At 38.3% G+C, this 120,330-nt stretch overlaps 4 protein-coding genes and 4 long non-coding RNA genes across 9 annotated transcripts; 3 read left to right on the top strand and 5 right to left on the bottom strand.

The window, feature by feature from the left end:
- Nucleotides 1–53,035: 53,035 nt before the first annotated feature.
- On the top strand, nucleotides 53,036–54,297 carry LOC110903954 (mitogen-activated protein kinase kinase kinase 17). The gene has a single exon (XM_022149762.2). It carries the CDS (start codon nucleotides 53,081–53,083, stop codon nucleotides 54,128–54,130), a length of 1,050 nt encoding a protein of 349 aa, XP_022005454.1. The 5' UTR covers nucleotides 53,036–53,080; the 3' UTR covers nucleotides 54,131–54,297.
- A 5,401-nt stretch (nucleotides 54,298–59,698) lies between these two features.
- On the bottom strand, nucleotides 59,699–62,045 carry LOC110903951. Its single transcript, XM_022149760.2, has 3 exons — nucleotides 61,375–62,045; nucleotides 60,387–60,572; nucleotides 59,699–60,304 (listed from the first exon to the last, which is right to left on the bottom strand). The coding sequence occupies exons 1-3, from the start codon at nucleotides 61,816–61,818 to the stop codon at nucleotides 60,008–60,010; spliced, it is 927 nt and encodes a 308-aa protein (XP_022005452.1). The 5' UTR covers nucleotides 61,819–62,045; the 3' UTR covers nucleotides 59,699–60,007.
- A 1,523-nt stretch (nucleotides 62,046–63,568) lies between these two features.
- LOC110903952 lies at nucleotides 63,569–65,320 on the bottom strand. The gene is made up of 2 exons (XM_022149761.2): nucleotides 64,702–65,320; nucleotides 63,569–63,858 (listed from the first exon to the last, which is right to left on the bottom strand). The coding sequence occupies exons 1-2, from the start codon at nucleotides 65,143–65,145 to the stop codon at nucleotides 63,712–63,714; spliced, it is 591 nt and encodes a 196-aa protein (XP_022005453.1). The 5' UTR covers nucleotides 65,146–65,320; the 3' UTR covers nucleotides 63,569–63,711.
- Nucleotides 65,321–76,318: 10,998 nt separating this feature from the next.
- On the bottom strand, nucleotides 76,319–81,502 carry LOC118486673. Of its 2 annotated transcripts, none has more exons than XR_004879423.1 (3): nucleotides 81,201–81,502; nucleotides 78,828–78,959; nucleotides 76,319–77,706 (listed from the first exon to the last, which is right to left on the bottom strand). It is a non-coding gene; the product is annotated as an uncharacterized LOC118486673 (long non-coding RNA). The 2 variants fall into 2 exon arrangements; XR_004879422.1 differs by having other exon boundaries at nucleotides 78,828–78,976; nucleotides 81,201–81,499.
- A 383-nt stretch (nucleotides 81,503–81,885) lies between these two features.
- On the bottom strand, nucleotides 81,886–84,570 carry LOC110903950. The gene is made up of 3 exons (XR_002572268.2): nucleotides 84,436–84,570; nucleotides 82,739–83,314; nucleotides 81,886–81,920 (listed from the first exon to the last, which is right to left on the bottom strand). It is a non-coding gene; the product is annotated as an uncharacterized LOC110903950 (long non-coding RNA).
- A 2,504-nt stretch (nucleotides 84,571–87,074) lies between these two features.
- On the top strand, nucleotides 87,075–88,995 carry LOC110905965. Its single transcript, XR_002573552.1, has 5 exons — nucleotides 87,075–87,494; nucleotides 87,567–87,762; nucleotides 87,847–87,953; nucleotides 88,414–88,488; nucleotides 88,954–88,995. It is a non-coding gene; the product is annotated as an uncharacterized LOC110905965 (long non-coding RNA).
- A 4,096-nt stretch (nucleotides 88,996–93,091) lies between these two features.
- Nucleotides 93,092–94,913, top strand: LOC110905964. The gene is made up of 5 exons (XR_002573551.1): nucleotides 93,092–93,421; nucleotides 93,494–93,689; nucleotides 93,774–93,880; nucleotides 94,332–94,406; nucleotides 94,872–94,913. It is a non-coding gene; the product is annotated as an uncharacterized LOC110905964 (long non-coding RNA).
- A 15,929-nt stretch (nucleotides 94,914–110,842) lies between these two features.
- Nucleotides 110,843–111,376, bottom strand: LOC110907458 (secreted RxLR effector protein 161-like). The gene has a single exon (XM_022152440.1). It carries the CDS (start codon nucleotides 111,374–111,376, stop codon nucleotides 110,843–110,845), a length of 534 nt encoding a protein of 177 aa, XP_022008132.1.
- Between the last annotated feature and the right edge of the window lie 8,954 nt (nucleotides 111,377–120,330).

Below are 120,330 nucleotides of genomic sequence, written 5' to 3'. Positions count from 1 at the left end.
AAAAAGGTGTTTAATGGTCAGGGCTGTCTCCAAAAATCAAAAAAAAAATTTTGGCCCTGTTCGAGATAAAAAATTTGGGCCCTATTTGCAAATCTTCATATAACATAAACTCATCAATCACTCAATGATATATATATATATATATATATATATATATATATATATATATATATATATATATATATACTAAAAATTCATAATACTACGATAATTGTCTAAACTCTAAAATCTAAAATCTAAATAAACAACAGTAAGATACCTCAACTCGACGTTTGATTTCCTGCAGTCTAAATCAGTCTAAACTCTAAAATCTAAAAAAAAAAAACAATTCACATCATTCATTCATAACACTATAACAGTCTAAATCGTTAAACTCGAAATAAGACTCGAAATCAGGATATAACAACAATTAAACAAACAAAAATCAACAGACAACAAACAAATACCTCGAGTCTCGACGATTGATTTCCTGCAGGCTGCAGCGGTGATGATGATGACTATTATCTTATCTGCGAGAATGATTATGATGTCATGAATCACGATGATGATGATCAGATGATGACTATTATCTGCGTCTCTGCGATCTGGCTGGCTGGCTGTTCGATCAGAAATCCCTAGTGCAGAACTGAAGAACCGCGACGTTTGATTTCTCCAGCGGCAATTAGATTTTTGACAAAGGTTGGGCATGTAATCGGTTAAGGGATTGGGCCTGTAATCGGTAAAAAATTTGGGCTATGTATATATAAAGAAAACTTAAAAATTTTTGGGCCCCTTAATTATTTGGGCCCTGTTCTCAAGCCCATCCAGCACCTGGCTATAACCGGCCCTGTTAGTGGTATCATTATCATTCGGTGATGTAGTATATGGAAAGCTAGAAACGGGCTCAAGTTTAACAAGGTGATACGAATTGAACAATAAAATCAAGTCGATGGGGGGTTTTATGGTTAAACAATATAGATCTAGAGTTAGGCCTATTTTTTGAGAAAATTAGTGTAAATTTATAATTTATAATTATATAATTTCTGATTTAGTGTTGCCCATGAGGTGTGCGTTTGTTAACCTATAAAAAAAAATACACTACACTGGGGAATGGCTTACCAAGTTCTTGGAGAGGGGCTGGTGCACGTGCTATATTTATTGCATTTGATCTGATAACATAAAACAAATCTCAATAATAACAAATGGTATTATGCTCTTTATGGATATGGTTGTTCATTGATTTACCAAAATATATGATCAAAAAACAATAATAATAACACTTCCCCTCAAAAGGTATAACACCACTACAAATTTAACAAACACACTATCTTTATTTCACTTTATTAGTTATTGATTCAGTTGTGTGAAATATATTTTATATATTTAAGTCTTTCAAGTTTTATATCGAAGTCACTATTTTAAACATCAATACTTTATTAGTTTAGTTTAAATTTAAACACCTCTTGATTTGTTGCGAAACTGTCAACAAAAGAAACACAAACCCGAAAATTGTTTGTTATATTTCATATGTATAAATATACAAATTTAAAGTTAGTGAAAAAAAACATATATTCACTAATCATTTAACCAAACTTGAAATTATTAAAATGTTGTATATAGGTAAATCTAAGATGATCAATAATCATTTAGTAGGTATCTTATTTTTATCTTAACCATAACATTTGTTCTTGAAGGAGATAGATATAAATATAAAATAATAATTAACTTTATATTACCATACATGTATATGATCTAATGGGTTATTTAAAAAAAAAAAAAAAAAACTAGTAATACACATTAATTATTGTTTGTTTAAATATTTATCATAAGCCAAGCCAGCTGAAGTAAATATACATCATTAACTTTCAATTACAACTATAACTATTTAGACGAAAATCTATAATAAAAATAGAGTTAAATGTCATTTTAGTCTCTGTGGTTTGGGTCATTTTTTAGTTTAGTCCAAAGGTTTCATTTTTAGCATTTGGGTCCAAAAAGATTTCACTGTTGCCATTTTAGTCCACTTGGTTAATTTCATCCATTATTTCTGTTAATGAGAAGGGCAATTCGGTCATTTTATATGCCCGAATTGCCCTTCTAGTTAACAGAATTACATATAAAATGACCTAATTGTTCTCGTTAACAGAAATAATGGATAAAGTTAACCAGTGGACTAAAATGGCAACTGTAAAACCTTTTTGGACCCACGGCCTAAAAATGAAACCTTTGAATTAAACTAGCAAAATCGTCCAAACCACAGAGACTAAAATGACATTTAACTCATAAAAATATTTAAAATAAAAAAACACATGTATGAGTATGGTGCGGAGTTCACGTTCATACAACATGGACGCTAACAGCCTCATCCTCATGGACCTCATGTATATGATTGGTTAATGGGCCCATTATGCGGATCCTATCTCTGTACAAAGTATTAAAACATTTCTATGAGGAAATTATATATCAAGTTTAATAATTGTAATAAACAAGTAACTAAATATTGAAATTATGATATTAAACAACATTCATTTAAAAAAATACAGATTAAATATTGTGTGAGTTGTTATTAAAAAAAAAACAGATAAAGTTAATATCTATGACTCGTTATAATAATGATTATTGATTTGACATTTAAGGGCTTTAGTTAAATCTGTCAAACCATCCAAAACGAATCATCAAACCGTGAAAACCGGCCAATTCAGCTGACCCGACACAACCGATGAACCAACCCGATCAATTTGATTTGACTTTTTCCAAAATCGAAATTAGTTGTTCGGCCCATATTTTTCATAAAAATCTAGTGAACCAAACCGTGTACACCCTTGTTAGCGCTGTAGGACGATGTTGCCTATGAGAATCTATTTCCATTTATTAATAATTATTATAATAGCCCTAAGTAATTTTTAAATACTGACTCGTATAAATGATGACATTTAAATTTTAAATAATATAAATACTGACTTGTATAAATGATGACATTTAAAATTTAGATATAATCAGTGGTGGATCTGGCCCTGTTTTGTGGGTTCACATGAACCCACTCGGTTTGGAAAAAATTAATAAGAATTTTGTATGATTTGGAAAAAATAGTAAGAATCTTCCAAAACGAACCCACTGAAAGAAGTTTCTGGATCCGCCACTGGATATAACTCACTGTTATTTTTTCTCATATGATATGCAAGCAACCGGATATCAATTTCTGTATTTTATAAAAACAAAACAATGATATGCAAGCAACCGGATATCATTTTCTAAGTTGTTATATTTATGTATAGTATTTTAATAAAAACAACACTATAATTATTTCACACTTTAACATGTGAGAGAGAATGTCATATTCAGAGTTTTACATTAAATGGATTTTGTTTAGATACGGTTTTTTTAAGAGTTTTACATTAAATGGATTTTGTTTAGATACGGTTTTTTTTAAAGATGGATTCAACAACCATTTATTTATTATAGCATATCCTATCACGTGTATCTGATAATTTTTAAAATAACTAATATTTAAAAAATAATTATACTGAAACTATTTTTAATAATCAACAAACTTGAATTGAGAAAGCCAAAGAGCCCATAACCCGATTCGATGAACGTGTACGAATTCAATCAAACTGTTGGTATTTTTTTTATATACACTACTTTTCATAAACCACCCCACACTACCGAGAGGGCTCACACCAGCACTTTGGCGTCCTGCCTGTATTAGCGTCCAAGTTGCCAGCTTGAAAGAAGCCCACACCCTCTCCGAACCTCCAACCACCCACGATCTTATAATAAGTGAAGACGTGTAAAAATAAACCTGGAAATTGATCTTGATATGAAAACTTCATCTTTGATCAAATTGAAATTAGAAACCTCATTAGAATATGAAAACCCAAAAAACTATAATGGACCTATTATATAACTTCTGTTTGGTTTTATATTTTATTATATATCCATGTAAGATGAGAAAAGCTTTGACTTATATTGAGTTTACCATTTTATTTTGAAAAAAAATAGTAACTTTTTTATACGTTTGTTTTTAAATTATATCGTAAAATCAGACCTTTATATCAGTATTCTGGGCTGAATTCTGACCGATATTTCGATGTAATTTAGGAGTCTCGGGATACGGATTGATTGATATCCTGAACCTAATCCATATATGTTACTAACTTATTTCTTGCACATGTTATTATTTAATGCAGGGAATACATGAAAGACTTAAAGAATGTGTAGAACAAGAAGAAGAATGTCGATTGTATATTGATAATTGCACACAAGATCTAAGTCTTGTTTGGTACAATGCGTATGAGAGCAAAACAATCAACAACCTAATTCGTTTCTAATGTCTATGTCTAACGTGTGTTTAATGTTTACCCTAATAATGAGCAAAACATATCATTATATAGGGTCCACAGTAACTCGGCCCACATGGCCTAACCCAAGCCCACTAGAAAACTAAGTCCAATACTTATAAGCGTGTATGATAAAGACAAGCGTAAACCTACTCAATTTTATGGCCTTACAGAGGAAATTACAATTATCGACAGTGGGTGATGAAAGCAGGGATGTAACCTCTGCACGCGATGGCGGACGGAAATGGCTCATACGTTATAGTGTGATCCTTTGATACGATATCCAAAGAATCCACCTAACTTCACAAGATGCATTCAATCACGCCGGTAGTTAAGGTGGTGGTGTGGGTTGAGGGTGGTGGGAGTAGAGGCGTTGTGGTAGGGTTTTTAGAGAGAGAGAAACATAGATGAGGAAGAAGGTAGGTCAATATGTTTTATATTTTTATTATTTTTTAATTGTTAAGGTGTATTCTAGTCATTTAAGATGCACTTAACTGAGAAACCTAACCTAGGTTAATGATAAGGACCATACGAGTACAAAAATTACAATCATTGGGACCAACTTTGTAACTTGTAAGTATTAAAGCCTTGAGACCAAAACTGCAATATGTACAAACTACAAGGACCAACCAGGCGTTTAACTCTTTTAGAATCATGCTCTCAACTTATTTGAACCATTGATCTGATCAACACTTGATAAAAGTTTCTTGAGTTTTCTTATTTAATTAAGTTTTATTAGAAGCATCATCATATGTAATGTTTTATTTCCATGCACTTTTATTTATGTTTTTCTATTTTGATGTTTTTTGCGGCATCCAGGTGATAGGCGAATACGGGTGACATCGGTTCGTTTTAGATGGGAGATGAGGTTTTACCGATTATTCCACTGTTGTGCCTTCGAGCGGGTAGAGGTCGGGTTTCCGCGCATCTGGGACAGCCAAGGGGCTGGCGGCGGTCAAGTAGTCGACCTTGGCCACAATGTCCGGTATCACAGTAGTTGACACGTTGTTCCTTGCTGTTAAAAAAAAAAAGAAAAAAAGGTCATAGTAATGAGTGTTCCCAGTGATTATGGTGTTTAGCCTTTTAGAATAGTTTAAGGTAAAAGCGAAATGAAAATGCAAATGCAAGATTGGTGAAATCAAAAGTATTGTTCTTCCACACCCGTAGCATGCATAGTTAAACATGAAGGTACTATTCCATGATTACTGAAAAACAACATGATAAAACAACTCATATGAACTCGAACAATGAGTACATTGTTTCGGTAAAATATTTATCAAGTTATTATAAATTATAAACTATAAATTAGCAACTATATGTTGCTTTATGAACTTGTACTCTATGTACGGGGAGTTTTTCAAAAAAAAAAAAAAAAACATTGATTTTTCATTTCTAACCCAATTCTTTTCATCTTTTTGCAATTTAATCTTAACACTTTTTTATTTTCATCTTTGGCCCCTCATAATTTTCATCGTTCACAAGTTATTCATTTTACGTTTCGTTCTATATTTTGCAAGACATGCCGCAACGTGCATGTGGGGTTCACCATTTTTTGGTATATCTTTTCTCATTTGACAGGCCCGTCATAACACGTTTATTTTTCCCCGTTCAACTTAGTTATTCTTTTATACGTTTTAAGTTTCGGTCTAATTCTTCGCATTAACGCATCGCGACGGGCGTGGGTGATTCAACGATTTTACGCCTGCTTTTCGTTTAGTGTTATTTTTTCCTTTTTTATTTATTTTACCCTTACGAACTTTTCCAATGTTGGGGTCGCTAACAGTGGTGTGGCATTGGTGCCATTTGGCACGGTTTTACGAACGTTTTTAACCTATTAGGTTTTTTACTAATATTTTGTTTCGAGTTTACCCCTATATACTTTCTTGACTTAAAAAACTATTTTTACGTGCATTTTTTATTTACGTGTTGGTATAAATATGATTTGCTCTACGTTTCAACGTAAACTTTTTCTGGAAAACGAGTCAGATCAAATATAGTACGTTTCATTAAAAACATTTTTACGTGCATATTTTTGTGTACTATAAATTTGAATTGGTTTACGTTTCGATTTGGGAGTGAGTCAGGACAAATATGATTTGTGTTCGTCCGTATTTTATGTATGTTTCGTAAATTTTGTTTCGAACCATGTGGAGTCAAATTGTAGTTTCTTTTCTATGCATGATGAGTCATGAGTCGGATCACAAATAAATTCTATTTACTTTACGTTTTGATCAAATCGCAATTCTTATCTAGGTTATATTGAGTTCAGTCAAATACGTCAAAACGCGTGTTTTCGTATGGTTAACGCATCACAGAACATTTAGACTAATCTATTCGATGTTTGTGATGTTCTCGCGCCACAACGCACGCGGGTCTTATTGCTAGTTGTAATATTATTTTGTGGGTGATATTCTATAGTATATTAGTATAGTAAGGACATGCTGTCCAGCTCCCCAGTCGTGGGAACACGTGGTACGTAAATTAGACTGACAAATAAAACGTGTTTTGGATGTCCAGTTGTCATTAGATATGGGAAACCAAGGTGCTATGTTCATTCATTCATTTCTATTGAAATTTAAATTTAAATTAAATGGTCAATCATACAAACTCATGGTAAAAACCTTTTTTGTTATTATTAGTTTTTAAACGTTTTATTCAACTTTATTAATTTTTTTTAACGGTATTCAACTTTATTAAATACCATGACACTATTAGCAGGATGAAATCATACCCCACAACCTTAGGGTGTACGGGGCGTTCGTGGGGAGGGGTTGCGGTGACCTTTGTCCCCGATCGGGAACACCGCCGCCATCAAAGCGGGGACCCGAATCGGGGGGGGGGGGGGGGGTCGATCGGTGTGGACTTACCGCTTGCTTTGGCACGATTTTCGGAATAAAACCGTTGTCAAACGGTCACTTTTATAAAAAAAAAAAAATTTCAACTTTTTTAAACAATATATATCTAACCAACCTAAATCAATTTTTTTACCACACTCACCACTCTCAAACTCACACCAAAACTCTCAAACTCAAATCTTTCAAATACAAAATGGATTCCAAGCTTCCGTTTCTTTCTACCCTACCCGACTTTCCCGACGATGGAGATGCATCGTCAAGCGATACTAGCTTAATTTTCTTCCAAAATCTCATCCAACAAGCGGAGCTACTAGACACGGCATCGTCTAGTAAAAAAAATTTTGTCCGTCGAGGGGGCCATGAGACACTCATGGCCGATTATTTTGATGAAAATCCAAAATTTAATGACGATACTTTTCGTCACAGATTTCGTATGTCCAAGTCTTTGTTCCTAAAAATTGTTAGTGACGTGGAAGCGTATGACGAGTGGTTTAAAGAAGGCTTAGACGGTAGAATGAAGAAAAGTTTTACAGCGTTGCAAAAGGTTACTTCGGCAATTAAACAACTTGCAACCGGTAACCCACCAGACGAGGGGGACGAGTATTTAAATATGTCTGAAAGGACCTCTCGTGAGTGCCTTGAATATTTCTGCGAGACGGTCTGTAAAAGGTATGGCGGTGAATTCCTACGTAGACCAACTGTGACAACCCTCACTAAACCAGGTATCCGTACGATTTAATTAATAATTAATTGCCACTTAATTACTGTGCTTACTTGAAATTACTGATGAACTGCTACTTGATTTCTGATACTTGTATATTCCTGCATCATACTTTACATACCGTCACTACATTATTTCTTGCCGAACTCTAGTGACAAACATGATGCACAAAAGCACAGTAGCACGATGAGCGGATAACCTATTGAACATGCTGATAAAGCCAGCATCAGGCAGACACTGCCTCTAAGGCCTGTTTGAGCCAGAAATATTTTACTACACCCATAGTGAGTGTAGGGATACAAGGGTTGTAGAACTGCGTCTCTAGGAATAAGTTACAGTGACTGGATGTGCCTAAAACATACACTGAACACAAAACACAGCACTTTAATTAATATTTCAGCCTCTGGCTAACTAATAAAGTGCCAAAACATGAGGAAATATTCCCGACACTTTGAGAAATAAATTGTGTCACTAAAAATGTTATTAACGACACTTTAAAGCTTTATTAAGCGCTTTAACGGATTACTATCCAACTGGACAACCGGACTATACCCGGAACATGAAAATTTTGACATTAATATTATTGGTCTTTTTCTAAGCCAGTTAGGGTCCCTGAACACCCTAACACCCGCTATAAAGCACAACACACCACTAACCAAGTTAATCCCTAAACTAACTTGGTTTAACCTAACTAAATACTTAACCTCTAGTTGGAATCGAACTAGCTTACCCCCCCCCCCTTGGGCCGATTCGGTCCCCATGTAACTAGTCTTGTACCATTTCTTGATTATAATATTACATGATGTCTCAAATCTAGAGAACATCCAACCCAATGGTTAAAAACATTAGATTTTGCCTATAAGTAACATAAGTTGGCACATGAGATAATCACTTCACATTTCACCACCCAAAATTTCTCTCCTCTCTTGCTCTAGCTCACGGCCGAACCCCCCTTGGGGCATCCCATCATTTTCGACTTCCATCTTGCAAGTTCCAACACCATACAAGTGTTAAGGGTCGCATACGAGGAGTCTTGGAGCAAACGGAAGACGAAGGACCTCTCTACCTAGCTTTTATCCACCTCTTTTTCGCATAGATTCTTCCCTAGCCTCGAGCTAGAGGTATAATGCTTAAAACTCGTACTCGAACTAATCTAAGGTGGTTAATAAGATATATGATGATCAAAACTCGGAATCTTGCATTTTGAAGCATTAAAGTCTACTAAAATTACAAGTATTGTTGGTTAAAAGCATATAAGTTGTGTAAAAGTTGTAGTAACTGAAATTTGTGGTTACCTAGACCCGATCTACGTTGTGGTAGCTCGGATCACCATTTAACCCGGTTTGGTTAAGATCATGGATCTTGACATAAGCTTGTTTTGAATGAGACAAGGGTTAAAAGGTGAAACTCTACCACACAAGAAACATGAACTTGTGTAAAAGTATTTTTACTTGTAAAATAGTGTTTGAAACTGGCGGATTTACGTATGTACAAATGGTATTTTCAAAGAACCACATATCAAAGAAACCATGTTTTCTAAAAGACGGATCTTACACTAACAAGTATGATTTTTATAAACCACAAGTGTGTAAACACTTGTGAAATGAAAGGTTCGACAAGATAACAAACTTGTAAAAGAGGACGAGAAGTTGTAAATATGGATTTACTTTAAAAACGAGGTTTTTACGAGATCGATCTACTTTATATAAAGATCCACAAAATATAATGGGATTTACACTATGGTTTTCGGAAAAACTACAAGTTCATGCGATTATGCGATTTACATACTTGTCGACTAGTTGATGTGTCGGAAATTGTTTGATTGAATAAAGAGGTTGTTGAAATTGATTTTTGCAAAAGAAAATGATACGCTTGAAAGCGTGGCCACCTCCAGTTACAGAGGAAACTCTGGCGAAATTTTTCTAAAGACCTAACACTTAGAAATATTTACACTACAAGCGTTAGAATTATTTTTGACATGTTTTCAAAATATATTTCGCCACGACTTTATTTACAAATATTCGGAGGTGGGATTTTCACAAAACTAAACGTGATAAATATATATTTGGTAAATATATTTTTCACAACACTGTTTATGATTATTTTGTGAAAAATACACAAATATTATTTTTAGAGTAAAAATAATATTTACGAACGTTGACGAATCCAAAATAATACGAACGCTTTCACGATAAACATATAAGTTACAACGGTAATTATTATTACCACACGATCGCTAAAAACGTAACTTACGCATTATACGGAAATAATTATGAACGCGTATTTTAACAACGTATTATTTTTGGGGAATATTATGTGAAATGAAAATATAATATTTTTGAGAAAAATATTTATATTTTGGAATTAGAAATAAAAATATATTAAGTGAGACTTAATGATATAATTTGAACGCACATGTATTAAATCCCCCATCCTTGGGAAGGAGATTAACTACCAAGTACATACGAAAAGTAAACCCGAAATAGTTGTCTAACTATTTCCCAAAAACTTAAACTATAAAGCTAAGCACGGCCGTCCGACTAATAGAATTAGCACATGTAGGTCGTTGCACAGCTGACTGATTTGGAGTACTTGGTAGAGACGCACCGACTGTGAGTTCATGTCCCCCTTTTCTCTTAACTGTTTTCAGTTTTTCTAAACTGCGGGGGTGAAATACATGTTACTATGATTACGAGTACTTTTTACATGGTATGGTTAGCGTAAGGAGGGTTACTACTTAGATCATGTGAGTGGGTAGGCGGGAACTGGAGGCCATTAATCCTCATTGTAGGACCGAGGGATGTAAGCGGTAGATCTATCTGGGTGTAGCGAGCCCAACCCCAGGTCCAGCATAACGGACCTCGGGGTGACTTTGTGCCCCGACGCAAAATCGCAAGGGTTGAGTCTTCCTACTTGCACTTCACACGTATCAATGGCCTTGCAAACCATTGGTGATCTCTTTTTCCTTATTTGCTGCATACCAGGATTTTGATAACTACAAAGGTTTATTTACTCACTTACACATGAACTCGCTCAACATTATTGTTGATTTTTCAACTTACATGTATTTCAGGGAATTAAAGATCTGGCACGGTATGGCACGTTTTCCCGCTGCACTAGTTTTCCAAGGTCATCCGGGGTTTAGGAATGTGACTCTTTCCTGGACAAGTCACAGTCCTTAAATTGTGTTTATGTTATGTTTAAGTTGTAAGGTTTGTTGAACAAGGTTATGGTTGTTAGGGTGTGTTTCCTTTAAAACAATGGTACTGTATTTGGTTTTTAAAACTTAATGGATGATTCTTGCATGTTTTTAATTCATATAGCTTTGTTATGATTAAGATATGGTATTAAGAAGTCACACCAAATTAACCACGCTTCCGCAAAGCCAGGGTGTGACAGCTTGGTATCAGAGCTCTGATCATAGCGAACTAGGATTCTTTCTCGAGTCTAGACTATGATCACTAGGGCTCTCATGAAAACATTTTTACTGCATACCAGTTAAGTCCAGATCCAAAACCTTTTTATAAACAAATGTTGAGCACATTTTATTATTTTTAGGCTCAGTCTTGGAGGGTGAGGCTCGGTCTTGGAGGCCGAGGCTCGATCTTAGAGATCGAGGTAGATATTTGTTGTTTTAGGCTCAGTCTTGGAGGTTGAGGCTCGGTCTTGGAGGCCGAGGCTCGATCTTAGAGATCGAGGTAGATGGCTAGTGAGACTAGGAAGAGTAGGCTCAGTCATGAAGGCTGAGGCTCGGTCATGGAGGCTGAGGCTCGATCTAGGAGGTCGAGGTGGATGATAGAGCAGTCTTAGAGACTGGGAGGAATTTGGCTAGTGGGACTAGGAATGTCAGTCTTAGAGACTGGGAGGAATTTGGCTAGTGGGACTAGGAATGTCAGTCTAGGAGACTGGGAGGCTAGTGGGACTAGGAGGATTATGTGATTTCTTACTTGGTGACTTATGTGATTACTTGATTGTATGACTGATTATTTGTGCATATTTGTGATTATGTTACAGACTCATGGACTCGCCCGGTACAGGCGACTCGGACACCACTGGACCCATACCTGTAGTATCTGATGACCTCCCATCCTCGGAGCACGAGGTGCACACTTCTGACTACACCAGCACTGACGATGACGATTTCCAGCCCTTCGCACTACCCGAGGGTGCTGATGAGCCTGCAGATGGCCCTCCTGCTGAGTACCTACCTCTAGTAGTGATTCCGGCTCCTATACCTTTAGCCGTTTATCCAGCATATGACTTACTTCTTGACGCCGAGGCCGACGACGATATTGATCTATTTGAGGATGAGCCTATCGAGGATGAGATCCCGGACGCAACCCTTCTTCCCGCTGGCGACCTTCTGATGATCGCTGGTGCTCCTGCCGCGGACTCACCCGCACATTCACCGGTCCCAGACTCCTTTGAGTCTGTGGCATCCGCACCTTCTCACGAGGTGAGTGCACAGCACTTTGCACACGATTCGGATCCTGACCAGGCATCCTCTGCCGCACCTATTCCCAGCTTTGCGTTTGACCATGATGACATAGAGGATTTTGATCCTATCTTTCCTCCGGGATTCGACCCGGATCATGATATTGAGTTTATCCCGATGGACCAGCCCATGGAGGATCCCGCTGATCCAGTTGATCCTATTGATCCCGAGTTTGACTTCGAGATGGCTTTTGATGATCTTGAGCCTGCCTTGGCCCCTGAGCAGGCAGCCGCTCTAGACCCCATGCATGAGCATGACCCCGTACATGCTGGCATCCCTGTTGAGCCTATTATAGTTGACCCACCTGTTGGTGATCTCCCTTTGGATGTTCCTTTGTTAGAGGGCGATCATGTTATTGCCGCTGATCCTGTTGTTCCCCCACCTGTTGCTGATATACCTGTTGGCCATCCTGTTGAGCACATTGTACCTGTTCACCCTATTGTTGCTCCCCCACTTGATCCCGTTCCACTTGAGCCTGAGCACGCACTGTTCGCGGCACACATGGATCCACCGGACGAGCATGCACAGCACGGTTGGATACCTGCTGATGAGGATGTTCCACCTTTTCCCCCTCAGATCCCTGATACACGACATGTTGATTTTTCTTTTCAGGTTCCTCAGTTTATACCTCCAGCGAGGCCTGGAGAGGGTTCTTCAGCCCATCCTTTTGGGCACATACCGATGTCTATCCCCTTCATGCACCAGATGTCATCTGTTCCACCCTCTGTTGCACCATTTCATGTGGCACCATTCGATCCCACCAGTGAGCCTTTGCTCTGGTCCTCACCGCCCGTCATGCCACCGACTGATCCATACCATCCGTTCCATGTGGGACACACTATTGAGGACGTTTTGATGTCTTTCGTTTTTCAGCACGAGTCACACACGCAGCGTCTCCAGGAGCTTGAGAGAGCTCAGCTGCCACCATGCCAGTGCCATGGTCAGACACACCCTCCTCTGCAGCCATTTCGATCATTACCCCCAGATTATGCTGCCCGCCTCTTTACACTGGAGCAGCAGGTTGCTTCTATCATTCGTACTCAGCGAGCTATGGAGGAGGACTGGCTCCAGTTACGTCGCTTGATTTACACTCACTTTCCCCCTCATCCAACGCCATCTGTATAGACCTCATCAGTACTGTTAGGGTAGACGTTGGTGAGAGGACCGCGATTGCTTTTGACTGCACATCCTTTTTGGAGACTACATGATGATTCTGACTTTTGTTGACATATATTTGATGTATTTGATGCATTTGACACTGACTTGATATAGCTTTTGGACAGGGGTGATGTAGCCCCTAGTTGATTGATGATTGTATGACACAATGATGTACTGATACACTTACGTTGTGGTCTCGATATATATGGCAATCATAGTATTCTCATCACATTTGATTCGCTTGATTGCTTATTTATATTTTTTTATGACATGGGATGTTGTGTGTATAATATTTGTGACATGGGATGTTGTGTGATTAGTATTTGTGAAATATTGATAACATGAGATGTTATGTGCTATTACTATTACTATATACGTACGCTTCACTATGGCCTGATCGACGTAAACACATCTTTAGAAGATGCCGCCAAGACGTCAACAACAGCAAATGCCTACCACTCAGGACGAACTACAGCAAGTCATTGCTGCTGCTATTGCTCAATATGCTGCCTCTCAAGGAGGAATGAGTGGAAGCAACTCTGGCAACACCGGCAACAACAACAATCCACCTCATGGTAACCCTAAGTCATTAAAGACATACCATGACTCGAATGGATTCCCTTAGGAAGAGTGCTAATGCCAATCATATGTTATAATGTATGTGCAGGGTGCACCTACAAACAGTTCTTGGACTGCAAGCCCGTAAACTTTGATGGCACAGGAGGTGCTGTCGCCTTTGTCCGCTGGGCTGAGAAAACATAATCTGTTCTTCGCATGAGCAAATGCGCACCGGATCAGCAAGTCACCTATATCTCTGGGCTATTTTTGGATGGAGCCCTATCCTGGTGGAACTTGCAAGTACAGACACTTGGTGAAGCTGCTGCTTACGCGCTGACCTGGACCGAACTGAAGGAACTCATGCGCAAAAAGTACTGTTCCCGCGCTGAAATCCAAAGATTGGAGACCGAGTTCTGGCATTTGAAAATGGAAGGTCCTAAGATAGCAGAGTATGTTCAAAGGTTCCACGACTTGTCGCATGTGGTACCCTACATGGTCACTCCTGAGTTCAAGAGAATTGAACGCTTCATTTGGGGATTAGCTCCTCAAATCATAAGCATGGTGACCTCCTCCAAACCCGCAACTATCACTGAAGCCATTGATTTGAGCGTGGCTCTCACCGAGGAGGCAATTCGTTTGAACAAGTTTGATGAAGCGGAGCCCAAGAAGAAAGAGACTCATGTGGAGTCATCTGGAGGAAACAAGCGGAAGTTTTCAAACTTCAAGCAGGGCACCGGGGTGGTGGTTAAGAAAGGAGAACAAAGCGCGCCAGCTCAGGATACAGCTGGTGGTAGGAGGAAAGGTAAGGGATATATGGGTGCACATCCCAAGTGTAACTCTTGCCAACGCCATCACTCTGGTCGATGCGGGCCAAAAGTATGTGAAGCTTGCGGAAAGACTGGTCACTTGAAGGATTCCTGTTGGGCTAGTGCTGGCCGGGGAGGCCAAGGAGGATTTGGGAACAGAAATAATCGTGGTGGTATTGGGAATCGCCCACAAGGAAACAATGGAGGTGATGGGAATCGGGTCAATAACGCAAACCAAGCGGGCGCCATGAATCGTAATCAGAGGGACAATCAAGCTGGAAACGGTGGTGGAAATGGGCAGAGGCCCGGATGTTTCAACTGTCACACCCCCAAAAATCCACCTGCGGAGTATCACCGCTTGGGAGCGTGACTGACCAGGATCGAGCCACCAATCATATCGAACACATAAGTAATATCAAATATAATAAATGTAAATCAATCATTCAATATGATAGGTGTTCAAAACATAGTCATAGTTTATAAGTATAGCGGAAGCATAAGTACGAAAGCCCAAATGTGTAACACAAGTTCAATAAGTTCAAAACATAATCCATGCTCCACAACGACCTGCTCCTCCCTGTGCAAGCTCCATAAATATCTAACGACCTGCAAGGCATGTAACAGAGGATCAACAAACTAGTTGAGCGAGTTCACAGTTAACAGTTCAGTAATAGTACAGTGTGAGTAGTAGTATGTTCGTTCGTTATGTCGTGTATCGTATTAGTTTCCATCGCGGCCTCCCAGGCAGGTATGCGAAGATATTAGGGGAATGTTCATCCCGAGTATTCTAGACTAGGTTTATTTGTATCGCGGCCTACCAGGCAGGTGTGCGAAGATTAGTAGATTACAGTTCGCGGCCTTCCAAAGGCAGGTGTGCGAAGTCAGTCATAATATCGCGGCCAACCCTTGGCAGGTGTGCGAAGATCAGTTCAATAAGTGTTACTAGTCTAGCAGTAGTTCTAACAGTGGAGTATGTACCATAGTTCATCCCATAACATCACTACGTTCCATTATAGACAAGTGCCAGTAAATAATCAAATCCCATTCCCACCCTGGGAACCCCATGCCTTGGCTGTGTGAACTCACCTTGGTTTGCTCGGTATGTTATTGCTTCTAGGGTTTATAAATCTCTAAGTCCGTAACACACGACCTAGGATGCGTTGCACATGATACGATGTAAGTGTTTGCATTCAAATTAGGGTTTACACATCTTTGATATCCAAGCGATTGTGTTGTGTGTGTTTATTGTGTACATGATGATATCACATAGAATGTTCACGCACGTAGAATCATATAGTTGCATTCAATATCATACGATCATTCACGTAGAATCATACATCATGTGAGCAGGCAATCCTATTCCCGTAATTCATGCGTAGCGTCCCTGATTTCACGGTTTACTCTTACATGTATAATAATCTAATGGTCACTGTTAACATACTTATCATATTAGCATCGTTATTAAACCTTACAAGTTTAACGTAGTCAGGGGTTTACAAGTTGTCATGCACAGCTTAACAGGTTAACATTATGTAACATGAAATTCATTGATTCAAAGTGAACATCAATCAAGAGTATTAAATTCGGACCAAGGGGCTCCCCCTTTTAAATTCGGACAGGGGTATCCCCCCCCCTCACAAACTCGGACATACATGTAAACATAAGGTCGGTCCTTGTGTTGATCTCAAAACTCGGACAAGGGGAAGGGAATTAAACTCAGACAACATGGTTCCCTTTTAAGTTCGGACCATCATGCCTTATTTAAACTCGGACAAGGTGATCCTCACATTAAACTCGGTCCAACATATTCTCTTAAACTCGGTCCAAAGACAATCATTAAGCTCGGTCCAAGACAATCCTTTAAACTCGGACCATTATGTGAGGGTTACAATACTCGGACATGACCACGCATCATCAAACTCGGACATGTTTACTTGATTAAACTCGGACATGAGTTAAGGATTAAAGTCGGACTATTGTGAGCTTCTCATACTCGGACTTGCATTCAATACAAACTCGGTCCACAATCAAGTATAAACTCAGGCAACATTCAAGCATTAAACTCGGGTAACATTCAAGTAATAAACTCAGACTCTTATACACATAAAGGTTACAAACTCAGACATTAACAATACGTTTCACAGGATCAAGAATATCAAATCAGTTACGTTCTATATTATCAAACCCTAATATCATACACAGTGACGGCAGAATCAAAATCAACTGATCGATGTCAAGCAACAGTAATCATCTCAAGAACAATCTATCAATTACGCAGTTAATCATCATCATAATCACAATTATCCATCATCAAACCAAAATCACAGAGTATAATATGAGGAACTAGGGTTTTCATGCACCAATCAATCAACAATTAATCACAAACAATGATCAAACACTTACCTTGATTTGATTCTAGATGGATTGATAATCAAACTTGATGCCAAAGAATTTGTGGATCCAAGAATGATGAGAAGGTGTTGCAGAGAGGATTAGAGGAGGTGAAAGTACGTGTTTTGGTTTCTTGTGATGATTAGGGAATGATTAGTGAAAGAGATTAGGGTTTTAAGTTGTTAAAGTTTCACTATTCGCACAAAACACCCTAAGGAATTATCTATCACATATTTCATGCACAAGATATACAATTTACAGTTTCACCACCACATTTAAGTATTTGTCAAATCATTCACAAGTAATACATAACCATGCATAATCACATAATACACTTCATTGTATTTAAACGCATACAATTCCATAGCAATTAATTGTGAAATCAATCAACTAAGCAATACAAGAACGTGCAATAGATGCGAAATAGAAATCTTGGGAATTCGAGTTGTCACATTATCCCCAACTTGAAAGAAATTTCGTCCCGAAATTTGGTACGCACTCACTGAGGAAGCTAGGTAAGCTGTATCGTTTACTGGTTTTCCTGGGGTGTCACATCATCCCCCCGTTGATTTGGAATTTCGTCCCGAAATTCAGTAGTAGTAGCTTCAGCCTCAGTAGTGGTTGCATTGGTTTCGAATAACTGAGGTACTTTTCTGTCATCTGGTCTTCGCGTTCCCAGATGTACTCTGGGCCACGTCGGGAGTTCCAACGAACTCGAACAAGAGGGATTCTCTTGTGTTTGCGGACCTTAACATCCCGGTCCGTGATTTCAACTGGCTCCTCGACGAACTGCAACCGCTCGTCGATAGTGAGTTCCTTAAAAGAAATGATGAGGGTTTCATCTGATAAGCACTTCTTTAAGTTCGACACATGAAAGACATTGTGAACTGCTCCGAGTTCAGCTGGTAAGTTCAACTTGTAGGCTACTTTGCCAATCTTTTCTAAGATTTCGAATGGTCCGACGTACCGCGGATTCAGTTTGCCCCTTTTGCCAAAACGTACCACACCCTTCCAGGGTGAGACTTTCAATAACACCCGGTCCCCGACCTGAAATTCCAAAGGCTTTCTACGCTTGTCCGCGTAGGCTTTCTGACGGTCGCGTGCTGCCGCCATGCGTTGTCGTATCTGTGCTATCTTTTCTGTGGCGTCCACTACAATCTCTGGACCCGTAATTTGACTATCCCCCACCTCTGCCCAACAGAGAGGTGACCGGCATTTACGTCCGTACAATGCCTCGAATGGAGCGGCTTGAATGCTGGTATGGTAACTGTTATTGTACGAAAACTCCACCAATGGGAGATGCTTTTCCCAGCCATTGCCGAAATCAATAACACATGCTCGAAGCATGTCTTCAAGTGTTTGAATCGTTCGCTCAGACTGCCCATCCGTCTGAGGATGATATGCTGTGCTCATGTCTAAACGTGAGCCGAAAGATTTATGCATTGCTTGCCATAGCTCTGACGTGAATCGTGCATCGCGATCCGAAGTAATAGAGGTGGGCACTCCGTGCCTCGAAACAACTTCTTTAAGATAGACGTCTGCGAGAGTGGAGAACTTGTCCGTTTCCTTAATCGGCAGGAAGTGTGCAGACTTGGTGAGTCGATCAACTATGACCCATATTGTATCATTCCCACGCTGAGATCTAGGTAAACCTGTAACAAAATCCATGGAAATTTCTTCCCATTTCCATTGCGGTATCTTAGGCTGCTGAAGTAGGCCTGATGGTTTCTGGTACTCGATTTTAACCCTTGCACATGTCAAACATTTGCCGACGTAAGTTGCGATAAGAGCTTTCATGTTTGGCCACCAATAAGTTGTTCTGATATCGTGGTACATCTTATCCGACCCTGGATGTACCGAGTAGCGAGACTTGTGCGCTTCGTCCATCACAAGTTCGCGTAAACCGCCATAAAGTGGGACCCAAATACGCCCCGTTACATAGTAGGCGCCGTCTTCCTTTTGTTCCATTTGTTGCCTTGAGCCACGTAAGGCTTCAGCCTTGACGTTTTCGGGTTTTAGTGCTTCTATCTGAGCAGCTCGTATCTGTGCAGGAAGACTAGACTGGATGGTAAGCTGTAGTGCTCGTACACGCTTAGGTAAAGTGTCCTTCCGACTGAGGGCATCAGCCACAACATTGGCCTTGCCTGGATGGTACTTGATGGCGCATTCGTAGTCGTTCAGTAACTCGACCCATCGTCGTTGACGCATGTTCAAATCCTTCTGCTTAAGGATATGCTCGAGACTCCTGTGATCGGTGTAAATCGTGCACCTGGTACCGTACAGGTAGTGTCGCCATATCTTAAGCGCGAAAACAACAGCTCCCAGCTCTAAATCATGCGTCGTATAATTCCGTTCATGAACCTTGAGTTGCCGAGAGGCGTAGGCAATAACTTTATCCCGCTGCATCAATACACAACCAAGCCCCTGTATCGATGCGTCACAATAAACCACGAAGTCATCCGTGCCCTCGGGCAGTGAGAGAATAGGTGCGCTGCACAGCCTATCCTTTAAGTACTGAAAAGCAGTTTCCTGCGTATTACCCCATCTGTAAACGACACCTTTCTGTGTTAGCATAGTAAGCGGCTGCGCGATCTTGGAGAAGTCTTTGATAAACCGCCTGTAGTACCCTGCCAAACCCAAAAATTGGCGTATTTCTGTTGGTGTACGCAGTGCTGGCCAATCCCTGATCGAATCTACCTTGGATGGATCGACATGAATCCCATCCTTATTCACCACATGGCCTAAGAAGTGGACTTCATGAAGCCAGAAGTCGCATTTTGAAAACTTTGCGTACAGTTGCTCTTTTCGAAGAAGTTCCAAGATAAGGCGTAAGTGCTGCTCGTGCTCCTCCTGACTCTTGGAGTAAATCAAAATGCCGTCGATGAAAACGATGACGAACTTGTCAAGATAAGGTTTACACACCCTGTTCATAAGATCCATGAAGACTGCAGGCGCGTTCGTAAGCCCGAATGGCATGACAAGAAACTCGTAGTGTCCGTAACGAGTTCTGAAAGCGGTTTTGGAGACGTCCTCATCCCGGACTCTCAGCTGATGATACCCTGACCTTAAATCAATCTTGGAATAGTAACACGACCCTTGCAACTGGTCGAATAAGTCATCTATGCGCGGAAGAGGATAACGGTTCTTCACCGTCACCTTATTGAGTTCACGGTAGTCGATGCACATTCTGAACGTACCGTCTTTCTTCTTCACAAATAACACTGGAGCTCCCCAAGGCGAAGAGCTTGGACGAATAAAGCCCTTTTCCAAGAGCTCTTGTAGCTGCTTCGACAGTTCTTCCAGTTCGGTTGGAGCTAAACGATACGGTGCGCGGGCTATTGGTGCTGCTCCAGGAGCCAACTCAATCTGAAACTCAACTTGACGATGAGGCGGTAAACCGGGTAAATCTTCAGGAAACACCTGAGGGAAGTCACGTACAACTGGGATATCCTCCAGCTTCTTTTCCTTTGCTGATGCATCAGTAACTAGAGCCAAAATTGCGGTGTGGCCCTTCCGCAAACATTTCTGAGCCTTCCAGAAAGAGGTGATGCCAACCATAGCACCACTCTTGTCGCCTTGAACTTCGAGAGGTTCTTGACCCGAATGAGGAATGCGAACAATCTTTTCTTTGCATAGGATTTCTGCTGGCTGTTGCTGCCGGCGATTCCGATTTGCAGGTCGTGGACTCCTGAATCCTTAGCTTCTGCTGTGCTCTGGTGATCACTATTCTTGCGCTGCTGCTATGCTTGAGACTGAACGGTAGCCGAACCCTTGCTGGAAGTGGTAGCAGAAGTGGTAGCGATAGTAATAGGGATGATACAACTAGGCAGCCTGTTCTGTTCCACTGCCTGGTCCGTGAGGCGATGAGCAAGACGCTGAATGTCTTGGATATTGTCGAGGTTAGCCGATGTATCATGGCTCTGAATCTCTGAGGCTAGACCCTTGAGGTACAATTCGATACACTTGCTTGGAGGGTCCACCATGGTTGGACACAAGATGGCCAATTCGTTCGTCCGTTTCGTATAAGCATCAATTCCTGACCCCGTCATTTTCAAATGGTAAAGCTCCACTTCCAACTTGTGGATGTCATGACGTGTGCAGTGTTCCCTTTTAATGCGTTCTTTGAATTCGTTTCATGGGGTGGCGTTAGCAGTTGCCAACCCTAGTATCCGTACTTGCGCGTTCCACCAGATTAGCGCGATTTCTTCCAAAGTACCAGTGGCGTACTTGACCCTGCGAGCCTCTGGGCATTCACACATCTCGAATACCGACTCGAGCTTCCCAAACCAAGGGAGTAGTCCAACTGCTCCTTCTGGGCCACTGAATGTGTTTGGACGACAGTCCATGAAGTTCTTGAATGTGCAGGCATGTTGCTATGCGTTCTGACCCGTTGCGCGAGAAAGATAGGTCAAGGTTAAGCGCGAGAGTTGGGTCACGAGAGTAGGATCTAACATCCTAGAATAGGTCTGGAATAGCAGGTTATACCTCCTGCTTGTGCGGCTGCAAGTGCCGCAGCAACTTGTTCGTTAATGAGAGCCGTCAACTGGGCTTGAGTCATGTCAACACGTCCAGACATGATCGAACAGTAAAGGTAGCATAAGTAAGAATGGTTCACGAATAGTGCGATGACAGAAGAGTGTAAGCACGTATGTGTTCTCAAGCAATAACAAGTTGTGAGCAAAGTAATGTAAGCATACTACGAGCAAGTTCTATGCAATTCTAGCAAACAGGTAATAAACATGAACCTTATTACCTAGGATGTTGAGTCTTGCACGTGGAGCGAAGCGTCGTTGTGGATCGTTGAGAGCACTGTTCTGGTTATAGTCCGGTTTTAATAAAAAAAACATTTTCCCATATTAAAACCAAGTTCTCTATAACCAATGGCTCTGATACCAATCTGTCACACCCCCAAAAATCCACCTGCGGAGTATCACCGCTTGGGAGCGTGACTGACCAGGATCGAGCCACCAATCATATCGAACACATAAGTAATATCAAATATAATAAATGTAAATCAATCATTCAATATGATAGGTGTTCAAAACATAGTCATAGTTTATAAGTATAGCGGAAGCATAAGTACGAAAGCCCAAATGTGTAACACAAGTTCAATAAGTTCAAAACATAATCCATGCTCCACAACGACCTGCTCCTCCCTGTGCAAGCTCCATAAATATCTAACGACCTGCAAGGCATGTAACAGAGGATCAACAAACTAGTTGAGCGAGTTCACAGTTAACAGTTCAGTAATAGTACAGTGTGAGTAGTAGTATGTTCGTTCGTTATGTCGTGTATCGTATTAGTTTCCATCGCGGCCTCCCAGGCAGGTATGCGAAGATATTAGGGGAATGTTCATCCCGAGTATTCTAGACTAGGTTTATTTGTATCGCGGCCTACCAGGCAGGTGTGCGAAGATTAGTAGATTACAGTTCGCGGCCTTCCAAAGGCAGGTGTGCGAAGTCAGTCATAATATCGCGGCCAACCCTTGGCAGGTGTGCGAAGATCAGTTCAATAAGTGTTACTAGTCTAGCAGTAGTTCTAACAGTGGAGTATGTACCATAGTTCATCCCATAACATCACTACGTTCCATTATAGACAAGTGCCAGTAAATAATCAAATCCCATTCCCACCCTGGGAACCCCATGCCTTGGCTGTGTGAACTCACCTTGGTTTGCTCGGTATGTTATTGCTTCTAGGGTTTATAAATCTCTAAGTCCGTAACACACGACCTAGGATGCGTTGCACATGATACGATGTAAGTGTTTGCATTCAAATTAGGGTTTACACATCTTTGATATCCAAGCGATTGTGTTGTGTGTGTTTATTGTGTACATGATGATATCACATAGAATGTTCACGCACGTAGAATCATATAGTTGCATTCAATATCATACGATCATTCACGTAGAATCATACATCATGTGAGCAGGCAATCCTATTCCCGTAATTCATGCGTAGCGTCCCTGATTTCACGGTTTACTCTTACATGTATAATAATCTAATGGTCACTGTTAACATACTTATCATATTAGCATCGTTATTAAACCTTACAAGTTTAACGTAGTCAGGGGTTTACAAGTTGTCATGCACAGCTTAACAGGTTAACATTATGTAACATGAAATTCATTGATTCAAAGTGAACATCAATCAAGAGTATTAAATTCGGACCAAGGGGCTCCCCCTTTTAAATTCGGACAGGGGTATCCCCCCCCTCACAAACTCGGACATACATGTAAACATAAGGTCGGTCCTTGTGTTGATCTCAAAACTCGGACAAGGGGAAGGGAATTAAACTCAGACAACATGGTTCCCTTTTAAGTTCGGACCATCATGCCTTATTTAAACTCGGACAAGGTGATCCTCACATTAAACTCGGTCCAACATATCCTCTTAAACTCGGTCCAAAGACAATCATTAAGCTCGGTCCAAGACAATCCTTTAAACTCGGACCATTATGTGAGGGTTACAATACTCGGACATGACCACGCATCATCAAACTCGGACATGTTTACTTGATTAAACTCGGACATGAGTTAAGGATTAAAGTCGGACTATTGTGAGCTTCTCATACTCGGACTTGCATTCAATACAAACTCGGTCCACAATCAAGTATAAACTCAGGCAACATTCAAGCATTAAACTCGGGTAACATTCAAGTAATAAACTCAGACTCTTATACACATAAAGGTTACAAACTCAGACATTAACAATACGTTTCACAGGATCAAGAATATCAAATCAGTTACGTTCTATATTATCAAACCCTAATATCATACACAGTGACGGCAGAATCAAAATCAACTGATCGATGTCAAGCAACAGTAATCATCTCAAGAACAATCTATCAATTACGCAGTTAATCATCATCATAATCACAATTATCCATCATCAAACCAAAATCACAGAGTATAATATGAGGAACTAGGGTTTTCATGCACCAATCAATCAACAATTAATCACAAACAATGATCAAACACTTACCTTGATTTGATTCTAGATGGATTGATAATCAAACTTGATGCCAAAGAATTTGTGGATCCAAGAATGATGAGAAGGTGTTGCAGAGAGGATTAGAGGAGGTGAAAGTACGTGTTTTGGTTTCTTGTGATGATTAGGGAATGATTAGTGAAAGAGATTAGGGTTTTAAGTTGTTAAAGTTTCACTATTCGCACAAAACACCCTAAGGAATTATCTATCACATATTTCATGCACAAGATATACAATTTACAGTTTCACCACCACATTTAAGTATTTGTCAAATCATTCACAAGTAATACATAACCATGCATAATCACATAATACACTTCATTGTATTTAAACGCATACAATTCCATAGCAATTAATTGTGAAATCAATCAACTAAGCAATACAAGAACGTGCAATAGATGCGAAATAGAAATCTTGGGAATTCGAGTTGTCACATCAACTGTGGTGACCTTGGGCATTACAAGAGGAATTGCCCGGAATTAAACCAAGCCCGCGGAAGGGTTTTCAACATAGAAGCAAGGGAAGCGCGCCAGGATCCCAATGTTGTCACTGGTACGTTCCCTGTAAACCAACGCTATGCATCCGTTTTATTTGATACTGGCGCCGATTATAGCTTCGTGTCGTTAGAATTTAAGAATATGCTTGGTTTAGCCGCTAGTAAGTTAGATGTTCCGTACTCGATCGAATTGGCGAATGGGAAGTTAGTAGAAGCTAATGAGGTGATTCGAGGTTGCGTAATCGAATTGGGAGAGCGTGAGTTCGCTCTAGATCTACTACCAGTCCAGTTGGGAAGCTTCGACGTGGTAGTAGGAATGGATTGGTTATCGAGTAACAAGGCTGAGATAGTTTGTCATGAGAAGGTCGTTCGTATCCCGACCGAAGATGGTGAGACCATTGTCGTTCACGGAGAAAAGCGTGAGACGTCGTTGAGGATTATTAGCTGCCTGAAGGCAAGGAAGTGTTTGCAAAAGGGATGTGCTGCCTTTCTGGCACACATTGTAGATAAGAAAGCTGAAGAACCGAAGATCGAAGGCATCCCTGTCGTGAGGGAGTACCCAGAAGTCTTCCCAGAAGATTTGCCTGGCTTGCCGCCTCAAAGGCAAGTAGAGTTTCGCATTGACTTAGTTCCAGGCGCCGCGCCTGTGGCTAAGGCACCTTACAGACTTGCTCCGTCTGAGATGCAAGAACTGTCGACACAACTTCAAGAGTTGTTAGACAAGGGATTTATCCGACCAAGCTTCTCGCCTTGGGGAGCTCCAGTTTTGTTTGTCAAGAAGAAGGACGGTAGTTTCCGCATGTGCATTGACTACAGAGAGTTGAACAAGCTGACGATCAAGAATAGATATCCTCTGCCAAGGATTGATGATCTGTTCGACCAACTTCAAGGTTCAAGCTTTTACTCCAAGATCGATCTTCGATCTGGATACCATCAGTTAAGGATACAGGAGGAGAGTATCCCAAAGACAGCCTTCAGAACCCGTTATGGGCACTACGAGTTTCTTGTTATGCCGTTTGGTCTGACAAACGCACCTGCAGTGTTCATGGACTTGATGAATAGAGTCTGCAAGCCGTACTTGGATAAGTTCGTGATTGTATTCATTGATGACATTTTGATTTACTCAAAGACGAAGACTGAGCACGAGCAGCATTTAAGAGCCATTCTGGAGCTGCTAAAGAAGGAACAGCTATACGCCAAATTCTCTAAGTGCGAGTTTTGGCTAAGAGAAGTGCAATTCCTTGGGCACGTGGTAAATGGAGATGGAATCCACGTGGATCCCACCAAGATCGAGGCGATCAAAGATTGGGAAACGCCAAAAACGCCAACCGAGATTCGGCAATTCTTGGGTTTGGCTGGCTATTACCGAAGATTCATCGAGAACTTTTCAAAGATCGCTCAACCATTGACGCTCCTCACTCAGAAGGACAAGAAGTTTGATTAGGGAATCAGACAGGAAGAAGCATTTCAGATATTGAAAGATAAGCTTTGCAACGCGCCAATCTTAGCCCTACCGGAAGGTACAGATGATTTTGTGGTATACTGCGACGCTTCACGTCAAGGATTGGGTTGTGTGTTGATGCAACGCCAAAAGGTTATTGCTTACGCATCGCGTCAGTTGAAAGTGCATGAGAAGAACTATACCACACATGATTTGGAACTAGGCGCAGTGGTTTTTGCTTTAAGGATCTGGAGGCACTACCTTTATGGTACGAAGTGCACAATCTTCACAGATCACAAGAGCCTCCAGCATATATTCAACCAGAAGGAGTTGAATATGAGACAAAGACGATGGGTAGAGCTGTTGAACGATTACGACTGCGAGATAAAGTATCATCCAGGGAAGGCGAATGTGGTCGCCGATGCCCTAAGTCGAAAAGAGAGGATCAAGCCCATAAGGGTTAGGGCTTTGGAAATGGTTGTTCGAACCGATTTTCCTCTGCGCATTCGTGCCGCGCAGAAAGAAGCTCTCAAGGAGAGAAACCTTGAAGAAGAATATCTCCGTGGGATGGAGAAGTTATTGGTACCAAACAAGGAAGGAACGTTGTGTTTTGAGAAAAGGATTTGGGTTCCTTTGTTTGGAGGTTTAAGGAAGGTTATTTTCGATGAAGCTCACAAGTCGCGGTACTCTATCCACCCTGGAGCGGATAAGATGTACCAGGATCTTAAAGATTATTATTGGTGGCCTAGGATGAAAGGCGATGTGGCTGTTTATGTGAGCAAGTGTTTAACATGCGCCAAGGTTAAGGCGGAATACCAGAAGCCTTCAGGACTTCTGCAAAAACCAGAGATTCCCAAGTGGAAGTGGGAACAAATCTCCATGGATTTTGTTACAAAATTGCCAAGAACGCCAAGAGGCCATGACACTATCTGGGTGATAGTGGACCGGTTAACGAAGTCAGCACACTTCTTGCCTATCCGAGAAAAGGATAATACGAGCAAATTAGCTGAAATTTACATGAGAGAGATTGTTACACGCCATGGAGTACCTCTCTCGATTATCTCCGATAGAGACGGAAGGTTCGTGCCAAGGATATGGCAATCCTTCCAAGAAGCTTTTGGCTCGAAGTTGAATATGAGCACCGCGTTTCACCCGCAGACCGACGGCCAAAGCGAGCGGACGATTCAGACGTTGGAGGACATGCTGAGAGCATGTGTGATGGATTTGGGCGGTAGCTGGGATAAGCATTTGCCTCTGGTTGAGTTTTCATACAACAACAGCTACCACACCAGTATTGGTGCCGCGCCATTCGAGGCTTTATATGGGCGCAAATGCAGATCACCGCTCTGTTGGTCTGACGCTGGTGATAGACAGTTGGTTGGTCCTGACGTGGTCCAGGAAACCACCGACAAGATTGCAAAGATCCGAGATCGCATCAGTGCGGCTCGTGACCGGCAAAAAGCCTACGCGGATCGAAGCAGGAAACCTCTAGAGTTTGAGGTTGGTGATATGGTTTTGTTGAAGGTATCACCCTGGAAGGGTGTGGCACGCTTTGGGAAGCGTGGAAAGTTGAATCCGCGGTATATTGGTCCGTTCAGGATTTTGGAAAGAATTGGGACCGTAGCATACAAGTTGGACCTACCTGCCGAACTGAATGGAGTTCACGATACATTTCATGTATCCAATCTGAAGAAAAGTCCAACACAAGATACCGTTGCCATTCCTACCGATGAAATTCATGTTGACGACACGCTCCACTTCGTTGAAGAACCCGTTGAGGTCACGGATTGGAAGGTGAACAAGACCCGCCGGAGCAGTGTCAAGCTCGTCAAAGTTCGTTGGAATGCCCGCCATGGTCCTGAATTCACCTGGGAGCGTGAGGACCGAATGAAAGAAAAATACCCCCATCTATTTCCCAAGAACCCTGCTTCTACAAGCAGAACTTAAATTTCGGGACGAAATTTTTCTAACGGGGGGAGAATGTGACAACCCTCACTAAACCAGGTATCCGTACGATTTAATTAATAATTAATTGCCACTTAATTACTGTGCTTACTTGAAATTACTGATGAACTGCTACTTGATTTCTGATACTTGTATATTCCTGCATCATACTTTACATACCGTCACTACATTATTTCTTGCTGAACTCTAGTGACAAACATGATGCACAAAAGCACAGTAGCACGATGAGCGCTTAACCTATTGAACATGCTGATAAAGCCAGCATCAGGCAGACACTGCCTCTAAGGCCTGTTTGAGCCAGAAATATTTTACTACACCCATAGTGAGTGTAGGGATACAAGGGTTGTAGAACTGCGTCTCTAGGAATAAGTTACAGTGACTGGATGTGCCTAAAACATACACTGAACACAAAACACAACACTTTAATTAACATTTCAGCCTCTGGCTAACTAATAAAGTGCCAAAACATGAGGAAATATTCCCGACACTTTGAGAAATAAATTGTGTCACTAAAAATGTTATTAACGACACTTTAAAGCTTTATTAAGCGCTTTAACGGATTACTATCCAACTGAACAACCGGACTATACTCGGAACATGAAAATTTTGACATTAATATTATTGGTCTTTTTCTAAGCCAGTTAGGGTCCCTGAACACCCTAACACCCGCTATAAAGCACAACACACCACTAACCAAGTTAATCCCTAAACTAACTTGGTTTAACCTAACTAAATACTTAACCTCTAGTTGGAATCGAACTAGCTTACCCCCCCCCCTTGGGCCGATTCGGTCCCCATGTAACTAGTCTTGTACCATTTCTTGATTATAATATTACATGATGTCTCAAATCTAGAGAACATCCAACCCAATGGTTAAAAACATTAGATTTTGCCTATAAGTAACATAACTTGGCATATGAGATAATCACTTCACATTTCACCACCCAAAATTTCTCTTCTCTCTTGCTCTAGCTCACGGCCGAACCCCCCTTGGGGCATCCCATCATTTTCGACTTCCATCTTGCAAGTTCCAACACCATACAAGTGTTAAGGGTCGCATACGAGGAGTCTTGGAGCAAACGGAAGACGAAGGACCTCTCTACCTAGCTTTTATCCACCTCTTTTTCGCATAGATTCTTCCCTAGCCTCGAGCTAGAGGTATAATGCTTAAAACTCGTACTCGAACTAATCTAAAGTGGTTAATAAGATATATGATGATCAAAACTCGGAATCTTGCATTTTGAAGCATTAAAGTCTACTAAAATTACAAGTATTGTTGGTTAAAAGCATATAAGTTGTGTAAAAGTTGTAGTAACTGAAATTTGTGGTTACCTAGACCCGATCTACGTTGTGGTAGCTCGGATCACCATTTAACCCGGTTTGGTTAAGATCATGGATCTTGACATAAGCTTGTTTTGAATGAGACAAGGGTTAAAAGGTGAAACTCTACCACACAAGAAACATGAACTTGTGTAAAAGTATTTTTACTTGTAAAATAGTGTTTGAAACTGGCGGATCTACGTATGTACAAATGGTATTTTCAAAGAACCACATATCAAAGAAACCATGTTTTCTAAAAGACGGATCTTACACTAACAAGTATGATTTTTATAAACCACAAGTGTGTAAACACTTGTGAAATGAAAGGTTCGACAAGATAACAAACTTTATAAAAGAGGACGAGAAGTTGTAAAGATGGATTTACTTTAAAAACGAGGTTTTTACGAGATCGATCTACTTTATATAAAGATCCACAAAATATAATGGGATTTACACTATGGTTTTCGGAAAAACTACAAGTTCATGCGATTATGCGATTTACATACTTGTCGACTAGTTGATGTGTCGGAAATTGTTTGATTGAATAAAGAGGTTGTTGAAATTGATTTTTGCAAAAGAAAATGATACGCTTGAAAGCGTGGCCACCTCCAGTTACAGAGGAAACTCTGGCGAAATTTTTCTAAAGACCTAACACTTAGAAATATTTACACTACAAGCGTTAGAATTATTTTTGACATGTTTTCAAAATATATTTCGCCACGACTTTATTTACAAATATTCGGAGGTGGGATTTTCACAAAACTAAACGTGATAAATATATATTTGGTAAATATATTTTTCACAACACTGTTTATGATTATTTTGTGAAAAATACACAAATATTATTTTTAGAGTAAAAATAATATTTACTCACGTTGACGAATCCAAAATAATACGAACGCTTTCACGATAAACATATAAGTTACAACGGTAATTATTATTACCACACGATCGCTAAAAACGTAACTTACGCATTATACGGAAATAATTATGAACACGTATTTTAACAACGTATTATTTTTGGGGAATATTATGTGAAATGAAAATATAATATTTTTGAGAAAAATATTTATATTTTGGAATTAGAAATAAAAATATATTAAGTGAGACTTAATGATATAATTTGAACGCACATGTATTAAATCCCCCATCCTTGGGAAGGAGATTAACTACCAAGTACATACGAAAAGTAAACCCGAAATAGTTGTCTAACTATTTCCCAAAAACTTAAACTATAAAGCTAAGCACGGCCGTCCGACTAATAGAATTAGCACATGTAGGTCGTTGCACAGCTGACTGATTTGGAGTACTTGGTAGAGACGCACCGACTGTGAGTTCATGTCCCCCTTTTCTCTTAACTGTTTTCAGTTTTTCTAAACTGCGGGGGTGAAATACATGTTACTATGATTACGAGTACTTTTTACATGGTATGGTTAGTATAAGGAGGGTTACTACTTAGATCATGTGAGTGGGTAGGCGGGAACTGGAGGCCATTAATCCTCATTGTAGGACCGAGGGACGTAAGCGGTAGATCTATCTGGGTGTAGCGAGCCCAACCCCAGGTCCAGCATAACGGACCTCGGGGTGACTTTGTGCCCCGACGCAAAATCGCAAGGGTTGAGTCTTCCTACTTGCACTTCACACGTATCAATGGCCTTGCAAACCATTGGTGATCTCTTTTTCCTTATTTGCTGCATACAAGGATTTTGATAACTACAAAGGTTTATTTACTCACTTACACATGAACTCGCTCAACATTATTGTTGATTTTTCAACTTACATGTATTTCAAGGAATTAAAGATCTGGCACGGTATGGCACGTTTTCCCGCTGCACTAGTTTTCCAAGGTCATCCGGGGTTTAGGGAATGTGACTCTTTCCTGGACAAGTCACAGTCCTTAAATTGTGTTTATGTTATGTTTAAGTTGTAAGGTTTGTTGAACAAGGTTATGGTTGTTAGGGTGTGTTTCCGTTAAAACAATGGTACTGTATTTGGTTTTTAAAACTTAATGGATGATTCTTGCATGTTTTTAATTCATATAGCTTTGTTATGATTAAGCTATGGTATTAAGAAGTCACACCAAATTAACCACGCTTCCGCAAAGCCAGGGTGTGACACCAACGAGCCGCGACGTCGCGCTATTGTATCAGGCTCATGAGGAGAGGCATCACCTACCTGGTATGTTGGGTAGTCTGGATTGTACACACTTCGTCTGGAGAATGTGCCCCACAGAGTTGCGTGGACAATACATGAGAGGCGATCATCAATACCCGACGGTTATGTTAGAAGCGGTGGCGTCTCAAGATTTGTGGATTTGGCATGCTTTTTGTGGCCCGGCGGGTTCACAAAACGACATCAATGTGCTAAATCGTCCAATGCGTTCGAAAACGGTGAGAAAGATAAGGTCCATCGTGTATACGTGCCTTATTTTACACAACATGATTATAAAAGACGACGGAAGGGCGATAGCACCGGTACATATTCAAGATCCTCCAGTCGAACCCGTCTTCGATGATACAGCTTATACGGAGCTCATTGACGAAGACACGCATTGGAGACTAAAACACGATCTCGTTGAGCATCTCGGAAGTTTAGATCTGCCTCACCTTGAAGTTGATTCGGACGACGAGTAGTTTGTTTTTATATTTTTCTAGTTTGAATGTATTTTTTTTTTCTAGTTTGAATGTATTTTTTTTTAATTTAATGAAATGTCTTTTATTTAATTTTTATTTTATTAATATTTTTTTAATTTGTAAACATGCATAATTTTACAAAAAAAAAAACAAAAAAACCCAACTCCCCTAAGAGGGGAGTGCCGCCATCAAAATGGGGTGTTAAGGGAGTTTAAGAGGGGAGTTGACGTGGCACTGATTGATTGGTTGGGCGTAAGAGAGGGGACTCACCTCTTAGGTGAGTGCCCCTTACACCCTTATGGTTTCATTTTTTTTTCACTTTATACGTAATAAAATAACCGTCATATTACTGACACATAATAACAGCAATAATAAGTTAAATTAGTATATTTAGTCACTTACTTTTTTTCGTTGCACCCTATAGCTTCACTAATTTTCACTCTATCTTAATCATTACTCATTTATTTAAATCTTTTTTATATAAACTAATTTTACTTAAATAAGTAAGTAAATAAATGCAATTTATTTAAAAAATAACAATAAATGCAAAATTACAATTATCTACTTGCTCATTCATTTATTTATTATTTATTTAAATATTAATTTTTATATTAACTACTAGTTTATTAAATAGTCAATAATAATAATAATAATATAATGATACTAGCAATAATAAGTTAAATTAGTATATTTAGTTTATAAACTTTTAGAGATTGAAAATATACAAAAGTTTATCTTCTTCTTGTTCTGCATCTCACAAACCTAAATCGCAGACATCCAAACCTCCATCGAAAACCTACAATTCATGTTAAAAAATAAATAAACCAGTTGAAACTCACACACCTTTACCACCAAACTCAAAAATCGTTGGTGTGGGTCCTAACCTCTTTGTCTTCTTCACGTCGTGAATGCCCCCATGCCACTCCTACTTCACGCCATTTTCACGCCCCAAAGGTCGGTGTGTAGCTCTCCGTCACGCTACAAAAGTGCAAGCTCACGACGAGTGTTGCTCGGCAACGAGTGGCTTATAAGTTGAATTTGGTAGAGTTAGTCTATAAAGAAAAATTTTCCTAAAAAAGTGTAAGAAATCTATTTAGAAATTGTGTTTTAAATTTAGGGTATAGTGTTTCTCATTTTTTTTTCATGGTATTACATAAAAAATCATCAAACTTAACAATTTCAAAATAGTCAAATGTATTCTAGGCATTAAATTTTAAAAACAAAGATTAACGTTCTTCGCATAATGTTTTAGATTTTTTAGCCTAAAATACATTTGATGGTGTTTTAAATTATTACATTTGATGTTTTCTATAAGCGATACCATGTCTAAAAAAGTCATCTCTAAAATTTAAAATACAATATCTACGTAACCTCAATTTTTTGGGTTGCACATTGAGTTTTTTTGGTAGTACATCAAACACACTTTCTCATCCACTCCCTCTCCCACATTGCTAGGCACTCCCTGTATTCACCAATCTTTCTTCGCACTGGGCGGTGTTACCTAAAATACGCATCTTAGTGGAGGCTTTGTATTTGTGCGGCTATGTATAATGTATGGGCATTCATGTGTGTCCATATTGCATGCATCTCATATTCCCATACATGTTTTACTTATCTATTACATCATACATACTCCATCACCATTGACTTTATAACTTTTCAATCTTTATTCTTTAATCAAACCCTCCATCATCATTGACTTTATAACTTTTCAATCTTCTTCAGCCAAACCCCATCATCTAGGACACCACTATGCGTTCTTTTTCTTATGGATAACCATATAATTTTGTTAGAATACAATTATTGCTAGCTAGTTGTACAATTAAAAAAAACGTTATAAAGTTGCCATGATAAAAACGTTATCAATAGTTGCCATGAAACATAAACTTCATCAATCTTGTGATCTCTATCAATCATGTTTATTTAGTTTTTATTCGTGGTATTAAAGTGTTAGCTCGATGAAAATTACTTTTTATCTTTCAAAGTCATTATGCGCAATTGCAATTCGAAGAAAATACCATAAGCATGATGATTATGTCTCTATGCAATATCCAAAGTCGATCTAATGAATAAAGGCAACAAGAAATCCAAAAAAGGGAAAATCCATCGTAATATAAGCTACTACGAGTGGAATCCATAATAATAATAGCCACGGGCGAAGTGTGTTGCAATATAAGAAATGAGATTGCGACAGACAAAGTTGAACAAAAAAAAAATCAACGATTGAATCTACACCTACTGAAATCAGCTACTAATGTTGCAACGAACTATATTGGTTACATAATTAGCAACTTGATTTGCGATAGTCAACACAAAAAAAACAATGACATTGCGAGGACATGTGATGGACTATCAGTCGTAACAAATCTTTTGACAGAATATACAACACCGTAATTTGCGACAAATTCTATGAAGGAAATAATGTCGAATTTAAGCGACAACTTTATGATATATGTGATTTACAACAAGAAAACGTGTCTCAAATGGCGTATTTCAGTAAATAAAAAATAGTTAATCATATAATAGAAGAAGAAAGTCGTGTTACGCTCCAACAGAAATATAACGTGACATAAAAACAAACTAATACTTATGCTCAACAATAAACAAACTGAACATTAGGTCACACTCTTTGTAATGCTATCACGACAATACCCCAACAATTTCGGAAAACTAACAACTTGTGTTTCATATGCATTCTTACGATTTTCGTGTGAACAAAGACAATCGTTAAATAAGAAATTCTATTAAAAGTAATTAAATCTATAGTTATATATGTATTCACAACGAATAATTTGTATATTGAAATAAAAGAATATCAATGTAAAAAAACAGAAAAAAGACAAGTGGCATCAAAATAAAAGAAAAAAAAAACAAGTATTATTGAAAACATGACGAGATTTCTTTATTACATTTAGGAAATGTTTCCTTACGGATCCCATGAAGATACTTTCAGGTATGAACCATGTTATTGTATATTTGTATCCATAAATAAATCAAGTAATACCACTATAATCTTTTACTTCATTTACAAATTCGATTCGACAAAACATTTAAATATATTCCCTCTTTATATATATTTCCCCAAGAGATTTTATGCGATATAAATGATTTCAAGGCTATAAAATTCGATAAATACACACCTATTATACATTTTCTCCTTAACTAGTGCTATTAAATCCGCACGTTGCGCCGGAAATCCTCGTGTTGCGTCGTGGGTGGGTATTAGTTCGTTTAACTTCGGTACTGACACTTGTTATAGCAAACAAAAGACAAAAAACTAAAAAAAATCATGATATGACCAAAAATATACCAACACAGCGGGAATTTGATCGGTATTGATTTGTTTTTTACGCCACCTACACTCATTACAACAACCCATAAAGAAAAAATCTTGATATGACCAAAGAATACTGACACGTGATTTACATGGATAAAAAACAAACGCAAGTTATATAAGATATATAAAAACCAAATAATACATATAAAAAACCACTAAACAACACATATAAAAGAAAGCCTTTAAAACAAATAATTACTCTTCATTTAGTTTCTTTATACAATAATATACAATATACAGTTACTCTTCATTTAGTTTACTTATTAATAGTATACAATAGTATACAATTCATTTTTCTTTTCTATTCATTCAAACAAGGCTTATCAATTCTAAATAGAGCTATCTGGAAACCGTATAATTCATTTGTATTAATTGATATTCATAGGGGAATGAAAAATCAAGTGTGATAAACAATTGCATAATAGTCTTATAGATCAAATTTAATAAAAAATAATAATAGTGTATATGCATTTATAACTGTTTATACTTCAAATTTATTATGTCTTATACATTGAGCGTGGCCCTTTGCAACCAATACATTTTTAACAATTGTATCAAAGGGAAGATCCCTTTAAAAATGGATTTTTACAAAGTAGGTTAGGAAAGATTATGAGAAGACATTTCTTGTAACTAGGATTAAGTGTTATTTTTGCCCTAAAACTTAAATGTTCACCCTTTTGTTTTCACAAAATTCAATGCGACAAATCCACCAAAAAAAAGCATAAATTTAAACGTTATACAACATAACTTTTGGGTTTATTTAGTTGTCAACTTTTATATACTAATATGATATTCAAATAAGCATAAAAAGATGCTTAATTTTATGATGCAATTTTCTTTCAAATTTATTTAAAAAGTGAAGGAATTTAAGAAATAGTCAACATTAGTTACCATTGTAAATGTATCATTCCAACTCTCATTTTACCTACACTTCGATTTTATCCATTGATTTAAAAAGAAAAAAATCAAGATGTTTTTAGCCTTTTTAAATAAAATCAACTTCTTACATAATATTACTCTTACCCTTTATCAACTATCAAACATAGATCATAATTTAACATCATATTTTTTTTTTAAAAAAACATAATTTAACATCATATCAATTAACTTTTTTTAAAGATGTGAATTATTCGCGAATGTCGGAGGTCTAACATACGTTATCTTAACCGGGTACGCGCTAGAGAGCATCCTCGTACAATAGATCCTCAATTTAAACCTCTCAATGAGAAACCCCTATCACCCAGACTCGAACTTGAGACCTAGAGTGGAAAACTCACTCGGGCACACCAGTGCCGTTCCTACGTTTTCGGAGGCCCTAATCGAACTACGAAGTGGTGGCCCTTTTGCAAAATTATCATTTTCAACATATAACAAAACCTTCCTCATTTATACGGGCTTGGGACCGGCAATTATAAACTAAAAGTTTATAATTGGCATAGTGAAAACTATTATGACATTTCTAACACAACAATCCTTAATTTTGTAGCAAATAACAATGATAGTTTCTAAGAAATATAAAATAGGAATCGAAAACTGAAATATTACCTGTGCAATAACCACTTTTCACTATTCTCTTCTCTTCTCTGAACGTGTGAACAGGTTTTCTGCCTTCCAAACACAGCCCCAATCTTAACTTGCAACCACAGTATCAATAATCGATTTCAATTCCACAAGCAAAGTCACAATCTCAAACACAATGACAAAGACAAAGCCTCAATCAGAGATTTCGAATTTTAGGGCAAACATTGATTGAGTAAAAGACACATATATAAACCTATACCATATGAAATAGCCGTTAACCTACCTTAATTTCGGAATTAACATGATGACTCCCCTAATTTTTTCCTAAATCATGACTTGGGAGGCCATCATTAAGCTCAGCCGTAATAGAGGCATGCGCTGTCAAAGTTGCAAGCAGTGTGTTTAATGTCTCTCAATCAACAATGCAATCATTCATAAGCTGAAAGTATAATAAAGAAAAACACCCCAAAATAACAAACATAGCTGAAGCAGGTATACAGGAGCTCAATTAACAAAACTGAATTCAAATTTAAAACAGTGACATAAAACTTGAAGTGCTACAAAAGAAAACAAAACTGCAACAATGAGCATACATTTCCACTTTCAAATAAAATGACATTTTACCTTATAAAGTATGTTAAATCAAAACAACAAAAAAAGATAAACAAATGAAAGCATAGAAATTTGAAACCCTAATTTAGAATAATCAGATGAAGACCAAAAACGTACCTTGACACTATGTTCCTGAGTCTCATTTAACAGGGGGAAGGGAAGCAAAATTTTCTCTCCTAATCTCTCCAATTTGGGAGGATGAATATATGATCATATTTTCTTCCCTTTTCCCTCTTTTTCCCTCCCCTCCCCCTGTTAAATGAAACTCGGGAACATGATTTTTTTTTCATACTTTCATCTCTTTTCCCTCTCATCCCCTATTAATTGAGACTCGGGAACAGAGTGTAAGGCGGAAGGAATATTGGGCATTTGGGTTACTATGCATTTGAATAAGAGGCCCAAACTACAAAATCTTGAGGCTCAAAATACAAAATCTTAAGGCCCTTAAAATCTGGAGGCCCTAGGCCTTTGCCTAGATCCACAAGCCCATTGGGCCGGCTCTGGGGCCCACCATAGGTGGAACTTAAATACTCGTGGCCACCACTAGAGCACTAGTGATGGTTATATCAATTAACTTAACACCTCAATCTAATTCAAAAAACAATGAGAGTGTTTGGGTTAGCTTATTTAGGGGCAACTTATAACTTATTTACTTATAAAAGTTAACAAGTTGTTTTTATAGTGTTTGGGTTAGCTTATTTAAAATGTTTTTGTGTGTTGAGAAGTTGTTTGTGAAAATTTAGTATTTGTAACTTATGACTTATATAAGTTTTTTTTTTTAACGGCAAACAACAACATTTTATTCATCACCAAACTTTCGGACAATACAATGGTTAGTAAGCTACTAAGCCAACCACCTTTACATCATCGCCTAGAACATAATAAAAATAAATTGAGTAAATTGCCATTTTAGTCCCTAAGGTTTGATCAAAATTGACACTTTAGTCTAAATAGTTTTTTTTTTCTCCTCTGCGTCCCTGATCTTTCTCATTTTTTTGCCATTTTGATCACATTGCCTAACTCAGTCTAAAAACTTGGTTATAACCAGGGTATTTTTGGCATTAACAAAAAAAAGTTTCTAAATTGCCATTTTCATCCAAAACCATTTTTTTACAATTATTTTTTTAATTATATATATGTATTTATTTTTTATTATTGTAACAAATACATACACACACCACAGCATATTTTTAATAGAAAAGTATTTTCTGAATGATTCTTTGAAACCGTCGCACTGTATAGTGTACACAACATCACACATACATCATACATACTGTCACTCCTCTGCCTAGCAATCATTGCAATCAACCACCACCCCACCAATCGTCGCCACCGCCACCGCTACCACCGGCATCCCCAACATCATCCACCGTCCCCAACACATATACCACTACCAACCACCGCCATCACCTCCGCCTTTACCAACCGCCACCATCCCCCATCACCAACATCAGCCACCGCCAAAAAGAACAAGAAATTAAATCTCCAATAATCCCTCTAGAAACCAAGAATCCCAAAAAAAAAAAAAAAAAAAAAAAAAAAAAAAAAAAACCCCAAGAAATTGAATCTCTAATCTTCATATACTAAGAAAACCAAAGCCCCCGTCATCATCAATAATCCAATAATCCGAAAAATCAAAATCACAGCCCTTACTTTCTCTCTCTTGTAAATCAAGATGGTAAACATGTGGCTACACCCATAGGTTTACCCACGAGTACAGGTTGGGATTCGCCGGATCTTGGATTGAATCTTTTTTAGTTAGTGGTTGTGGTGGTGGTTACAGTGGCGTCAAGTGGTGGTGTGGGTGACAGTGGCGGAGGTGGGGTGGTAGGTGACGGTGGTGACTGGTGGAGGTTGTGGTGGGGGATGGTTGTCGTGGTGGGGGAATGTGGTGATGGTGGCGGCGAAGGTGGTGTGGTGGTTTTCTACAGAGAGAAAGATTGAGAGAAGAGTGGGTGTAACTGTGTATTTGTAATGCGTGTATATATCTACAATATACTAAAAGAAAAATTTATATATAAATGGTTTTGAATGAAAATGACAATTTAGAAACTTTTTTTTGTTAATGCCAAAAATACCTCTGGTTATAACCAAGATTTTAGATTGAATTAGGCAATGTGATCAAAATCACAAAAAAAATGGGGAATGTCAGGGACGTAGAGAAGAGGAAAAAAACTATTTAGACTAAAGTTTTGTCACGGCCCCCGACCCGGTTTGGCCCGTTTCAGGAGCCGCGGGACAGGAATCCTGTGGTACTTTAATTTAGGCGACAGCGGAAGACTTTTTAAAACAGGATCTTTCAATATTTCAAATTGCCCGTTTTAGGGATAAAATCCCATAATTTACAATAAGCTGATTTCACAGGGAAATCTTTATTTCTCAAAACATGTTTCTTTATTTATTTACATTGAGCCACTTTTCTAAGCTGGTAGTGCTTCACGGCACTTTTCTTTGCTCACAGTGGATCACCTGAAACATGTTTGAAAAAGGTTTTGTCAGCGGAGAAATACTGAGTGAATCATTCATTTTACTAAAACGACACATTTGTTATAATTCACAGTATTAAGAGCGATTACAATGTTTCTGATATCAATCCAACTACCCACGGTACTTTGTCACTCGACCCACTGGCCCACCTGTCCAGTGGTGTCTGTGATTATGGTCATATCACCCATTGGCTGCCCCAATGTTGAAGATTATCAAGTAATGTATACAAAACCCCACATACCGGCTGTAACTTGGTGATTACAAAGACTTAATCCCTGTAATTATAACTTTGAAAATAATTTGGAGTTTTGTAAAACAGTTGATAAAAAGAGAATGACTCACATTGCAGATTTAACGAGCAGAGTATAAGCTTTACTGATTAGCCTTTTGACCTAATTTAAATAACAATGCACACACAAACGGGGTTAGTAACTAATTCAGCAGTTACGTCAATTCACGAGATTAAACCCTCACAACGATTAACAAAGTGCAATACTTAATAATTCAACGGATTCACAACGAATGACAGAGTATAGTCCGAGTTCGAACAGCACTCAAACATTCAAGTCGAAATCACGATGAATAACAAAGTATAAACTCAATTTGAGCGGCACTTAAACAATCGTTGGATAGTTTCAATCGATCGGACGTTAAATCGTAATAGCGATCGAGTTATTACCCTGATTGCGGCAGCGTTTCGAGATTAGTGTGTGTTGTGAACTGTTTCTGCTATAACTTAACGTATGTTTGGAATTTTATCGTCGAATAAAGGCCACAATTCAAGTCCCAACCCCCTCTATATATCCTGGATTTTTGCACCTCCCACGTGTCGCGGAAGAATACGTGGCCTGTGCCGCGTATCGCCTGGGGTGACAAAGTAGGGTAGGGTAGGTTAGTCACCTGCCTAGCCTTGCTGAGTTGCTGGTTTCGCGAATTTCATTTGGGACAACGAATAATAAGGATAATCGTCCATTAGGGTTTATCCCCCCTCGGGTTTTAGGGGCCCTGATCTTAATTCTGATTGTTCTGAAAATTTTAGGGTTTATGCGGAATTATTTGGGTTTCTCAATTAGGGTTTCCTTAATAGATAATTAATCTACTAAGTATTAATTTTAGTGTGAGTTGTTACATCCTCCCTACCTTAAGAAAAATCTCGTCCTCGAGATTCACTGAAATAGATGAGGGTATTTCCGCTTCATTTCTGATTCTAGCTCCCAAGTGTATTCTGGTCCTCTCTTTGAATCCCATTTGACTTTGACTAGCACTAGTCTCTTGTGTTTGAGAAGCTTGACTTTCTTGTCTTCTATTTGCAGTGGTTTCTCTACGAATTTTAACTTTTCATTTACCTCCTGTAACACCTCGAATTTTTGTGTCCAATGATGTGTTAACACGTGTCATTTGATTACACGTGGCATCTATAATAAATAAAGGACTAATTTTGACAAACCTTGAAAGTATATAAATTCGAGGGTTATAAATGTCAACAAGGGTAAATATACTGTATAGTAACCCTAAATAAATGCTTGAACCTTCAAACGAATGAATCTTAGATCGTACGGAATCGAAACGCGAAAGAAAGTGAGAGGCTACAAGCTACAGGGGTTAACTGTGTCAACATGTTTAATTATACCTCTGAGTGGCCCTTTAACGTTCCCAAGGCTTGGTAACGGTATTATACGCTCACTAAAATATAATATATAAATTTCGCGAAGTTTCGTTATGAAACGAGAAAGTTACGATCGAATCCGTATGAGAAGGGTTAAAAGCGTCAATAATGAAAGTTAAGGCTTTCTGAATAATTAATAAACTAACCGGGGACTTAATAATGCGGGTAACTAACACGAGGCCCCTATCGGTAAATAACCGAGGGCCAAACCGCAAAGTTACCCCTTCAAACCCGAAAGGTCAGGTAAATCATTACGAAAGATTTCGTTATTAATTACCAGGATTTCGCAATCATGACAAAAGATTTAAAATTTCTGAATTTATAACCTCTCGCGACCCGCGTGAAGGTTAGGGATAAGTTGAGGCGGGCCGCGAGCCTCCTGTTTTACGCGCCTGTTATTTGAATCCCAGGCGACCCGCATTAAACAAGCATGGAACTCCCATGCGGGCCGCGTAAAACGCCCAGATGCAGAATACTTGTAACTACATGCCTTTTGGAGCCTTTGAACGACCAACAACCAATTAATGGAGCATGGGTGCCCCCTACTCGACCCATATCACTGAGGGGCACCTGCCCATCATCCATTATCAGTTATAGGCTGTTGTGTAATGATCTTGAAGGTTTTTGAACACTATAAATAGCCACATTGGCTCATAAGTTCACCACACTTCAAACACACTCATCTCTGATCATTCTAAGGCTCCCAAGCATCCATCTCTGCTCTCTAAGCAAGATACCACTTCTGTAAGTCGTTCACAATCAATATGGTCTTGCATTTCCATAGTTATAGCTTATAAACACAACCGTCGTAACTAACGGTTGTCATTACAATAACTTGCAAATGGTTCAGTCTTATGACGAATCAAAAGTGGTTTTGAGTTGGTATTTATGTGGGTAATAAACCTCTAAAAGGGTTCCCTCTGATCACCACTCTAACTATGTCAAATATCGAGTCAAACACGCACTTAAAAAGTCAACAGAAAGCTATTTTAGCGATTTATGCATAATCTGTAATGTACATACTAAGAAACCTGTTTTGACACTCATAAAATATGATATTAAGTATATAAACTTGTTTGCGCTCGTTTGAATCGACCATTTGCTATATTGACCCGGTTCAGAGCCGAATGTCGCAAAAGTTTGACTTTTGCATTGACTTCAGTTCTGACCCGTTTTAGTGAGGTATAGAAATACCTTAGGACTCTCTTAGGACCAGGTTACATGATGGTATAAACCTCTGTGATCGGTTCATGAGTTATCCGAGTCTTTTACGCATTTCCGTTAATCGCCTAAAAGTTGACCGTAACGCCATTTTGAAAATAAAACGAGTATTTCGGATACGTGAACGGACCAGAACCTTGCTTAATAAATTATAAGCATGTCCTTAAAGTTTCACGTCAATCCGAGGTCTAGAATGAGAGTTATGCTAAATAGCGCAATTAAAGTAAACTTTTGTAATAAACGGCGCGATTAGCATAACGCCTATCTAAACCAAGATTTCGTCACCAAAACTTTTACCCACTGTATTAGAATAATATTTTGGGAATTTTAAAGATTTTTAATAATTTTTACCTCGCTCATAACCTGCGGTTATGGCTACGGTTCGGTAAATACCGAATATGCCCTTTTCGGCCAAAACTTGAGTTCTACAAGGTCTTTTGACCCGATTCCAGTTGCTACTGATTTTAAATAATAAATAAAGTATTTTAAGCTTTATAAGCTGTTCGGGAAACTCAGATTTCCTGTAGAACTCGAAAAGCCCTTTAAAAGTCTTTAAAATAACCGATAAACCCCTACGGGGCGGTATTTTAACTAAAACTCGTTACGGGCACCACGGAAGGTATCCTACTGATACCACAACCTCTTTAAGGCGTATTGACTTAGGAAATAAGCGTACGACTCTCATGGTTAACCGTTTCGCCTATTGCGCGCACGGTTCGGCTTATGAAACTAGTTTTCATAAATTAGCCGATACGGGTCAAATTATATTATTTGAACCCCAAAATCCAGAGTGTGAACCATAAACCCATATAAAACAAGTCTCTGAACTTGTTGGGTCAGAATCGCACTCCATTCTTGGTTTTCGCCTTTTCACGCGATTAAACCGTATTCATATATCGGAACCAACCGGTCTAGGCTACGGCCATTATAACGACTCGTTAGGATTCTAAGAGGTTAATTAAAACCTTCGTTCCAAATTAGGAGCCCCAGTAAAAGCTATCGGTGATTTAATCCAAATTAAGGAAATATACTTGCAAAGGTAAATACTTTAACTTATTTCCCCTATATGGGCTTGGGTTACGGTATATTAATACCGCTTGATTGAGCATTATATTCTTCCATCGCTTAGGTGGTTAATTAAATAATATGATCGGCTCATTTAAACAGTTTTGTTGCTTAAAAGCCTTTGGGGGATTTAATGACCGTTGTCCCGGATATCCTTGGCATCATTTTACGAAATGGCCACGACCATCGACATCCCGGTGTAGGCGTACACCCGGTATATATTGTCGACATTAAATTAAAAGACGTAGCCGTTGGTTTTTATACTACGGTTTTACGCAATGTGGTGTGTCTATAAATCTTTAACCCGGCACGACCCGGGCTACTGAACGCATAAAAGAACATGTAAAACGTTCACAAGATTTTAATAATTTTCCCAAGTTATAAAAGAGTTTGTGCCTTGTGCATTCAAATCAATTTTAATAAACATTTTCAAATGTGTCAGTTGAATGTATTTACCAGTGTAAACTGACGTATTTTCCCCAAAAAGATTAAGTGCAGGTACTATACGAAATGGGCTGGTATAGGCGTCCTAAGCATCGTACATAGTCTCGCAAACTCGATGCTGCATCTGAATGAACAATATTTATTACTTTTTGATCCGCTGTGGATATATTCAACTTCTGTAATACATTTGATATTACAACCAGAGGTTGAAATTTATATATTTATCTTAAGCTTCCGCTGTGCATTATATAATTGTGTGGTTTGACTATATTGTTGCCAACATCGTCACGGTAATCCCCCACCGGGCCCACCGGTGAGACACGTGGAAATCGGGGTGTGACACCTCCACATCTTAAAGAGGTACTAACAGGGATTCGTCTGATAAACATTTCTTGAGATTGGATACATGAAATACATCATGTACTCCAGCTAGTTCTTCTGGTAGTTGTAAGCGGTAAGCAACTGGTCCGATTCGTTGCATTACTGAAAATGGTCCTACGTATCTTGGACTTAGTTTTCCTTTCTTACCGAATCGTACTACTCATTTACAAGGAGAGACTTTCAAAAGTACCTTGTCTCCGACTTGAAATTCTAGTGGTTTGCGGCGATTATCGGCATAGCTTTTCTGGCGATCTTGAGCCATCTTCAGTCTTTCCTTGATTTGAGTTATCTTGTCTGTGGTTCTTGTACAATTGTTGGACCTGATAATTGACTTTCTCCTATTTCTGCCCAACAAACTGGAGTTCTGCACTTGCGTCCATACAGTGCTTCGAATGGAGCAGCTTCGATGCTTGAGTGATAACTATTATTATAGGAGAATTCAATTAAGGGTAAGTGGTTATCCCAATTACCACCAAAATCAATTACACATGCTCGAAGCATGTCTTCCAGGGTTTGTATTCTCCTTTCACTTTGTCCGTCGGTTTGAGGATGATATGCAGTACTTAAATTTAGTCGGGTTCCCATTGCTTCCTGGAAACTAGTCCAGAAATGGGAAGTAAAACGACTATCTCTATCTGATACAATGGAGAGTGGGACTCCATGTAAAGATACTACTTCATCTACGTACAACTTGGCTAGCCTTTCCATTGTAAAGGTTTCCTTCATTGGTAGAAAATGAGCTGATTTGGTTAATCGGTCCACAATTACCCAAATCGCATCGTTACCTTTTCTGGTTCTGGGTAACTTAGTAACAAAATCCATTGTTATGAGTTCCCATTTCCATACAGGCATTTTTAGCTGTTGTAGTAGTCCTGAAGGTTTCTAATGTTCCGCTTTTACTTGTGAACAGGTAAGACATTTAGATACATAACTAGCTATATCCTTTTTCATACCTATCCACCAGAAATTATTTCTTAAATCTTGGTACATCTTATTATTACCTGGATGCATGGTATACCTAGATTTATGGGCTTCCTCTAAAATCTTATTTCTTAATTCTCCTTGCTTAGGTACCCAAATTCTTTTCTTGTGGAATCTCCAAATTCCATCACTTCCTTGTTCCAGTTCCTTTACATATCCTTTCATTCCTTCAGCATCGTCCTTGATTGCTGTTTCTTGAACTTCTTCAATTGTTCCATTAAATCTAATTGTAGATTTAATCTAAGAGCACGGACTCGCTTTTGCTTTTCATGATACTTACGACTTAAGGCGTCTGCAACTACGTTTGCCTTTCCTTCGTGACATTGAGTATCACAGTCGTAATCGCTTAGGATTTCCATCCACCTTCTTTGCCTCATATTTAACTCTTTTTGCCCAAATATGTACCTTAAACTTTTATGATCTGTATAGATAGTAAACTTGCTTCCATACAGATAATGTCTCCAGATTTTAAGGGCAAAAATTATGGCTCCTAATTCTAGGTCGTGCGTCGTGTAATTTTCCTCGTGTTTCTTCAACTGCCTAGAGGCATACGCAATTACCTTCTTGCGTTGCATCAATACACATCCAAATCCTAATTTTGAAGCATCACAATATACTTCAAAATCTTCTGTTCCTTCAGGTAAAGCTAAAATTGGAGCATTTGTCAATCTGTGCTTTAGAATCTTAAAAGCTTCTTCTTGTCTATGTCCCCATTCAAACTTAACTGCTTTACAAGTTAGCTTAGTCAAAGGCACAGCTATCTTAGAGAAATCCTTAATAAATCGTCTATAGTATCCAGCTAAGCCTAGAAAACTTCTAACTTCGATAGCCGTTTGTGGAACCTTCCATTTGGTGATTGCTTCTATTTTGGCAGGATCTACGTGAATTCCTTCGTGATTCACCATGTATCCTAAAAATTGTACTTCCTGCAGCCAGAATTCACACTTCGAGAATTTGGCATAAAGCCTTTCCTTTCTTAACAAAGTTAAGAGTGCATGCAGGTGTTTACAATGTTCTTCCTGACTTTTGGAATAAATAAGTATATCGTCAATGAAAACGATTACAAATTTATCCAAATATGGTTTACAGATTCTATTCATCATGTCCATAAATGCTGCTGGGGCATTTGTTAGTCCAAAGGGCATAACTGTAAACTCATAATGTCCATACCTAGTTCTAAAAGCAGTTTTAGGTATATCTTGTTCTTGTACTTTTAATTGATGATATCCGGACCGCAAGTCTATCTTAGAAAAATATTTAGCTCCTTGCAATTGATCAAAAAGATCATCAATCCTAGGTAATGGGTATCGATTCTTAATTGTAACCTTATTCAGCTCTCTATAATCGATAGACATTCTCATTGATCCGTCTTTCTTTTTCACAAACAACGCTGGTGCTCCCCAAGGGGATGAACTAGGTTGTATAAATCCTTTGCCTAGTAATTCGTCTAATTGCTTTTTCAATTCTAGCATTTCGGTGGGTGCTAATCGATATGGTGCCTTGGCTATTGGTGTAGTACCCGGAATTAGATGAATTCTAAACTCTACTTCTCTATCAGATGGTAACCCAGGTAATTCTTCTGGAAAAATGTCTGGGTATTCTGAAACTATAGGGATGCCCTGGAGTTCCTTACTTTTAGCGTTAATGATTACAGAAATCATATACACCATCTCTTGTTTTCTTGAATAACTAGCCAATTTCATTACTGAAATGAATTTTATTGGCTTTCGAGGTCTATCTCCTATAATTAAAATTACTTCTCCTGTGGGGGTACGGATTTCTACAGAATTTTTATCACAAAGGATTCGGGCATGGTTGGCTACTAACCAATCCATTCCTAATACTACATCGAATTCGGCTAATTTCATAGGTAACAGGTTTGCAGAAAACTTATGGCCTAGAAGTTCTATCTTTCCTTCTTGCAGGACCTTATCTATGTTAACAGAATTCCCATCTGCCGTCTCAACAGTAAAGATCTGCCTAAGGGTGGTTAAGGGTAAGTTAAGAGCTTGGCAGAATGAAGTATTGATAAAACTTTGGTTTGCACCAGAGTCAAATAATACTTTTGCATAAACGTCGTGAACTAAAAACGTACCGGCTATGACGTCAGGAATCAGTTCGGCTTCCTGAGTAGTCAATTGAAATGCTCGGGCGTTCTTTTTGGTTGTTCCTTCAGCTGGTTTGCCTTTATTATCTGCGGCTTTAACCAATTTAGGACATTCTGTTTTGTAATGTCCTGTTTCTCCACAATTATAGCAGACTATGGTTTTCTTTTTGCAGTTTTCTTCACTATGTCCCACAGATTTGCAAAAATTGCAGGTTATATTGCATCTTCCGAAGTGTTTCCTTTTGCAATTTCTGCAAAATGACGGGTTTGAAGATTGCCCTGTTCCTCTTCTTTTGAAGCGGTTATTATTATTACCCATACGAAATCCTTGGGTAATTTTCTGAGCCAATTCCTTCTTTCGATCTTCTTCTTTTGTGCGTACCAGTTCACCTGTTAGGGTATTCGCTAATTCCACAGCATCGTCAATAGTGCGTGGTCTCGAAGCTTTAACGATGTTACGGATTTCTCCGATTAATCCCCAAATATAACGGGAAATAAGTACCGGTTCTGGCGAAGCCAGGGTAGGTACCACTCTCACATATTCGAAGAATGTCGAAGTATATCCTCGACAGTCTACGCCTATCATACGATGACTCAGGAACTTGTTGGCCATTTGTTCTTTTTCGTATTCAGGACATAATTTTCTTTTCTACAAGACTCTTAAATTCTTCCGAGTTCATCGCATAAGCCGCTCTTCTTCCTTTTGCTTGTAGCACTGTGTTCCACCATTCTAGCGCCCCTTCTTTGAATAGATTCGACGCATACATCACTTGATCTTCTTCAGCACATTTACTGATTGCAATTACTGCTTCGGTTTTCTCTAACCAACGCAGTGTTGCAGTTGCCCCTTCATTACCTGCAAATTCTGCTGGTTTACAGGCAAGAAATTCTTTGTAAGTGCAACCAGGCGTTGCAGCTTTCATTTTCTTAGGGAGTGGGACCTGTCGTGGTTCCTGATCATCATGATTGTCGCCTCCATTTATGTTGTTACTGCCGTTATCTTCCGAAGTACGTTTACTAGGGATTAATTGTTGTGGTTCGGCAGGTTTTTGAGCAGCAGCCATAATTTCTGGAATAGCATTGGCTATCCCTAGAGCAACAATGTTCTCAATATCTTGCCTAGTCATATACTGATTTTCCTGATTTTGCTCAGATTGATTTACTTCATTAACTGGTTCATTATTAGCGTTTTCCATCTGCTAATTAGTATGAATTATTAGTATCTAATTGTTGATAACAAAATAATCACACATAAACACATAAAATCCTACAACATACATCTATAACCAAAATTATCGATGCCTCGACTTCTATTTTGTTTTATAGATTACATACGCTTCCATACACTCTGTTTATCTTACAATGTTTTGTTTCCCATTTTACAGAGTTAGGTTTTACTACTACTGTTATTATACAGACATATTTTCCACCCCCCCTATCTTTTGGTCCACTGGCAGTTTTAGTAGCGACGCTCCCTCTCGTCGTACTTCCAGGAGATTTGTTCCCCCATTTCCCGGATCCTATTTCCTGTTCCTATCAGTTCTTCACCAAACTGTCGAAGTTCGGCTAAGTTTTCGTTGCTCATTGGCGGATTGGGGATAGGTTCTGGATCAAACTTTGGGAGGAAGGAATAAGGACTGTTGATCATATTTTGGAATTGCCAGTCATTTGTCCACCATTCTTCCATTTGGCCTAAAGGTCGTGTGTGGATTAGTGGGTCTGGAATAGCTGGTTCTAAGTTTATTGGGAGTTGGGCTGTGGCAGGGTAAGAGTAGAGATTATTGTTGACAGGTTCTATGACATCATAATTTAACAGTAGACGGTCTATTTCGTCTTGAAATGTGATCTCCTCAGGTTGTTTAGAGCTCTCTCCGATCTCGATTCCCTTTTGCTTAATATCTTCCCTTATTTCGATTTCTACTAGTTTGGAACTCTCTCCGGTCTCTATTTCTTTCCCTTTGCTCACAGGGTTTTCTATTTTAGGAAGTTTCCTAGTGGCTGGCTTTCTCCTGCGCACTTTCCTCCATCCTACATATCTTCTTTTCTTTTTAGGTTTTGCTTTTTCCAGCGGTGGAGCTTGGAATTCCAGAGGTTCCTCTATGTCAGCAACATATCCAGTAAAGTCGTGGGAGACTTCAATTGGTACTGGGTAGAGGTTGAGATTCTGGAATGCTTCAGATAGCTCACTCATGCTGTGTAGCATATATGCAAAATGCACAAAAACGCTAAGTTAAAACTTTGGAACAAAGTTTAACAAATAAACATTGAAGTTTTATTGCATACTAATTTGTACAAAGGACAACAGGAAAGAAAACACACTCGGATTTATTTATTTACTGGGTTGTAATTTTCTACTAGACCAGGCTTATTGATAGTTTAGAGGTTTGCATTTTCTGCTACGGTAGGTAGCATATAAAGATTTACCCATTTTTCATCTAATTGGTCTTCCCAAGGTGGATTATTGCCTAATTCCTGTATTTCCGGATTAAACCTCATTTTCTTGGCTTGGGTTTTCTTTTTCTCCTTACCCTTTCTAAGAATTGAATTTCTTTTTTCTGGGGCAAGAGGATTTTCATAGTTTGCCTTACGGACAAAAATCCCTTCTTCTAAATTGGTTGGATATTTGGAGAAAGAGGTTCCCTTTTCTTTAGGTGTACTATCTAATTTGTGGTAGATAGTGGTAAGCTTTTGTTTACCCATACTGTAATTTTAACAAATAAATCAGTTAAAACATATATTCACAGAATAGCAATCAGAATTCCTAAGTATGTTCCAAATTACTTTAATAGGCTTAAAACAGTGAGCTTAAATCAGTAAGCTTAAAACAGTGGCTGTGATACCACCTTTTCCTGTCACGGCCTCCGACCCGGTTTGACCCGTTTCAGGAGCCGCGGGACAGGAATCCTGTGGTACTTTAATTTAGGCGACAGCGGAAGACTTTTTAAAACAGGATCTTTCAATATTTCAAACTGCCCGTTTTAGGGATGGAATCCCATAATTTACAATAAGCTGATTTCACAGGGAAATCTTTATTTCTCAAAACATGTTTCTTTATTTATTTACATTGAGCCACTTTTCTAAGCTGGTAGTGCTTCACGGCACTTTTCTTTGCTCACAGTAGATCACCTGAAACATGTTTGAAAAAGGTTTTGTCAGCGGAGAAATACTGAGTGAATCATTCATTTTACTAAAACGACACATTTGTTATAATTCACAGTATTAAGAGCGATTACAATGTTTCTGATATCAATCCAACTACCCACGGTACTTTGTCACTCGACCCACTGGCCCACCTGTCCAGTGGTGTCTGTGATTATGGTCATATCACCCATTGGCTGCCCCAATGTTGAAGATTATCAAGTAATGTATACAAAACCCCACATACCGGCTGTAACTTGGTGATTACAAAGACTTAATCCCTGTAATTATAACTTTGAAAATAATTTGGAGTTTTGTAAAACAGTTGATAAAAAGAGAATGCCTCACATTGCAGATTTAACGAGCAGAGTATAAGCTTTACTGATTAGCCTTTTGACCTAATTTAAATAACAATGCCCACACAAACGGGGTTAGTAACTAATTCAGCAGTTACGTCAATTCACGAGATTAAACCCTCACAACGATTAACAAAGTGCAATACTTAATAATTCAACGGATTCACAACGAATGACAGAGTATAGTCCGAGTTCGAACAGCACTCAAACATTCAAGTCGAAATCACGATGAATAACAAAGTATAAACTCAATTTGAGCGGCACTTAAACAATCGTTGGATAGTTTCAATCGATCGGACGTTGAATCGTAATAGCGATCGAGTTATTACCCTGATTGCGGCAGCGTTTCGAGATTAGTGTGTGTTGTGAACTGTTTCTGCTATAACTTAACGTATGTTTGGAATTTTATCGTCGAACAAAGGCCAGAATTCAAGTCCCAACCCCCTCTATATATACTGGATTTTTGCACCTCCCGCGTGTCGCGTATCGCCTCGGGTGACAAAGTAGGGTAGGGTAGGTTAGTCACCTGCCTAGCCTTGCTGAGTTGCTGGTTTCGCGAATTTCATTTGGGACAACGAATAATAAGGATAATCGTCCATTAGGGTTTATCCCCCCCTCGGGTTTTAGGGGCCCTGATCTTAATTCCGATTGTTCTGAAAATTCTAGGGTTTATGCGGAATTACTTGGGTTTCTCAATTAGGGTTTCCTTAATAGATAATTAATCTACTAAGTATTAATTTTAGTGTGAGTTGTTACAAGTGTGAATTTTAATTAAAACTGATAGGCTAAAATGGCAAATTTACTCAAATGACTTATAAAAGTTAATAAGTTGTTTTTGATGGCGATGCGCGTATGGTCGACTTTCAGCGTTTGCTGCAAATTACCGCCGCTTTTCTTTTTTGAGTTCAAAGACATTATTGACATTCATAAAGGTATTAAAAGTGGTAAGAAGACAGAGAAGATCATATATGGATTGGCTATTATCTCATGCTGGTGCATTTGGAAAGGAAGGAACGATTTGGTATTTAATCAGATCAGGTGCAGTTCAAAAGACATCATAGAGGAGATTAAATCGAGAGGGTATGCTTGGGTTAGAAATAGATCCCCATGTAATTATATTAATTGGGTGGACTGGTGTAAATATCCATTGTATATGTAGCTTGTTTTTTTCTACTCCTTTGCCTCTTTGGGTCGGGAGCGCTGTTGTTTGTTTGGCCTTTTGCCCGTTTAGGTCAGAGGTTGATTTAATGAAATTTATCTTTCAAAAAAAAAGTTGTTTTTGAGAAGGAATCCCAAACATCCCCAATAAATAAACACAATCTTCAAATTTGAAAATATAATCCGAAATCAATTCCAAGTCCGGATCTATTAATAAGAATTAATTATACACGGCCACGGATACACCGTATCTTTTGCCATCAAAGAAATTGTTGGCGATGAAGATATTATTTTAAGCGCGGAATATATCATATAAACCACGCTTCCAATAACTATCACGCGCTCTTTCTCTTTCCAAATTTTAAATCCAAACTCATTCATTATACACACTCCTATATATACACCCCAATTCCATATCACTTCTTCCCCAATTCATTCACATTCACACAAAAAAAAATTTGATGCATACACCGCCAATGGAGTGGATCAGGGGTCAAGAAATCGGTCACGGAACCTTCGCAAAGGTCACTTTAGCAAAACCCACAAGTCAAAACTCGCGTTTCCCGCCATTAATGGCGGTCAAATCATGTTCTTTGTCACATTCAAGTTGTTTGAAGAACGAGTTTATGATGTTGAATGAACTCAAAGACTGCCCGGAGGTTGTTGAGTGTTACGACCAGTGTATCACGGTCGAAAACGGTGAGAAGTTGTATAATGTTGCGTTGGAGTATGCTTCTGGTGGATCTTTATTCGATAAACTGAAGAGTTCGGAGGGTTTAAGGTTGTTGGAATCTGATGTTCGGAGGTATACAAAATCGATATTAAAAGGTCTTCAGTTTATTCATGAAAAACAGATTGTTCATTGTGACGTCAAGCTCCAGAATATTCTGTTGTTTTCGGATGACAATGTTAAGATTGCAGATTTTGGGTTAGCAAAAAGGGCGGCGGCGGTTGAGGTGTTTAAGACCGTTAAACCGAAGTACGAGGAGGTACGAGGTACGCCGCTTTATATGGCGCCGGAAACAGTTGTCGGTGGGGAACAAGAAACGGCGTCGGATATATGGGCAGTTGGCTGTTTAGTGTCAGAGATGTTGACCGGAGTGCCAGCTTGGAATTGTTCCGACATTGGTTCGCTTTTGATGAAAATCGGCGTTGGCGCCGAAATTCCGGAGATTCCAGGGAAATTATCGGACGCGGGAAAAGACTTTTTGGGTAAATGTTTTGTTAAAGACCCGAGTGAAAGATGGACGGCTGAGATGCTTTTGAAGCATCCGTTTATTGACGGTGAGGATGGGGTCGCAATCATCGGATCAACGTCTCCAAGAGATCCATTTGATTTTCCAGATTGGGAGTCAGAGCAAGCGGTTGCGGAGACTCCGTGTTTTTCGTTGGAATCGGAGTTTAAGGACGAAGTGGAAACACGGTTGTCGATGGTGAGTAGGTTGCGGCAGTTTGTGACGGTGGAGGTGCCTGATTGGTCTGATTCGGGTAGTTGGGTTACAGTTAGATGATGCTAGTAACTTCTGTGATGTAGATTTTAAGAACTGGGGTATTTTTGGTTTTGAATTTTGGGTTATGTTACATATGATGGAGATGTAAATACAGGTATACCGATGGTTTAGATTAAAAGTGATTTGATAATTTTTGATGTTAGAATTGTTTCTTTTGTTGATTGTAAGTATGCTTGATTTTTATTACTTCTATCACATTCCAAGGTGAATGAATTCAAATATTGTAATTAAAGATTCAGAATTTCGAAAAAGAAGTTTATAAGCAAAAATGGGGAATATCAAATATGTAAATTTGAATCGAGCCGAGCTCAAGCTCAAGCTTCATATAAACAAGACGAGCCGAGCCAAGCTCGAGTCTAGTCAGGCTCGGGTTTTGCCCGACTCATTTATAACCCTGATAGAGAGATATTTAAATAAACAAACCGTTGTAAATATCTAGTATAGTAGTATTTTAGGTATGGGTTTTTTTACACACATTCAAGTAAGGGGGTAAGGGTGGTTATCACTCACCACTCATTTATCACTCACAACACCCAACAATAAACCGTCACACCCTCTCACATGGTTCCATTGACCACGCGTCAAAAATATCACGGAAATTAAAATTCACGCGTTAATTTTGTAGGGTGGCGATGGTTTGTTTGCATTTATCACGTGTGCAAAAATAATATAACGGGGAAATTTATCCCACCCCGGATCCCCTAATAATATACCATAAACACTTAGACCATGTGTAGTGGGGTTTTTTTTTTAAATTAAAAAAAAATGCCTAATAACGCCGAAGACCCATTACATGGGGCGTTTTTTTGCGATTTTTTTGAAAAAAATTTCCCTTGGCGTGTTTTAAACGACGCCCTCAACATATGTGTTTGGCCAATAGCATTTAAGATTCCCTTTTTTAATCCAATAGGTTTTTTTGTTGATTTTTTTATTTTTATTTAATTATTTACACCCTTTAACATAATACTCACATCCCCACTACACCCATTTTAGAAAAACGTCCAATAATGCCCCTTACTGACTGTACTACCACATGGCGGAAAACGCCCAAGGGTAAGGGCATTATTCACCCAAACCACTACACATGGTCTTATATCTATGAATGTGTACTCAAAAAACATTGAAAGTACACAAAAGTACTAAGCTAAAGTCTCAAGATAACTTCATCTCATAGTCATACTACCACAACATCTTTCAATGCTGATCAGAGTGGTTGTTCAGATTCACGCGACTCCATGTTTGGATATTGTGTTTATAGTAGGAACAACATAATTCCTTGGTCAAATACCGTGGGGCGGCGCCAATGTTAAAACAAGTTAGTTATGACATGTCACTAAATCAAAGGTAAGTAGTGTTTAATGTGACAATGTATATCCCAGAGAATCCTTTTCATATCAATAAACCAAATATGTCGAAATAAAAAAGCACTTCGTATGAGAATATGTTTGAATTCTTCATACCCGAGTCCTGCGTATACCCTCAACTGTGTAATACTCAAACATCTTTTATCACACTTTTCGGACCAGTTTGAACGTTCGCATAGCTTCCGCTCAAACTGCAAATGAGTATTAGCAGAAATAGTTAAACCATTATAATATTATCTAGTATTTAGGTATGCATATATCTATGGGATTGAGGGTTATATAGTTACCCTGTATATTGTAAATTTTATGGATGATAGTTGATAGTCGAAAATGAAGATGGATATGACCTTTAAAAAAATCATATTTTAAATGATATATAATAAAATTACAACTTGTTTAAAAGGGATGGTGGAACAACCTTTATTTTGGAGATGTAACTTGGGTTTGAAGCTAAGATAAGATATATTATTAATGGCCGGTTTATAAGTTGTTATAAGCTAATGAATGTGTGTAAAAAGTTTCGAAAGATTAAATCATTTTGTAATGATGACTCATAATAGTGTAATACTTTGACATTGAAATATGTTGATATTATTGGAATTATGCCACTCAATGTGAAACCTATTTTCAAATCAATAATCATTTAAATTGAGTTTTTTCTCAAAAAGGTGGTGGTGGAAAAAATATTTACCAAAATGGGTGATTTGAAAAATATTTACTAAAATAGGTGTTTTTTAAGTTTTTTTTTCCAAAATGATAGTGGTGGGAAAAAATATTTACCAAACTAGGTGATTTAGAAAAAATATTTACCAAAATGAGTATTTTTATTTGTTTTATTAATTTAAACAAATATATTGTGTTTTTTGATTTTGTTTTTTATTCAATATCACGTTTTTTTCAAACAACTCAAAATGGTTTTTATTTTACTTTTAACTAACTTATTATATCTCTTTTCTTTTTTTTTCTTTTTTAAGGTTTTTCTTTTATTTCCTTTATATTTACGTAAGTTAAATAATTCAAATATAAAGTTTTCTCTCTTCATTATTAATTCTATCAAATAAAAATTAACAAGAGTATTGAATTGTTAATTATTTACACTAACCAAATAGTAAATGAAATTAATATTACCTCAGAAAAATAAATAAAAAAAAGTAGGTGAGAGGTCTTTCTCAACAATTTCAATTTGTTTTAACATGGTTCGATCATAAAATAAGAATTCTTTTTAATAAATTATATATATATATATATATATATATATTATATATAAAAATATAATGAGTTGATTGAAGAAAAAGAGTATAAAAGTGATAATAGTTTGATTAAACTAAAAAAAGAAGATTTATAATATAATTAGTAAAAGAAAGAAAATAAAGAAAAACACCCATTTTGGTAAATATTTTTCAAATCACCTATTTTGGTAAATATTTTTTCCACCTACACCTATTTGGGAAAAAACTCCATTTAAATTGCACCGACGACGCATGCGATATGCACAATCTTCGTTATATCCACTTTTTACATGTGTATTGTATTTAGATTTTATATGGTTCTGATGTTGTGGCGTTACATCCACTTTTTACATGTGTATTTAGATTTTATGTGGTTCGGATGTCATGGGATGGTTTATATATTTAAATTGTAGGGGTGATATCACTTCGCCAACAAACCGAAACCGAATAAAATTCCTAATATTAATGTATTTGATTTCGGGTCAGTTTGGTCCAAACCCGATTGAAACCCAACTAAAAATAGAAACCAATTTAATTTAAAAGTACCCTAAGAATGCTAGGAACTCAACACAAACCAGATACACTACAATCGTTCGAAAAGAAAGACCTTACACACAAGACGCCGGAGAACGCAGCCACAATGACCAATCCATATACTGCCATTGCGATCTAGGTTTAACACATCAATATAACTGACCTTTATTTCTTCAGTCACCTTTGAGATGGTTGACGTCAATTTGGAAAACAAAAGATGTTCCTCTCCTTCCATATGAACCAAACAACTATATATATAAGTAAGGACTTGCAGGCCGGCTCAACCATTTTGGTGGCCTAAGGCGAAGTAAAATTCTGTGGCCTTTTTCCCAAAAAAAATGTATGTGATTGAAAGTTAAACTTGAAGGCCCAAGTGTAACTATTTGAAAGATTGTGTTAAAATTTAAAAACAAGAAAAAAAATAGTGAACCAGGGATTCAAACCCGGGTCTTACCAACATCCATACATACACAAAACCACTACACCACAACCATCAATTTGCTAATAAGCCACACCCTAAATATTTTATAAATGGACTGTAGTTTCATCAAATTGTACAGGCCCTATAGTTTTGGTGGCCCAAGACCCAAGCCTCATTTGGCTTACCCTTGGGCCGGCCTGAGGACCCGATTTGTACCCCAACCTTGTCACACAGTAATGACACAAAGACCAACCCGTGAAGTCCCAAGCGCTCCATAGCGATAGACCCCTCCAAATTCCATTCAAAAAAGGACACAAAGCTAATACGTGGCTCACCGGTTCAAGTTCGGATAAGCAAAAAAAAAGACACTTATCTGGATAAATCGGAAACCCCTGACCATCAATTTGGAGCATACCATGATCTTGGATTGGAATAACCTCCAAACGAAACAACCAAATTTGACCTGGACCCAGTTGGACCATTTAACCCACCGTGTAGTCTCTCCCCATGCGAGCCTTCACAAGCATAACTTGACTCTGACCAGCCTGAGTAACCCGAGACTGACTCAACCCTGAAATCTTAATGGCCTGGTTGTCGGGTTCTTTTCTTACAGTTTTTGGTTTCGTTCCCTGACATGTTTTGACCCGGTGCCCACTCTAAATTAAGTTGAGTGGATGTAACTAGAGTTCAGCTGCAATAATTAAAGTATTCATTTTAACAATCAAATTTGTTTCTTGGTATTTTTAATCTTGTTAAATATTTGTCGTAGTAGTAATATAAACATCTATATTTTAATAATACAACTATTATATACCATACTATAGCTAGAGATGGGTAAATTGGGTTTTTTTATACCCGAAACCGGTTTCTAACCGTACCCGGTTCTTGACTGAGTTTGAATGGAACTGATTCTTGTAGGAACCGGTTCCGGTTCCTACCCCGTTTCAAACCAAAATTACTAGAACTTTTAGTAACCGGTCCAGAGGAACCGATTCCTCCGGGTAACTTCCAGAAAAAGCTGCAAAAGGCTGCCAGAATCGATTCCAACGGATATAAAGCCGTTAGGAATCGATTTATTGCCATTAAAATCGGTTTCAAGTATTTATATGCATATCACCATCAAACAAAACTTATTCCCACTCAAATCGGTTTCAACTTTCAAGTTACACCTCAAATCGGTTATAGTGTGCAACGATGAAGTGGTCATGGTTTTGGAAACCAAAAGAAACCCCCAAGTTTGGAGGCACTTTGATCTGTGCTTGATGTCCAATAGCCATGAAATGGCACGGTACAAAGGTTGCGGGAAGTTCATGAAGGCTACGGCGAACTCGACGCTTAAAAAACACACCGACCGCCATTGTCCGGTGACAAAGGCTACGGCGAAGAAAAATGAAGGCGGTGAATCATCCGGAACCGGTTCTTCGAAGGTTTAGTGTGTTTATGTGATATTGGTTTGAGTGTATTTTATGTTAATCTTATGTTTAGTTATGATGTTTGGTTTTATGTTAATGTTATGTTTTAATGGTATGTAATGTTTGGTTTTAATGTAATCGGTTTTATTTTAATGCAGCGGGTTCTTTTTGTTTACGGAGGAACCGGTTTCGGGTAGAAACCTAATTTTTTTATAAAATGTGGAACCAAGTAAAAACCTACGGGCTTTTTGAACCTGGAACCGGTTCTTCTATACAGCTGGCAGAAACTGGAACCAGTACCTAGTCGGGTTTGGAACCGGTTATATTGCCCATCACAAACTATAGCTAATATGTACTAAATACAACTTATGGATTAATCTATAGTGATGAATTGGACTGGAAACTGCAAATGGGACCAACGGACAAGCCCATTACTAAACATAATAAAAATAATTAATCATCACTTTATTTAACAAGATTAAAAATGGGATCACATTATTTAATAAACAATTTAAAAAATGCAATTCCCAGGCACCGACTACTTTGTTTGACTTATGGAATCCCGTTGTCGATACGTCGATCCAGAAACAATCAAATGGCACCGGACAAAAATCCAAATAACTTTATTAAATATAAAAATGTATATTCCCACAAACACCAAATAATAGTACAACAAATATAATTATAGTACCACTGTCACACCATTCTTTTATTAAAATACTTTCTAAGGGTCACAAACCAGGTATTCAAGTTACATCAAATCATCGGCTGTACGTATAATCGACAAAATTTAAATGGTACATTTCAGTGCATTCTGCACACCAACTGTTTGTTTTTATGCCTGAACGACCCAAATATCAGTTCCGGAAAGTGTAATCTACTCACGCTAGAAGCCTTATCAGTGCAATGCTCATGGACTACACGACGGTGCAAGAGTTCTTAAGTGAAATGGGCTTATTGATAGTATTGATGACCTTGGGGGGCCTATAAACAATGGCACATGAGACCTTTTTGTGAAACTTAGGTTTCACCAATTTCCCTAACACGTAAGCCTTGGCTTTAACCGTGAAATTTAGGTTCAGCGGCACAGGTGCAGTTAGTTTACCGTTCTCGCTACTCCAGTTCACACCTCCACCGTACAATGGGATACGCACACCTTGTACATTCACACTCACGAGTCTGTGACCCTTTCTTGATTGATAAAATTTCTTGACCTGTGCAGGATCGAGAATGTCAAATGCCTGTGTATTGACTGATAGGTTTAAAGCGATTTAAGATAAAGATTAGGTTACTTACAGTTCCGGTGGCCAATGTAAGCTCAGTGTAGGCGAGATCTAGCGGCGTGGATGATACATGTACCCCGAAGAATGTACCGCGGTTGCGAAAATTGAATTTCACTGTGGCGTTCAGTGTCACCATCTCTGTGGCTACTCCAGATGCATCTGCCCCAGCATTTACTACAAATTGGTCAAATGCAATACTCTGCCAAAAAAAAATGCATCTTTAGTTGATGGGTTCGCTAAGTTTCAACCAATGAATTAGATCAAATAGCAAACCAGTCGTTTTACCGGTTCACTAGTCAGACCACATATAACATTATAAAAATTAAAACTATACACATGACTATCACAAAACAAAAATAAGAGTAAACTGCCAAAATGGTCCCTAAGGTTTTGTCACTTTTGTCACTTTAATCCAAAACTCAAACATTTTGAATCTGGGTCCCTGTGGTTTCAGTTTTGTTGTCATTTTCATCCAAAATCAAAATATAATCAGATTTTTCAGTTAACATCCAGCTTTTCTGTCATTTTGACAGTTTACTCCAAAAATAAAAATATCTTACGATACAATGTAAATTTACAAATGTAATAAAATATAGACTTAAATAAATGGTGAACATAAAATTAAATTTTAAAGGAAAAAATAGAGAAAACAAAAAGTATAAATAAAAAACTGAAAACCCGGTCTGACCACCGGTCCGGTTCACCAGTCTTACCAAGCAATCAGCCGGTTGAAACGGGAAAGGATGCTTAATAAGTTCTGAAAACACTGGTTGTTACATTAATAAGCACTTTAAGCATAAATCTAGATGAGACTGATTCAATCAACTAGCAAGTCAACATCTATCAACCCATATAAGATTCACCACAAAATTCAATTAATTTTACAATCAATCAATCAAAACACATAATTCTGATTTAAGCATAAATCTAATCATAATCACAAGATTCAATTACGAGATCAAAGTCTAAAAGATTTCCCAAACAAGAAAAAAAAAACTTACCCTCATGGTGATAACAGGCTTCTGAGGTCTAGCAGCCCCCCACAAAACCAGAGCAAAAAACGTAAACAAAACAAAAAACCCAACAACAAAAGCCGGAAAATAACACCGTCTCGGAATCCCCCTCCGACCATCTTCATCGTACAGACCCTCTTCCTCAATCGCATCAAACCCCTTCTCTCCTTTCAAATGATGTGGACCGCCTTTTCTGGATCCGGGTCGGACAGACCCGGAATATCTAGTGGATGAAGAGTTCCGAGATTGACGGCTGGGGGAGCCACTGGGGCTGAGCACAGGGGTAGAGTGAAAGGAGTTGGTGGTTTTGCCACCATCGTGCGAGTCACGTGAGGGACTTTGTACGTAGTAAACCGGCCGTTGTGGTGAGCGTGTTGGTGATGAGGCTGTTAAGCTGGTTACCTCGGAATCTGTCTTTGCGTGCATAGACATATTTTGTGGGTGTTTGGAATGGTTGATGAGTGGGTGCTTGTTTGTTTAAGTGGAAAAGGGGGTGTGTACAATGGCACCGACGGTGAGTCTTGAAATAGACAGGAAAGAAGGATATATGATATGTTATATGTTGGTATTGGGGTTGGTATGCAGGATTTGTTTATTAACACCAACACATGTAGAGTAGAAGGAGAAAAGAAGCAGCGATATTTCGTGTTAGTTTTAACCACCGAAAAGTTTTTAAATACATAAAATGGTTTTATTTTATGAAAAGTGTTATTATGCATATTAATTTCATTATGACGTAGTTCTGCCGTCAATCCGTCATAATCCGAGATAATTAGTACCAAAACCAAATAATAATGAAAGTTTTTGCATTTCAAAAATAAGAGTAAACTGTCATTTTAGTCCTTGAGGTTTGGGCAGTTTTGCCACTTTAATGTAAATCTCAAAGTTTTTACATCTAGGTCCTTGTGGTTTTATTTTTATTGTCATTTTTGTCCAAAAATGAAATCAGGTCAGATTTCTCAAAAAAAAACCCTGGTTTTTTATCCTTTTCCTGAGGGGCAAAATGGTCATTTTAAATACCCCTCTGTGTCTCTCTTCTCTCTCTCTCTTGAGCAACACCACTGCCACCTTCTTTCTCTTCAATCAACCTCCACCACCACCTTCGTATCCCAGCCAACCTCCACCACCACCTCCTCCCTTAGCGGCGATGGGTGGTGGTTTCTATCAGGATGGTGATGATGACGGCAGAACCAGATCCACCGCCGGCCATGGGTGGTGGTTTCTAAAAAATTGGAGGTCGTAGATCCAGAACCCGACCAGATCCCCGCCGGCCACTGTTGGAACTCCGACGAACCCTCCCTCTCTCTCTTCAATCAACGCCGGAATGATGTTAATGTTTGCTGATTTGGGGGACGATGTTCATCAACGCCGCCGCACATCATTCGTCGGAACCCTAGCCATATACGTCACGTCATCAACGCCGTCGCACATTGATGTTGTTGCAGGTTCGATTCACGGTGATGTTAATGTTTGCTGATTTTGGGGATAATGTTATATACCAATCTGTTACAGAAAGCTAGGGTTTAAAATGCAGGTGGAAGTAAATGTGATCTGGGATGGTTTCATGTCAATCTATGATTTGGGAATTGAATGTGGTTTTGAGGGTTCGGATCAGGATGGTGGTTCGGAGATGTATATGCAGAAGTGGTGGTTATGAGGCGGAGTACGGTGGTCGGAGTTGAATCTATGGTGACATAAGCCTATTAACATCGCATGTGGTTGCTCAGCTTCTTCTGTTTCTTGAATCGGAGAATCCTTCGAAAGGGATTATTTAGAGAATATGATGTTTTAGGGAAATGATAAGGGATTATTTATTTTAATTAATAATTTGTTATAATAACTCATAAAATGACCAATTTGCCTCTGAGGAAAAGGACAAAAAACCAGGGTTTTTTTTTTAAATCTAAGCTGATTTTATTTTTGGACTAAAATGGCAATAAAACTGAAACCATAGGGACCCAATTGCAAAAAGTTTGAGATTTGGACAAAAGTGGCAAAACCTCAGGGACCAAAATGGCAGTTTACTCCAAAAATAATAATAACTAGATTGTTGCCATAGTTGCGCGTTGCGGCGGCAACGTGTTAGCTATTTATAGATGGTGAAACGTTATGTGATATGTTAACCATATAAAAACGCATGTTTTGACTTATCCGATCTATATCAGTATAACCTATATAAGCATTGCGGCTACAACGATGACATTAATATGTGGCGCCTGCACATGACATTACATCACATGTTACACATTTGTGACATTAACGTCATTAGACATAGATAAAAAAGAGTATGTCTCGTTCGTTGCGTTGTAGAGTCTTAAAAGTAATTTAGATAGCGATGTAAAGTCTTAAAAATAATTTAGACATAGATAAAAAAATATAATAATGTGTCGCACGTTGAGGTGTCACCATCTCTGTGGCTACTCCAGATGCATCTGCCCCAGCATTTACTACAAATTGGTCAAATGCAATACTCTGCAAAAAAAAAAAAAAAAAAAGAAATGCATCTTTAATTGGTAGGTTCGCTAAGTTTCAACCAATGAATCAGATCGGATAGCAAACCAGTCGTTTTACCGGTTCACTAGTCAGACCACATATGGCATTATAAAAATTAAAACTATACACATATGACTATCACAAAACAAAAATACGAGTAAACTGCCAAAATGGTCCCTAAGGTTTTGTCACTTTAATCCAAAACTCAAACATTTTGAATCTGGGTCCCTGTGGTTTCAGTTTTGTTGTCATTTCATCCAAAATCAAAATATAATCAGATTTTTCAGTTAACATCCAGCTTTTCTGTCGGAAAGCCAAAAGCAACCAAACCTAGCATTTTGACAGTTTACTCCAAAAATAAAAATATAAAAATATCTTACGCTACAATGTCAATTTACAAATGTAATAAAATATAGACTTAAATAAATGGTGAACATAAAATTAAATTTTAAAGGAAAAAAATAGAGAAAACAAAAAGTATAAATAAAAAACTGAAAACCCGGTCTGACCACCGGTCCGGTTCACCAGTCTTACCAAGCAATCAGCCGGTTGAAACGGGAAAGGATGCTTAATAAGTTCTGAAAACACTGGTTGTTACATTAATAAGCACTTTAAGCATAAATCTAGATGAGACTGATTCAATCAACTAGCAAGTCAACATCTATCAACCCATATAAGATTCACCACAAAATTCAATTAATTTTACAATCAATCAATAAAAACACATAATTCTGATTTAAACATAAATCTAATCATAATCACAAGATTCAATTACCAGATCAAAGTCTAAAAGATTTCCCAAACAAGAAAAAAAAAACTTACCCTCATGGTGATAACAGGCTTCTGAGGTCTAGCAGCCCCCCACAAAACCAGAGCAAAAAACGTAAACAAAACAAAAAACCCAACAACAAAAGCCGGAAAATAACACCGTCTCGGAATCCCCCTACGACCATCTTCATCGTACAGACCCTCTTCCTCAATCGCATCAAACCCCTTCTCTCCTTTCAAATGATGTGGACCGCCTTTTCTGGATCCGGGTCGGACAGACCCGGAGTATCTAGTAGATGAAGAGTTCCGAGATTGACGGCTGGGGGAGCCACTGGGGCTGAGCACAGGGGTTGAGTGAAAGGAGTTGGTGGTTTTGCCACCATCGTGCGAGTCACGTGAGGGACTTTGTACGTAGTAAACCGGCCGTTGTGGTGAGCGTGTTGGTGATGAGGCTGTTAAGCTGGTTACCTCGGAATCTGTCTTTGCGTGCATAGACATAATTTGTGGGTGTTTGGAATGGTTGATGAGTGGGTGTTTGTTTGTTAATAAGTGGAAAAGAGGGTGTGTACAATGGCACCGACGGTGAGTCTTGAAATAGACAGGAAAGAAGGATATATGATATGTTATATGTTGGTATTGGGGTTGGTATGCAGGATGGATTTGTTTATTAACACCAACACATGTAGAGTAGAAGGAGAAAAGAAGCAGCGATATTTCGTGTTAGTTTTAACCACCGAAAAGTTTTTAAATACATAAACTGGTTTTATTTTATGAAAAGTGTTATTATACATATTAATTTCATGATGAAACAATGGTTAACTGGGCAGGGTTAACTCACTGGTCTCGTCAAGAAGGGTTAATCCCTTCCTCTCGAGAATCGCTGGCTGGATCACCGGTGGGTTGATCTCCTGCACAAGGAAACAAACCGTGACTCGTAACAAGGAGGATGGGGTGGGGGGTGCTCCTTGTTACCACTTTCCGGCGTGAGAATCAGTAGTTTGCTTGAGAAGCAAAGTAAGATAGTAGTAGTAGTAGTGAGAGAGTTGTGAAGAGATACCTCAAACCTGGTTTGGGGTTGGTATTTATAGCCGATGAGTGAAGGAGGAGGTGGAAGGATAAACTGACGGCATGCTGCACCTTTGCAGGTGTGTCAGACATGTCGGCCGGGGAGACGACGCCACGTCAGTCTGTCGCTTACGTAGACCTGACAGGTGACTGCCATTGGTTCCACTTGCACTGTGGTGTCAGTCCCACTTGTTGAGCGTATAGGATGCGGTGCTAGCCGCATCGCTGCCTGCGGTAACATCTGATGTTATCGCGTCTCTTGCTTGTGATCAAGAAATACGCGAGATGCGGTGTTGGCCGCATCGTCGCCTGTGGTGACTGTTGCTGTTATCCAGCTTCCTTGTATTGACAGAAGTGTTCACTGGACGCGGTGCGAGGCCGCATCGCTGTGAATACTTCCGTTTTCATACATCAGATGTGATGCTATGTCGCATCACTCTACCGTTCTCATGTTCCATGTAAGTCCTCCTTCATCACTAGATAGATTGGATTCAACCCTTGTGTCGACGCGTTCTCGCATGGGCACAAGTAGGTTGTTAGCTGGTGGGGGTTTTGATAAGGGTAATGGTCACTCGCGGTCGATGCTGACGCGAGATCTGGGACCATACCCCTTCAAGTCCCCCCAGTCTAGTGTTGCTGCCACATACAAGTTGTATGTGGGAGGAGTACTGGACTATGGTGTTTAGAAGGTAGTTTGGAGTCTGGAGAAGATCCTAGACCATGTGGATGGTCTTTTCTGTTTGTAAATCAAGCTGGAGGTCTGGAAGGGTCATTTGACGCCTCTTCCGTACCGGTGAAAATGTTTCGTCTGATGCGAAATTCTCAGCCTTTGGCTGGTTGCCACCTGTTGGTGTGCCGAACCAACTGTAGGAATTAGTTGGAGGAAGTGTACAAACTTCGAACCAATCTTTGAGATGGTGGTTGAAGGTGTGCACAAACTTCGAACCAACCTTTGAAGTAGTGAATGAAGAAGAGAGCATGTTGTTCCCATGATTGGATATCTAATGATGATTCCTTTCGTGGGGTGTTCATGTTCTTCCCATTAGCTCTCAAGTAACCGCACGTCCTTTGCGGTTACCTCGTTGCTTGACATTGTTGGCCACGGTTGTGGGAACAACGTTGGGCACTTGCGTCATTGTTGGCCATGTTTGGTCGAACAATGTGATTCTGGATAACGGTCAAATAAACATGATCATAGGCATGGTAATGCCTATCATTGTTTATTCTATCCAACGTACAAGTAGGGTAACAAAGTCATAAGCAGACTTGTTACCGCTTGTTCAATCGCTTGTTGTTCGACAAGGGCTCGTATGATCATTGGGGATCTTGTCCGCATCTCTTCCTTAGGCACCTTCCTTCACGCTCCAATACCGAGGAGTTTTTCCTTGAAGTAGTTTCGTTCCTCGATGTGGAGTTAGTTGTGGCTCTTCCGTAACAACCATTTGCAGAAGCTATGGTTATGTCCGCAGCGACTCATGAGTGTCTGCGGTTTTGCATTCCCATATTCGCTCGAAACGGGTGTGTTGTTCGGATGTGGCTCTTGAAGGTTCAGGAGTCAGGGTTGCTGATGTGCGCGCGCGTACATTCCCTTCCTTCTTCTTGTTAAAGAAGGGGTTCATGCACCCTCTGTGGTTGTGAACCGGACAGGAGGGATTTGAAGCTTGAAGAGAATGAAGGCAATGCGGTTTACCTGTATCTGAGATGCGGTTCAGTCCAAAGAACAACGCTGGTTCTGAGTATCTGACACACCTGAACGGGCTCGTGTGTGTCATTTCCGCATATTCCACGTGTGCTCGTGGGTAGTGCGGAAAGGTCTTATACCCCCTTATAGTGTGGAGATATATATTTTTGCCTATTTTTAGGGGTATGTAAAAAAAACGACATGCGGTATGGGTTATGGTGCGGTATACCAGAGAAACCGCATGCCACTTGTAATTGGATAAGGTAGTCGCTTTTTGTTGCATACGTGGCTGATCTCACGTGTGAGTTGGTGGAAGTTGGTGAGATCTTTCTGGCATGTGCTGAAATGAAAGGACGTTTGCCCTGCCCGAGGCACTAAATGCACTGTAGCAAAGAGTGTAAACGTCTCTTATGTCAGGCGCGTGGGCGGCCACGCGCGCGTGATAACCGTCAGCGAAAACGGCGCTTGACACGTGGTGTCGCGCAATTCGTTCTTTTTGAACGTGATGATTCGTTTTCTCCCTCCGCATTAATTGCGATGGGTATATAAGGGGAAACCGTTCGTGGTTTCCCCTCACTTGTTCGAAATTTCAAAAATTTGCCGGTGAGAGAACATTTCTTTGTCTTCTCCGACGATACTTCTTGAACTTCCGGTGAGGTTGAGTTTAGTGTTTCTACTCACGTTCTTTCGTTTCTTCGACATTTCTGATGGCTGAACCATCAAGTCCACATAATGTGGAAGGTGACAACCCGGAGTCTTCATCGCCGGTGGTGGCGGAGGAAGAAGAGGGGGGAGCCGCCGGTGGTGGTTTACCGGTGTTAAAGTGGACCAAGAAGTCCTTTGATCGTCTGATTCTTGATGTCCAAATGCCCCCTGAATATGGGGCCTTTTACCCATCGGAGGGTGACACCGGTGCCGATGCTCCGGCCGGTTATGTGACCATGTGGGCAGACTTTATGTGACCGGTGCTGACGCGAGATCTGGGACCATACCCCTTCAATTATGACGTAGTTCTGTCGTCAATCCGTCATAATCCGAGATAATTAGTACCAAAACCAAATAATAATGAAACATGCATTTCAAAAATAAGAGTAAACTGCGATTTTGGTCCTTGAGGTTTGGGCAGTTTTGCCACTTTAATCCAAATCTCAAAATTTTTGTATCTGGGTCCCTGTGGTTTCATTTTTATTGTCATTTTGGTCCAAAAATGAAATCATGTCAGATTTCTAAAAAAAAAACCTGGTTTTTTCCATTTCCTCAGGGGCAAAATGGTCATTTTAAATACCCCTTTGTCTCTCTCTATAAATACCCCTCTGTCTCTCTCTTCTCTCTCTCTCTCTTGAGCAACACCACCGCCACCTTCTCTCTCTTCAATCAACCTCCACCACCACCTTCGTATCCCAGCCAACCTCCACCACCACCACCTCCTCCATTAGCAGCGATGGGTGGTGGTTTCTATCCGGATGGTGATGATGACGGCAGAACCAGATCCACCGCCGGCCATGGGTGGTGGTTTCTAAAAAATTGGAGGTCGTAGATCTAGAACCCGACCAGATCCCCGCCGGCCACTGTTGGAACTCCGACGAACCCTCCCTCTCTCTCTTCAATCAACGTCGGAATGATGTTAATGTTTGCTGATTTGGGGGACGATGTTCATCAACGCCAGCGCACATCATTCGTCGGAACCCTAACCATATACGTCACGTCATCAACGTTGCTGCACATTGATGTTGTTGCAGGTTCGATTCACGGTGATGTTAATGTTTGCTGATTTTGGGGATAATGTTATATACCAATCTGTTACAGAAAGCTAGGGTTTAAAATGCAGGTGGAAGTAAATGTGATCTGGGATGATTTCATGTCAATCTATGATTTGGGAATTGAATGTGGTTTTGAGGGTTCGGATCAGGATGGTGGTTCGGAGATGTATGTGCAGAAGTGGTGGTTATGAGGCAGAGTACGGTGGTCGGAGTTGAATCTATGGTGACATAAGCCTATTAACATCGCATGTGGTTGCTCAGCTTCTTCTGTTTCTTGAATAAGAGAATCCTTCGAAAGGGATTATTTAGAGAATATGATGTTTTAGGGAAATGATAAGGGATTATTTATTTTAATTAATAATTTGTTATAATAACTCATAAAATGACCAATTTGCCTCTGAGGAAAAGGACAAAAAACCAGGGTTTTTTTTTTTTTTTTGAGAAATCTAAGCTGATTTTATTTTTGGACTAAAATGGCAATAAAACTGAAACCATAGGGACCCAATTGCAAAAAGTTTGAGATTTGGACTAAAGTGGCAAAAGTGGCAAAACCTCAGGGACCAAAATGGCAGTTTACTCCAAAAATAATAATAACTAGATTGTTGCCATAGTTGCGCGTTGCGGCAGCAACGTCTTAGCTATTTATAGATGGTGAAACGTTACGTGATATGTTAACCATATAAAAACGCATGTTTTGACTTATCCGATCTACATCAGTATAACCTATATAAGCATTGCGGCTACAACGATGACATTAATGTGTGGCGCCTGCACATGACATGACATTACATCACATGTTACACATTTGTGACATTAACGTCATTAGACATAGATAAAAAAGAGTATGTCTCGTTCGCTGCGTTGTAGAGTCTTAAAAGTAATTTAGATAGCGATGTGAAGTCTTAAAAATAATTTAGACATAGATAAAAAAAATATAATAATGTGTCGCACGTTGAGGCGTCAAGTTAGGGGTATGGGTGTCAAGTTCGAAAGTGTAGAAACCAACCTTTATTTTTATAAATAATTAGTTTCAGTAAAATGGGAGTATTGTCTTTGAGAAAAAGAATAGAACCAAATGTGAGCATCTATCCATAAAAATAAAATGTTGTGTGAGAAAAAGAAGGGTGTCAGGGATCGAACTCTTGAACTCTATTTTATCAAGTGACACGGAAACCACTGAAGTACAATGCCAATTTGATTATTTGTTTATGCAAGCATTCTTATATATAAACAAAGGCGATGGCTTTGATGTGATAGCCACCGACCTTTTGTTTTAAGATATATATAATAGTATCTTTACATGGAGTTCCACTCTCCATTGTATCGGACAGGGATAGTCGTTTTACTTATCATTTCTGGACTAGTTTTCAGAAAGCAATGGGAACCCGACTAAATCTGAGTACTGCATATCATCCACAAACAGACGGACAAAGTGAAAGGACGATACAAACTTTGGAAGACATGCTCCGAGCATGTGTAATAGATTTTGGTAGAAATTGGGATAACAACTACCTTTAATTGAATTCTCTTATAACAATAGTTATCATTCAAGTATTGAAACTGCTCCATTCGAGGCACTGTATGGACGCAAGTGCAGAACTCCAGTATGTTGGGCAGAAATAGGAGAAAGTCAATTATCAGGTCCTGAGATTGTACATGAAACTACTGACAAGATAACTCAGATCAAGGAAAGACTGAAAACGGCTCGAGATCGTCAGAAGAGCTATGCAGACAATCGTCGCAAGCTATTAGAATTTCAAATCGGAGATAAAGCTCTCTTGAAAGTTTCTCCTTGGAAAGGAGTAGTACGATTCGGTAAGAAAGCAAAGCTGAGTCCAAGATACGTAGGACCTTTTCCAGTAATCCAACGAATAGGACCAGTTGCTTATCGCTTACAACTACCAGAAGAACTAGCTGGAGTACATGATGTATTTCATGTATCCAATCTCAAGAAATGTTTATCAGACGAATCCCTGGTAATACCTCTTCAAGATGTTTAAGTGCTGTTCGAATTCGGACTATACTCTGTCATTCGTTGTGAATCAATTGAATTGTTAAGTATTGCACCGTACTAATCGTTGTGAGGGTTTAATCTCGTGAATTGTCGTAACTGCTGTATTAGTTACTAACCCGTTTGTGTGTGTGCATTGTTGTTAAATTAGGTTAATCAAGGCTAATCAGTAGGCTTATACTCTGCTCATTAAATCTGCAATGTGAGTCATTCTCTTTTTATCAACTGTTTTACAATACTCCAAATTATTTTCAGAGTTATAAGTACAGTGATTAAGTTTATGTAATCACCAAATTACAGTCGGTATGTGGGGTATTGTGCACATTACTACTGTTGTTATCACTTTAGGTGGGCGAACCTAAAATTAAGTGATATTCGTCATTCATTGGGGCAGCCAATGGTGATATGACCACAGTCACCAAAATGAGTCGAGTGACAAATACTGTGGGTAGTTGGTTTGATATCAGAAACATTGTAATCTCTCTTAATACTGTAAATTATAACAAACGAGTCGTTTTAGTAAACTGAATGATTCACTCAGTATTTCCCCGCTGACAAAATCTTTTTCAAACATGTTTCAGGTGATCTGTTGTGAGCTAAGAAAAGTGCCGTGGAGCACTACCAGCTTAGAGAAGTGGCTCATTGTAAATAAATAAAGAAACACGTTTTGAGAAATAAAAGATTTCCCTGTGAAATCACCTTATTGTAAATTATGGGATTTATTCCTATATTATATAAAACGAGCAGTTTTAATATTAAAAAGATCCTATTTAAGAAAGCTTCCGCTGTCATTTAAACAGATACCACAAGATTTCCTGCCTCGCGGCTCTGGACCGGGTTAAACCGGGGCCAAGGGCCGTGACAGGAAAAGGTGGTATGAGAGCCACTGATTTAAGCTTACTATTGATTTTAGCCTATTGATTAATTCTAATTGTCATTCTGTGAATATATGTTTTATTAATTGATTAATTGTTGAGTTACAGTATGGGTAAACAAAAGCTTTCTGCTATCTACCACAAGTTAGATACTGCACCCACAGAAAAAGGAACCTCTTCCTCCAAATACCCAGTAGATCCGAAAAAGGGGATTTTTGTTCGAAAAGCACAATATGAGAATCCTCTCACCCCAGAGAAAAGAAATTCAATCATTAGGAAAAGCCAGAAACCCCAAGTCAAGAAAGTGACGTTTAATCCAGAAATTCAGGAATTAGGCAATAATCCACCTTGGGAAGACCAATTGGATGAAAAATGGGCAAATCTGTTTATGCTAGATACCGTAGCGGAAAATGCAAACCTCTAAACTATCAATAAGCCTGGTCTAGAAGAAAACTACCATATAGTAAATAAATAAATCCTAGCGTGTTCTCTTTCCTGTTATCTTTTGTACAAAGTAGTTTGCAATAAAACTTCAATGTATATTTGTTAAACTTTGTTCCAAAGTTTTAACTTAGCATTTTTGTGCATTTTGCATATATGCTACACAGCATGAATAAGATATCGGAAGCATTTCAGAATCTCAACCTCTACCCAGTACCAATTGAAGTCTCCCACGACTTTACTGGTTATATTGCTGACATAGAGGAACCTCTGGAATTCCAAGATCCACCGCTGGAAAAAGCCAAACCTAAAAAGAGAAGAAGATATGTAGGATGGAGAAAAGTGCGTAGGAGGAAGCCAGCCACTAGGAGACTTCCTAAAATAGAAAATCCCGTGAGCAAAGGAAAAGAAATAGAGACCGGAGAGAGTTCCAAACAAGCAAAAATAGAAATAAGGGAAGATACTAGGCAAAAAGGAATAGAGATCGGAGAAAGCTCTAGACAATCTGAAGAGATCACATTTCAAGACGAAATAGACCGTCTACTGGTAAATTATGATGTCATAGAACCTATCAACAATAATCTCTACTCTTACCCTGCCACAGCCCAATTTCCAATAAACTTAGAACCAGCTATTCCAGACCCACTAATCCACACACGACCTTTAGGCCAAATGGAAGAGTGGTGGACAAATGACTGGCAATTCCAAAATAGGATCAATAGTCCTTATACTTTACTTCCTCAATTTGATCCAGAACCTATCCCCAACCCGCCCATGAGCTATGAAAACCTGGCCGAACTTCATCAGTTTGGTGAAGAACTGATAGGTACAGGGAATAGGATCCGGGAAATATGGGAACAAATCTCCTGGAAGTACGACGAGAGGGAGCGTCGCTACTAAACTGCCAGTTGATCAAAAGAATAGTGGGGTTGGAAAATATGTTTGTATAATAATAGTAATAGTGAGATCTAACTCTGTAAAATGGGAAATAAAACCTTGTAAGATAGATAGTGTGTATTGACGCCTATATAATCTATCAAACAAAATAGAAGTCGAGAAAATCGACAATTTTGACTATATATATGTGTTTGTAAGATTTTATGTGCGTAGGTGTAATTATTCTGTTATCAATTATTGGATACTAATAATTCGTATCAACACTAATTATCAGATGGAAAACGCTAGTAATGAACCAGTTAATGAAGAGAATCAATCTGAGCAAAATCAGGAAAACCAATACATGACTAAACAAGATATTGAAAATATCATCACTCAAGGGATAGCTAAGGCTATTCCTGCAATCATGGCTGCTGCTCAGAAACCTGTTGAACCGCAACAAATCATTCCTAGTAAACGTACCCATGAAGATAATTTTAGTCATAGTGTAAATGGAGGCGGCAATCATGACAATAATAATCCACTACAGGCTCCACTTCCTAAGAAAATGAAAGCTGCAATGCCTAGTTGCACTTATAAGGAATTTCTTGCTTGCAACCCTGCTGAATTTGCAGGTAACGAAGGAGCAACTGCAGTACTGCGTTGGTTAGAGAAAACCGAAGCAGTAATTGCAATAAGTAAATGTGCCGAAGAAGATCAAGTTATGTATGCGTCGAATTTGTTCAAAAAAGGGGCGTTAGAGTGGTGGAACACTGTATTGCAAGCAAAAGGAAGAAGGGTGGCCTATGCAATGAACTGGGAAGAATTTAAGAGTCTTGTAGAAAGAAAATTCTGTCCCGAATACGAAAAGGAACAAATGGCCAACAAGTTCCTGAGCCATCGTATGATAGGCGTAGATTGTCGGGGATATACTTCGACATTCTTCGAATATGCGAGAGTGGTACCTACCCTGGCTTCGCCAGAACCGGTACTCATTTCTCGCTATATTTGGGGATTAATTAGTGAAATCCGTAACATCGTCAAAGCTGCGAGACCTCGTACTATTGACGATGCTGTGGAATTAGCTAATACCCTAACTGATGAACTGGTACGCACAAGAGAAGAAGATCGAAAGAAGGAATTGGCTCAAAAGATTACCCAAGGATTTCGTGTGGGTAGTAATAATAAATTCAAGAAGAGAGGAATGAGACAATCTGCAAATCCGCCTTTTTGAAGAAATTGCAGAAAGAATCATTTTGGAAGATGTAATATAATCTGCAACTTCTGCAAAATGACAGGACATCGTGAAGAAAATTGCAAAAAGAAAACCATAGTCTGCTATAACTGCGGAGAAACAGGACATTACAAAAAAGAATGTCCTAAATTGATTAAAACCACAAACAATAAAGGTAAACCAGCTGATGGAACAACAAAGAAGAATGCCCGAGCATTTCAATTAACCACTCAGGAAGCCGAACTAATTCCTGATGTCATAGCTGGTACGTTTTTACTTCATGACGTTTATGCAAAAGTATTATTTGACTCTGGTGCAAACCAAAGTTTCGTTAATACTTCATTCTGCCAAGCTCTTAATTTACCCTTAATCACCATTAGGCAGATTTTTACGGTCGAAACAGCAGAATGGAATTCTGTTAACATAGATAAAGTTTTGCAAGAAGGAAAAATAGAACTATTAGGCCATAAGTTTTCCGCAAATTTGTTACCTATGAAATTAGCCGGATTCGATGTGGTATTAGGAATGGATTGGTTAGTAGCCAACCATGCTCGAATCCTTTGAGATGAGAATTCCGTAGAAATTCGTACCCCCACAGGAGAAGTAATTTTAATTACAGGAGATAAACCTCGAAAGCCACTGAAATTCATCTCAGTGATGAAATTGGCTAGTTATTCGAGAAAACAAGAAATGGTGTATATGATTTCTGTAATCATTAACGCTAAAAGTAAGGAACTTCAGGACATCCCTATAGTTTCGGAATACCCAGACGTCTTTCCAGAAGAATTACCTGGGTTACCGCCCGATAGGGAAGTAGAGTTTAGAATTCATCTAATTCCAGGAACTACACCAATAGCTAAAGCACCTTATCGATTAGCACCCACCGAAATGCTAGAATTGAAAAAGCAATTAGATGAATTACTAAACAAAGGTTTCATACAACCTAGTTCATCCCCTTGGGGAGCACCAGAGTTGTTTGTGAAAAAGAAAGATGGATCGATAAGAATGTGTATCGATTATAGAGAATTAAATAAGGTTACAATTAAGAATCGATACCCATTACCTAGGATCGATGATCTCTTTGATCAACTTCAAGGCGCTAGGTATTTTTCTAAGGTTGACTTGCGCTCCGGATATCATCAATTGAAAGTACAAGAGGAAGACATACCTAAAACTGCTTTCAGAACTAGGTATGGTCATTATGAGTTTACAGTCATGCCTTTTGGACTAACAAATGCCCCAGCAGCATTTATGGACATGATGAATAGAATCTGTAAACCATACTTGGATAAATTTGTGATCGTTTTCATCGACGATATACTTATTTACTCCAAAAGTCAGAAGGAACATTGTGAGCACCTACATGTACTCTTAACTTTGTTAAGAAAGGAAAAACTTAACGTCAAATTCTCAAAATGTGAATTCTGGCTGCAAGAAGTGCAATTCTTAGGTCATGTGGTAAATCACGAAGGAATTCTGTAACACCCGGTCTTATTATTCAAGGTTTAACGTAAATTTTACGTAAAACAATCATGTAATTAAGATTACATAAACATTTGGAAATACGGGTTTATTAAAACTTTTATAAATCATAAGTTATTCTACATAACGTGATCGAATTCGTTGTTTAAAAATTACAACGTAGCAAAGTGCGGAAGCGTGTATCATTATCGTGTTCGGTTCTTCACTGAGCTTGATCGTCTTCTGGCGTCCAAGGTGTACCTACATTTCATAAACATGAAATGCTTTAGTCATACGGGGTTTAAATCATGTCCGAACGATGTCCGGGAAACAATTGATTTTCAAATGAAAACAAAATATATATAAAAAAAAATAATCTCCACCGTAATTTACGGTGGGACCGTAAATTACGGTAGCCCCTGGGTTTCTATTCTTCTACCGTACAACAGACAATTAGCACCGTAACCAATTCATCTCCACCGTAATTTACGGTGGGACCGTAAATTACGGGGGACTCTGCATCCAGCTTCTCTATTTTTGCCGTTATTCGACACGAAAACTTTCGTATCTTTCAAACCGCTTATCCGTTTGATCTACCGTTTCTTCCTACATGATTGTAATTTAATCTTCCATCATATGGAGTTAAAATCCAACATCCGAATTAATAAAATTTAAGACTTTTAAGTCTTCGGCTTATTACTCTTTTACCAAAATTTTGACCCGTTTATACGTTTATCAAACAAACATACTTGTTTAACCTTTATATCACGTACACTACTTCAAATTAAGGTTATTTACCATATTAGGTTATAATCACAGGTTTATTACACAATTTAAACCCGTTTTCACTCGTATGCTTATTTTGACCCGTAATCCCTCTTTTAACCTATGATTTTATTTGAAAAGTCATTAAGCTTTCCAAATACAATGCTCCTTACCTAAAACATTTGGTTTACTTATCAAGTAACCAAATGTTCACCTTGACTACTTTTAACACTCTTTGAACCACATGTTCTAAATGAGGGTTACCCTTTTTCACATACCTGGCGCAGATCAATATATTGACCCGTTTTTAATACCTTGCTTTTATAACCGCTAATTCATAGCGTTGCTAATACCCATTTGACATTTACACCTGAAATAATATAACTCGACAAAAATCATTAGTCGTTATTGTCAAAGGGTGATATCTTCACCTTTTAACCCATTTGGTCTAAGTGACCGAATATGTTGACGAGATGATATTTATTACCATCTCATCTACATGACTCACTCCGGTTTACATCGTACGGTCATTTCACTTATTAATCATTTCTTAACACTTTTTAGCCTATCATGGTTTATGTTTTACTGTGTCTTTCAAAACCAATAGTTATGGTCAACGCATGACCAATTTACCGATTTAACTCCTTTTAACCATCCACATGGTTTCTTGTCATGATTGACTACTTTGTTCCGTACGTTTACACGCCGGAACATCATACCTCAAATAAGTATTTATCTCATTCATAACTAATACGATAAGAGAATATCCTAACATATAAGACTAGTGTAAGCTATACTTACCTTGCATCCATGCCACGCCTTTCTTTCCGTACGCGCTCCGTTTGACCCGCTTCATCCACAAGCTTCCACCTAGCTTGTTAGGCGTCAAACTATCATCATTCACAAGGTGGTTAGATTAGTCATTAACAAATACGACTATTCCACCTTACGTATTTTCTATGTCGAAATCATTATTCGACTTCGTCATTAGTAAATTTTAACTTTCTACTAGTTAACTACCTCTAATCATATGATTCGTGTAATTAACTAAAATCTACATTATGATTAGATTCCGTATTATCACGTATCACCCCTAATTAAATAAATTAGGAAATTACGTGTTTCATTCATAGTTTCAACATATGAACTTTGTGGGCATAATTTATAACATCAAAAATCAAGTTTCATATCACTGAAAATAGGCTGTTTTTGGTGACCTGTTTAACATGTTTACAAGTCTTCAAAAATTATGATTTTTTTGTGTGGCGTACCCCTCGGAGGGTTCGAACTTGTGTTAAAATTTAAAGATCTAACTCTTTACCAAGAATTCGTAAAAATTCATTTACTAAGCTGCAATCAGATTCGTCACTTCTGACTGCAGCTTACGGAAAAATTCATTAAAAATTCCTCGTTTATCCGATTGACGAAATTCCAATTGGCAATTCTTCTAATCACTTAATACTTTCTACAGTAAGAATTTGAGATCATAACTCAATTCCTAAATTGAGTTATGACGTTCGTAATGGGCTGCAGATTCTGCCAGAAAACGCAGCTTGAACCTTTGATACGGAAAAATTCATAAAACGCTCAATTTTCGTCGAAAAAATGCGATTCCAGTGGGGTTTTAAAGATATTTCCTGGAATTACATTTTAAGCTCAAGAAACACATGTTTTTACCACGTTTTATCCAGGTTACAGCCAATACAAGTTGGCTGTAAATTCTGATCAAGAACCGTTTGAATTCAGCTTTCAAATTAAGCATGTTCTTGATATCATAACACTAATTTTTAGGAATCAAAACCCTAAAAACATCTCATACATGAATTTAGAATCAACAAAAATCTAAATTTACTTGATCTAGGCATGATTTCAATAAATTCTTGTCTAGGGTTTACTCCTAAACACTATTTCACTTCAATATCATCCATACCACAATCATGCAACATAAATTTCGAATTTCTTATGCACATCAAGAATTCTCAACTTCATAAATATCAAAAATTCGACATACCTTCCGATCCCCTTAGCTTGGTGATCACGATTTTAGTTAAAGCCCTAATTTCTTTGCTCGATTTCTCCTTGATTTTGCTGGATTTCATGTGCTTTAGGGTTTTGAAAGAACCCCCTGTTCTTCTGATCGTTCCTGCGCACACACACACACTTACCAAGTGTGTGTTGTGTTTTATTTTTAGTTTTAATAAATAAGTTTCCTCCATTTGGCACTATTAGCCCCTCATGTTTTGTTTTTATAAAAGGTTTAACTATTTCTAGTTTCCTTTATTGTTCTAACTACACATAATTAACTAGGTTAATAATCCTAGTCACTTAGTGGGTTCGGGATGTCATAACCCGTTTTATTTTTAAGTCCCGTTAACTCGAGCGTTCTATATACTTTGTTTTCTCAAAGTATTTATCCTCTTTTTTTATTAACATCAAGTTTATTTATTTAAATCCTAATATTTACCGGGTTAATTTTGACTACTAACAGTATTTTACCCGTCTTTATTATTAACGTGGTTTGATTACCAAACCCGTTTTGGGGTGTTACAAGTCTACCCCCCTTAAAGAGGTTTCGTCCCCGAAACCTTTCTTACGTAGTTCTTTTAGGTTTGACTCTACTGACTTAGTTTCGACAACTACTTGAGCATTGCTCGTAATTAACAACCTTACCAGAAAAGTAAGGCAGTGTGCTTTTGGTTTTAAGGCATATGACATATGTGCCTTTCACGTGTAAGGCCTCATAGGCCGTTACTTTCAGTGTGTATTTCTTATTTTAGTCACTTATATGACCGAGTTGTCATCTAATCACTCGGTTGTATTTATTTTCAACATGTTTGCTTCAATCTAATCTTATTTCAACAGGCGCTTGTATAAGTCGTAACACTATTCCGACTTTAGAAAGGTTTTACCGGCTAGCCAGATTAGTCGCCGTCACCTTATTCCCGTCTTTCGGGTACATCTATTGCCGATCCGGCCTTTCACATGTTTTTCTGATTTTTTTCATATCTCGTAACTTACGTTTCGACTTGATTGTATTCTATATCATTTTCTATATTTCTTTTCTTGTCTGTGGGCGTGTCATGTCACTTTTAAGTCTAATTCGACTTTTCTTTGTCATGCTTCTTCTTTTTGAATGCATCATCTCGCACCCATCGGTGTTAAGACCCACATTCTTTGATTTATTCCTTTCCGAATTCGTCTCATAGTATTCATACGTGTTAAAATGTTGTTTCTTACCCAAAATTGAATTTTTAGTTTAACGTTTTCTTCTTTTTTTTTTAGCTCATGACAATTCCAAGGAATTTACGTCCAAGGATTTATCCCCTTCCGTTGTCATTTCGGTAATGACTTCACACACTTTTATGACATAGCACAATTTAAATAATTGTGAACTCTTTTGTCATTTTTTTTTTGCCCGTTTAAATGTTTTAGTGAAATTTTTCACTTTTGTCAACCAGACCCTTTACAATCTCTTCGCTTTTAACCCATTTAATTAACTTAGCGAAACATATCGCTTTTATACTAACTTTGTCTCTCGTTATTATTTTACGCGGGGAGTTAACCAGTTTCCTTGTTTCATTCTATTGACCCGTTAAGAAACATATTTGCATTTTCCGGGTTCGAGTGTAAGTATCACTCCCTCCCAATGTTTGTCTAAATCGTTTTACATGCTTGATGTTTTCTGGGTTCGAGTGTGAGTACACTCCCTCCCAATACTTGATGTTTTCTGGGTTCGAGTGTGAGTACACTCCCTCCCAATACTTGATGTTTTCTGGGTTCGAGTGTGAGTACACTCCCTCCCAACTTGATGTTTTCTAGGTTCGAGTGTGAGTACACTCCCTCCCAATACTTGATGTTTTCTGGGTTCGAGTGTAAGTACACTCCCTCCCAATACTTGATGTTTTCTGGGTTCGAGTGTAAGTACACTCCCTCCCAATACTTGTCTGAATCATTTTACATGCTTGTTTGTCCCTTCCCTCGGGCTCATTATCCTAATGTAATACGCTTCCGTCACTCGGTTGTGCGTTTACATTATTATCAAATATTTTACTCATTTGATTCATTTGGGTACTTTTAAACTAGTCCCATATACCCCGCCCTTACTACATCGGATGTAAATGTGTCCGCTATTAGAAACTCGTGGTATCATATGCCACTACTTACTTGGCCAGAGTAAGCGATTAACACATGACATACACGACCTTCCTATAGTTTTCACATCACGCCCTATGTAAGTACTCTATTTAGTTTTCTTGGAAATGATATCCTGGATATGTATTTCTATTCAGGTTTTTCCAAGTTTCTAATTTACCTATGCAACAATCATTCTCTACTTTGTTTATTGCATTCTACTATTTGTGTGACTATATTTAAAAGCGTGCACCTGATATTGCTTGCCTTAAAGGGCTTTCTTGCCGTTACTTATTTGCAATCGTTACGCGATTTAGGTCCTTGATGATTATGCTCTCCTTGCCATATCTCGGACCGTTCCATCATTATATCCACAATTCGTTTGACTCTCGTCGTCTTCAAACGCGAGTGTCCTTCAATTAAAACATTCACAAAAGTTAGTAACGTCAACTTTAATAATCGCCCGCATTATAATACAAGGCTTTTTCTACTATACGCGTCAACGCACGTATTTTCGTCAACTATATCAATCATTTTAATCGGGGTAACGTGTATCACACGATAACCCTATGTGTTGTTTACAAAACTTTAGCATACATGTACTTACCGGATTTGCGATCAAGCCTCGAACCGAACACTATTCTTCGTCAAGAGCATAAGGTTTAAGTCCAAGCATGGTTCCTCCCCACCATACTCGAATCTCTTAAACCAAGGCTCTGATACCAACTTGTAACACCCGCTCTTATTATTCAAGGTTTAACGTAAATTTTACGTAAAACAATCATGTAATTAAGATTACATAAACATTTGGAAATACGGGTTTATTAAAACTTTTATAAATCATAAGTTATTCTACATAACGTGATCGAATTCGTTGTTTAAAAATTACAACGTAGCAAAGTGCGGAAGCGTGTATCATTATCGTGTTCGGTTCTTCACTGAGCTTGATCGTCTTCCGGCGTCCAAGGTGTACCTACATTTCATAAACATGAAATGCTTTAGTCATACGGGGTTTAAATCATGTCCGAACGATGTCCGGGAAACAATTGATTTTCAAATGAAAACAAAATATATATAAAAAAAAATAATCTCCACCGTAATTTACGGTGGGACCGTAAATTACGGTAGCCCCTGGGTTTCTATTCTTCTACCGTACAACAGACAATTAGCACCGTAACCAATTCATCTCCACCGTAATTTACGGTGGGACCGTAAATTACGGGGGACTCTGCATCCAGCTTCTCTATTTTTGCCGTTATTCGACACGAAAACTTTCGTATCTTTCAAACCGCTTATCCGTTTGATCTACCGTTTCTTCCTACATGATTGTAATTTAATCTTCCATCATATGGAGTTAAAATCCAACATCCGAATTAATAAAATTTAAGACTTTTAAGTCTTCGGCTTATTACTCTTTTACCAAAATTTTGACCCGTTTATACGTTTATCAAACAAACATACTTATTTAACCTTTATATCACGTACACTACTTCAAATTAAGGTTATTTACCATATTAGGTTATAATCACAGGTTTATTACACAATTTAAACCCGTTTTCACTCGTATGCTTATTTTGACCCGTAATCCCTCTTTTAACCTATGATTTTATTTGAAAAGTCATTAAGCTTTCCAAATACAATGCTCCTTACCTAAAACATTTGGTTTACTTATCAAGTAACCAAATGTTCACCTTGACTACTTTTAACACTCTTTGAACCACATGTTCTAAATGAGGGTTACCCTTTTTCACATACCTGGCGCAGATCAATATATTAACCCGTTTTTAATACCTTGCTTTTATAACCGCTAATTCATAGCGTTGCTAATACCCATTTGACATTTACACCTGAAATAATATAACTCGACAAAAATCATTAGTCGTTATTGTCAAAGGGTGATATCTTCACCTTTTAACCCATTTGGTCTAAGTGACCGAATATGTTGACGAGATGATATTTATTACCATCTCATCTACATGACTCGCTCCGGTTTACATCGTACGGTCATTTCACTTATTAATCATTTCTTAACACTTTTTAGCCTATCATGGTTTATGTTTTACTGTGTCTTTCAAAACCAATAGTTATGGTCAACGCATGACCAATTTACCGATTTAACTCCTTTTAACCATCCACATGGTTTCTTGTCATGATTGACTACTTTGTTCCGTACGTTTACACGCCGGAACATCATACCTCAAATAAGTATTTATCTCATTCATAACTAATACGATAAGAGAATATCCTAACATATAAGACTAGTGTAAGCTATACTTACCTTGCATCCATGCCACGCCTTTCTTTCCGTACGCGCTCCGTTTGACCCGCTTCATCCACAAGCTTCCACCTAGCTTGTTAGGCGTCAAACTATCATCATTCACAAGGTGGTTAGATTAGTCATTAACAAATACGACTATTCCACCTTACGTATTTTCTATGTCGAAATCATTATTCGACTTCGTCATTAGTAAATTTTAACTTTCTACTAGTTAACTACCTCTAATCATATGATTCGTGTAATTAACTAAAATCTACATTATGATTAGATTCCGTATTATCACGTATCACCCCTAATTAAATAAATTAGGAAATTACGTGTTTCATTCATAGTTTCAACATATGAACTTTGTGGGCATAATTTATAACATCAAAAATCAAGTTTCATATCACTGAAAATAGGCTGTTTTTGGTGACCTGTTTAACATGTTTACAAGTCTTCAAAAATTATGATTTTTTTGTGTGGCGTACCCCTCGGAGGGTTCGAACTTGTGTTAAAATTTAAAGATCTAACTCTTTACCAAGAATTCGTAAAAATTCATTTACTAAGCTGCAATCAGATTCGTCACTTCTGACTGCAGCTTACGGAAAAATTCATTAAAAATTCCTCGTTTATCCGATTGACGAAATTCCAATTGGCAATTCTTCTAATCACTTAATACTTTCTACAGTAAGAATTTGAGATCATAACTCAATTCCTAAATTGAGTTATGACGTTCGTAATGGGCTGCAGATTCTGCCAGAAAACGCAGCTTGAACCTTTGATACGGAAAAATTCATAAAACGCTCAATTTTCGTCGAAAAAATGCGATTCCAGTGGGGTTTTAAAGATATTTCCTGGAATTACATTTTAGGCTCAAGAAACACATGTTTTTACCACGTTTTATCCAGGTTACAGCCAATACAAGTTGGCTGTAAATTCTGATCAAGAACCGTTTGAATTCAGCTTTCAAATTAAGCATGTTCTTGATATCATAACACTAATTTTTAGGAATCAAAACCCTAAAAACATCTCATACATGAATTTAGAATCAACAAAAATCTAAATTTACTTGATCTAGGCATGATTTCAATAAATTCTTGTCTAGGGTTTACTCCTAAACACTATTTCACTTCAATATCATCCATACCACAATCATGCAACATAAATTTCGAATTTCTTATGCACATCAAGAATTCTCAACTTCATAAATATCAAAAATTCGACATACCTTCCGATCCCCTTAGCTTGGTGATCACGATTTTAGTTAAAGCCCTAATTTCTTTGCTCGATTTCTCCTTGATTTTGCTGGATTTCATGTGCTTTAGGGTTTTGAAAGAACCCCCTGTTCTTCTGATCGTTCCTGCGCACATACACACACTTACCAAGTGTGTGTTGTGTTTTATTTTTAGTTTTAATAAATAAGTTTCCTCCATTTGGCACTATTAGCCCCTCATGTTTTGTTTTTATAAAAGGTTTAACTATTTCTAGTTTCCTTTATTGTTCTAACTACACATAATTAACTAGGTTAATATTCCTAGTCACTTAGTGGGTTCGGGATGTCATAACCCGTTTTATTTTTAAGTCCCGTTAACTCGAGCGTTCTATATACTTTGTTTTCTCAAAGTATTTATCCTCTTTTTTTATTAACATCAAGTTTATTTATTTAAATCCTAATATTTACCGGGTTAATTTTGACTACTAACAGTATTTTACCCGTCTTTATTATTAACGTGGTTTGATTACCAAACCCGTTTTGGGGTGTTACAAATTCATGTAGATCGTGCTAAAATAGAAGCAATCACTAAATGGAAGGTCCCACAAATAGCTATGGAAATTAGAAGTTTTCTAGGCTTAGCTGGATACTACAGAAGATTTATTAACGATTTCTCTAAGATAGCTGTACCTTTGACTAAGTTGACTTGTAGAACCGTTAAGTTTGAATGGGGATCTAGACAAGAAGAAGCTTTTAAGATTTTAAAACACCGATTGACGAATGCTCCAATCTTAGCTTTACCCGAGGGAACAGAGGATTTCGAAGTATATTGTGATGCCTCAAAATTAGGATTTGGATGTGTGTTAATGCAACACAAGAAGGTAATTGCGTATGCCTCTAGGCAATTGAAAAAGCACGAAGAGAATTATACAACTCATGACTTAGAATTAGGAGCCATAATTTTGCCCTTAAGATCTGGAGACATTATCTGTATGGAAGTAAGTTTACTGTTTATACAGATCATAAAAGTTTAAGGTACATATTTGGGCAAAAAGAGTTAAATATGAGGCAAAGGAGGTGGATGGAAATCCTAAGTGATTACGAATGTGATATTCAATATCACGAAGGAAAGGCAAATGTAGTCGCAGATGCCTTAAGTCGTAAGTATCAGGAGAAGCAAAAGCGAGTCCGTGCTCTTAGATTAAATCTACAAGTAGATTTAATGGAACAATTGAAGAAAATTCAGGAAACAGCAATCAAGGACGATGCTGAAGGAATGAAAGGTTACATAAAAGAATTGGAACAAGGAAATGATGGAATTTGGAAATTCCACAAGAAACGAATTTGGGTACCTAAACAGGGAGAGTTAAGAAGTAAGATTTTGGAAGAAGCTCATAAATCTAGGTATACCTACATCCAGGAAACAATAAGATGTACAAAGATTTAAGAAACAATTTCTGGTGGATAGAAATGAAAAAGGATATAGCTGAATATGTATCTAAATGTCTTACTTGTTCACAAGTTAAGGCCGAACACCAGAAACCTTCAGGATTACTACAACAGCTAGAAATGCATGTATGGAAATGGGAACTCATAACAATGGATTTTGTTACTAAGTTACCCAGAACCAGAAAAGGTAATGATGCGATTTGGGTAATTGTGGATCGATTAACCAAATCAGCTCATTTTCTACCAATGAAAGAAACCTTTAGCATGGAAAGGTTAGCCAAGTTGTACGTAGATGAAGTAGTATCTTTACATGGAGTTCCACTCTCCATTGTAACGGATAGGGATAGTCGTTTTACTTCTCATTTCTGGACTAGTTTTCAGAAAGCAATGGGAACCCGACTAAATCTGAGTACTGCATATCATCCACAAACAGACGGACAAAGTGAAAGGACGATACAAACTTAGGAAGACATGCTCCGAGCATGTGTAATAGATTTTGGTAGAAATTGGGATAACCACCTACCTTTAATTGAATTCTCTTATAACAATAGTTATCATTCAAGTATTGAAACTGCTCCATTCGAGGCACTGTATGGACGCAAGTGCAGAACTCCAGTATGTTGGGCAGAAATAGGAGAAAGTCAATTATCAGGTCCTGAGATTGTACAAGAAACTACTGACAAGATAACTCAGATCAAGGAAAGACTGAAAACGGCTCGAGATCGTCAGAAGAGCTATGCAGACAATCGTCGCAAGCCATTAGAATTTCAAATCGGAGATAAAGTTCTCTTGAAAGTTTCTCCTTGGAAAGGAGTAGTACGATTCGGTAAGAAAGGAAAGCTGAGTCCAAGATACGTATGACCTTTTCCAGTAATCCAACGAATAGGACTAGTTGCTTATTGTAACATCCGTCGAAAAAATTTATATATGATTAATGATCCGTTTAATTAACTAAATTTTTTTTTATTTTTTTTATTTTATTTTGTAAAAAAAAACAATATAGTAATAAATTAACTAACTAATCTAATTAAATTAAAAGGTTATTTAGATAACCAAGTTAGTATGACTATTTAACTCTTTAAGTTGAGGGACTATTTGTGTATTTACTTGAAAGAGAAAATGGTACCCCCCAAACCCTAATCTACATATATTTAGTCATACTGTGCAGTCAGGTCTCAAGCTCAAACTTGCAGCCGCTCATGCCATCACACCCTGTTCTCTCCCTCCCTCACCAATTCCGACGACCGGAGCTACGTTTCCGGCGACACCCGCACACCAGTCACCTCCCCCTCCTCCCTCATTCACTCACAACACCCCTCACCTCCTTCTTCTCCGACGTGGCTCGGCCGACGACCAACCACCTCTTTTTCTCGATCAGCACCACCGGTGGCGAGAGAGAGAGAGAGAGAGATAGAGAGAGAGAGAAGCAGGCGGCAGCGACAGTAGACGTCGCAGACGACGGCGACAGACGCCGCAGACGGCGGTGGCGGTTCCGGTGTGTCTGGATCAGATTTCGTTTCAGTTCTGTCTTTCGGTTCCAGTCCAACCTAGTTCGGGTCGAGTCACACCAGTGGGCTCGGTTTGCATTTGGGTCCAGCTTCAGCTCCGTTCCAGTCTCAGTTCAGGTAAGGTCTTGGTTGCATACGGCTCAGTTTCCGGTCAGTGGATTCAGTCGTTCTTTTGTTCGATTTGTGTAGACTCGGTTCAGATTCGGTGTGATGTGTGACTTGGGTTCGTTTGGCTCGGGTCAGGTCTAATCGCAAGTCGGGTCCCCATTCAGTTCGGGTCAGCGAGTTCAGTGCCGGGTTGTTAACGGGTCTGGTTCGGTAGTCGCGGCTCACGTCCAGTTCGGGTCAGATTCGATGTCTGGTTCTAGCTCGAGTCTCAGTCTAGGTGAGAACCTTGAGTTTATTTGTTTCGGATCTAAATTTGATGTGAGTATATAGTACTCGGGTTTTAATTCATGTCTTGTTTCAGTTTCTATTCAGGTCGAACCCGGTCAAAGTCAGTCAAACCCGGTCAACGCACGGCCAAACCGGTTGACTGATCGATACGCGTTAAACACGAGACTCGGTTTGATAATGGTGCGAACACTAGTTATACTGTTTCATATTTAACTTTGTTATCGTAAAACCGAACTTTATATAATTTGTAAACTTTCGTAGAAAGATATACATATAACGATATTGTTCGTTTATTGTTGAATCTTGACATTATATCGACAACTAGTATTGTCGGGATCGTCCAAAGACAGGGGAAACTCTGCCCGATTTTCATTAAATATATATATATATATATATATATATATAACTTTTTATAACAATATAGTCGAACCACAAATGAAACCATAATGAATTCGAATAATTTTTACAACAATAAATGTAAGCGTATCTTTATTTTGGGTAACCCTTCTATAATACTCTTAATGGGTTAATTTAGAATTAATTCATAAACTGGATAAAACATTTATATATACTTATTTATCATCGAGACATTCCTTAAATTCCAATTCAAATTCTCATGCACCCTCGTTTGCCCTTATAGGGTGACCTCGGTGTTCCATACTCCTAATCTCATACGCTCGTCGACACTTGGATAATCGGAAGACTTAGCAATTCTGTGAGTATACTCGAACCCATTTTTACTTTTAACACTTTGGGTGCAACATGTATTCTATATTAAACGCACATGACACTTGAAACTTATTTGAAACTTACTCTATCCATTTAAACATGAAACATGAAACTTGTGAATCTTGAAACTATTTTGTGCTATGTGAACGTTTAATTCTTGTGTGTAGTTCCGCCTTAACAATAGTAGCGCTATAGGAGTAATGCACCTCCCCGTTAGTCTTTGGGGTATTGTTAGGAGGAGACATATCAACCTCCCGTGAAACTTTGGGTTAGGTACTTTAACGCATTGGGAAACTTGGGCTATCACTTAGACTACGTAAACTAGCATGGTTGAAACTATTTTAATATGTTCGTGTTGGATATGAGTTTTTATTCTATTATGCTATGTAAACAAACTTGTATGCTCGCTCTTTGCTTTTGCATTGAAACTCTATTTTAATACATGTTGCAGGTTGACAGTCAAGATGTTGAAGAATCAAGTTAGGATGGACTAGATACCCATTTTAATAATAAACCATGTTTGTTGCAATTTGTCTTTATTTGAGTCAATGTATTTGAATTTAGTCATTTATGAAATTTGATTTAATCTATATTGTCACAAATAGTGTTATGATGCTTTTGAGCGATTTGTTCGTCTCATCCCGATGTTTCCGCCATCGGTTGGGGTGTGACAGATTGGTATCAGAGCCATAACTATAGGGAATTAGGAAAAGTAGGAATGCTTTAACCTAGTCTATAGTTTTAGAGCTTTATTCGTATGTTTTACTTGAAACTACTTGCATGCTACTCTATTTGCCTTACTTATTCTCCTTTGATCTTTTAAACATACATGTCACTTATGTGTAATATTTGATATGTTATCCTTATGTATTAATACGTGTTTTGTTATGTGTTAATACTTGTTTCGTTGTTCGATTCTTTATATGTTATTCTTGACGTATTTCTCTATGTGTCAGTACTTGTTTTATTATTTCATTCTCTATGTACCACTCTTGATATAGTTTTCTATGTTTTTATACTTGTTTGTGTATTCCTTTGACATACACTTTTCCTCATGCATTTTACTCGATTATTCTAAATCCACCAACACTCATATGGTACAAACGAGACGAGTTTACCAAAATAGGCGTGAAGCCCGCAATTTGGTAAACAACTCTCATTCTACCTTAAACTATATTTTTGCACGAAATTACACCATTAAGCTAGGAGTGAAATCCACAACTTAATGGAGAATTTCCATTTCAAATTCCAGTGGACCCTCGTCAAAGTGTCGAAATTAAATTTTGACTCGACGAGTGCCAACCACACTTAGGGTACGAAATCGTCAAGTTAGGGGTGAAACCCACACCTCGTCGACTAGTCCCACTCCTTGATTTTCAAATATCCCGCCAAGTCTCGAATTTTCGACGGACTGGGAACATGTAGTAACTGGAAGGGTGAATACCGTTAACCAAGATATCGGCGAGAGTATTCCACCTATTAGGCCAAAGCATGTTTCTCAATTTCAAAAGATCTTTCGACCACTTTGGTTAGTCAATGTTCCGTTTGGAACCATCCAAGTTTTATTCGAGCTTACGTTTTATTATTTTCGATCTTTTGTCACTTTTGAACATTTTTTCGAGATTTCATTTTTGCGCAACATCATACTTTTACCTTTCATACGATTATACATTATTAGCATGCATGATTTCACGTAATTTTATTTACGCTTTTATAACAACGAGCAGAGACATATCATCGAGATAGGAGTGATTTCCTCAACTTGATGATTAACTCCGCTTCTTTTCTCATCTTACAACGACATCATCAACGGATTTGGGGTGATTCCCTTACCTAGGTGATCGTTACCAAGGCTTTCTTTTAAAAGATTATATTATGTAAATACGATCATGTTTATATCTAAATCATTTATCGTTAGTCAAGTCCCTAATTATTTCAAAATGCATTGTTATATAAACGAATTTCCTATCCTACAATCTATTTTCATATAGCTCACACACACAAAATTCTTAACTTATAGCATAAACGCTATTCCTCGACTTTCAAAATTTCACGAAATGCTACTTATCAACCTAGGCTGTCAAAAAAAAAAAATCATTGCCCACAAAATTTCATATTTCACGTAATTACTAAAACACGCTCATCTCGCATCACTATACTAAAGAATTCTAATTTTCCAATTGAGAATCAAACCAGCTTTTCATACAAAATATTACAAATATTATTCAGTCGTTTACTAAAACTTCTTTCAAAATCAATAACACATTTTTATTAAAAGACGATTTTTCCAACAAAACTCCAAGATCATATACCAAGATCCTTTTCCTAAGGATAAACCTTGTCACAAGAATCTGTAAACTTCGAAGTTAGTAATACAAAAATTTCTTAAAACGATGCAAACTTTTTAATCCCAAGAACTTTTCAAAACCTCGTTCGATATGCCAATTAAATTCAAAACACGTGGGCAAGGAAACTTCATAAGAACCGACAAATTCTCAACTATGTAAATTCTTTTAAAACCATAATAGCATTTCCATTCTTTTACAAAGTATCCTTTCGCATAATCAAAAGATGTTTTCTTTTATATTCTCCTTACATTCACAAACTAGATTTTACATTCCATGACAACTCAATCTAATTTTAACTTCACGTTTTGCGCGAACAACTATATGTGCATATCATTTTACACGTTTTAGTCAATATCTCACAACAATTTCACGTGTGTCACTCCTCTTTTTCCTTTCAAACTCAAAAATTTTAAATCTTTTACGCGCATAAACTCATGTAATTTGATTTACACCTTAAACAAAATCATTATTTCCTACATCCATACTTGTACATTTTATGCCTTCACTTATGTTCACACATACACATTTATGTTATACTCATGATTCAAAATTCATACGTTTTACGTTTATACACACACTCACAATTATACATTTACGTTGTCCTTACATTCATGTCTATACTACATTCGTATCCATATTCATACGAGTTATGTTTTCATTTGCACTTTTACAACTTTGTTACACTTATACTCATACACATGTATTTTATTCATACTTAGACATTCATGTTTTACACTTAATTTTCACATTTACATCCATACTCATGCATCTTGTGTTTATACTCATATTTATACTCGTATTCACACTCGTACTCGCATTTATACTCTCATTTATACGATTTATGTTATACTCGTACTCGCGTTTATACTCTCATTTATACGATTTACGTTATATTCGTACTCGCATTTATACTCACATTTATAAGATTTCTGTTATACTCGTACTTTTGTTTGTACTCTCATTTATATGAATTGCGTCTATACTCACGTCATTCGTTTGTGCTCAAATTGTGCTCACATTTATGCTCATTTTTAATACACGTTATGCTTATACTTTTACCCATACTCCTGACATGTGTTTTGTGTTTATGCTCACGTGCGTGTGCTTTTATTCATACTCAAAATTTATACATTTGCGCCTGTACGCGAGTGAAACCCGAGGGATTCGCTTACGTAGGTTTTATACTATTTGGAACGCAAACATGCTCATATACTACATTTCTATACACGCGCATTCTTATTTTCAAATTTATGTATACCTTGATTCATACCCAACTAGTACAAGCTATCCGGATCATGCGACGATCAAAATAATCGCGGGTGCACACGGGATTATAGTGATAGTCGTATGAGAACCATAGAGTGTACTACTGTGTGTGGTGAGACACGGAACGTACATGACACCGAATACGAAACGGACGTCACATGGTCAAAACATGGTGGATACGCCGCTGGTAGTTTCTATATATAAGTGTTTTCACCGTGTTACCAAACTTTCGTAAAACGTGTCATGAAAAATTCAGTGTTTTGTAGAACCTTTGGACCTAATTCAAACTTTAAACAACTCACAAACGCATGATATCCGATTATCTACGACGAGACCTCATTCTTAACGCACTACTTTCGTCTATCCAATACTCATGTCATTCTTATAATTGCATTTATTAAGAGTCAATCATTCATTTCCATACTCCTCTTATTCCCCTTTATTCTTTGTCTTTTAAACAAACCCCGTTCGCTATCAAGTCTCATCTATTCTCTCTGTTAAATCTTTGGATCTCATCTTTTCAAAAGTCTTACTCTTAGATTTCGAGGACGAAATCTTCTAAAGTAGGGGAGACTGTAACATCCGTCGAAAAAATTTATATATGATTAATGATCCGTTTAATTAACTAAATTTTTTTTATTTTTTTTTATTTTATTTTGTAAAAAAAAAAAACAATATAGTAATTAATTAACTAACTAATCTAATTAAATTAAAAGGTTATTTAGATAACCAAGTTAGTATGACTATTTAACTCTTTAAGTTGAGGGACTATTTGTGTATTTACTTGAAAGAGAAAATGGTACCCCCCAAACCCTAATCTACATATATTTAGTCATACTGTGCAGTCAGGTCTCAAGCTCAAACTTGCAGCCGCTCATGCCATCACACCCTGTTCTCTCCCTCCCTCACCAATTCCGGCGACCGGAGCTACGTTTCCGGCGACACCCGCACACCAGTCACCTCCCCCTCCTCCCTCCTCCCTCATTCACTCACAACACCCCTCACCTCCTTCTTCTCCGACGTGGCTCGGCCGACGACCAACCACCTCTTTTTCTCGATCAGCACCACCGGTGGCGAGAGAGAGAGAGAGATAGAGAGAGAGAGAAGCAGGCGGCAGCGACAGTAGACGTCGCAGACGACGGCGACAGACGCCGCAGACGGCGGTGGCGGTTCCGGTGTGTCTGGATCAGATTTCGTTTCAGTTCTGTCTTTCGGTTCCAGTCCAACCTAGTTCGGGTCGAGTCACACCAGTGGGCTCGGTTTGCATTTGGGTCCAGCTTCAGCTCCGTTCCAGTCTCAGTTCAGGTAAGGTCTTGGTTGCATACGGCTCAGTTTCCGGTCAGTGGATTCAGTCGTTCTTTTGTTCGATTTGTGTAGACTCGGTTCAGATTCGGTGTGATGTGTGACTTGGGTTCGTTTGGCTCGGGTCAGGTCTAATCGCAAGTCGGGTCCCCATTCAGTTCGGGTCAGCGAGTTCAGTGCCGGGTTGTTAACGGGTCTGGTTCGGTAGTCGCGGCTCACGTCCAGTTCGGGTCAGATTCGATGTCTGGTTCTAGCTCGAGTCTCAGTCTAGGTGAGAACCTTGAGTTTATTTGTTTCGGATCTAAATTTGATGTGAGTATATAGTACTCGGGTTTTAATTCATGTCTTGTTTCAGTTTCTATTCAGGTCGAACCCGGTCAAAGTCAGTCAAACCCGGTCAACGCACGGCCAAACCGGTTGACTGATCGATACGCGTTAAACACGAGACTCGGTTTGATAATGGTGCGAACACTAGTTATACTGTTTCATATTTAACTTTGTTATCGTAAAACGAACTTTATATAATTTGTAAACTTTCGTAGAAAGATATACATATAACGATATTGTTCGTTTATTGTTGAATCTTGACATTATATCGACAACTAGTATTGTCGGGATCGTCCAAAGACAGGGGAAACTCTGCCCGATTTTCGTTAAATATATATATATATATATATAACTTTTTATAACAATATAGTCGAACCACAAATGAAACCATAATGAATTCGAATAATTTTTACAACAATAAATGTAAGCGTATCTTTATTTTGGGTAACCCTTCTATAATACTCTTAATGGGTTAATTTAGAATTAATTCATAAACTGGATAAAACATTTATATATACTTATTTATCATCGAGACATTCCTTAAATTCCAATTCAAATTCTCATGCACCCTCGTTTGCCCTTATAGGGTGACCTCGGTGTTCCATACTCCTAATCTCATACGCTCGTCGACACTTGGATAATCGGAAGACTTAGCAATTCTGTGAGTATACTCGAACCCATTTTTACTTTTAACACTTTGGGTGCAACATGTATTCTATATTAAACGCACATGACACTTGAAACTTATTTGAAACTTACTCTATCCATTTAAACATGAAACATGAAACTTGTGAATCTTGAAACTATTTTGTGCTATGTGAACGTTTAATTCTTGTGTGTAGTTCCGCCTTAACAATAGTAGCGCTATAGGAGTAATGCACCTCCCCGTTAGTCTTTGGGGTATTGTTAGGAGGAGACATATCAACCTCCCGTGAAACTTTGGGTTAGGTACTTTAACGCATTGGGAAACTTGGGCTATCACTTGGACTACGTAAACTAGCATGGTTGAAACTATTTTAATATGTTCGTGTTGGATATGAGTTTTTATTCTATTATGCTATGTAAACAAACTTGTATACTCGCTTTTTGCTTTTGCATTGAAACTCTATTTTAATACATGTTGCAGGTTGACAGTCAAGATGTTGAAGAATCAAGTTAGGATGGACTAGATACCCATTTTAATAATAAACCATGTTTGTTGCAATTTGTCTTTATTTGAGTCAATGTATTTGAATTTAGTCATTTATGAAATTTGATTTAATCTATATTGTCACAAATAGTGTTATGATGCTTTTGAGCGATTTGTTCGTCTCATCCCGATGTTTCCGCCATCGGTTGGGGTGTGACACTTATCGCTTACAACTACCAGAAGAACTAGCTGGAGTACATGATGTATTTCATGTATCCAATCTCAAGAAATGTTTATCAGACGAATCCCTGGTAATACCTCTTCAAGATGTTTGAGTGCTGTTCGAATTCGGACTATACTCTGTCATTCGTTGTGAATCAATTGAATTGTTAAGTATTGCACCGTACTAATCGTTGTGAGGGTTTAATCTCGTGAATTGTCGTAACTGCTGTATTAGTTACTAACCTGTTTGTGTGTGTGCATTGTTGTTAAATTAGGTTAATCAAGGCTAATCAGTAGGCTTATACTCTGCTCATTAAATCTGCAATGTGAGTCATTCTCTTTTTATCAACTGTTTTACAATACTCCAAATTATTTTCAGAGTTATAAGTACAGTGATTAAGTTTATGTAATCACCAAATTACAGTCGGTATGTGGGGTATTGTGCACATTACTACTGTTGTTATCACTTTAGGTGGGCGAACCTAAAATTAAGTGATATTCGTCATTCATTGGGGCAGCCAATGGTGATATGACCACAGTCACCGAAATGAGTCGAGTGACAAATACTGTGGGTAGTTGGTTTGATATCAGAAACATTGTAATCTCTCTTAATACTGTAAATTATAACAAGCGAGTCGTTTTAGTAAACTGAATGATTCACTCAGTATTTCCCCGCTGACAAAATCTTTTTCAAACATGTTTCAGGTGATCTGTTGTGAGCTAAGAAAAGTGCCGTGGCGCACTACCAGCTTAGAGAAGTGGCTCAATGTAAATAAATAAAGAAACATGTTTTGAGAAATAAAAGATTTCCCTGTGAAATCACCTTATTGTAAATTATGGGATTTATTCCTATATTATATAAAACGAGCAGTTTTAATATTAAAAAGATCCTGTTTAAGAAAGCTTCCGCTGTCATTTAAACAGATACCACAGGATTTCCTGCCTCGCGGCTCTGGACCGGGTTAAACCGGGGCGAAGGGCCATGACAACAAAGATCGAAGATATAGAGGGCGACGAGATGATTAGGCACTGCCGCTCATGGCGGCGGCAGTGGAGGCGACAGCGGTGGGTTGAGGCTCCTTCGACGAGATTCACAGTAAACACCCATCCCCCTTCCTCAGTTTCCTTTATTTTTTTTCAGAAAAAATGATGATGATGGGTGGCAGTCTTGAGCACGGCAAGGCTTTCTCTTTAACATCCTTGAAGAATTCACAAATGAATGGAGCAGATAGGTTCATTGTGAAACCTTATATAACTTAGATATTGTTTGGTTTGAGGGGTGGACTTGTAACACCCCGAAAATGTAAATCATTTATTTTTAATAAAAGGTCAGTAAATAAATAAGTGAACTAACTAGGATTAAAAATAACCTAGTAAGATAAAAGTCTAGTAGTGACTTGTAAGTGGGTTAAAGCACATAAAACATGAACTAAACAATTTTAGAGGGGCCAAAGTTGTTAAAATCGAAACATGAAATATATAAACAAAAATTAAAAATCTAAACACACAAGTGTGTGTGTCTGGATGGATTGAAGCATAGGGCGACCAGGAGAAACCCCCACAACCCTAGTTCATGTTTAATCTCTCAAATTGAAGGTCAAAATGAATTCCAAATCAAAATCCGAGCACGAAATAGTGATCTCCGCTGAAAAAGGAGTCATAAGGTATGTGAATTTTGTGGGAAATCTCTAGTTGAATTTCTGAGTGAACTTAGAGAATTTGAAATTGATGGTTGCATGTTTGTTATATGGATGGAATAGGAACAATATAGTGTCTAGGAGTAAACCCTAGACACGTATATGTTGAAATCATGCTTAATTCAAGTAAATTCCATGAACTCCATTGAAGGTGACTAGTGGGTTTTTGTGGAATTTGATAAACACTAGGATTCTAGTTGTTGTTCTAGTGAAATCTGATAATTATGAAGTGATTTCAGATTTATGGATATTAGCATTTATATGAGATAGTCCGATTGTGTTGATTCTAGCCATATAACAAGTTATGAACTTGATAAGGAATCATGTAAAATTCTGCCCTTAAAGTGTTTGTAGAAATGCCTAAGTGAAGGCTAAATGTTGAAATTTGAACAAAACCGCATATTTGTATTAATTGGCGAATTATGTGATATGTGAAATTGAAAGAGTTCTAAATGTGTCGTGATTGAACTCTATAGGAAAGGAAACCAGAGCGTCGAGCGGACAAGCCGGTGGTAACGCACGTTTGAAGGATGTGCTTTGAAGGTATGTAACATATTCCGTTACATCATGTAAATTTGATATTTTAGACCATTGAAATTGTGTTGTAGTATAAGGAATTGTATTAGTTGAAATGATGGTTATCATTACTTAATTGAACGAAATAAAATAGCTTAGGAAACGTTTGGTAGTCATTAGAAATGGAGGATTCCATAAATGAGCCAAACGGGTCAAATAAGTGTGTGTTAAGTAGTAAAGATTTGATTTTTGTTAGTTTTTGGCAATAATAGATCATATGTGCATGAAACCATAGATTTGGTAAAGAAATGCCGATGATCGTAAGCCCCGGATGTTGGGTAAATGCGCCATGACGTTATTATAGTATTGATAGTTGAATTGGTAATAACTATGTGGGTCGATTAAGCTAAAATTGTAATTTTAGACCTTCAGTCCGTAACTTGAAATTGTGGTATAATAAATGTAATAGGCACGTCGGTAATTAAATTACAGACGTATAGGAAAAAGAATCACCTAAAATGGTCCTTCGAATCAAAAGTTATGACCATTTGAAGTTAGAATGGTAAAATTCGGAGCTGGGCAGGAAATGCAGGTCAAAAACCTGCACTTGCTGGAAAACCGTATCCCCCGCGCCACGCGACAGGATCATCTAGATTTGGCGCGACACGCGAGAGCCGTCGCGATACGCGACAGAATAAACGACGTCTGGCGCGACACGCGACAGACTAAATTCTGAAAATTTTATTTTATTTTGATGGTTTGATTGTAGGACTTGTTTATACATATTTTAACAATGTCAAAACTAACTTTTTGAGTGGTTTTGACTCTAGGTGATGACGGGGTAATTCCGGGTGGCGATCAAGCATCTTTTCAAGAACCGAACACGATCTTTTGAAGCTTCCGCGATTTGTTAACTTTGTTAAAGACAATGTTTATATTGTAGACACTTAAATATTTATTTTGGGGATGTTAAAAAAAACTAGTAGTAGTAATCTAGAATGTTAACTCTATGAAAACTTCCATTTGGTATGAAATGTTAATCGAACTTTTTCGTTCAAAAATGTTCATTTTATATTAAATTCTTATATAAATGAGACGAGTGTTACAAGTTGGTAATCAGAGCTCAAGGTTGTCAACATAGTGTTCGGTTCAAGCTTGATCGATCATCCGGTAAGAATTAATTATTTATTTTAGTAGATCTTACCTTATGTGAGAAAAGAGATGTGAATTAATGTGCACGGGATGAGCGTGTTAACACACTCAAACCCGGAAAGTGCACTGAATGCGAACTGTCAAAGCAAGTTACGAACTTGGCTAAACCGAAGCAAGTAAAGCTATGTTATAAATGAAATGTTTAATAATTGATGTAAACATTTCAGTTTCAAGATGACGGAAAGGAATGACAATGATCCGGTGCCGACAAGTACCGAACAAATGAAAGAGATAATTACCGAAGAAGTGGGGAAGGCAATTGAGGGTAGTCTATCCGGTTTCATAGACAAAATTCAAAACACAGTGTTATCGTTAGTCGAAGAACGAGTTAAAAAGTTGGAAGACAATGTCAACCTTATGAGAGAAAAATCCGGAGAACGTAAAGGATGTTCGTATAAGGAGTTTATGGCGTGTAAACCGCCAATTTACAACGGGGAGGTTGACCTGATAATATGCCAAAGATGGCTAAGTGATGTCGAAGGGGTGTTTGAAAGGACCCACTATGACGTGAGTGATTTTGTGGCTTACGGAATGGGTCAGTTGATGGGTCAAGCCAAGGATTGGTGGGACAACAAAAAGAAGGAGATTGGAGCCGAAGTGGCAAGGGTCATGACATGGGACGAGTTTAAGGTACCATTCCTTAAACATTATAGTCCCAAGGCAGTCATCAACAGGATCAAGGAGGAGTTCATCCAGTTAAGACAAAGGGGTGAAACGATTGATAAAATAACAGGCATTTTTATGGATAAGCTGAGATTCTGCGACGAGTTAGTGACTACTGATGAGCAGAAGATATACTACTATTACAACATGTTGAGCGCTGAATACCGGGAGTTTATGACTCCCTCAAAGTATGAAACCCTCACGGAAATCATTAACATCGCCCGAGAGCGGGAGATCGAGTTGAAGAAACAGATTGAGAGGGGCGAACGAAGGGCGCAGGATGTGAATCCAAGCCCTGCAAAGAAGGCGAAAACATCAGAATCAACGCGAAAGACGGATGTGAAAGGCGGGTCACCAAGTTGTAAAGTTTGTGGAAAAGGGCACAAGGGCGAGTGTCGTTTCAAAGATAAACCGTGTCCCATATGCGGGAAAACGGGGCACACGGCATCTCTATGTCCGGGTAAAGTCTCAGTTTGTTACAAGTGCTATCAGCCCGGTCACAAAAAGTCTGAATGCCCGGAACTAGTCAGGAAAAAGAACGAGAAAGACGTTCAAGTGGAGACCCAAAAGGCGAAGGCTATATCCTTCCAATTAACTGCAGCTGAAGCAAAGTCAGAACCCGATGTGGTCTCAGGTATATTTGCAATAAACTCGATCCCTGCACGTGTATTATTTGATACGGGTGCGAATAAATCCTTTATTTCACATGGATTTATTCGACATCCTTCATTTGTATTGACGAAATTATCTGTGCCCTTAGAAGTTGAAATAGGGGATAACAGGAGCTTCATAGTGTGTGATGTCTGTCAAGGCTGTAAATTGAGTATCGATGACGAATAATACTCGATAGATCTAATCCCGATGTCGATGGGAGAATTTCAAGTGGTTGTTGGGATGGATTGGTTATCCCGACACCACGCGAAAGTCGTGTGTTTTCGTAAAGAGATAAAACTAACATCTCCGAGCGGAAAACACGTTACAATCTATGGCGAGAAAGGAGGCAATCCTATAATATGTTCGATGTTGAAAGCTCACAAGCTCATGAAGCATGGATGTAGAGCATTTATGATATACGCGAATGAGCCCGAGAAAGAATCACCGAATATTGGAGACGTACCGGTGGTAAGTGACTTCGAAGATGTGTTTCCGGAAGATTTACCGGGAATACCGCCCGAACGGGAAGTAGAGTTCGGAATCGAATTGGTTCCGGACGCGAAACCCGTAGCTAAAGCGTCGTACCGACTCGCGCCATCAGAATTACAAGAACTAATGTCGCAGATTCAAGACTTGCTCGATAAAGGATTTATAAGGCCGAGTGTGTCTCCTTAGGGCGCACCGTACTATTCGTGAAAAAGAAAGACGGAAGTATGCGAATGTGTGTCGATTACCGGGAGTTAAACAAACTCACGGTAAAGAATCGATACCCGCTTCCGAGAATAGACGATTTATTCGACTAATTACAAGGTGAGAAATGGTTTTTAAAAATCGACCTTAGATCGGGGTATCACCAATTAAAGGTCAAGGAAGAGGATGTACCGAAGACGGCTTTTCGCACGCGATACGGACGTTATGAGTTCCTCGTGATGTCATTCGGGCTGACGAATGCACCCGCGGCTTTTATGGACCTCATGAACCGGGTTTGAAAGCCAATGTTGGACAAGTCGGTAATCATGTTTATCGACGACATTCTGGTGTACTCGAAAAGTGAGGTGGAGCATGCGCATCATTTACAGGAAGTGTTAGAGACACTCAGAGGAGAAAGGTTATATGCGACATTTTCAAAGTGCGCCTTTTGGTTACGAGAGGTGCAATTCCTCGGCCACATCATAAGTGCCGACAGAATATTGGTAGATCCGTCAAAGATAGAGGCCGTGTCGAAATGGAGCCCTACGAAGAATCCTTTGGAAATTAGAAGTTTCTTTGGGCTTGCGGGATACTACAGGAGATTCATTAAAGATTTATCCAAGATTACTTCCCCGTTAACCAAATTAACTCGAAAAGAGGAAAGATTCATATGGGGCGATGAACAAGAAAGGGCGTTCCAAACGCTTAAAGAGAAACTAACATGCGCTCCGGTATTAACGTTGCCGGATGGAGTCGAAGATTTGGTAGTCTACTCGGACGCGTCACATTTAGGACTCGGATGTGTTTTGATGCAACGAGGCAAGGTGATAGCTTATGCCTCGAGCCAATTAAAGGTATACGAAAAGAAATATCCCAAGCATGATCTCGAATTGGCGGCGGTGGTGTTTGCATTGAAAATAGGGAGGCACTATTTATACGGAGTAAAGTGCACCATATTTACTGACCACAAGAGTTTGAAATACTTTTTCAATCAGAAGGAGTTAAACATGCGGCAAAGGCGGTGGTTGGAAACGGTAAAAGACTATGACTGCGAGATACATTACCACCCCGGAAGGGCCAATGTGGTGGCGGATGCCTTAAGCAGAAAAACAGACTACGTTCCAATACGAGTGCGGTCGATGCAGCTTGTTGTAACCTCGGGTTTACTTGAACGAATCCGAGAAGCACAAGCCGAGGCAGTGAAAGAGGAAAACTTGAAAAAGGAAAGGATAGTCGGTCAATTGAAAGACTTGGTGGATGGTAACAACGGGTTAAAGACTCGGTTCGGAAGAATATGGGTCCCAAATTCATGTGGAGTCAAAAGGCTTCTACTTGACGAAGCCCATAAATCCCTTTTTCCATCCATCCAGGGGCAACCAAGATGTATAATGATCTAAAGCAAAATTGTAACACCTCGGAAATTCATGTCCAATATTGTATCGACACGTGTCATGGACTAAAAACGTGTAAAGGATTGATTTAGAGGGACTAAAGTTGACAAACAAGGAACCTGTGTGTGTAAAAGGATTCAAAGTGTCAACAATGAATAAATATATGTTTACAATAACCCTACATGATGTTTATACCCTTAAACGAATAAATCATGGATCATACGAAGCTAATTGTGAAAGAAAGTGAGGAATTACAAACTACATGGGTTAAATGTGTCAACATGTTCAAAGTATACCTCTGAGTGACCTTTTAGCGAACCCGAAGCTTTGTAATGATAAATTATACTCACGCGAATGTGTGATAAAAATTTCACAAAGTTTCGTTATCGTATGAGAAAGTTATGACAATATTCGTATACGAGGGGTTAAAAGCGTCAATTATCTCTGACAGAGATACCAGATACACATCACATTTTTTGAAAAGTTTCCAACAGTCTTTGGGCACACATTTAAATTTCAGTACGGCTTACCATCCTCAGACGGATGGGCAGAGTGAGCGTACAATTCAAACTTTGGAAGACATGCTTCGTGCATGTGTGATTGACTTAGGTGGTAGTTGGGATAACCACCTGCCATTGATCGAGTTCTCCTATAACAACAGCTACCATACAAGCATTCAGGCTGCGTCTTTTGAAGCATTATATGGTAGGAAATGCAGGACGCCTATTTGTTGGGCAGAAGTAGGGGAAGCTCAATTATCAGGACCAGATATAGTCTTTGAAACGACGGACGAGATTGTCCAGATTCGTGATCGCCTGAAAGCTGCCAGGGATAGGCAGAAAAGTTATGCTGATAAAAGGCGAAAACCTCTAAAGTTTGAGGTTGATGATAAGGTTCTGCTAAAAGTATCACCCTGGAGGGGAGTGATGCGATTTGGTAAGAAAGGTAAGTTAAGCCCAAGGTATATAGGACCATTCGAGATCATCGAATGTGTAGGATCAGTGGCTTATAAGTTAAACTTACCTGAAGAGCTCAGTGGTATTCACAATGTATTCCACATCTGCAATCTGAAGAAATGTCTAGCCGATGAGTCGCTAGTCATGCCACATACAGATGTGCATATAGATGAGAGCTTGAAATTTGTAGAAAAACCTTTGTCGATTGAGGATCGACAGGTAAAGAAGCTTCGAAGGAAACATGTGCCTATTGTCAAGGTTAAATGGGATGCCCACAGAGGTCCCGAGTACACGTGGGAGGTAGAGTCCACAATGAAAGAAAAGTACCCTCATTTATTTCAGTAAATCTCGAGGTCGAGATTTCTTTTAAGGGGGTGAGGATGTAACACATCGGAAATTCATGTCCAATATTATATCGACACGTGTCATGGACTTAAAACGTGTAAAGGATTGATTTAGAGGGACTAAAGTTGACAAACAAGGAACCTGTGTGTGTAAAAGGATTCAAAGTGTCAACAATGAATAAATATATCTTTACAATAACCCTACATGATGTTTGTACCCTTAAACGAATAAATCATGGATCATACGCAGCTAATTGTGAAAGAAAGTGAGGAATTACAAACTACAGGGGTTAAATGTGTCAACATGTTCAAAGTATACCTCTGAGTGACCTTTTAGGGAACCCGAAGCTTTGTAATGATAAATTATACTCACAAGAATGTGTGATAAAAATTTCACAAAGTTTCGTTATCGTATGAGAAAGTTATGACAATATTTGTATACGAGGGGTTAAAAGCATCAACGTTGAAATTTAAGACTTTTCGGTGAACGTATGAATAACCGGGGACTTAACAAGTTGGTTTATGACTTGGGATCCTTAAAAGTCAAGTTTGGGGGTTAAAAGTGCAAGAATCAAAGTTAAAACCACCTTTTAGAAGGACCAGGGACCATTTATGCAACTTTTGAAACTTGGTGACCGGAATCAACCCTCATATCGGCCGGGTAAGACCTGTAAGGGTCCTTACGCGAGCCGCCTGAGTCCCCCAGATGCTGAAGATAAGCACAGCTGCCTGTACAGCCTGTTTAACCGACTTATGAAGGTTGTTTTTGATACTTGGGGCTTATCTGATGGTTTTAAAGGGGCTAGGGACACTTGTAATCATCTGGGATCAATCCTAGACTTGTTTGGCATGATCAAATTGCATCAAACCCATTATATAAGAAGCTCATTGTTGCAACACTTGGACTTGCACTTGAAAACTTTCATAACTCACTTCTTGGAGGTTCCTGGAGCTCAAGACTCATTCCTAGTGATCTCTAGTCGTGCTTAGGACTTCAGTAAGTATCATTAACCTCCTTTAATTTAGTTTAGCTTAGTTATTTAGCGTAAAGTAAAACTGTCGTAATTAATATTTGACTTCGTCATTAATCTTAATCCCTCCAGTCAAAATTCAAATTGAAAGTACCTATGAGTTGGTAATTATGTGGGAAATAAACCCTTAAAAAGGCACCCTCTGATTCCCACTCTAACTAGGTCAATTGTCGAGTCAAACTTGATCTTAAAAAGTCAACAGAAAGCTTATTTTCAAATTAATGCATAATTAGCAATGTAGAAGCTATGCAACCTGTTTTATCATTAATATAACTTGGTAATTAATGTAAGAACATGTCTAAACATGTTCAACTCGACAATTTTCAGTTTAAGCTCGGTTCGGAACCGAAAGTCGCAAAAGTAGACTTTTGCTTTGACTTTCAGTTCTGACCCATTAGAGCATAGTTTAGAAATGCCTTAGAGCTTATTTAGGACCAGGTTTCATATAACTATAACCCTCTGTGATTATACGACTTGGTTCATTAGTTATCCGATTCATACGCATATTTCCGTTAAATGCCTAAATGTTGACTATTATGCCCTTATGACCTTAAAACGTGAATTTTGAAAATGTAAAAGTGTAGAAACCTTAAGTACTAATTTATAAACTTGTACCTAGAATTTGACATCGGTTTGAGGTCTAGATTAAGAGTTACGCTCAATAGCGTAATTAAAAAGCTTTTTAGTAATTAAATGGCGTAATTAGCATATAGCCTATCTAAACCCAAATTTTTATACCAAACTTTTTACCCACTGATATAAAATAATATTTTGGGATTTTTGGAGATTTTTATTTATTTTTAGGTTGATCATAACCTAGAGTTCTAAGCTTAATTCGGTGATTGTCGGTATTACCCTTTTAAGCTATAAAATGAGTTTTACCAAACCTTTTGATACCAAACCTTTTTCTACTGATATAATATGATAAATAAGTTATTTTGACTCTTCTGGAATAATAAAAATATCAGCTTTCCTTTGAAAACCGGGAAATCGCTCCAAATCGCCTTTTTAAGCGTTTTTAACGCATAGTATGTATTAAAACCATTTTAGACATATAAGACTTGATACCTACTGATGTTTTAAGTAAATTTTTATACTTTAGCAGTAAACAAAAGTTTTAAACTCAGATTTCCAGATTTGACCTTTAAACCTAGGTGAAATTATCAAAATGCCCCTTCGGTGCATAGTATGGTTAGAAATGATAAATTTCACATATAGGTTGTACCCTACTGACATAACTTAGTAAATTAAGTATTTTTACTGATTACATCAGACCCGAAACTCAGAATTTTATTTAAACTCTTTTATAACCATTTAAATGACCAAAATACCCCTACGGGGCGTAATTTGAGTTTAAATTCATTTGGGGCATAATAGAAGATATCTTACTGATGTCACAACATATTTAAGGCATATTAACTTAGGAAACTTGTATATGACTCTTATGGTTACTCGTTACACACTTTTCGCGTTCGTATTAGCTTATGTAACTAGTTTGCATATATTAGCCGAAGCGGGTCAAACCATATCGTTTTTGTCTCAAAATCCAGAATGTGTTTAAGTTACCCATATTAAACAAGCAAACAAGATTGTCGGGTCAAAACCACATTCTAAACCGGTCTTCGCTTTATCATGCGTTTGAACCGTATCTTCCTTTTGAAAACTAACCGGTCTTAGTCTAAGCTTAATTAAAGACCCGTTAGGATTCTAATAGGTTATTAAAAACCTTTGTTCCAGATTATGAGCCCAGTAAAAGATACGTGAACTTGCTGTATTTGATTTATACTTTGCTCAGGTAAATACTCTTAACTTATTTTCCCTATACGGGCTTGGGATACGGTACTATAAAAGTACCGCTTGGTCGGGTGTGTGTAGTCATTTAAATCGTATTGTGATTAATGTATTTGCATGACCCGTTTAATATGTATTATTTGGTGTATGGCCTTTGGGGGTTAAATGACCATGCCCGGATATCCTTGGCATCATTCAAAGAAATGGCCACGACCTAATCATGGGGTGTAGACGTACACCTGATAGCTGCATATGTAAAAACTGGTAGCCCACTTAAAGGAATCAGCCTTGTGGGTATTATACCTGTGGCATGTCAGTTAATCTAGACCGGCCCTACCAACCGGCCCTGATGGACGACAAATAAGTAAAACTGTATACAGGATTATTTTTAATAATTGTCCCAAGTTATAAAAGATATTTTTGCCGAAGTGCATTCAAATCAATTTTCTAAACATTTTCAAAATGAGTCAGTTAAGTTGTATTTACCAGTGTAAACTGACGTATTTTCCAAAAAGGCTAAGTGCAGGTACTATACGTAATAGGCTGGCTACTCCAGGCATCAATAATCAAGTCTCGCAAGCTCTAGATGTCAAAGTCTGTTGAACAGTTTTCCTTTTTATTTGATCCGCCTGTGGATCTGTTTCAGCCACTTTGTGATACTTAATATTACATTTTATTTGGTTGAAATGAATCTATCTTTTTGCTTCCGCTGTGCATTTATAATTTGTGTTGTTTGACTATGATGATATCAACTACGTCACGATACTCCCCACCGGGCCCACCCGTAATACGTGGAAATATCGGGGTGTGACAAAAATTATTGGTGTGTGTGTCTGGATCGATTGAAGCACAGGGCGACCAGGAGAAACCCCCACAGCCCTAGTTCATGTTTAATCTCTCAAATTGAAGGTTAAAATGAATTCCAAATCAAAATCCGAGCACGAAATAGTGATCTCCACTGAAAAAGGAGTCATAAGGTATGTGAATTTTATGAGAAATCTCTAGTTGAATTTCTGAGTGAACTTAGAGAATTCGAAATTGATGGTTGCATGTTTGTTATATGAATGGAATAGGAACAATATAGTGTCTAGGAGTAAACCCTAGACAAGTATATGTTGAAATCATGCTTAATTCAAGTAAATTCCATGAACTCCATTGAAGGTGACTAGTGGGTTTTTGTGGAACTTGATAAACACTAGGATTCTAGTTGTTGTTCTAGTGAAATCTGATAATTATGAAGTGATTTCAGATTTATGGATATTAGCATTTATATGAGATAGTCCAATTGATGTTAATTCTAGCCATATAACAAGTTATGAACTTGATAAGGAATCATGTAAAATTCTGCCCTTAAAGTGTTTGTAGAAATGCCTAAGTGAAGGCTAAATGTTGAAATTTGAATAAAACCGCATATTGGTATTAATTGGCGAATTATGCGATATGTGAAATTGAAAGAGTTCGAAATGTGTCGTGATTGAACTCTATAGGAAAGGAAACCGGAGCGTCGAGCGGACAAGCCGGTGGTGACGCACGTTTGAAGGGTGTGCTTTGAAGGTATGTAACATGTTCCGTTACATCATGTAAATTTGATATTTTAGACAATTGAAATTGTGTTGTAGTATAAGGAATTGTATTAGTTGAAATAATGGTGATCATTACTTAATTGAACGAAATAAAATAGCTTAGAAAACGTTTGGTAGTCATTATAAATGGAGGATTCCATAAATGAGCCAAACGGGTCAAATAAGTATGTGTTAAGTAGTAAAGATTTGATTGTTGTTAGTTTTTGGCAATAATGGATCATATGTGCATGTAACCATATATTTGGTAAAGAATTGTTGATGATCGTAAGCCCCGGATGTTGGATAAATGCGCCATGACGTTATTATAGTATTGATAGTTGAATTGGTAATAACTATGTGGGTCGATTAAGCTAAGATTGTAATTTTAGACATTCGGTCCGTAACTTGAAATTGTGGTATAATAAATGTAATAGGCACGTCGGTAATTAAATTACAGACGTATAGGAAAAAGAATCACCTAAAATGGACATTCGGATCAAAAGTTATGACCATTTGAAGTTAGAATGGTAAAATTCGGAGTTGGGCAGGAAATGCAGGTCAAAAACCTGCACTTGCTGGAAAACTGTATCCCCCGCGCCACGCGACATGATCATCTAGATCTGGCGCGACACGCGAGAGCCGTCGCGATACGCGACAGAATAAACGACGTCTGGCGCGACACGCGACAGACTAAATTCTGAAATTTTTATTTTATTTTGATGGTTTGATGCTAGGACTTGTTTATACATATTTTAACAATGTCAAAACTAACTTTTGAGTGGTTTTGACTCTAGGTGATGACGGGGTAATTCCGGATGGCGATCAAGCATCTTTTCAAGAACCGAACACGATCTTTTGATGCTTCCGCGATTTGTTAACTTTGTTAAAGACAATGTTTATATTGTAGACACTTAAATATTTGTTTTGGGGATGTTAAAAAAAACTAGTAGTAGTAATCTAGAATGTTAACTCTATGAAAACTTTCGTTTGGTATGAAATGTTAATCGAAGTTTTTGGTTCAAAAATGTTCATTTTATATTAAATTCTTATATAAATGAGATGAGTGTTACAAACATCTGTTGGATCAGTTCTGTTTTAAACATGATGGAAAACATGAAAACATACCTGTTACAGCAGACAGTGCAGAGGAGAATCCAGTGAGCGAAGAAGCCACGGAGTTCGACATTTTTGTCAAGGTGATCTGGTTCCTCCTTAGGGTGCAAACTGATGAAGGTGATGATGAAACCGAAAAGGGTATCGGTTTAGGAGAAGAGGGTCGATTATGATGTTATGAGAATTAGGTTATGTGTATAACCTTAGAACCTCTACATAAGTCTCCTTATATAAGCACACAAGAGGAAACCTAATTAGTTAATAAGGGTAATATGGTCCATCAACAATTACCAACTAATTATTTAATATGTTGTTATATATTTTGTTCTATATTATGTAAATTATTATAATGGCTACTAGGATAAAGGTTCCTGTAAAAAAGACCAAAAGTGTGAGAAGGGTAAGAAAGAATCTACACCATTAGATCTTTGATATAATGCTTGAGATTAATAGGGACCAAATTGTGAAATTTGTTTTATTTCTTTGGACTGAATTGAAAATTATAGGGGTAATAAAGTCTTTATATCCATTCAAAATAGGAAACTGTAAATCAAAATCCCTACAATTTCGATCTCTCTCTCTACATCGCACGACCAGATGATCTCTCTCTCTCTCTCTACAATTTCGATCTCTCTCTCTAAATCGCAGTGGAGCGGCGGTTCCAGCAGCACCAATTCATCATCTCCGGCGGTGCAGCGGTTAGCGCAAGGTCGTTCCGGCGGTGGTTTGGGTGTCCGAAGGTGCAGGGGTTCCGACAAGGTGGTTTCTGGTGGTTTGGTACGAGCGACTAAAAGACATACAGCAAGGTGGTGTCGGGTGGTTGGCCACCTCTACACGACAGCGGCGGCGGAGCGGCAGTGGTGGTGCCAGAAGTGGAGAAGATGATACAAAGATGTAATGATTATTGAATGGTGTTATAAATGTGCTGAATGGTGTTATATACTTTATTGAATGGTGTTATATATTTGCTGAATGGTGTTATATACTTTATTGAATGGTGTTATATATGTGTTGAATGGTGTTATATATTTACTGAATTGTGTTATGTACTTATTGAATGATGTTATATACTTGCTGAATGGTGTTATATACTTGCTGAATGGTGTTATATGCTTACTGAATGGTGGGTTATATACTTGCTGAATGGTGTTATATACTTTACTGAATGGTGTTATATACTTGCTGAATGGTGATATATACTTACTGAATGGTGTTTTATACTTGCTGAATGGTGTTTATAGAGATCTTTTAAAAAAAATCCAGTTCCTATAATTAAGGTGACGGTTAATTGAATTAATGATAAAATTAATTGTTTACCCTTTTGAATTAATTTAGATTTAGGACACATGTCATCTCCACAATATTTCTCACCTTTCTCACACTTTTAATCTTTTTTACAATAACCCCCTAGCTACTAGATTAAATATTAAAACATAATATATTTAATTTTACAACATCAAATACACATTAGTTTGATCGGAAACATTACGACTATGTAATATTGTAAGATACTAACTGATATACTGTTTTATAGATAATCAACAATTGTAAAATATACCATTGGTTTTCTTATATTACTAATTTACTATACTATTTACTATTATAAAGTGAATGGTCTTAACCCGTTTAACAATTGTTCCTAAACCAAATCATAATAAAACCAAAATATTGTATTGAAAAGGGTTATCGAATAACAAACAGAGGTGCAGTTTATATACACCAAAGATACCAAAATAAAAGCCTTGACAAAAGGCAATACAATCAATTAGAATAAAGAGGGGCTGAAATTAGGGAAGAATTTTCTTTCCAATACTCCCTCTCAAGTTGGAGCGTGCGGATCACAAATGCCCAACTTGCCAAGCAACAATCCGAGTTGTCGAGATCCCAGTGGCTTTGTAAACAGGTCCGCAATCTGGGACTTGGTGTCAATGTGCAGCGGCACAACTTCATTTGACTCAACTCGTTCCCAAACAAAATAGCAATCCATTTCGACATGTTTCGTCCGTTCGTGAAACACCAGATTATTTGCTATGTGTTTAACTGCCAAATTGTCACAAAAGAGTTGTGTAGCATTGTTCTGTTCAACATTTAGTTCTTTCAGAAGCCATCGAAGCCAGAGAATCTCGCTAACAGTTGATGCCATGGCTCGGTATTCTGCCTCTGCCGAAGAGTTGTGTAGCATTGTTCTGTTCAACATTTAGTTCTTTCATAAGCCATCGAAGCCAGAGAATCTCGCTAACAGTTGATGCCATGGCTCGGTATTTTGCCTCTGCCGAAGAGCGAGACACCACCGTTTGCTTCTTTGATTTCCACGACACCGGTGACCCGCCTAAAAAGAGCAAATAACCACTCCTTGATCTTCTCGTGTCGGGGCAGCCGAGCCAATCCGAGTCGGTATACCCGACTAAATTTGTCCCTCCCCCTTTAGAGAGGAGAATGCCTTGACCCGGCGTCCCTTTCAAATATCGTAACACCCTCATGGCTGCTTCCATATGATTTGCCCGTGGATCACCAACGAATTGACTAAGAACGTTGACTGAGTAGGTGATGTCGGGTCTAGTCGCCTGCAGGTACAGGAGTCTCCCCACGAGTCTACGGTACTGATTGGCATCGGCCTGAACTTCTTCATCATTCTTTGCAAGTTTTGTATTTTGTTCCATTGGGAAGGCACTCGGTTTGCAACCCATCATCCCACTGTCTTCAAGAATGTCAAGTATGTACTTTCGTTGGCTCAAAATTCATCCTTCTCGAGTACGTGTCACCTCAATCCCCAAGAAGTATTTCAAGGGCCCGAGATCTTTGATGCTGAATTTGTTATCAAGAAAGGCCTTGGTCTCTTCAATCTTCTTAACATCATTCCCAGTGAGGATAACATCGTCTACGTATATGAGAGCCGTAACAAATGATTCTTTGGATTTGAAGATGAGTAAGGAATGATCGGCCCGAGACTGTTCAAAGCCGATTTGCTGTAGGGAAGTAGTGAACTTTTGGTACCAGTTTCTCGAGGCTTGTTTTAGACCGTAGAGAGATCTTCTTAACCTACAAACCTTGTTTTCGTTGCCTTTCTCAAAACCTTGCGGTATCTTCATATATATTTCTTCATCCAACTCTCCATGCAAGAAGGCATTATTCACGTCTAGTTGGTTGATCACCCAGTTTCTTTTGGTAGCTACAGCAAGCAACGTTCGAACGGTAACAAGTTTGGCTACTGGTGCAAATGTATCATGGAAGTCGATCCCTTCCATTTGTGTGAATCCTTTTGCAACCAGCCTGGCTTTGTATCTTTCAATCTGTCCATCTGGCTTGTACTTCAGCTTGTACACCCACTTTGACCCTATAGCATGTTTCCCTTCTGGCAAATCTTCAAGGGTCCACGTGCCATTTTGTTCGAGTGCTCGGATCTCACGTTTCATCGCTTCTTTCCAATTGGGATTCTGCACAGCTTGTTTAAAGGACTTGGGCTCATCATTAGAACTGATGGCCGATAAAAAGGCCTTATGAGAATTTGTGAATTTATCATAGGAAATAAAATTGGCAATAGGATGTACCGTAGAGGAACCTTGATCGGAGTCGGGTGGCGATTGGTCTATGGATGGAGGAAGATGGACGACGTAGTCGTTGAGGCGAGCTGGTCGAGTTCGGCTTCTTCGTTCTCTAGGTGGCAGTTGCATCGTTTCTTGGGCTTGGACGTTACTGCGCTCTACACCTTCTTCACGAATTTGACCGAGATCATCAGGTTGTCTATTATTTTCTACTGGCACATTTTCATGACTTGGTTCATTATTAAAATGGTTTTGCATGTGCATGTTGACTTCATGGGGAGAGTTGTTTGCTACTGTGTTGGTTTCTTCCACTTCATTTGTGGCCATATCATTCTGATCATGAAAGCACCAGGAAGGGAGTTCAAACATTTCGACACCTTCTTCCTTTTCAATGCATTTGTTGATTTTGTCATAAGGGAAAACATCCTCAACAAACTTCACATCTCTTGAGACTACCATTTTCTTATTTTTAATGTCGAAAACTTTGTATCCCTTTGTTCCGTAAGGGTATCCTAAATATATCCCGGGTCTCCCTCTTTCTTCAAACTTGTCCCTTCTTGTTTCAGTGCTTCGGTAGTAAGATAAACAACTAAAAACCCTCATGTGGTCATAATTGGGCTTTTGATTGTAAATTATTTCATAAGGGGTTTTGTTATTAATAGTCGTGGATGGTAGCTTATTTATGATATAAGCTGCGGTTAGGATACATTCTCCCCAAACGGTTGATGGCAACTTAGCTTCAAATTTAAGTGCCCTCGCTGTTTCGAGTAGATGACGGTGCTTTCGTTCAACGACTCCATTTTGTTGCGGAGTGTGAGGGCATGTGGTCTCAAGCAACGTTCCTTCTTCATTGTAAAAGGTTACCATTCGGTTAGAGGTAAACTCACCTCCATTATCGCATCGAATCCTTTTAACGTTTTTATTAAATTGGGTCTTGACCATTTTGTGGAAACTAATTAGGCAATCACTTGCATCCGACTTTCGTTTCAATAGGTACACCCAAACTGAGCGACTAAAGTCGTCGACTATAGTCAAAAAATAGTTTGCTCCGGTCAGAGAGGGTGTACGGTATCGACCCCATATGTCACAATGCAAAAGTTCAAAACACTCCTTTGATTTGATAAAACTAGTAATAAATAGTAGTCTAGTAAACTTTGCTCTAGCACAAGAATCACAAGTTTCATCATTTGTCTTCAAAGAAATGAAATCAAAACAAGAAAGTTTACTGTGAGACGCATGCCTCAAGCGTTTATGCCAAAGATTACTTCCAACAGCCATAGCCATCCTCTCGCCTCCAATCCTCATCCGATATAGACCATTCTCGCATCTACCCGTTCCAATCAATTTCCTCGAACTCAAGTCCTGCATGACAAAGAAATCCGGGAAAAACATTATAGTACATTGTAGATCCTTAGTCAATCGGCTAACGGATAATAGGTTACAAGTGAATTCAGGCACATATAAAACATTTTTAATCCTTGACCCATTTGGCAAAGTGCATGTTCCCCTCCCCTTGACTGCTATGGAATCACCATTAGGAATGGTGACTGGAACATCATGTATTGTTTTGAATATCTCATGAAGAGCATTTAAGTTATGAGTTATGTACTCGGTGCAACCCGAGTCCATAATCCATCCGTTACCTTCGTCGAAAATACCTGCCATATTAGCCATAGGTTGAGTAATTTCCACGTTAGCCATATTTTTAGTGGTAAACATGTGCAAAAATTGTCGGTACTGTTCTTCATTTAGCCCCGGTATGGGGCTGGTTCCACTCTGCCTGAGTTCATTTGTGTCTTGCTTCGTATCAACGCATGCGGCTTTAGCCTTTCCTTTCTCTGTCTTTCCCTTTCCCGGCCACCAATCCGGGTACCCGATCACTCTAAAGCACCTGTCACGGCTATGCCCATCTTTGTCACAAAGGACACAATGCTCTATCTTCTCATCAGCAGCCTTTTTGTTACTCTTGGCTGTGTTTCGGTTTCCAGCAGCCCCGTTTTTCTTCATGAAGGCCTGAAACGCAGCGGTGTCGGTGTTTGTCTTCTTACCCATGGATACCACCTTCTGTTGTTCGTCTTCTGAAACGAGGTGATACGCTTCTCCTAGACTGGGTATGGGTTTCATAGCAAGGATTTGGGTTCTAATAGTTGAATACTCGTTGTCGAGTCCGAGCAAAAACTCGTACAGCCTTTCCTTATCCTTGGAGTCGGTTATCTTTTTGCTCGCACCACATGTACACCCTGCACAAGAACATCTTGGAATGGAGAAAACAGCACTTATCTCATCCCAGATGGTTCTCAGCTTGGTGTAATAAGCCGACACGGAGGAGCCGTCTTGCTTTGTCATCATCAGCAATTGTTTGAGTTCATAAGCCCTCGGTGCATTCTCCTTCCCGAAGCGCTCCTGCAAGTCTTTCCATATTTCTTCCGCTGAATTAGCGTATTTCACACTAACTCTAATCTCCTTTTCCATGGCTGTAGTCAGCCACCCTCTAATCATGGCGTCACATCGGAGCCATGGCATGTGTTTGGGGTGTGTTTTTTCAGGTTTCCGAAGGGTCCCATCGACAAAGCCTATCTTGTTTTTGGCAAATAGAAAGGTCTCCTCTCTGAAACCCAGTCGAGGTAATTGTTGTCGTTCAAGGTTTCGTTTACGTGTAACTGTCGTGGATAATCAGATGGGTGGAGATAGTATGGTGAGGTGTGGTCTGCGACTGCGTTGCTGGTCGCATTTGATTCTATTTCTTTGTCGCCGGCCATGGGTGGCAGCCGGTTGGTTTAGGATTTTGGGGTTTTGTTTGAGCGTGTTTTGGAACAGCGCTCTGATACCATAATAAAACAAAAATATTGTATTGAAAAGGGTTATCGAATAACAAACAGAGGTGCAGTTTATATACACCAAAGATACTAAAATAAAAGCCTTGACAAAAGACAATACAATCAATTAGAATAAAGAGGGGCTGAAATTAGGGAAGAATTTTCTTTCCAATAAATCATTCCATACAATTTTGAAGAGAAAAAAAGTATCTGAAAAATAAACATTACTCAGAGAACAACTTTTTTTCGGTTTGACCGATTTCGTTGACTTAAACCGAGCTGTAAACACTAAACACCGAAAGCTTGTGTTCCAAACCCGCACCTTCCCACCGCCCAAAGCAATTATCATGTGCCTGTGACCAACTACGCCAAACAAATTCATTTTCCTGCATGAAAATATCTAATAAATCAGGAAAAGACAAAACAGCATGCATCGTGTTTTTTATAAAAAGTTGACCAAGTTATAAATCAGGAAATTTGAATGAAAAATAAGATTATTGGTCAAACTTAAAAATAAATAAAAAATTATGGTCTTTATTTAAAACTAGTTAATGCTTCGCCCGCGTTGCGGGGCGATGGCCGAATAATTCTCAATCAATTAAAAAACACTATTGTTAGGAAAAAAAAACTAAAACGATGATAAGACCGTAGTTCTGAGCTCAGGGCAAAACAGTAGTTTGTCAGGATTAATGAGCGAGTGTTAGGCAGCTCCTTGACATGGAAAAAAATTAAATTCAGTCAACCAATTAAGAAAACACTTTTATAGTTTTGCTAAAAAAACGAAAACGATAGCAATATTGTAATTTGAATTGAGGGCAAAGTTGTATTTGTTAACTTAGGTAAATTGTAATTTGCCAAAAGTTAAAGTGATGACAATACTATAAATTTGAACCAGAGACAAAATCGTAATATAACTTTGCACTAAGAACAAAATCGTAATTTTAAACTGTGAACAAAACTATATTTTTAATTTGAACTGGGGCAAAATCAAAATTTTGAACTAAATGCAAAATCGTAATTTTGAATTGGGGGGCAAAAGCATACTTTTGTTTTGAACCAAGCAAAAACATAATTTTAAACTGAAGGGAAAATCATAATTTTGAAACGGAGCGAAAATGCAAAATCGTCATTTTTAGTTTGGGCAAAAGCTAAAATTTATTTTGAATTGGGGCCAAAATTCTAATTGTAATCTGGGGATAAAATCAGAATTTTTAACCGAGGGCAAAATCGTAAATTTGAGCGAGCGACAAAAACATAATTTTATTTTGAAGTGGGGGCAACCACGTAATTTTATTTTTAATTAAGGACGAAACCGTAATTTTAAAACGAATATAAAATAATAAAATGATTGGTCTTATAAGAAAGTTAGGGAAGTTGCACACAACTATGTGCTATTTATATATCGACAGTTAGAGCTTGACATCTGACATGAATGGGGCATCCGAGTGTACAATAAAGAGATGAACAAGCGACAAGTAAGAAAAAGGAGCACTACAAACGAGTCATGTAGGCAATTATGAAGTTTGTACTTTGTAGTCGTCTTTTTATTTTATTTTAGGGTAAATTACCACTTTAGTCCATTAGATTTGGTTCAAATTGCCATTTTAGTTCAAATAATTTTTATTTTTTTCTGGGTCTCTGACTTTTTCATTTTCTTACCATTTTGATCACATTGCATAACTCATTTTAAAATTCTGGTTATAACCAGGGGTATTTTTGCCAAAAATACCTCTGATTATAACCTGGTTTTTAAACTAAGTTAGACAATGTGATCATAATGACAAGAAAAAGAAAAAGTTAGGAACCAAAAGAGAAAAAAAAAAACTATTTAACTCAACAACTAAAATGACAATTTACTCTTTATTTTATGTCATCAACTCATTGTACATTTGAAGCCTGTTCATGTTATCATGTCAGCTGTTAAGATCTGAATGATTTGTGTTGTCAATGATTATAACAAAAAATCAGAAGACTAATATCTATTTCGTTAAGTTTTAACTATTAGGGTTATTTTAGTGATTTTTCTTTAAAAAACTTTATAGGTTATAACATAAATTTGAAGTTATTTTGGTAGATGTTTCTTATTTGGTGTTGGGATGGGAGACAATTATAGTACTACCGGTTGGTATGAAAAATTTATCGACCACCGACAAAGTTGACAAAATAATTTAGTATCGGTTGGAGGTGCTAGCTGTTTTTTCTCTTCTATAATAGTTGTTTACAATATCTTTTAATCCAAGTAGTGTGATGTATATAATCTGTAGGAGTACAAACTCTCTACTATCGAGTGAAAAGTTCAGGGGGTCGGCCGCCCCCTCCATCTAGTGTCCATTTATCATAAAAAAATATCGATTTTTGGACTTGGTTTTTTGTAAATCTACTTTTTTTGCAACAACGCAATTATTCATACAACATTCTTTGTGACACTCTTCACGACACTTCCTGTGACACTCTTTGCGGCCCTCTTTTGAACGTGAAGATACATATCCGTGGACTGACATTCCACGTAATGACCGTACTGAACCATAAGGGACGAACATCCCAAAAAGGCCCCGTTCCCCCAGTCACTCACGGACGGACCACCGATAGGTGCGTCCAGCCGGATGATGTCATCACAGTTGACCAATATAAATACCTCATTTAAGTACAACCCAAGTACGATTTTCTGAACCTTCGTCCTACAGTCTCTCTCTACTTTCTCTCTCTATCAAATACTTATCCTCACGCCGGAGGGTAGGGCTGCAAACGAACCAAACGTTTGGCGAACAGTTCGTGAACTGTTCGGCGGGAAGTTCGTTTATGTTCGTTTGTTTATTAAACAAACGAACACAAACAAGAAATTTTGTTCATTTAGTTAAATGAACAAACATGAACAGAGGGCACGTTCGTTTATTTATGTTCATGAACGTTCGGTAACGTGTTCGTTTGTGTTCGATTGTTCATTAGTTTTTTAGCTTTTATATTTTATTTAAATACTGTGTTCATGAACATTTTGTTTGTGCTCATTTGTGTTCATTATCGTTCGTTTTCATTCGTTGCCTAAAATTAACAAATAAACACAAACGAACATGAACAAGTTCATTTTCTTAACAAACAAACACGAACATAAAATCTTGTTCGGTAAGCGTTCATGAACAGTTCGTGAACACATATATTTCTTAACAAACGAACACGAACAAGGACGTGTTCGTGTTTGTTCGGTTCGTTTGCAGCCCTACCGGAGGGTGGTGGCAAAGAGGCCCTCCCATCTCTGCGGCGAGCCAAACGGTTTGTTCTTTTGCAGGTTTAGATCCTTGATCACACACAATACCCAAACTGAGATTATAGGCTCCGGCCCTAGTCGTTGGATCTTTAGAACGCAAGTTCAACTAGCAACGTTTCTAGCGACACTTCTCGGTGACACTCTTCACGACACTCTCCTGCAACACTCTCGGGACACTCATTAGACTATCTATCACACATACATACAATGGCCACAATTGCCCCTCTAAGTACACAAGAAAAAACTGCACACAACTCGCACAAGCTTGCTTCTGCCATGTCTCCTACAAATTAGTGGTGCCGCGAGACCATGATTGAACCTTTCTTGATCACGAACAACTTTTTTGGTTACATTAATGACTGAATCCCTTCCAACTTACACAACATGAATTGGTAATGATGCTCATGTCCACGTGATCATCATTTCTACCATCTCCGGGGCATATTTTTCACATGTTCAAGGCACAGTTGCTAAAGAGCTTTGGGACTCTCTTGCTCGAACTTATGCTTCTCATACTGCGTATAAGGAGTACACGCTTAAGAAATAAAAATAAAAACCAGTGTTACGTTATATATATACACAATAGCTCCATCTCATATTCTCTTTATAAGATGTTACGCTTGTCCCACATTGCTCAAACTAAGAAATTTCTTTCATTTCTAAAGATGCTCAATCCTGATAATTTTTTTTAAACCAAGTTCAGCATGACCCGACCCGGCTTGCAAAATCAGGTATGGGCTTGTTTGTCGGTTCAACCTCCACGTCTTAAAAACTTGCTGCTTCACATGTTAATGGTCAACCCACCTGAACCGAATCAATGAAATATCCAGTCTCTAGTCCGACCAGCCGGTCCGATTAAGGTTTAACAACACTGGTCAATAGTTGAGTAGAAGAAAAAAGCTCCAAATGTCACAATATGATTGCAATTTTATCCTCAACGTTAATATACTAGTCACATGTATTCCTAATATCTTCATCCCTTAAGGGCTTTTAATTACTATTCCTAATATCTTCATCCTTTAAGGGCTTTTAATTACTCTCTTTACTTTAGGAATTCAAGTGTTAATTGTTATGTTATTTCTAAGAGCTGTTGCAGCTCAACTGGTGTGCAAGTGGTTTGTTGTTCTCGTGTGGCCGGGTTCGAGTCCCGTGTCACGCGTTTTAAAGCCAATGAGGTAGTGGTGGAGTGGTTGGGAAAAGAATTGGTGTTCCTTGTGACCCAGGTTCGATTCTCACTTTCCTCATTATTTTCTGCGGCATCCAGGTGAAGAGCAACCACAGCGCCCGGTGTCACGGTGGTTGGCAGGTCGTTACTTGTCGTTCAAAAAAAGATGTTATGTTATTTGTAAACCTATCGCATCACGCGGCTTAACCATTTATAGGGTAAGTTGTAAGATTTCTAAAGCAAGATACAAAACTGGTGTCTTTTTTCGCAATGTGACACCACCACTATAACCATTTACATTAAGCTTTTTATGGAAAGTATACCTAACACTTTTGTATGATACGTGTGATTCATCCATTGTGTTGTCTGTGTGCATGCGTTGGGGGGTGGGGGAGTCAAGAACTCACCGAATCCATGTTAAGCAATTATTGGTTTGCAAAAGTGACAACGTGCTATTTTCACATGAAAGAATAAGATAACATGATGTAGTAGTATACATCAAATAAATTAAAATAGGCATGCACCTAGACTTTAAATTTGAAAGGTTTTTATTTTTTAATTAGTTTTATGTAAAAAGCTTGAGGACTGAAAAAATAAAAAAATAAACCAACTCTTGATGGAGAAGATGAGAATTCCAAGAAAACAAAATTAAAGGTAAGAAAACCATTCTCAGCAGTACTCAAACCTACGTCTACCCGAGTCTCAAGTTTTTATAGAGGAAGAGCATGCTACTGAGCTAGCAAGCCAATTGTGTTTATAAATCTAAACTAACCATTCTCAGCAGTACTCAAATCTAAACCACCACCGCCGCTGCCACTCGCACCAGCAC

This window comes from Helianthus annuus, chromosome 14 (genome assembly GCF_002127325.2).
Source record: "Helianthus annuus cultivar XRQ/B chromosome 14, HanXRQr2.0-SUNRISE, whole genome shotgun sequence".
Taxonomy (NCBI): Eukaryota; Viridiplantae; Streptophyta; class Magnoliopsida; order Asterales; family Asteraceae; genus Helianthus; species Helianthus annuus.
This window is presented reverse-complemented; position numbering and strand designations above follow the sequence as displayed.

Coding starts and splice junctions, on each gene's coding strand:
- LOC110903954 (XM_022149762.2), top strand. CDS start 53,081: ATGCATACACCGCCAATGGAGTGGATCAGGGGTCAAGAAATCGGTCAC.
- LOC110907458 (XM_022152440.1), bottom strand. CDS start 111,376: ATGGAACAAAATACAAAACTTGCAAAGAATGATGAAGAAGTTCAGGCC.
- LOC110903951 (XM_022149760.2), bottom strand. CDS start 61,818: ATGTCTATGCACGCAAAGACAGATTCCGAGGTAACCAGCTTAACAGCC. Junction 60,573..61,374: donor AGCCTGTTATCACCATGAGG/GTAAGTTTTTTT, acceptor TTTTTTTGGCAG/AGTATTGCATTTGACCAATT. Junction 60,305..60,386: donor TTACATTGGCCACCGGAACT/GTAAGTAACCTA, acceptor GATCCTGCACAG/GTCAAGAAATTTTATCAATC.
- LOC110903952 (XM_022149761.2), bottom strand. CDS start 65,145: ATGTCTATGCACGCAAAGACAGATTCCGAGGTAACCAGCTTAACAGCC. Junction 63,859..64,701: donor AGCCTGTTATCACCATGAGG/GTAAGTTTTTTT, acceptor TTTTTTTTGCAG/AGTATTGCATTTGACCAATT.